This window comes from Pezoporus occidentalis, unplaced genomic scaffold (genome assembly GCF_034315485.1).
Source record: "Pezoporus occidentalis ecotype Australia unplaced genomic scaffold, CSIRO_AGI_Poc_V1 ctg85, whole genome shotgun sequence".
NCBI lineage: Eukaryota > Metazoa > Chordata > Aves > Psittaciformes > Psittacidae > Pezoporus > Pezoporus occidentalis.
Window position 1 is genome coordinate 1 of NW_026916212.1, and position 144,179 is coordinate 144,179.

Sequence of the window (144,179 nt, forward strand, 5' to 3'; positions counted from 1 at the left end):
CGGGATGGCTCGGCGCGGCGGCGGTGTTATTTAGGGTCAGTCGGCGGGGCAGCGGCGCCGTGAGGCGACGGCAGCGCCAACAGGTGAGGGCCGGGGGGGGCAGGCGGAAGCGGAAGACGATTCACGAGGCTTGCGGCCGCTGGCGGTGGGCCCTTTTCGTAACCCCCTTGCCAGCGTCCACGCTGCCTGTGTGCGCAGCTCTCTCTGAGGGGCGTCCGCCGGCGCTGGGCGCGCTGGCCCCTTCTTTCCCCTTACTGGCTGTAGCCGGGCTCAGCAGGCCGAACCGTGCACTGAGGGCGGGGAGGGCGGAGGGGTGGGCGCTTGGCCAGGACTGACTGGGGCGACGACGGCAGCCCTGCGCCGCTCGTTTCCGAGCCGATCCTTCGCCTTCCCCCCCGGTGGCGGGGGTGTCTGGGTACAGCCTTTCTCGTCCTCGCCTGTGCCAGGGCCGGGGTGCGCCGCAGAGGAGTCTCAGCTGCCCTCGGCGGGCACTGACGGCGCTGGGGCTTAAAATGCAACATGGCCTCGCCGAGCGCCTGGGGCCTCCTCGGTGTGGGGCCTGAGGAGCGGTTGAGGCCCCCTTCTTGCCAGTGTGTGTCGTACCAGTTGCTAGGGTTGCCCCATCTGCTGCCCTTCCCCTGTCTCGGTCCAGTTTTACTGACCCGCTGGCGTGGCACAAAGGGTAAGACTGAAGATTAGCTGGGGTTTTCTCTAGTGCAGAGGCTGTTAATGCTGACAGTTTTAATAAATAATTTTAATAAAGGTGCTGCGACCCTTACAGTGTCTTTGGGATTTTCTCGACTGTGATAAGCTTGGCCATATTATCGACAGGCGTTTTCGTGTTGAAAAGCGTTAGATTTTATTGCCATCACCACAGATGGCCTGTTCTTGTTGCTTGTAGACCAGAAGGTAGAAAATCGCTGGCCTTGAAAGAAAGGCACACTTCGGTTTACACGTGGGCCAATTACCGAAGCGATTACCTGAGGAATTAGGGAGGAGCGGGTACAGGGAGCAGCGTGGGTCGTCTGTTAGCTTCCGATGTGCTCCTGAGCTCCAGTCATCCTTGCAGCGGGTCTCTGACGCTCTTCCTAAAGAAAAACAGAGACATTATTTTCATCTTGCAGATGATGAAACTGAGGCACAAAGGAAAGCAGTCTGCCAAGTGTGCTGGCAGCACGGAGGAGAATAAATCCCTCTCAGTTTTCATCCTTGTTTTAGGTTGACTAGGTGATTGCCAGCTGGTGGCTGCTTATTACTTATGAGGCATTTCTGAAGGAGATGCCTGGTAATAGAATTATGTTGGGTTGTAGTTAAGTCGTTAGTGACCTGTGCTGTCACTGAGAAGGAGTTGGGAAACAACTGAAGAGTTCGGGTACTTTTGAGAGTTGTGGGTTCTTTTATCCTCTTTTTCCTATAGAACATAAAATTTATACTACTCTTCCTAAATACTGTTACTTGCAGATAAATAATATCTAAAAAGGATTTTGAAAGTATGTAACTTCTAAACTTAAATTTTTAATCTGTATGTTAGTGTATCACGTTAAGACAGTAGGAGAGGATGATGAAAATTGGAGATTTTTTTCCTAAAAGTAAAGCATTAAAAAGAAATATTTGGGTCTTGTTTACATGTCTAGAAATGTGATCTCTTAAGGAAAGCCTATGCATACAATTGAGGGGTGAGAAGAAGTACATGTGCACATGTGTAAGTGTGTACACAAAATGGAGATACAGTATCTCCAGTGCTGCTTTCCTGGAGGATTAGCACTTGCATAGTTGTATGAAAATAAATAAACTTCTTGGCCAGTTTCTGTAGAATGATTCTTATATTATCCAGAACTACCTAAATTGGAGAACCAGCTTTGGTACTTGTCAGTCTTGCAGGTTTGACTTTAAGCTGAGAAGACAGGATGGTAAGATACAGTTTTGTGTAAGTTCATTTGCTTTTTAGACTAAAGCTACTTGCTAGCTGCAAAGAGAAAAATCCAAATTATTTCAGAGAAAGCAATCTGCAATTTTGGAAGGCACCGGAAAGAGGAATGTAATTCTTACAAGCAGATATTCAGTGCTCTGATGAAGTATTTAAATAATTCTAATCTGTGCTGCTTTGTTTGGGTTTTGTTCTTTTTTTTATTCTGAGTGCTGTACTAAAACCCTGGATGTAGGGAGAAGTTTCCTTCTAGAGCAAAAGGAATTAGTAACATGGAGTAATCCCTTATCTGTTTCATGAAAGGGGCAGAGATACAATTTGTGTGTAGGCATTTTAAATGTGAAAAAGAATTTCAAAGTATTCTGTGCATATAGTGTTAACATAAGATTTTCAAGTGATTCTTTTAGAGGTGTTAGTGTTTTTTTTTGAGTCTCAGATGTTTTCGAGAAGGAAGTAGGTTTGGAGAAAGGAAGGAAGCTTGCAGATGAAATACTTCTAATTAGAAAGTAGTTACAGACTAAGTAATCAAAATTCCATTAAAACAGTTAGAGCTTTCAGTAGTATCTGGCTTGTTATTAAACCTCAAGCAATGCTGCTGCTAGGTGCAGTATCACTTGCTCTGTCTTTCTGAGCTATGTGGATTCTTACCACTTGAAGCTGTAAGCTCTTAAATTTTTTGGGGGGTATTTCTGGAAATCCATTTGTCAGCAACCTTTTGGCTTCTGTGACTGATGTGATAATGAGCCTTAATAGACTGAACACCTTCCTGTGGTGTTTATGGTGTGTTCTGTAGTTCCCAACTTGCAAGTTGGGTTTGCTGGCAATAACACGTTATTTTAGCTATTTCTCTTGAACTGAAATTGTCATTTGTAGGTCACTTGGACCGTAATTGCCACCTCTCTGAAACTGAAAGATAGTAACTCATCATATGACATATACCTGTATTAAGTTTGGGGGAGTTTTCATGATTTATGAAATCAGAATAATTTGTAAGGCTTCTCGCAGTTGCTCAGAATAAGTAGCGATACTTGTTTTATATGAGCGCCTGACATTTCTTCAAAAACTGTTACTCATAGTTTAGCTGTAAAACTCAATGAGCTACTTTGTTCATATAAAGCTTGATTTTAGGGTTGTTACTGGCTTTTTATAGGATGCTTCCTGAAGCAGCAGTTTAAGGTTCAGGCATAGAGGCGAACTGGTTTTCTTTCAAAATTTAGCAGGATGTGAAGCTTAGTAAAAGCCCCATATGATTTGGAGATTAAATGGGGAGATGTCATGGCATATGAGTTTGTCTGTTGAAGTAATAACAATGTTTTAACAATTTTTTTCCTAAGATAATTTATGTTCTGTGAGTTAAGCTCTGTCATCATCAGCAGTTCTAAATTGACTGTTGGTTTTACTGTGTAGTATTTTGATGGACTTTGGTCCTTTGCCACTTTGGCAAACTTAACTATGGAAGTAACCTGACAAACTTCTATCATCAGTTTCTGTCTCCCTTTCCTTTCCACTTAGTGGTCCTCAACAACTACATAGTATAGATAAAATGTTGATTTGACTTCTCTTAACAACAAAATAAAAACAAAAAAAAACCCATTCCTTCAGTGTTAGTTCAGCATCTGGTTAAACTTTCAGGTTAGGTTCCTGATACATTACACTAGCCTATAAAACTTGTGGCTGTGGTGCATAACTGCTGAAACTATTGAGTTTTCTGTGGTCCAGACATGCAGCTTAGTCTGATTGAAGTAGTTATGGTTTAGCATTTCTTTTGAGTGATGGTGATGGCACTATGTTTCAAAGTTTTAGTATAGATTTTATGCAGGGTTTCTGCCCTCTGCACCTGAGCATCTTTATATGCTCAGATTAGAAAACACTGGTTTCCACAGAACTCTCTTCCTCGCTCTAATCTGAAGTATGATTCCTTGTTTTGCTAGTTATAAGCCCCATCTTTTTTTTTTGTTTTTATGGCTTTCACCTGAGCACAATGGATGGAAGTGCTTAGTGTAGAACTAAATTTCAGTTAGGAATCAGCCTTGTAAAAGCCAGAAAGACTAATATTTTAAAAAGCAGCATGCAGTAGAAGTCAATAGCCCCTTCATGGGTTCAGAGTGTGTAGCTTCAAACCTCATTGATCAGGAAGGAGGAAGTAAAATATATCAGAACGGCCTAGAAGCAGATAAATGCTGAACTGTAGCGTGATCTGGACAACATAGTCACAACTGTTTGTTTCCTGTGCTGTATGTAGGTGGGCTTTCCTCTGAACTTGCCATTGCAGGTGATGGATCATTAGTCTTATTTCTCTTGCCTTTCAGGAGCTGAGTGTGGGAGAATAAGTGCTATAAACTGTGGATGGTTTCTTTGCTCCCTCAAAACAGATACTAACTTTCCAAACTGCAAAGTAGTGGAGATTTGGACTTCGTCCTCCTAAAATCTTGTATTCCAGGTCTGGAAGACAGTTGGATATAGAAATAACATTTTAAAAAGGGAAGTCATCTTATTTTGATTTGTTCTGAAAAACATTATACTTCAGAACAAAGTTTGTGATAATTCTATCTTCTTATTTCTGTTGAGTCTGTTATTAACTCAGTGTTGACTTTTATGTTCTTTCAGGTGCTTCATAGTATTTTGTATTAACCTGAGCCATACTTACTAGGATTACTAGGATTTTAAAACCAGCAGTTCCTGAGTAGTTTTGTGAAAATACAATTTAACCCAAAATAAATCACTACCAGAAAGAAAATGAATACTTTGTAATGATGTAATATTTACCTTAGCTGATGTGCCATTATTCTAACATGTCATCAGTTGCGATACCAAATGGGAGAGAAATGCTCTAGTGAGCATTCTTTTTAAAAACTCTCGGTTTTGCTTTTTTATATCTGCTTCAGTCTTACCTCTTTCACTGTGGAAGCAGATTCTGCTGTTCTGCAGCTTTTAGCAGTTAGAAGGGAGGGGAGTTGCTGCTTCTTTCCACCTAGCTTGTAGTTGCCTTAGGGCTCTCATGAGTTTCAGATCTTCTGCAGCTTAAATTGTTCAACTAAATATCTGTAACAGAACGTTGCTTAAATAAAATTAAAAAAAAAAATAAAAATCTGAAGCTTTATCTTTAATGGAGCACAACAAGCTTTAGGTTGACAAGCAAGCAGTATTTCTGATAAATGTTAGAGTAAGTCAAGACACTAAAATAGATTCCTGTGTGCTAGTTCTATTCAGTGTCTGAAAACCAGAATCAAAAAAGAATACTCTTCTGAGTTTGGGTGTATTCACTGTATGAATCTGTTAAAATTTGCAAAACCACTTGGGTCTTTAAAATGCAGAAAAGCATGAGCGAACAGAAACCTTATTTTTCAGAGGTTAGAAGACTTTACATCTATAATAATAAAAAAAATCAATTGGTTTAGTTCTCTTACTGTGTGCTTGTAATAAATATCTAAACATGTACTGCACTTGAAACTGCATAATGGTTTTCATATCCAGCCCAGTGAGAGTACTTGAGTGTAACACAGAAAATATGAATAGTCTTTTCATTCTAAACTTCATACCACTGCAATTCCAAACAACCTCTAGTGACACATATATTAATGCTTCTTAACATAATTGTCAAGTCTTCTAATCAGCAATATTTCTAGTATTTCTATGTAGAAAATCTTGGTAGGTTTTGAGTGATGAACTCACAAGTACAGATGCAAATATTCTGTTGAGTGATTCTGATTGCTATTATTTTAGGTGTAACTGAAACACATCTACATGGGTGAATCCTACGAAGACTGTGCTGTAAAGGTTTCATGTTGGCTTTAGTTTGTTTCTAATTCTTATGAATAAAGATTTTCTTTACATTATAATGTTAATCTTGGTTTGTTGGAAAAAGAAAATGTTTGTATGTGCTGATACCTAAGGAATGAGTTTCTAGCTTGTTACTGATACATCAGTGCTAAAATGTCTAATGTTACTGATCTTTATGAAATGCCTTGTTTAGTTTGTAATAATGACAGAAAGGCACTACATGCAATCAAATTAAAAGAGTATTTCCTATCATAAAATGCAATTTCTTGTCCTGCTGATAATAGTAAATGTAGCATTTAAATTTTCCTTTGTAAGAAACTGCAGAATTCCTAAAAACTTAGTGAGTTGCCTTCTGTAGGGCTAAAGTTCAGAATACCACTTTCCAAAGAAGTTTTGTCAGGTCAATGAAAATAAAACTACAGAAGCAGGGTTACTACAGGCAATATCATCTTAAATCGTAGTAAGCATAGAAATTTATCTTTAGTTTCTAGCTATAAGAATAGTATGAAGTCTGCTTCTAGAAATCAGGTTGTGGACTTTGTCTTGCTTGACCAAGCTGATCTTCCTGTTCCTGTAAAGATGCCCAAGTGTAACTGCCAATAATATGACTAGAGAATGGTCACTTGCTTTTAGTAATTGAGGGCTGCTTTATAAAACTGCAAATTGATAAATACAGAGGATACTTTTGTGGCTTCAAAACAATTGGAGTGGAAGCTACTCTGAACGCTTCTGTTTCTCTGACCTGTTCTGTAGAATTGTCAAAATGGAAAACAAGTGAGCTTTGCTACAATACAGAAATAAACAACATAAAAAAACTTTCCAATTTCTGAGGAATTGTGAACTCCCTTGTCAGATTTTGAAGGCTTATTTATGCTTTTTCTATAGTAGTCAACACTATATGGTTCTTGATATGGAAGCATTGTACTTTGTAATTCTTGCATGGATTTTAAGTCACTCTTGTGAATGAGATGCATGGTTTTGGGGTGAGTTGTTGTGAACCTTAAGCAAAGCATTTATATCAGTGCACTTGAAAGCTACATAAGTATGGTAACCATAATCAAATTCATACGGTTTCGTTTCAAAACCTGAGCCACAGTGTTACGCTTTCTGTTCTGCGTGAACCTCCTGCAGAAGTTCCAGTGAAGTTTGTTCCCATATACAGCACAAAAACCTGAAGCTGATATATTTCTTAAATTTGTAACTGCTTTAAAGAGGCTTTAAACTGCATCAGTTGTCTTAAGTAGTGTCCTGGGAACCCAGGACAAGTAGACACTGGATTTTGTTACAGCAGTAAGCAAAATGAAAATTGTATGCCCACTGTTTCTCTAGAGTGAGAATATACTATTTCAGAAAAGGAAATGTGTGTACTTAAGAAATTGTCGTAGACCAAATACAAATCTGAATTTGACAGTGATCTGAAGTGACAAGTAATAGTCTAAATTAACTATATATATTTTTCTCTGTTACAGGAATTCTGTGCAGCATGTTTTCTGGGTGGAACTGGGTAGCCCACAGCTTATATCTCTTCTTGAACATCTGTTCTCTTGAAGGTAAGACTTCCCTGACTCAAATGCAAGAGACTTATTTAATTTGATGCTTGAAGCATATCCTGCTTTTTGTATAGATACTTGTGAGATGAAGACAGAAAGCAAGATGTATTAGGATAGGGAGACTAGTCTTTGCTCTTAATAGTGTTAATGCATGTTAAAGCAATACTTCTGCTTCTATTCATTAGTGATCTGTGTACAAAGAATGAAGAGTGACTTTGGTTGCTGGGAGGTTGCTTTAGTTCCCCTGACATCACTGGGGCTGTTATAGCAAACTGAAATTTAATTTCACCTATGCCAAATGGTATCTAAATGAAAGCATGTATTGGTAAAACTGAATGCTGTTAAAGCAATAAGCTACCAGTGAACTGGTGTAGTAGGCTCTATGATCAGTTCGGAGCTGTGGGCCACTGCTGTTGTATTGAAAATGATCATCCTCAATATGTTTAGTATGGCTGTTGATTCAAGGCAGTATTTCAGTTGTCTGTTTCATCCTTAGAACTTGACACTTTTTATGTGCATCTGTAGCAGTAGTCACAATTCTGTTGTGTTGAAGTTTGTTAGTAAAAAGAATACTATAAAATGTGCAGAGTTCACTGTAGTTACCAAATAGGCTTATAGTATGCCCACTGAAGCTTTTGAAATTGACAACTCAAATACTTAACTGTTTGCATGCAATTCGTCAAAAACTAGTTCACCACAACAAAGGTGCACACTTACCCCAGTCATGTCAACTATATTACCCTTCTCCTTCAAAACATAGTAAGCATTCAGTCCTTTGCTCTCCTCTCTCTCTAAAGGCCCCTGTTAATAGAGCTTTTCTTGCATGGTGAAATGCTTTTGCAAAGCCTAGGGAGGACTATGCTGGTTTTGCCCTTTAGATCTGCTTGGTGGTCCCCTAATGCATTTCAGGTTTATAGCTGTCAAGTAATTAACTCATTTCCTGCTTAAACACATGTAGTATTTTTAATGTTACACAGGTGTTGTATCAGCAATATTATGGAATGTTCTGTATTTTTTAATAAAGATGCAATTCTTTTTAGTTTCAGGTGGACTTGTACAGTCATGTGGTCACATCATCCCAGAGTCTCCTGTATTGGCCCTTGGTTCCAATTTCACAGCATTATGCATTTTGAATGAGAGTTGTCTGGACTTTGGCAATATCTATGCTAGTCAGATTATCTGGAAAATTAAAAATAGAGTGGTACCTAAAGAACAGTATCGTGAAATAAATAGAACAGTGTCCAGTGTCACATTTAATGATACTTCTGCACTAGCTACTCCTCTGACATGCAACATTTTAGCAGATGGACAGATTGAGCAGAACATTTATGGAATTACAGTTACAGTAGGCTGTAAGTACTGTTTTTCTTGCCTTTTATTCTACTTTAACAAAAGTTTGAGAAACACGGAAGAGAATGCAAACAATAGTAAGTGTGCACATCTTGAGACACTTCATTCCCTCAGTTTCTGGATAATTGTATAAAACCATTGTCAAATTACCCGACATCAAATCTCGTAAATGTGCACAGAATAATGATTTCTATTCATTTCTATTCAAAATAGACAATAATCTCGAGTGTTTGTGTTGAAATAGGAAGAAAACAGAATAATATAAAACAGTAGGAAAAAAAAGTCAAAGAAGGAAAACGTACATTACAGAAAGATATGAATTTAACTGAAACAACTCCTAGGAAGTAAACTAACTTTTCCTTCTCGCTTCTGTGTCAGAGTTCAAGGAAATACAAGCAGGTGGTATGTCCTGCTTTCATAATACCACTTTGAAACTAATGTTTTCTTCATTAATGGTCTGAGAAATACTTAGTCTATCTGTATCACAAAACTAGCCTTAGCTGCCTTAAGGTTGGAACATACTCTTTGAATTACCTCAGTACAGAAGAAAATACTTCCAACTAATTATAAACTTTCCTTGTTCAAGACTGATAGCACTTGCATAGATCTGAGCATGTGTTCTTTGAGACAAGACTGGGATATTGAGAAAGTAATATGAATACCTTAATATACGGTGTAATTAGTTGGTGGACAGTTTATAAAGGAAGTGTTCAGGTGTCCTTGATAACAGAGTATGAATAGCTGATAACTTATTTTTGCCGCCTAGTGTTAGGAAGAGGTATTGCAGTTGTTGCATGGTCTGTACAAAAACCTGGGTTGAGTTCACAATTTAAGCTAGTGTGGTTCTAACTTGAGTTACAAAATGCTTTCACAGAGAAAAGCTTTATTTTTCAACTTCTGATGAGTAAATTTCTTACCATGAAAGATCCATCAGGCAAAATATGTGGAAAGGTGAGGACAGATTCCTAAGATGATAAACTGAATGACAGTACAGATAATATTCTACAGTTCTAATTCACCTATGAGTCTTGAGACTCATTTGTATTTAAAGCTATTATATTTTCGTACTATCAATTAAAGAAAAATTCTGTAAACAATGTAACAGGTTTGAGAATAATATAACTACTCAGGAACAAAACCATATATTCATAAGATAACTCTGAAAATAGCATTCTGCTGGAAAGAAAATCAAGTACCTTATACTCTTGTAAGTAAAGTGGTATTCTAAAAGCTAGAAACCAACATTGTATACCATGATTTGTATTTAAGAAGGAAAAAATAATAGTTCAGCTGCACTTGGAAGAATTTTCTTGCACACCAGTGAAGTGTATTGATGAAGATCCCTTGTCTCTCTTGAACATGTTCACAGCTAAAGCATCCTTCTGTAGCTCAGGTAGGGGAGAACAGACCTATCCAGAATTGCCTTAGAGCTCAGATTATTGGCAAAGTCAGCATTTGCTAATCCAGCTGTAGAGCTCACTAGCGTGTGAATCAAAATAGATTTAGGTGATACCAGGTTTTCTGCCTCAGTGAGAACTCTGTGCTATTCCATACTATCAAGTGTTTGTTCCTCATACAGCTTGTTGGTTTTGAGAGCAGCTGGTTAAGCTTCTTTGCTTCCGTTGCTGAATATTAGCTAGCACTTTTTGCCCCCTCCTTTAGAAAGAAAACTGACTATAAATACTTGCGATGTTCATAGAAATTGCTCTAATTGGGCACTTGGGTGATTCTTACTGGGTTGAAATGTGTATATAGGTTAATTATTTGTAACTTTTTGTCTTCAGTGCCCCCAGAGAAGCCCAAGAACTTAAGTTGCATTGTACATCAGCTGTCAAAAATCACATATCCTATGACTTGTACCTGGAATCCTGGGAGGCATACATTCCTGGACACTCACTTTAGATTGAAGTACAGATGGTAAGTAGCCCTCTGTAGAATTTCTAAAGAATTTTGGAAAATACTTGTATGCTAAACCAAACTTCCTTGAAATTCCTTGGTACTTTGGAAGAGTTCTTAACTTAAATCCAGTTTTCTGAAGCATAGCTGTCTATTCGGGGGCGGGGGGGGGGGGGAAGGGAAGAGCTCATATTTAAACTCATTCTAAGTCAGACTTGAAATTTTGTTTCTATCTCCTATTTTTCTGTTCTTCAAATAAATTATTAGTGTGGTTTGAGTACAATATGTAATCGTCAGGTGGCTGGCTCCAAATTTTGTATTCTACATTTTTCTGTAGTGACATTCTATTGTATTCTAAACAAGTAGACAGTATCCCTGCTTATTGCAGGAGGGATAGACAAGATGACCTTCTGAGATCCCTTCCAACCCAGCCTATTTTGTGATTCTAAGTAAATCTGTGATTCTAAGTAAACCTGAGTCTTAAATGACTGGATTTTGTAGAGGTATTATCTACTCTGTACTTCTAAGAACTCAGAATGGCGTTTGTCCATGATTAATCCTAACATGAAAGTTTCAGCCAAAGTATTTTTTCCTGTGAAAGCAAAATAAGTATCTTTCAAACTCTTCAGATGGTCTCTTGTAGTTGAAAATGGAGTGGACAGAATTGGTGTTTTGCTGTGGAAACTGGAATGAGTGCCCACAGCTTTCCATCTACCCCATTCCTCTAAAGTGTTTTGGTAACAAGCATAGTAGAAAGATTGGATAAATAGAAAACTTTAATGCTTTGTAAATTTGCTGATGCCCCTAGAACTGTCTGCTGTTAATGTAGCAGAGAACAATGAGCAGAAATGATGTGTAGCCGCAACACTGTACTCCTGAAGGTTATGCAGATAATACTGATTACATCTTTGAATGCATGAATATGCTTCTAGTTCCTAGCTGTATTGCTTTTGATTAAATGTATCAGTTCTTGATCTTTATTTCTTTAAGCTAAGTAAGGTTTCTATACAACTTTATAATAACAGTAGTGTCCTGTGCTTTTGAAGATATGTGGCTTGGAAGTCAAGAGGTTTTATTCTAGTTTCTGTCCTAATGCAGTCATGGCTTAACAAGCCATTCTAAATCTCTTAATCTTTTCATCCCACCTGTCTGCTTACAAAAATAATGGCAGAGGGGAAGCATACAAGCTAAAGTGATTGATCGCTCTGATCTACTTAAAAGATTCTCGAAAGGAAACCAAACTTACTGCTTTGTACCTTTTCCCCCCCCCCTTTTATCTAGGCTACAAGAGACCTTTCCTGACTGTATACCAAAAGATGTAAACAATTCTTGTACGATTCGTGATGTTCAGTTCTTTGTTAATACGAAGGTCTGGGTAGAAGCAGCAAATGCCCTCGGGAAGGCTGAATCTGATCCTCTTATTCTTGATCCCATTGAGATTGGTAACTATATGCCTATTAATAAAACTTTACTTGTACATAACTGCTGCTTCTGTGTATATTGCTGAATTGCTGTGTTAATGTTCCTTCACTATAAAAATTAACACTGCTGAAATATTGTTGACTAGAACTGCGCTGGACAAAGGAAGGAAGGTGGGAGATCTGACCACAATTCAGTTAGCAAGTTCTCGTTGAACAGTCTGCTTTAGAAGCTACTATGAAGTAGCAGCTATTTGAGTTCGTATAAGACTTTAATGGTAGTACAAGTTGGTACAGCATAGTATACCAACTGCTAGAAGCATTATAAAATACAGCTGTAGAGTTGACTTTTATCTCCTCTTCTAGTTAAACTTCTGCCTCCACACAATTTATCAGTCAACTCAGGAATACTGCCTACTGTTCTGAAGCTTTCTTGGGAGAATCAGATTTCAGACACTGCGATGAAGCTGAAATTCAATATTCGCTATAAGATCATGGGTGACACAAACTGGATGCAGGTAATACCACTAATGTTCCTTGTAACTCTTCTGGTGTAACCCAGCTGTTTGTCAAACTGCAGTTGTTCCCTCACAGCTGCAGTTCAGAGGATTCACTTTATTATCATTAGGTCTCCCAAGGCAATTTATCTGGTCTATTCGTGAAGGCTGTTACCTAGGCTATTTTGGTACAATCTGGAGTACAGTGACCTTGTCTGTTCTTTATGGACTTGTTTGCTATCCTCCCCATCATATTGCAGTATGTTTATTTTGCATTTTTATTCTGTACACTCAACATGAACTTTCATCTTCCTGTATACATGAAGACTTGTGATGCAAACATCATTTAAAGCTTGGGCAAACACTCTTAAGTGCTGGAATGCTTTTTGAATTTGCTGTACCTGCACTGCCACAGCAGCCCCAGGCAACGCTACAGGCTTGGGGAAGAGTGGCTAAAGAAAAAGGACCTGGGGGTGCTGCTTGACAGCTGAATGAACATGATCCAGCTTGTGCCCAGGCAGCCAAGAAGGCCAGCAGCAGCCTGGCCTGTGTCAGAAATAGTGTGGCCAGCAGGGCCAGGGCAGTGATCATACTGGGCACCGATGAGGCTGCACCTCGAATCCTGTGTTCAGTTCTGGGCCCCTCACTACAAGAGGGAGATTGAGTGGGTCCAGAGGAGGGCAACGGAGCTGATGAAGGGTCTGGAGAACAAGTCTGATGAGGAATGGCTGAGGGAATTTGGGGGTGTTTAGTCTGGAGAAGAGAAGGCTCAAGGGGGAACCTTACAGTTCTGTACAACTACCTGAAGGGAGGTTGTAGCAAGGTGGGTGTTGGTATCTTCTCCCAAGTAACAAGTGATAGGACAAGAGGAAATGGCCTCAAGTTGCTTCAGGGGAGGTTTAGACTGGATATTAGGATAAGTTTCTTATCTGAAAGTGTTGTCAGGCATTGGACCAGGCTGCACAGGGAGGTTGTCCTGTCCTTTTAAACATGTACACAAGACCACTGAAGTATTAACTTTTGAAATGACTGACCTTGCTTAGCTGTGGTAAAATTTGACTGCTTTGATGATTCTTTGCACTCAGCGTTAACCTCTTGAGTGTTCTCCGTGTGTTTAATCTGCAGTCATCCCTTTTGCAGGGTTGCTCACTATACAAACCCCTTAACACGTGATGTAGGCACTCAGTGTGCATGTGTACCTGCGTATTGCTGTTATCCACATCACACGTCTGTTTCTGTACATATGCAGTAAGAATATTTTCTGGTATTCTGTTGCTGATTAAGATAAAGGAAAGAGCTTATAAAAATAATTTATTAGCAAAAGTATAAACTACTCTAAAACTCTTGACAATGTCAGTTAAGAAACTTTCCCTGTCAGTGGAAGCGGTGATCCTGTAGGATCATGTAGGAAGCTTCTAGCACAGGTATTTTCAATTGATATTCCAGCAGATATCCCATCTTGCCTTTCAGGACTTTGCTCAGTTATTACAGATTAGTAAGAAGAGGAATTATATGGGAAGGAAAGAGGGGTAGACGTAAATTAATCAAAGAAAACAGAATGAGATAGCTGCTTACCTATTCTACTGTATGTATTGCTTTATACCTGATAAATACACACAACTCTGATCCCTTACCAAACTATGGTTGAGAATTTAAGCTTTTAGAAATAAGAAGGAAGAAAAAATGTTGTTTGTATTGGGCATGTATATGGTGGAGAGCCGTCTTGGATGACAGCTGTAGTAGCACAGAACTTAGCTTTACAACTTTTGATCAGTGCCTCTAAAACCTTTCTTTCATTTACAGGTTCCTCCTGAAGATACAGCTTCAACAAGAACTTCATTCAGTGTTCAAGGGCTCAGACCCTACACAGAGTATGTCTTTTCAATTCGTTGCATGAAGGAAGATGGAGTGGGCTACTGGAGTGACTGGAGTGAAGAGAAAACTGGGGTCACCACTGAAGATAGTAAGTAGTACATGAAAGTAGGTCACTGACTTTCAAAATGTGCAATTTGGCAATAGTCAGCTGAAATTGTGTATCCTTGCTTGAGCTGTTTGATTATACATGCAATAAGACTTTACCAAGTTACTTTCTGTAGTGACCACCTTGACCTGTGCATTCCAAGGAACATGCGAGTAGCTTTCCAGAAAGCTGGTCTAGAGGTGCTCCCTGAAAACAGCTAAAACAGGAAGTAGGGAAGAAAAGACTTCTTTTCACAGAAAGTTATGTTCTCAAAGTCTTTTAGAAGAGATGTATGCTTTATGCTTCATTTCCTTTGTTCTGAAGATTACCCTCTTCAGAAGCTATTCTGCCTCTGTGAAAGGCTTTGGGGTATTTTTGGAAGACAGACTGCCTTAGTTTGTCAAAAACTTGGTGTTTAAGAGGCTTATAAATAAGCTATAAGTGAACAAGCATCAAAGTATGAAACAAGATTTTTAGTCATATAGGGTACAAAGACTTCTTTGCAAACTTTGTAAAAACAGTGATACAAAATAATGTGCATATGGGAAGTTTAGCCCATTATGCACCAAAGCATGTAAATAAAACACCCTGGTACACTCTTAACTTTGCCAAGATATTCTGCATTTACCACCCTTTCTTGCTCATCACAGTCACAGCTGCCTCTGCACTGTCTTGTCCTCACTTGTTTGCAGCGTTCTACAGGTAGTAATAAAGAGTCTCGTCACTGATTTGTTTGTCACAGTGAGAGGCATAAGGAAGAGAATGTCGTGTACGAACAGCTGACTTTGAGCATGATTGAGTCTATGTAGAAAATGGTTTTATTTTTAATATTTAATCACAGAAATCACAATCACCTTACAATTTCCTTTCTTGATGGCTTACATAATCATTGGAGTTGTCATCTGGACTTGTAATAAATATCTTGTCTCTGCAGTAGGGGTGAGCACTGAATTGCTGCTATTATGACTTAATGAGGAAAACCTTACTAGCATCAGCTTTTTAGGAGCAATATCTGGATTATGTTTAGTCTTGCACAAAAGGACTTTGCCAGCAGATTATATGCAACTTGAAAGTATAAACAGATTACGGCTCAAGATACACAAAAGATAGCAGACCACTAGATTAAGTTTTAAATTCACAGCCCTGGAAAAAAAAAGAAAAACAAAAAAACTCAAGAGAGCCTTAGTTAAGTGTCAGTCTTCAGTGCTTTGTGGAAGAAATCCTCAGCATTGCAAAGTTGCTGGCAGCACCAAATCTATTCATGCTACAGCCAGCTCATCAACTTCCTTGGCTTTTTAACATCTTGTGGTGCTCCAGTCAGCTGTTACAAAATTATCTGTTGCCACTGATATTGTCTGTTAGTACTGAACTGTATGATCTACAGGTATGCTGCATCAGCCTGGACTCATTCACATTCCTTCAGGACAGTGGCGCTGGAGACTGTTACTGCACACTGTATCGTCTAAGATCTGTGTCCACTGCATTACACAGCATGTTTTTTAACTTCATTAATAATTTCCAGTTGCTTATCAACACATACATTGCTTGAAATGTACTGTAGCATTAAAGTAGCTATAACTCACTGTTAATGAATTTAATATACATCACAGATCATGGAGTTCATTGCGGTATTTACCCAATCGAGAATATCTCCTGCAAGTTTGTTCTTAACTACAGAGAGTGTGTGTTCTGCCACTGAGTTGTGCCAAAACCATTAGTTGAGTATGCTTAGCTTTTTCTGTTACTGATTTATTTTTTTTTTTCTAATTTTGGCCATTTTGTTTTGCAGCATTTTCATGACTTAGCAATTGTTGCATCAACTCTAAACTTATACAGAATAAACTTGCACAACAGTAACTGAGCAGTAGTTAGTGGAACAATGACATTAAAATCACACCCATGTATTTGTTACAGGATGAAAGATCCTATTCTCAGATAGTGGATTCCTACATTTTCCTGTAACAGAACAAAAATGCATGCAGTGTAGTAACAAACACAGCTTAGACCTATTCATTTGGCCATTACATTTGCTCTCCAAATAAAAGCCCCAGGCTTACCTTTCTGTGATACATTTTCCTTTTATAATTCACCTGAGTAGCGCACTTAGACTGAACTGGAACTGATTTAATGTCTTCAGTAGATGCTTGGGAGGTGCTAACCGGTATGTTATTGAATTTAAACTTCTGTTGGTGTCAGAACACCGAACATATGAGCATTTTGATCTTGCTAAAGGTAAAAAATGAACTGTTGAGGAAGACCTGTGACATTAGCTGTGATGCATTGCAAATATAAATAGTCTCTTTTCTAGTAGATGTTCTAATAGAACAGCGTTTTAACAAATTGTTGGCGGTAGCCTTCCTAACAATAGCAAGATAGTCACACTTCTACATTGCTTGCAGTTAGCATTTTTAGCTACTGTACAGTAACTTGATAGTAAAACAGTTTCCTGTCCTGAGTTTGCTTACACACAACTATATAAACATAAATGCCTAGATACAGTTACAGATTTATAGGATACTAGGATAACTTCAGTTGGAAAGAAGCTCATAAGGCCTGTTGTTGCTTGATCATCCTTCTGCCAAATGTGAGGCTTGGACAAGAGACTTTAGGTTGCAGTTTTGGCAAAAACCTGTACCAAAACTTTATCTAGTTTGTTGTTTTTTTTGGTTTGGTCTTTTTTTTTACTGTACAGTTTCTTGTTGCAAAGATTAAATGAAATGGGCACACACCTAACACCACTATTATTTCCCTCAGTCAAATTATAGAACTGACTTTTAGATGCTCTGCTTTGTTGAAGGCTATCAGATCCATATCCCAGATGATTCCACAGCTGCTTGCCTTCTGCTTTCAAAGGATTTGGGTTTTGTCTCCATAGCAAGCTACGTAGATACGGGTGTATTATCACTGTTGTATTTGGGAAGGTATATGTCTGCATTTCCATGTGGTTGTTTCCAGGTGTTAAGTACTGTAACTATTAAGTGAAGTTTCAACAGATTCCTTAACTGCAAAGGTATATAAATGTACAGTCAGGATGCTGAAGAGTAATCCATGCATTCCAGCAATTTTGAGATCTTTTGACAATTATTTTACTACCTGATCCTTACCAGAAAACATACACTTTGTATCTCCAAATTGTGTCTGTAACCAAGGGTCTTTATATCCAGCAAAGCAGGTTTGCTTTGTAGCTGTTACAATAATATGCACTCAGATTTCTGTGTTTTCTAGATTCAGTAAATCACCCTCAAAGGGATTTGATTTTAAAAGCTGATTTGGTTTCCTCCTGAATCGTCAGTAGCAGCAGCATTGGGAATCAAAGAATCAGAGAATAACAAGGGTTGGAAAGGACCTTAAGATCATCTAGTTCCAACTCCCCTGCCATGGGCAGGGACACCTCACACTAAATCATGTCACCCAAGGCTCTGTCCAGCCTGGTCTTGAACACCGCGAGGGATGGAGCATTCACAGCTTCCTTGGGCACCCAATTCCAGTGCCTCACCACCCTGACAGGAAAGAATTTCCTCCTTATATCCAATCTAAACTTCCCCTGTTGAAGTTTTACCGTTACCCCTTGTGCTATCACTACAGTCCCTAATGAAGAGTCCCTCCCCAGCATCCCTATAGACCCCCTTCAGAAGCTGGCAGGTTGCTATGAGGTCTTCACACACCCTTCTCTTCTCCAGGCTGAACAGCCCCAACTTTCTCAGCCTGTCTTCATATGGGAGGTGCTCCAGTCCCCTGATCATCCTCGTGGGCCTTCTCTGGACTTGTTCCAACAGTTCCATGTCCTTTTTAAGTTGAGGACACCAGAATTGCACACAATACTCCAAGTGAGGTCTCACAAGAGCAGAGTAGACGGGCAGATACCTGCTTTGACCTGCTGGTCATGCTCCTTTTGATGCAGCCCAGGATACAGTTGGCTTTCTGGGCTGCAAGTGCACACTGAAGCTGGCTCATGTTCATTTTCTCATCAACCAACACCCCCCCAAGTCCTTCTCCACAGGGCTGCTCTGAATCTCTTCCCTGCCCAACCTGTAGCTGTGCCTGGGGTTGCTCCGACCCAGGTGTAGGACCTTGCACTTGGCATGGTTAAACTTCATGAGGTTGGCATCAGCCCACCTCACAAGTGTGTCAAGGTCCCTCTGGATGGCATTCCTTCCCTCCAGCGTATCAACCGAACCACACAGCTTGGTGTCATCAGCAAACTTGCTGAGGGCGCACTCAATCTCACTGTCCATGTCAGCGACAAAGATGTTGAACAAGACTGGTTCCAACACCGATCCCTGAGGGACGCCACTTGTTACTGGTCTCCAGATGGACATTGAGCCATTGACCACAACTCTTTGTGTGTGGCCATCCAGCCAGTTCTTTATCCACCGAGTGGTCCATCCATCAAATTGATGTCTCTCCAATTTAGAGACAAGGATGTCATGCGGGACAGTGTCGAATGCTTTGTAAATCTCTTTGTGATATCTGGTTTCAGAGAAAATTAAAAGGTGTGGGGATTTTGTCTTATTTTTCTGGAAACTTGGTGGTTATCAGTTACAAAGTCTTCTAATTCTAGAGTTGTGAGGAGTGAAACTACTTTAGCTTGGTCCCATTTTCATTTCATTTCTACTGTGGTAGCCTGAAAGATTAGTTTTGTTTCTGGCCCATACTGATCATACTCTATATGGAGCCAACAAGTGGACATTCCAGTTCTGATCTTGTTACCCAGCAGGGACTCTATTCTTCCCTTCAGTTATTACAAATACTTCATATCTGTTTAACTTCTGTCAGCCTGATTTCCACACTCCTGGCCCCTTCTATATGCTTTAGCCTTTCCTGCTCACACTCTTCCTATTCTCCATTCTGTAATACCCTATTTATTCTTTAGTGCTCCTTTTTGTGTTGTAAAAAACTACTGCAGTGCTGTTACCATAATGAGTATAAGAAACCTGGGGAACACTCACAGGAGAAATTTGTCTCTTCGTTAACTTTTCTGCACTTTTCCTTTTTTAGGAGACTTGAGGTCTAGGGAGAGCGTTTGAGCTACAGACCATAGCAGAGTTTGCAGTTTACAGATGTGCAGGGCTGTGGTTCTGGACACAGGCTGCATGGTGCAGGTTTGCCCTCACTCAGCGCTGTCATCTTAAGCCCATTCTTGCAGTTGCTCAGCATGGTCACTCTCAGTTTGGTATGTTATACTTAAAGCACAGCTGGTGTTTTGCTGATCCCCTCAGGAAATCTTTCCATGCAGGTGTTCCACTTAATACACCAAGCATTATTTTCTTTGAGATATTAAGGATGCACTTTTTGAATATGCTTTTGTTGAAAAAGATAAGAGTCTAATGATAGTCAAAGGATGAATTCATTGTTTCTTTCATCAGAACCATCTAAAGGACCACCCATATGGAGGATCATTGATGTATCTCACTCACCACCTTCCTGGACTGTACATCTGATGTGGAAGGTAAAGCAACATGACAAACTGCAGGAATGGAGTGGTCTTGTAAAAACATGAGGTTTTAAGTGTCAAAATTTACTTCAGCAAGCTTGGGTAGAAAGCTGGAATAGTATGGGTTTTATCAGCATGAGAAGTGCCCTTGGTATTCTTACTATATTTAGTTGTGGAATAATTTAAAAGCACAGCTGTAAAGGCCATCAGTTAACTGATAAATATCTGTGATGCAGAGTATACAGAACCCACTTTCAGATTCCTGACTTGTTGTCCTTAAGCAGTCAGTGGAATTGGAAACTTTCTCTTGAACAAAGTAAGACTTCATGTTATGCCTTCTGCTGTATTCTAAAACTTTCGTAACACTGTCTGGACAGGGATAGTTCACCTGCAAAATCCATTAAGCCTAGGCAGATTCCAGAGGCCCAGCTTATTAAATAGAGCACTGCACATTTGCTGTGTCTAGTTGGCTGATTAATTCAGCTGAGAAAGCAAACGCAGTTATGGTTGGTCCCCATCTAAAGCTTTGTTTTGATACTTGAACTTCATTACATTTGATCAGCTGTCTGTTATTACTAGGTGGTTTGCGTGAAGTTCCACGTATATTGATATGGCATCATTTTCTGATGGAGTTCTTATGCCGCTTGCCACTTCTGACATTATTTTGCTTAAAATTGGAAAACTGGAGCTACTTCAGAGTTTCAGAAATTTTCTTTTAAGTTATCTGAAGACTAACACTGTTACACAGAAACTATTATTAACACAAAAGTATTTTTCTACATTAGAAGATGACTACTCAGACTGGTTTGCATTAGAATTTAACACAGCTTAAGATGTAAGATTTCTTTAATGTCGTGTGTGGTAAGGTCACATAAAATGCAGATTTTAGCAATACATGTTCTGCAGTCTTTACTAAATAACTTTTATTAAACTGCAGGGTATTTTACAGGTAAGTTTACAGGTAGTTTTACAGATAAGCCAAGAAAAATAGGATTTAAATCTGAAATAATTTCAGAAGTTAATGCTTTCCAGAAATGAATGCAGGTTATTTGTGCTTTCCTTAAACACACAGCTGTTCAATCCATGTAGCTTGTCTTGCTCTCAGATTTTTAAATTACACATTAAAGACAATAAAGGTTAAGTTGCATTTGTACAGTGTCATTATAATCAAAGATGTGTTTCTAAACAGGCATTGAAGCCATTTGAAGCCAATGGAGTAATCTTCCAGTATGAAGTGACTGTCAGAGCCAAGTCATCTCTCTCCAGTCCACCAGAGAAATACAGTGTTAATACCACTGACCTTACATTAAAGATACCAAATGGAACTTACGAAGTGACAGTGGTTGCCCATAACAGAGCCGGGGCATCCCCTCCATCGGTTTTACTTATCCCAGCCAGTAATTCAAAAGGTTAGTGCCTAGTAATGTCTCTTTCAAATGCATCTGCATGGCTTCTGATTTAAGAAGTCTTCAGTGTTGTAAAATGATACCTTTAATATGGACACATAATTAAAGTATTACTGAATGTATCTACTGTCATATGCCTTATAATTATGCTACCATTTATATACCAGGGAATGTGTGGATTTTTATACTTGCAGCTTCATTTGAAGCTGTGTGTGCTATTTTGCTGTTGGTTTTGATCTCTAGACCTACCACGTACTATATTCCCTGTAGTTTTTCGTAGCATAGCAGGCATTTTTGTTTGTTTTTTTTTTTTAAATCAACAGGTTGGGGAAGAAAGCATCCTATAGTTCCTGTATATACCATCTCACCGTTGTTCTGCTTTCTGATCTCCCCTCAGCCCTTCATTTTCTCTTTCCAGTCTCACTCTCCCACATTTTCAGTATCTTGTCATCTCCTTCCACTGTTTCCCTACTGCTCAAATTTCTTTTTACTCTGTTCCTTTCATCATCTAGTAGTAGTAACTACAGGCTGGTTTCTCCTTACTTCCAGCCTCCTTTTAGGTAATCTGAACACTACCAGGATAGGAAGCAAAGAAACAAGAATATAGGCAGATGATGCTTTTAGCCTAAACACCAAAGGAGGGCCACAGGTTCTAAAACTATTAGGTGAACAAATTAAGGGTGTGTTTCAAGCAGTAGTATTGCAGATAGAAGTATTTTGTAAGATACGTGTATTAGAAGGTAAGTATTAGAATGGGAATTCAGAAGTGTCTCAAAGTTTGATATCTCTCTGAAATAAACCCTGTGTTTTGAAAGAAACAGTATTTTTACTGTGCAGTAAGGTAGCCTGCTGTGTTTGAGAACAGAGAAGCTGAGTAATTTCCAGTTCCTAAATAGCCTTACTCTGTATTTCAGAAAATGGCTTTTACGTTTACTTAGGTTCTGTCAAATTGTCACCATTACAATAACCCAAAATCATCCACGTTTGACAAAATATCTATCATTATGAATATATAGTGGAAGAACTGTCAGTACATATAACCTCTCTGTTTTCTTTCATCACAGCTCCTGTGAAGAATGTTAGAACACTGCCTAAAGATGGCAAATTGTGGGTAGGGTGGACTGCTCCTGACAGTTATGTTCTTAAATATGTGATTGAATGGTGTCTGGTGTCTAACAGCTCAGACTGCATTATAGAATGGCAAAATGAACCAGGAAATGTTCAAGGAACATACTTAAAAGGTATTTAGCTTGTAAATCTACAAATGCGTTGTAAAACACTCTCTAAGCCTAGCAAGTATTCTTGAAGTGAGGAAAATTCTTATACTTACTAGAATTTTATTGTGAGACAGGAATCTGGGATTTTGCTGAGGGCTTCTGTTAGCTTATGATGAGTATAGAAGTATCTGTGTGTTTTTGTCAAATACAATTTTATCTGCTCTTTAATGTTGAAATTTGGTTTATCTGCATTTTTGTTTTAGTCTTCTCATTCTTGGAAATCATTAAAGAAGTGAAAAGGTTGAGTTCCTTCAAAATCAAATTATCTGCTCCCTCTTGCAGTTCAAACAATGAAACTTCATCAGCTTTACAGTTCTTTTCAGATTGTGATCAGTATCTCAACTCAGTAATTTAGTAGTTCAGTGCTGCAGACAGATAAAGGCTTTTTATTTAAAATAAATGGAAAAAAAAAAAACAACAAAAGAGCACAAACTTCTATGAAGTCTGTTTATTAAATTTAGCATTTCAGTGTGAACTATTATATTAATCCATCAGTTACTATTTTGGAGTTAATAATATAGGCAAAACCCAGAACCATATATCTGAAGAAAACAAGAAAGATGGTGAGGAATTTGACTGTCTGAAACTACACGTTTTTTAATATCTTTTTTTAGGTGATATAAAGCCTTTCAAGTGTTACTTGATAACTGTGTACCCTCTATATGCTGATGGTCAGGGAAGCGGGCAGTCTGTGAAAGCTTATCTTCGGCAGGATCGTAAGTACAAAACAGTCGTCTTGGAGCATGTAAACTGACTTTTTTGACTAAAAATAATGAGACCTTTAATAAGGGCTACATAATGAAAAGCAGTCCTACATTTGAGGGTCGTTTGTTATAATTGATCTTGTCCCTTTGATTCATGTCCACTGTGCTTATTTACAGTATTTAGGAGTTAAACAGATGGCTGTGGCTGACTCTTTCCCTTTTTCCAACCTTTATCAGATAATTTGGCATGAGTATATTATTGTATTGATATAGTAATATTTATATGCTATTGTATTTTCAAATTCAGGTATCAAGCCAAGACTAATTACCTTCAATTGAAGATTTCATGTGATGTGCTGATATTGTTTTTCACATCTTTTTCTTCCTGGAGGTTTCTCTTCCAAAACATCTTTGGAACAAAACATCTCTCTGTGTTGTCTGAAACTAATGCTTTGCAGTTGTGTTAGTCCAGCCATTCCATTGAAGTTTTTACACAGTATCAATTCAGTATAATAATTAATACACTGTTTCTGTGGATGCAGGGGTGCACAACAGAAACTAATCTTCATCTCCCATTGCAGGTCCTTCTAAAGGACCAACCGTTCAGACAAAAAAAGTAGGAAAAGCTGAAGCTGTTTTGACATGGAACCATCTCACAGTGGATGAACAAAATGGATTTATCAGGAGTTATATCATATTTTACAAAACTATAGATGGAAATGAAACAGGTAACAAAAAGCAGAGAAGTACTCTGTGGCATTGAAGTATTCCATCTGTCTCCTTCCTAATTCATGTTCCTAATTCATGTTCCTGAAAAAAAGAGGTACAGAATCAAGTGTGGCTGAGAGCTAGTTGTGATGACATAAAGCTGATCTCTGAGGCATCTGTACCAAACAGAAAAGTCCCTATTAAAGTATTCAAAACATTCAGTCTGTGTATAGAAGGGTAGTGAGTTTAGTTGCTGAAAGCTGATTTGCTCCCATCTTTCTGTCTAAATAAAGGATGAGATGTTGATGTAGCAAGGTAAAGCTGGACCGTTCAAGATGTAGAGAAGTTGACTGCATTCAAATAGGATAAAGCCTTAAAAAAGGGGGAGGTATTTTTAATCCTCCTCAAGCCCTAGGTCAGTACAATATTACTGATGTAAAACATCTTGTTTGAAGTGCATTTTTGTTCTCAGTAGTGTGTATGACCAGTAGGCATAAGACAGGGGGTTAGCACTATCAAAATCTTTTAATTTTTAGATTTGCTTAAATTGCAAGGGCCAGTTACTTACGCCTACTCTGCTGCTTGCTAACAGTGGTTTTCTGATTATCAACTGGCTATTTCTAGTTAGCTGTATGTTCTGCTTATTAGAAACTTTTTAAGCTTCAACATTACTACTGGTTTTGTTTTGTAGCTACATTGGGGGGTGGGAAGGGGGAACAAAAAAAAAAACAAATCTGCAAGAAATTAACACATAAAATAACATCAAGAAGGAGACTAAATTCAGACACTTGAACAGAAACAAATATATCTCAGCATTTCTTATACAAGCCTGTAGTCTTTCTGTGTTTGTTGTATTTTCCATACAGCCATTCATTCTGCTAAAGCTAGGACCATGTTACTGTGTTTGTGGAGATCTAATCCATTGTGCAGAAAACTAGTATAATTTTTTTTTCCTTTGTTTAGCCGTGACGGTGGATCCTTCCAAGACAGAGTATACCCTTTCTTCTCTAGCCAGTGACACACTGTATACTGTGCGGATGATGGCGTACACGGATGAAGGAGGCAGGAGTGGTCCTGATTTTACATTTACTACACAAAAATTTGGTAAGGAAAAGCAGCACAATTATAGGTAGGAAGTGATGTTGCAACACTATAGCAAGGTTCTGTGCAAGACATGATAGGAGGGGAAGGTGACTTTATTAAAGAAAACATTTCAGTCAAAGTCATACACACTAGCTGTATGATATCCAGGTAGCCTGGATAGGCTACCTAGATAGTACTCGATCACAAAGAGATAGTTTAGTCACTGTTATTCCAACTGTAGAGAGGACAGTATCGTGGATTTCTCTTTTATGTTGGTAAACACTGTTTTGGGAGTGGTTTATGTATACTTGGGGTTATACTATTATTTTGTCCCAGCTCTGTGTGAGCCATTAGGATTTACTCTGTACCCTTGTCTTCTGTTCTGGTGTGTGATGGCTCCTACCCTGGTCTTAGGAGTCCATAATTTTTGTTATAATCTCAAGGTAGGTTGGCTTTTGGTTATCCTGACATGGGTGTCCTGAGAAGCTGCAGAGACTTACTGGGATCTTGATTTGCTAATCTAGGTACCAGTCAGTACCTGCCATTCTTGCAACCCTTCATCAGGTTCCACATTCTCATTCATATCACTATTAAAGTTTGTTACAGTTCTCTACAGAGACTCATTTTGAAGAGTGACATTTATTGTATGTTCAGCTCTAGAGAGTGCTTCGTATTTGTAATAGTAACAGCAACAATGTTAACTTAGTTAGAATCATAGAATCATAGAATAGTTAGGGTTGGAAAGGACTTTAAGATCATCTAGTTCCAACCCCCCTGCCATGGGCAGGGACACCTTACGCTAAATCATATCCCCCAAGGCTTCGTCCAACCTGGTCTTGAACACAGCCAGGGATGGAGCATTCACAACCTCCCTGGGCAACCTATTCCAGTGCCTCACCACCCTAACAGGAAAGAATTTCCTCCTTATATCCAATCTAAACTTCCCCTGTTTAAGTTTTAACCCATTACCCCTTGTCCTATCACTACAGTCCCTAATGAAGAGTCCCTCCCCAGCATCCCTACAGGCCCCCTTCAGATACTGGAAGGCTGCTATGAGATCTCCATGCAGCCTTCTCTTCTCCAGGCTGAACAGCCCCAACTTTCTCAGCCTGTCTTCATACAGGAGGTGCTCCAGTCCCCTGATCATCCTCGTAGCCCTCCTCTGGACTTGTTCCAACAGTTCCGTGTCCTTTTTAAGTTGAGGACACCAGAACTGCACACAATACTCCAGGTGAGGTCTCACGAGAGCAGAGTAAAGGGGCAGGACCACCTCCTTGAACCTGCTGGTCATGCTCCTTTTGATGCAGCCCAGGATACAGTTGGCTTTCTGGGCTGCGAGTGCGCACTGCCACCTCATGTTCATTTCCTCATCAGCCAACACTCCCAAGTCCTTCTCCGCAGGGCTGCTCTGAATCTCTTCTTTGCCCAGCCTGTAGCTGTGCCTGGGATTGCTCCGACCCAGGTGTAGGACCTTGCACTTGGCATGGTTAAACTTCATGAGGTTGGCATCAGCCCACCTCACAAGCGTGTCAAGGTCCCTCTGGATGGCATTCCTTCCCTCCAGCGTATCAACCGAACCACACAGCTTGGTGTCATCGGCAAACTTGCTGAGGGCGCACTCAATCCCACTGTCCATGTCACCGACAAAGATGTTGAACAAGACCGGTCCCAACACCGATCCCTGAGGGACGCCACTTGTTACTGGTCTCCAGCTGGACATTGAGCCATTGACCACAACTCTCTGTGTGCAGCCATCCAGCCAGTTCTTTATCCACCGAGTGGTCCATCCATCAAATTGATGTCTCTCCAATTTAGAGACAAGGATGCCGTGTGGGACAGTGTCGAACGCTTTGCACAAGTCCAGGTAGATCACATCAACTGCTCTGCCCCTGTCCATCAGTTCCGTAGCCCCATGAGAGAAGGCCACCAAATTGGTCAGGCAGGATTTCCCCTTAGTGAAGCCATGCTGGCTGTCACCAAGCCCCTTGTTGTTTTTCATGTGCCTTAGCATGCCTTCCAGGAGAATCTGCTCCAAGATTTTGGCAGGCACAGAGGTGAGACTGACTGGTCTGTAATTCCCCAGGTCATCCGTTTTCCCCTTCTTGAAAATGGGGGTTATATTTCCCTTTTTCCAGTCGTCGGGAACTTCACCTGACTGCCATGATTTCTCAAATATGACGGCCAGTGGCTTAGCAGCTTCATTCACCATCTCCTTCAGGATCCGCGGACTGATCCCATCAGGTCCCATGGACTTGTGCACATTCAGATTTTTAAGATGGTATCAAACCAGTTCCTCTCCTGCAGTGGGTGCAAGGTCTTCATTCTCACAGTCCCTGCATCTGCCTTCCAAGACTTGGGTGGTTTGGGCAGAGCCTTTGCCAGTGAAGACCGAGGCAAAGAAGTCATTCAGAACCTCAGCCTTCTCCAAATCCTGTGTAGCCAGTTCTCCCGAGAGCTTCCTGAGGGGGCCTGTTTTCTCCCTAGTCTGTTTTTTATTTGCTACATACCTCTAGAATCCCTTCCTGTTATCCTCAATATCCCTAGCCAAGTTTCATTCTAACTGGGCTTTAGCTTTCCTAACCTGGTCCATGGCTTTCCGGACAACATCCCTGTACTCTTCCCAGGCCGCCTGTCCTTGCTTTCACTTTTTGTAAATGTCTTTTTTCATTTGAATTTTCCTCAGGAGCTCCTTATCCACCCAAGGAGGTCTCCTGGCCCTCCTGCTGCACTTCCTTCTAGCTGGGATGCAACACTCCTGAGCTTGTAGCAGGTGATCCTTGAATATCAACCAACAGTCTTGGGTCCCCCTGCCCTCTAGGGCTGTATCCCATGGAACCTTACTAAGCAGGTTCCTGAAGAGGCCAAAGTCTGCTCTCCTGAAGTCCAGGGCAGTGAGCTTGCTGCACGCTCTTCTCACTCTCCTGAGGATCTCAGATTCGACCATCTTGTGATCGCTGTATCCAAGGCTGCCCTGGAGAGTCACATTTCCAAGGAGCCCTTCCCTGTTGGTGAGCACGAGGTCAAGCATGGCACCTCTCCTTGTCGGCTCCTCTATTACTTGCAGAAGGAAGTTGACTTCCACACAATCAAGGAACCTCCTGGATTGCTTGTGCCGGGCCGTACCGTCCTTCCAACAGATGTCAGGGTGGTTGAAGTCACCCATGAGAACAAGGGCCTGCGAGCATGAGGCTTTTCCTGTCTGTCTATAGGTACTTCATCCGCAGGTTCTCCTTGATCAGGCGGTCTGTAACATCCCCACAGTAATGTCTCCCGTAGCTATATTCCCTTTAACCCTGACCCACAAACTCTCTGTGGACTGCTCACCTGTCCCCAGACAGTTCCATACTCTCCAGCCTAACATAAAGGGCAGCCCCCCCTCCCCGCCTGCCAGGCCTGTCTTTCCTAAAGAGCCTGTAACCTTCCCTTCCAACACTCCAGTCATAGGAGCCATTCCACCATGTTTCTGCGATGCCTCTTATATCATACCCCCGTAGACGTGCACACATCTCTAATTCCTCTTGTTTGTTCCCCATGCTACGGGCATTTGTATAGAGTCATCTGAGCCGAGCTCCAACTGAAGCCGGCTCATTGGCTGGAGCGGGTGGAATATCTCTACATTGCTCCGAGCATTTATTATAGGTTCTGGCAACTGACTGGGTGTGTTGGGATGGAATGATGCCCCCCTCCCCCATGACACCTAGTTTAAAGCCTCCTTGACCAGCCTGGCAAGCCTCCTACCAAAACTGCTCTTTCCCTTCTTTATCAGACCAGCTTCACCAGCCTCCACTAGACCTGGCCTACAAGCGTGGGTCCCGTGTTCAAGACACCCAAACCCCTGACTATGGCACCACCCTTTTAACCAGTTATTAACCTGGCCAATCCTCCTAGCTTTTTTTAGGCCCTCCCCTGTACCCTGGAGAATTGATGAAAAGACCACCTGAGCTCCAGAGCCCCTAACCACCTCCCCCAGGGCTCTGTAGTCCTTCTTTATGTTCCCCAGGCTACTACTATCTATATCCCTAGCACCTACATGTATCACCGGGAGTGGGTAATAGTCCGTGGGACTTACTAGAGCAGGCAGCCTCCATGCCACATCCCTGATCCATGCCCCTGGTAGGCAACACACCTCCCTTGAGACAGGCTCTGGCCGGCAGACAAGTGCTTCTGTCCCTTTCAGTGTAGAGTCCCCTACTACTACGACCCGCCACTTTTTCCTGGCAGCACCAGTAGAGATGTTTTTTACCAGTGCATCAGCCTGACTGTTTCTGGCGTGAGTGTGTTGTGGAAAGCACTTCTTTAGATACGGCAGGTTTTAATGTTCTTTTTCTGTATGGTGTTTTTTTTCCCTGAGCGTTCTGTAACTCAGTGTCTGTAACACTGGAAGGAATACATAACAATAGTGCAGCTTATGTGTTTGCAGTTAGAAGATATTTTCCTGTACAGAATAAACTGATGGATGACTAGTGATTTTGCTTACATTACTTACTGGCCCATGGTGATGTTATGGCAGCCATAAAGCCACTGAAACACCTGGACCACAAATGAGTTCACATAGATGTTCCTGTCATATCTGCCCAAACTGTAAATTTACTTGGTTCATCAGTATTATAACTTCTAGAGCAACCTGGGGTTTTTTGTTGATGCAAGGCATTAGATTGGTGGGACAGAGCTTTTTGTGTTTTCACTTACAGGCTCTTTTCATATGGTGGGAAGGTTCTTCTGAAGGTGAATCTTAAGACTGAGTGCTGCTGGTGTATTCAGTTTCAGATTCTCCCTGTCCCTTCAGAAATGTATGCTGCTGCTGAGTTCCTTAAATGTCAAAGTGAGCTATAACTGCTTCTCTTCATTTCCTTCAGGGAAAGGAGAGATTGAAGCCATAGTTGTACCTGTGTGTCTAGCTTTCCTGTTGATTGTGCTCCTTGGAGTTCTGTTTTGCTTCAACAAACGGGACTTGTAAGTCTAATGAAATCTTTTTCATACATTTCTGATATTTCTGGGAATAACAGATGGTAATAATTCAACACAAGTAAATATTCTGCAGCTAGATCAGAAAAAGAAGGTAAAACACACATATATTCACTAATGATAAACATTTTTTCCCTTGGGAAGTTTGCCTTTTCTGATACTAATTTCTTACTGCTAAGGATCAGCACACAACCTAAATGTTCCATGACTCAATCCTGCGTGGAAATTGCTGCTTTTCTTGCTAGAGTTGGTGAGGATTATGTTTGTTAAGTTGTGATCATGACATCTTCTGTGTTGTTTTCTTAGTCATCATGTCAGAGTGGAATGATAGTGCTTAGTTTGTGAAGCACAGATGATCTGTTTGCTGGCTATATTTGAGCTATTTAATTACAGTGTTAGCAAACCTTAAGCTTGACAGCCAAAAAAATCAGGCAGGCATCTTACTTAACTACCTTGCATAACCTCAGTCAAACTCTGTGCCTGTTTACTGTCAGCTGGGAAACATCCTCTTTCCTCCTGCTCCCTCTGCCTACCACAGAGCTCTTGCGTGTGGCTTTAACTGAGTGCTTATTGCTGAAGTCTTTTCTCTGGCAAGGAGTACACATATCCCATGTCCTCAGTCAACTATCTTTTCTTTCTAATCAAAGACAGCATTTTGTGCCCTTTTCTTTCTGTCCTCCCTGCTGTTCCTAAAATCTGTTCTTAGTGGATGTCAATTGCAAGGCCCATCTTGCAGTTTTCTTCAGAGTGTCTGTTGTTGCACCTCGTCTAAAGAGTGGGATAGGTGCATCGGTTTCAAAATTAGTTTGTTTGGAAGTGAATTATCTATAGAAACATCTATTTTTACTATATCTATTTTTCCACTACATTCTTAAACTTGAGAGTTGAGTTACAAACGACCAGGAAAGTTTTTCTTCAGATATTCTCACTTTATTTTTAGCTGTGAAGATGGCTTAGATTGACAGCTGTGATATCTGTATCTTAAAGAAGATACTGACATGCGTCACAGACTTTAAGCAAATAAGTGCTCTGTAGATTCTAGAGTGCTGTAAATTTTAAAATCCCTCACTAACTCATTACTGTCTGTTGGTTTGCCTTGTGTTGGATGGCTACATCAAATGTGTAGAGCAGTTACAAGTGTAGTGCTGTGTTCTGCTAAGTAGTACAGCTTTCTAAGGAGATGTAAAGTAGTCCAGGAAGCATTCCTATTTGGAAATAAATACTCCTGCAAAATTCCTATGTAAAGGAGTATTGTCCTGGATTATGCAGTACTTGCCACTAACATAGGAATTTGCGAACTGCATCTTGTAATTCTATTCTGGTTTTAATCCTTTACAGAATTAAAAAGCATATCTGGCCTATTGTCCCTGATCCATCCAAAAGTAACATTGCTCAGTGGTCTCCTCAAGTTCCAGCTAAGGTAATACTCATCTTTCTGCATCCCCTACCTTCCTAGTCCATAAGGTTTCAAATAAACTAACCAGTGGAAGTCTTCTGTCTTCTAGCACATGTGGATTTCAAGGAAAAAAAACCCTGAATATTAAGTTTTATGACGTTGTGGTATAATATGGTTATAAGACTTTTTTGCATTAAGAGAGTCAGAAATATGTGACCCTTAGCACAAGTTCACAGTGTATAGCAGGCTTTAACATTGTGAATTGTATTCAGTTTAGTAGTTGAAAGGGTCAAGTCCTGATTACTGTACTCATTCATGGAAAATCAGGATTAAGTAAATGGAACTCATGATTCCCATTCTTAAAACCCTCAAGTGTGACTTGTTTGCACAGTTAAATCATGAATGAGAGAGAAAGCTTTAAGTTACTCATGCATGACAAGGTGGCAGTAAAATTTATGCCCTGTGGGGGGTGAATGACGTAGCAAATTCTGTACAATAAACTGACTAACTTCTGTGAAGAATAGCCATCACGTTGAATGCATTATTAGAAACAAGGTAAGTATGAGTCTCAATATAGAATATTCCTGTGCTGCAGAACAAATGGTTCTATGTTTATGGCTCTTAAGAATAATTAAAATTAGAGCAAAGTTTGCACACCAACTGTGCTTTCAGAATAGTTTTGTAAGTAAGGCTTTGTATTGGAAACAAAGCTACATCCTTCATAACAGATAATTTGGAAATACTGCCAAACTTAGTAAGGAAAAACTTAAGAAACTTGAAAAAAATATGGACTAAAAATTCAGGTATTTAATGTTTTTTATTTTGAACACAACCTTCCTCTTAGGCAACATCCATCTCTCTCTTTCAGCATAACTTTAGTTCCAAAGATCAGATGTATCCAGAAGGTAGCTTCACAGATGTAAGCGTCGTAGAAATAGAAGCTGATGACAAGAAGTCTTTTTCAGAACAAGATCTAAAACCCTTTGACTTACTTAAAAAGGAAAAAAGTACTTCAGAAGGGCACAGCAGTGGTATTGGAGGGTCCTCATGCATGTCTTCTCCTAGGCAAAGTGTCTCTGACAGTGACGAAGGTGAAACTGCACAAAACACTTCAAGCACTGTACAGTATTCAACTGTAGTACTTAACGGTTACAGAGACCAAACACCTGTGCAAGTCTTTTCAAGGTCTGAGTCGACTCAGCCACTGCTAGATTCAGAAGAGAGATCGGAGGATCACACTGGAGGAGGTGACAGTGCAACACAGAGGCAGCAGTATTTCAAACAAAATGGTGTTCAGGATGAAACCAGCACAGACAGGCCATGCTTTGAAAGAATGAAGCAAATCACTTCTGCAAATGAGGGGGATATTGTTGGATTTGCACAACTGCAGATCTCAGGTCAGAGTTCACAGCTATTGGGCCTTGGGCTGGAAAAAAATACCCAGGAAGCTGCTGTATCAGATGCTTTACAGGCAAGTACTGAAGGACAAAATGTGGTACCTGAAATAGTGGAAGGAAATCTACCACCAGTTGATGAAATGCCAAAAAGTTACCTCCCACAGACTGTGAGACAAGGGGGCTATATGCCACAGTGAGAGAAGAGACTGGCTCTGTTTTAGGCCTTCATTAGTGCCTGTTCACACTTTCTCCTGTGTTTCTGATAAATTAAGCTAGGTATTTTTATCTCAATGAAGATGGAAATACTGAAATTAAGTGAAGAGTAATATGACAAAGTACAATAAGGACTGTTTTTGCGGAAGATTTGCAGTCCAGACCTACTGAAGACTTAACTTTTATGCACTACGTAAAATCTTCTGTCTGGATAGCTGAATAAGCCTTTGTGCTACCTTGGGGATTTTGCATCTTATCAGATTTACACATGATTGAAAATGGCAAGTTTCAATTAATCATATCAGCCAATAGACCTTCTAGAAGAAATACTTCAATTTGTGACCATGTACAAGCCTAAAAAGCCAGCTTTAGTTGCTTGGAGCATCTTTGTGCAAAAGTAAGACTGAAGCTTAGTATTCTAATGTCAAAGAATACTTGTCATACGCTTTCAGTACCTTGATTGACTTTCTGAATTTTTACTTGACCCAGTGTCTGTTTCCCATTTACCAGACATGCAAATCATGTCCATCCCCACTTAAAAATTAGAACAATTAAATAGAACTTGCTATGGTGTGCAAATAGGAAAACACCACAATTGCTTGATTCTGAATGCTACTATAGCAGTTGATATTCTGCCTACATTTAGATATGCATGCAGATGAACTCTATACTGATTTGGCCTAAAAATGTGCCTTGCAACTTGACGCACAGTAATTCAGTCTTGTATTCAGAAGTTTAAAAATCCAGATGAAAACACTAATTAACAGTTACTTGGAGGTTTTCTACCCAAATCACTGTCAGATTATACGATAGCCCTGTTGTCATATAAATTGCCTCTGTTTATTACGTGCACCTTTGTTGATTATAGCTTGCGAAGCAAGTAACAAGCTGTAAGTTTTTACCATTTTTCTAATTGCTCTCTAGCAGCAATCTTGAGCCACACCACTTACGTGGTTGTTAAAATTCTTTATTCTTATTCTCACTTTTACCCTTTTTCATACAGTTCACATTTTTTTGAAGATGCATTTCTTGGAGACTGTCTCTACTAGGGGTTAAGGAAAAATGAAATTATATTAAAATAAACCCCTTCTCCAATGATAACTAGGAATTTTATGGCACTCTTGCATTTTTTTTTTTAACCTTAACTTAGTCTAGTCAGCTTTCTAATCTGACACTAATAAAACCTTAATTGAAAACACTAAATGCTGTGTTGTGAGATTAAAACAAGGATTTTGGTTCTCCTTCACAAAAGAACTATGTATTTAAGACCACTTTTTGTTCCGTGACCTCTTGTGCTGCTGTTCTGCAAAGCAGTTGCTAAAGGCCCTGGAAAGGCAGGTGTCAGTTATCATTTCAACTTGCCTTGTCCTCATCTGCCAGCTTGCGTGGAAGGACAGGTGTACACATAAATGTTCACATATGACTTCTGCCTTTGTAATAAAAATTCAATGCTAAATTCCTGAGATTACCTCTTGAGGTCTGGACTATTTAAAACAGATAAAGGATGCAGAATTTTTTAATAGCATTTCAGTTATTCCACATTTCCTGTCTTGCAGTGGTATTTTTTTTTACCTGGGCACTTTTCTAAACTAAAAGGGTGTGTTGCAGCTTACTGTAACTACACCTTTCTTCACACCAGTCCCCTTCCTTTTCTCTCTACTCCACCACAGCACCTTCAAACTCTCTCCCAGAGAGCAAGGGCATAATGAGAACAGTGCTGTCACAAGACAGCAGAGACCATCTGTGAGGGTTTTTCAGAGACTGAAGGAGCATTCTTTTGTCAAAACACATTCCTCTTTGAAAATAGTAGCAGTTAGTTTACTGGGGGATGGGTTGTCTTCTCTATGCAAAGTTCATAGTGACTATAGAAACCACAAGTAAAAGGGGAAGTCTCTGTTGAACAGTGTGTGTGCCTGTTAGAACTGCCCTGCAGCCCTATGCATCTAATCCACCTCCTCGTCGCTGAGATATTGTGGGTCACAACCTGGCTGCTTAGTCTGAGCATTGCTTCAAAGATACTGGTGTCTTCAAAAACACACTGATGGCTTTTTTTTTTTTTTTTTAATTATGATACAGTGTTATTAACTTTTGATATTGTATGTTATATTTGAGGGGTAACTTCAGTTATTCCTGAAATTGCTGGTTTCCTTTCCATTGTATAAAGGGAAGGCATTTTGTTCTCAGTTGCTGTTACATGGGCCATTTCCAACATAAAACAACTAGTGTCAAGAGATTCTCATTTTTAAAGGTGTGTGCTAAAAAGAGTTCCAGCCTGTTACTTCGGGCATCCTTCTTTGTTATTTATGGGCCAGTCATATAATAACTCACAGAATTATATAGGAGTGTATCCCAGAAAGAATTCTGTCTGTCTGGCAGAAAGTTATATCTTTAAGGCTTCTGCATTTATCTAGGGGTAAAATGCTAAAGACTAAACAGGAGATGCTGGTGGGTGAATAGCTTGTTGAAGCCACAGTACAGGTTTACACGAATAACAGGTTTACCGCTTGTTTGTAAACTTATGTGCCAAATATTATATCATGCAGTATTCAGGGTTTAATTTGATTTTGTACTTTGGATTGTAACAATCTAATTGTATCGAACAGTTGCATACAGATTTTTAGAGAGTCTGTAATGTAATGATAGCAATCCACTTAAAGTCTCTGAACTTGGCTCTAACACAGTGACTAAAGAAAAAGATTTCTCCCCTCCCAGTAATTAGGGTGCACTTTACAAAATAAAGGCATTATTAAAATGAAATCACACTTCAGTATTGCCATTTCCATGTCCATCTTGATTTCCTGGACTGGAATTTTTCAGGTGGGGGTGAGAGAAGACCTTTTTACTTTGGTGGCAGGGAAAGCAGGCTAGTAGAAATAGTATTTTTCTTGTGTTAGCATGCCTGAAGCTTCTTTTAAGTGCAGGCTGGCTAACTGCTCCTCAGCTTGTAAGGCAGTGAATTTATTTATCTCAATAGTTCTGTGGTGGTGTTTCTTTTAGAACAGGAGGTTGTTTCTGGGGTGTGTTGGCTCACTTTCAGGACAGTTAACCTGGGAATATCCCCTTTCAGTGTACTAAAAGTCTTTGGACTGTTTCATATGCCTGACCATAGCGAAGTAAACTGCCTGCTAAGCCTTAAACTGGCAGCGCGAAGCACAGCAGAGCAAAAATTCTTCAGAACTTTGTTAAAGAAAAAAAAAAATCAAGTTTATTTCTTTAAAGCTTAATTCAAGATTGTTTGTAACAAGCATGTGCTGATTTATGCTGCAGCAGCCTAGCAAAATGTTTATCACCAGGACTGGAAAAAACCTTTGGCCCTGGAGGAGGAGGCAGTTTGTGTCTGAGGGCTGAGTCTGTTCCTGGGCCCTGGAGAAGCCTCTGGTGGGGTTTACAGCTTCAGCTTTGATTGTAAATGATGAGCAGCTCTGGATGGTTAAAACTTAAATGAGTGTGCCCAGTATGTGGGAATATCCATACTGATTTAACTGAAGTAATTGAACTTGTTTAATTAGTGCCAGGTCTTGAACATCCAAGACCCACATAAATACATGCTGCTATGGTATAGACTTCACAGTGGGATCTGAAACTCCAAAGACTGACAAAGTGTTAGTAGTCAGCACTGTATGAGGACATGCACATTTAAAATTGTAATTTATGCACATTAAGTGGGACTAAATATACTATCTTATTTTCCCAGAGACATTTGTTTCTTATTTGGATACATTCCTTTAACTATGTTAAGAAGTTCTTCTGACTGATGGATTGTAAATCTTCATTAATCCCTTGTAACCTCTGTTTGCTAGGATGGGTACATGTAGCCATTTTAAATTCCAAGAGTTGCTTTTAATGTTATTTGGAAGCAGTTTATAACAAAAATGTTGAGTCTTTTTTTTGCGCAGCCACTTGGGAATTACAGCCAATCACAGAGTCTTCAGCTTGGCTATTGACCCAGAAAATTGAAGTTAAGTGGAAGTGTAAGTGCAAAAGTCTGCAGAAGGGTAAAATTTAGTGTCTTGCATTGAATTCACAAATTTCCATTTCTTTTCCTTAGAATTGAAAGGATCTGCTAAGAAAGAAAAAAAAAAAAGAAAAAAAAAAAAAACCCTAAAATGCATTTGTGTGTTTAGTTTCACTTGTTGTTTCCTTTGTAATACTTGTGCAATCTGAGCCATTCCTGAAAATGAAAGCAGTGCTGACTTAATGCACAAGGGTGCATTTGTAAAATATAAAATTGACTGAGGGCCAAATGTCAACCACCGCCCACTTCCCCCCACTCTTAATTTTAGTGCAGAGAGAGGGTGGGCAGTCAGTGCCTCCCAGAATGTAGCCTTAGTCAGTACTTTTGTCTGTTTGCAAAGCCAACTTTGAAGGGGATATTTGCAGCAGAGTCGCAATACTCTGCAGAAGCACACTTCTGTAATAGATGAAAAACACCTATGGCACAACTGTCGACAGATGGCTGGAAAGCTCCATGTCCTCCTACTCAGACTGAAGCGTCTTCTGCACCCCGCACCAGCTGCTCTTCTCCGGCGGCTGCAGGCGAGGTAGATGAGCATTCTCTGCAGTGTTGAAACTAGCAACATCTATTGCTTTTCTTCACATCAAAGCACATTCACTATGGATCCAGTCAACTTACCATGTTTTTTTAACACGCCAGTCTTGTTTACAGTGTCACATTCAGACGGGCACTTTGATACAGCAAGAGGTTGTCTAGGACCCAGCTGCTTTTATTTGTGCTTAAGGAGACTGTCAGGGCTACTGGTAGTGAATATTGCTGTGCCGATATGTGCATCTAGGTGAGTGGAGGCATGGGACAGAGACAGACTGACAAGGAAAGTGCCTTGATGCTGGATTGGATGGCTAGTGAATGTAAACATTAAGTCAGATGTTACTTTGTACTTAAAGTAAGTATGGCTGATTAAGCTACTGGTAATTTGAATGCCAGCTTTAAAGGGCTTGCATACTCCTGCCTGAGGTTAAACTCATAAACTGCTGCGTAAGCTGTCTCTGCATGGAAATGTGTTTTTAATACCAGTACACTATGTTAATTCTTTTGCAAGCTGCATGTTTATTGTCATATAAAGTCTGCTTTCTACAATTTACGTTATGATCAGTTTTGAGTGTCTTTCTCTGTTACCCAGCTGTGCCTGAATGCTGCATTTGTCTAGGACATAATGTACAAAAAGAGACAAAAACAAAATTTCCTACATCCCTTGTGTGCTGGAGTCAGCGTTGTGTAAGGCTGACATAAGCAGTAACCACAGAAGGCAGAGTCTGGGCACTACCTGAATGTGTCCAAAAATCCCATTCTGAGGAACTCTGTGAGGAGCAGGGCATAATGGTGCCTGCTCCCTTGACTAATTTCAAGAAAGAAGTGACCTGGCTTCCTCTGGCATTGCCCTCAGCCGCACCCCGGTTTGGTTCTTCTGTGTCTAATGGGTGGGGGACCCTCACAGGCCCATCATGAACCCATATCTCAGTACTGAAAAGGCACAGTTGGAGCTTCAAAGCATGGTCACACCTGCAGAAGGTTTCAAGGATGGCACCTGAGGGAAGACAGCTTCTGCTTCCTGGCGGAAGTTCTGATCTGGCCCAGAAAGTGGAGGGAGGGAGATGCGTTAGACCAAGTGTCACCTCCAGCACCAAAAATTGTTCCTGTCCCGGCCACAGAACAGTCATCTGTAGGACCCAGTTACCACTCTGGTGTTAAATGCAAACGTAACACTGGACACCTTTTCCAGAATGCTAGTGCACTGTGCAGTCGTTCGCTTATCACTGTTTTACATACACCCCCTGAAGTTCCTATAGGAACATACCTTCCCTGGAGACATTCAAAACCCGCCTGGACACATTCCTGTGTAACATTATCTAGGTGTTCCTGCTCCGGCAGGGGGATTGGACTAGATGATCTTTCGAGGTCCCTTCCAATCTCTAGCATACTGTGATACTGTGATACTGTGATACGGGTTTTCTCTGTCCTCCCCACCTGAGCTCAGCACAGTTGTGCTTCACAATTGCAGGGCAAAGCACATGCAGAAAATGCATCGTTATCACTGCTCACTGCTGCCTCACTGCTGGCAGAGCGAGATTGTTTCCTGTAGTTGTTACAATAAACAAAGGAAATAAGGCTGGACAATGACTTACAGGAATGCCCTGCTTTCCACGGGAAACACGTAACTCTGCAGTGTACTCATCAGCACTCCAGGTTCCTGGGCACAGCCCTCCATCCCAGTTGCTGTGGGGCAGCAGAGCCACTGCAGGGGAGCTGGGTATGTGCCCAGGCATGTGCTAGCCGTGGGGCAGCCAGGGCAGGCGCCGGGCAGCAGCACAGTGCAACAGCTGTGCTGTGACACTGAGGTGGGTCAGGGGCCAGCGGCTGGTGACAGCTCTGCAGGAGCCATCCACCCATGAGCACTCAGCCGGTTTCTGCAGCTGCTGGCACAGCCTCTTATCCTCGGAAAACACTTCAGGGTTGTGCCTGGGACATGCGTTACCTCCAGGATGCCACTGAGCAGCAGACCTATGTGGCAAACCTAACAGGAACTGTTGAGGGAGCACCCTAGTGCTGGGGCTGTGGGCAGGAGCCTGGGCACCATGTGGGACCCATCACGCTGCAGCTCTACCACTCAGAGACACAGCATGTCCCCATGCCTGTACCTCCGGGTGTGTTAGGGGGAGGTCCTGGGCAGCACCACGGCACACTCAGACCACCACAGCCGTAGCAGGACATGGCGGCAGTATGAAGCCTTCTTCGGCAGCTGGTCAGGCTGACTGCTCCAGCCCCAGCTTCCACCCGCAACCAAGTTACTTGTGTATTTTAATGTTTCTTTCATGATGGTTTAGCAAGTCCCTTTGGCTTCTCCCCATCCTCCCTTTGCCAGTAAAAGCTCTGATCCCTGTTCTGTGCTTCCACCACCCCTGGTCCTGATGGGACACTGAGTCCAGACCTGTGAGCAGGCTCAGCACCCATGCTACCAGGCAGGTCAGCCTCCCAGTGCTCTCTGGCCCACTTTTCTGCTGGTCAGGGCCACAGAATAGCCCATCCACGCAAAACAGGCCAGATGACTGGCTCCTCTTCCCTGCGGGCTGACTAATAGGCTGTGATTTGCTAATCAGAAGCCTGTTCTCATGCATTGCTACCGCCTGAATCACGGCACTGCACCATCCAGACAAGTAACCACTACTGACCCTCAGCTGTTACCAATATACATTCCCATGCACTTAGGGAACAAACACAGGGCTCTTGAAGACCATTTCTGAAGCAGACACTTGGCAGCAAAACTCCTCCTGCTTGAACAGAAGCAGTTTCTCCCCCTGCTTAGAGGATATTCAGCACTGGAGAAAGAACATGCATGGGAACATGCACCAAAGAACCACAATGACCGTACTACCACATGCACTGCCTCTCTCTACCACCACTGCAGGACTTGGTCAAGGATGAGGTGAGGGTGCTATTTTCCTTGATGGGGTTAACATTCAAAGCAAGCGCTGACTGCCATTTATTATGAATTAAGTGGAGCTTACCCTGTTTTCAGCCAGAGACACATGAAGAGGCTCCATCCTTCCCTCCCCGTCTTCCTCCAGACAGTTGTCTATAGGAGCACTTGCCAATAGCCTCAGGACAGCGGCAGGTAGGGCACACCTCCTTCAGCAAGTCCCTATTGTGCTCCATTTGCTGCACGTGTTTTTACTCACAAGTTTGCTGAATATCTTCCATCTCTAAGTGAAACTAGTAATACTCTGTGTCTGTGTCAGAAAGCCTTTTCATTCTACTTATTAATATAAATCAATGGCATTTAGATAGATGGATACACATGTGTAAATGAAAGCAAAGTGAATCATTATCTAAGTATGAAAAATAGAGGAACTCATGTCAGCCTTTAAAATTTGCCTGAATGCAATGCAGGCAGAAGGTCAGGCTCCTTTAGAGTGCAACATGTAGAGTAATATAAATAAAAACATCAACATAGAAACACCAAAACCAAACAAACACTGCCAGAGCACAACCTCCTTTAAAAGCAGAGAAACTGAGACTATTCACAAAAGCTGGAGTGAATAGAGGTACCTCACACCATGTGCGTTTCTGTCCATAGGGAAACTCAGGTTAGCCAGCCCTATCACTGAATTAAAAAATCAGTCTTTACAAGAGTAAACCTGAGCAGTGGGAGCAGAACAACCACAGGCTGGAGACAATGTGTTCAAGAGCTTATCTGAGGACCTGGCAACAAAAACCATTCACAAAGCAAGCAGGCTCACATAGGGAGTTTCCCTGGATGCCCACGCTCCTACCCCGTATTAGATGCAGCGTTGCCAGCTTGCTTTCACTGGGAAGTGAGCTACCTCATTCCTACCTTAAACTGAGAGCAGGAACATTGGCCACATCTGCAGACTAGCAGACGTGCTGGTAAACCCAGGGCTTAGGTAATTTCACAGCAACTTGTTTGGTAGTTTTGCATTGAGACATTCACCCAATGGCACAAGGAAATTATATGTCCCTCAGGACACAGGGCTGGGGGAGTGGGAATGCACAGGGAGGGTGAAGAGAGATGGGAACATAGATAGGGTCATGTCTACTGAAGACCAAGCGTCTCCTCTCCCTTACACACCCAGTATATCAGGAGATACAGTGCACAGGTTACATCCAGGATCATCCTTTACTTCATAAGGGCAGTACTTACGGACAGAGACCCAGGCCTGTGTGCCGGAAGAAAGGTGAAAATTAACAGAAACTAAATTCCTGTGTGTCCATTTTCACCCAAAATGATTCAATGCCCCCCTACTCCCTTCCTCTCACACCTCAGACAGCATGAAACTTTGTTAGGCTCATAAACTGCAGATACCCTTCATCAGAAGTGTAAAAGCAATTAAACTCTTCTGGAAATAAAGGCAAAAGCAGAAGAGAGATGCAAAACTTGAGGCCTATTCACAAGCCAGCTATGAAACTGCAAAAATCACCGGAGGTGAAAGTAAATGCAGGAAGCATGTTTGAAGGAGCTGGAAGCTCATGGGAGAGAGAAGAAGCAAAGGCAGCACGCCATGAAGGCAGCTGGATATAAGCGTTTCTGCTAATTATGAAAAAGTTTTACATTAAAAGCAAAGATGCTTTCCCCTGCTCTTTGATTCTTCCCGTGGCCAGAAGCTTTTCAAACACATTTTGTAAATAAAAGCACCTGTAGCTCATAAAATATTTACTCCAGGAAAAATTCCTGCCCCTAAGAGAAGAAAAAAACAAACAGGAAAAGAAAACAAACCCTAAACCCCCTCCCAGCTTGGCATGCTGTGCTCATGTGGCAGAGTTAAGGGTAAGAAGAGATTTCTTGCATTCTCTTACATTAGGACACGATTTGCCACAGTACCATTTTAGAAAGCCTTCCAAGCTCCTTTCTTTTTTCTATTTTTTTCAGAATAAAGTGGTTGGTTTAGTTCTAAGTGGGCACCCCTGAGCATTTACCCTGTTGATAATCTTATGCTCATTGTTTCTGACATCCCTGGATACTATAGCATAACCTTTCCATGATTATGAAACATGGAAATTCTTCACCAAATTCCATTAGACATACAGTTGCTCATGTAATGGTGAAAATTCTGGGTAAGTTACCCTCAGGTAGGTCAGCACTGCACTCTGAGGACAGCAATGTCAGACCCAGGAAATATAAATCAGGCTGCTTTTCCAAGAAATAAGTACTCACATCAAAATTTCAGTTTTATTGAGTTAGAATGCCGAAATTTAGATAACATATAAGTTGGCTCAGCAGGCTTTCAGCAGTGATTATGTACTTGTAGATCATCAGTGTAGGGCTTAACAATGCCTAAAACCCAAGACAATCTAAGAGGTTGATAAAAATGCTTATGGTAGACATACAGACTTGAAAGTGTTGACCTCATTACTGAGTAGGACTAGTCAGTGTTAAAGCAGCACTTTTGAAATATCGAACAGTGCATTACAACATGGTTTCTTTGACTGCTTGAACTGGGAAACACAGTTTAGATGTACCATTCTGTTACTAAGCACCTACTGGGTTGCAGCAACTCTCCCAGCATGCATATCCTGCTGCACATGAGCAGCAGGGGAACCCTCTGCACTCTGTGTGCTCCAAAGCTCACCCGAATAACCAGGATAGCTCAGGGCCCTGGGAACAGTCATTATTTGGCTGTAGTTAGTGCAGCTCAGGGCAGCCAGTGTGCTGGAGCACTGATCTCTCAGATAGATACTTGACTGGTCCCCTTTCCATCTGGGGCAGTGTTTTCTACAGATGTGTTGGGTTTTGAGAGCTAAACAAAATACAGGATAGGAGTGGGCAGCGTGAAACAACCACTCCATCTACTTTTCAACTATGCTGTTACAAAAAGAGATAGGAGAACAAATTTACACCATACATACACACATCTGTTTCTGTTCGTGCTTTGATATTCTACTAAAAAAAAACCTTGTTTCACAGAAGAATATTTTAGTCAAACATCTCTTCCAGCTTTTGCATTGTTCATGTTCGTGTTCAGATAGAACAGCAGTTTGAACTAAACAGTGAGGTGGCAATGAAATGATGATTTACCCTTGGAAAAAAAGAGCAAACAAAATAATCATAGACAAGCCCAGGAAAAGAGCAGGCAAATTAATCCCAGTTCACTAGAATAATTACATTTTTGCCAAATAGTGAAAAAATAATTTCTGGTAAGTAGGAACACTGTGAAGAAAATTGAAAATAAAATGCATTAAAACGTATTTTGATCAGAGCCTCCCTCCTACAGTTATAAGACTGGAAGCACAACATGTACACAAAAAAGGCACAGTTCATCTTTTGTGATGAATATGCCTGATAAACATTATGACTAAGAGCAGTTCATTCTACAAAAAGAATACTTAATGTTCTTCCATCGGCCTCATTTGCAAATGTCACCCTTTGTATACAGGACAAAACAATTACTTTAGGTATGCTCTGTGTTCTAGCCAGAGGGAGCACATTTTCTGATAAATCGCCCTCCTACCAACACGTCGTAAGACCACTGTATATTCTATTTCTGTCTTGCCAGAAGGCAGAAGAGGTTGCCAGTAACAACTACCTCAAACTGCAGTAAAATCAATATGGCAAACATTAACACAGAACAGCAAAACAAAGCTTTCACTATCTTTGCAGTAGGTCTGAAACCAGAGCAAGCCATTCAGAACACTATTTCAAACTACTACATATTTCACTTGTTTACAAGCAAGCTGTTTATGATCTCAAATCATTTATGATAGACAAGGGTCTGTGTGTTACTTACAAGTGACCTTTGGTAGAGCATCTTACCTGAATATTTCAGAATAGCTGCTGGTAAAATATAAAGCTATTGAATAAATATTCACAAGTTACCTCTTATAATGCTAAGAAGCATGAATTTGTTATTAAAACCACTGTTTCATGTGATCACTTTCAGAATTGCATTGATTGCTATGTAACTTCTCAAAAGTTATGCTGATGAATCTTCAGTATTTAGTATTTTGACAAGAAGATTAACAAAGTTAAAACATTCCAACATAATACCTGAAGCCCATTATAACAGCACCCTCTCACTCAAATTCATCAAGGGAGAGTTCACAATTACTGAAATAGTGTTTCAGAGTGATTCATCGTTTTTCCTTGTAATATTTTTAATCTCTGACAGCATAAGGCCAAAGGATTTGGAACCATTCAGCTGAAAAAAACTACCTGCTGAAACGTCACTGGCATGACCACATCACATCACGTGCACCACAATTCATATGAAGCTGCAGGCAGCATGATCTCTGGTATTTGTTCTGCCCAGCATTTCAGTGTCATTTTGAAAGGTGTGAAACATAGCCTGACATTAATACTCTGAGATCTTTGTGCCTGCGGAGATCTGTTTGCATTATCCACAAGACTTGCCTATCACAGCTGCAATCATCAGGCATTTAAAGTTACGATCTTACAATTGATCATACAATCTGTACCATGACAGCACTGGAAGATACACCTACGCCATCAGTGTAGTTCTGGACTTGAGCCTGCCTGTGTTTCAAGCTTCTTGATCATAGAGACTACTTAAGTGCTGGTTTGCACTGAGCTGCAAATGGAAGGAGCTAGCTACCACCTCACATCAGATCTTGGATGAGAAAGCAATGCACACACTGCCACCAGGAGTGTCAGTGTAAAAGCACAGGAAAAATAATTAGTAAAAACACAAATCAGGATTTCTGGTCAAGGGCCAAGGCTCTTAGGATAGATTCTAAGCATATCATGAAACAGAAGATCCCAGCAGAGAAGCAGCTTGCAATCTTATCTGTGCTGATGAATAAGGCTGAGAAGCAATATAAATTGCATAAACAACTTCCGTCTCTGCAGGTTTTCCTGTACAACTTAGATTAATTATGATATCACACTGTGTCTGGGCCCAGGCACACATGTACACACATGCTCAGATGCACACAAACACTGCAATACGCAGTTTCTCAGAGGAATCAATGTGTTTACAGAGATGATACACATCTGCATAACTGCATCACTTCTGCTGAAGCTACACCAACTTGAAAGTCTACTTTCTGAGGATGCTCTGATTGTACAAGCTCTAAAAGAAGCAAACAATGAAGGTAACATTTGATCTATCCTTACCTGTGAATGTCCAATACACTGTAAAAACCATACAGTGGACAGGAACAGCACAATATGCTTCCCATTTTGTACATAAATTTGTTCTCACAACAAGGATGCTTAAGTTTTCTCATGCAGACCAGTCTGGTGAAGACAGGCAAATATGCATAACGTGTGGTAACGCTGAACACACCTTCATGTAGGGAGACAACAAAGGGGCTGGGGGGGGAACCGAAGTGCCCATGTAAGTCATATAAGACTAGCTGGAAAGAAGCTCAGAACAAGCAAGAAATGTAATCTGTTTCCCAGGGCAGACAGGAACTGAGAACTTAATGAGATCTGAAATTTCATCCACACAACAGAGTGGAGTATGTCTGGAATGCACCCTACAGACTCATAGAATCATTTATGTTTGAAAAGACCCTTAAGATCATTGAGTCCAACCACAAAACTGCCAAGTTTACAGCTAAACCATGTCCCCAAATGCCACATTTACGTGTCTTTTAAATCCCTCCAGGGATGGTGACTCAACAACATCCCTGGGCAGCCTCTTTCAATGCTTGACAAATATTTTGGTGAAGAATTTTTTCCTGTTGTACAACTGATTTCCTCTCATCCTATCATTTGTTACTTGGGAGAAGAGACTGACCCCCACCTCACTACAACCTCCTTGCAGTAGTTGTAGAGAGCAATAACGTCCCCCCTGAGCCTTCTCTTTGCCAGACTGAACACCCTCAGGTCCCTCAGCTGTTCCCCATCACACTTGTGCTCCAGACCCTTCACCAGCTCTGTTCCCCTTCTCTGGACCCCCTCCAGCACCTCAATGTCTCTCTTGCAGTGAGGGGCCCAGAACTGAACACAGGATTCGAGGTGCAGCCTCACCAGTGCCCAGTAAAGGGGGGTGATCACTGTCCTGGCCCTGCTGGCCACACTGTTGCTGGTACAGGCCAGGATGCTGTTGGCCTCTTGGCTGCCTGGGCACAAGCTGGATCATGTTCAGCTCCACCAATCTGCACCCCGAGGTCCTTTTCCAAAGAGCATCTTTCCAGCCAGTCTGCCCCAAGCCTGTAGCACTGCATGGGGTTGTGGCCCAAGTGCAGAACCCAGCACTGAGCTTGTTGAACCTCATGCAATTGGCCTTGCACCATCAATGCCGTGTGTCCAGATCCCTCTGCAGAACCTTCCTACCCTCCCCCAGCAGATCAGTGCTAGTACCCAGCTTTGTGTCATCTCCAAATTCACTGTGAGTTTACTCAATCCCCTCATCCAGGTCACTGATAAACAGAATTGGCTCCAGTACTGAACCCTGGGAAACACCACTTGCGACTGGCTGTCACCTGGATATAATTCCATTCACCAGAACTCTTCAGGCCTGCCCATCAATCCAGGCTTTTTTCCCAGTGAAAGGTACACCTTTTGAAGCCATGAGCAGCTTCTTTGTCCAGGAGAATGCTGTGGGAGATGGTGTCAAGGGCATTTGTGAAGCCTGGGTAGAAAACATCCACAGCCTTTCCCTTATCCTCTAAGCACATTAACTTGTGATAGGAGATCAGGTTGGTCAAGCAGGACCTGCCTTTCCTAACCCCGTGCTGACTGGGCCTGATCAGCTGTTTGTGCTGTACTGGTTGTGCCGTGTGATGGCACTCAGGATGATCTGCTCCATAACCTTCCCTGGCACCAGGGCCAGCTTGACAGGCCTGCAGGTCCCCAGATCCTCTTCCGGCCCCTCTTGTAACTGGGAGTCACATTTGTTAACCTCCAGCCAACTGGGACCTCCCTGGTTAGCCAGGACTGCTGATACATGGTGGGAAGTGGCTGGGTGAGCACTTCCCTCAGTCCCTCGTGTGGATCCCATCTGGCTCCCTGGACTCGTGTGTCTAAGTTGTGTGGCAGGTTGATGGCCATTTCCCTTGGATTATGGGGGCTTCATTGTGCTCCCTGTCCCTGTTTTCCAGCTCAGAGGGCTGGGTACCCAGAGAACAACTGGTCTTACTGTTAAAAGCTCAGGCAAAGGAGGCATTAAGTACCTCAGCCTTTTCTTCATCATTTCTCACTGCTTCTGCCTGCATCCAATAAAGGATGGGGATTTTTCTCAGCCCTCCTTCTGTTGATAATGTACCTGTACAAACATTTTTAATTGTCTTTTTTGGCAACAGCCAGGTTCAGTTCTAGTTGGTCTTTGGCCTTTCCAGTTTTCTCCCTTCATAACCTCATGACATCCTTGTAGTTCTCCTGAGCTGCCTGTTCCTTCTTCCAAAGGTTAACATCTTTTTTTCCCTGACTCCCAGCCAAAGCTCTCTGTTCTGCCAGGCTGGTCTTCCCCATCAGCTTATCTTTCAAGCTCCTGCACCTTGAAGATTTCCTTTTTAAAGAATGTCCAGCCTTCCTGTACTCCTTCACACATCTCGCAATGTTAAATCTCAAAGCAACATACAAACACAAAGCCTGTGCCATCAATGTGAGAAACTGGTAAAAAGGAATTGTAACAGGTGTATTGAAATGACTGCAAAGGTGACATGAGCCCATTTGCTAAGCCGAGTCACACACACACACTCTGCACAGATTAGGTCTCTGCTGCATGCAAACATTTACCTTTGCTACACAAGACACAGACTTGGACTAGCAATACAACTCTTCTGAGTAAGTTCTAGCCAATAACATCTATCTTGAGAAGTTATCAACTATCTCAGAAAGAAAGATCTATTTATGATATATCACCCTTTCAGGAACGGGAGAAGACAACATGTTACCTGCAGTATTAAGACAAACACTAAATAGCACCACCTAGGCCAGACCCTTGCCAGTCCATCTGCAGCTGCTGCTCGGCAGCAGCCACATCATCTTTGGAGGAGCATGCACTGGCCAAGAAAGCGCTAACTGGAGGAAGAAAGCTTCCTTCTCTTCACTGCACCAACAATGAATATATCTTTTTCTCCCTATTTGGGCAATTGTAAAGGGCATGAGGAACACAGAAATACCATAGGTTATGTGGTTTGGAAAATCTGACTGTGAGAGGTCACTCTGCTATATCAAAGAACTGTGGGATTCCTGTTCAAAGAATTCAAAATTCTGGGGAGTTAAAGGTAAGTTCAGGTAACAAAGACTGAACATTTAAATTAGCTGAAAATATGAAAAACGTGACCTATGAATTCTTTGCAAGGCATAAGCCTTAATGTCAGAAATGAGTAATTGGTGTCATACTCAGAGAATGAAATGACAACTGTGAAGATGCATCAATGTCATCCTGAAAATATTCACAAGCTGATCTCTGTTAGCCTTGCAAAGACCAACACACCTGAGAGATTAATTTTCTGCATTTTAATGAAGGATAGAAATGCAAGGTTTTCAGATCAGTGATGGTAAATGAAATGAAATCTAGGAAGACTACTCTCTGGGAATAATGACACCAAGTGTTCTATTAAAAACAGTATCAGAAATGTTAAAGTATTGTAACATCCAACCTGTCACTGCCAGCTGACATTGTAAAATACCCTATGCCCAAATACCCAATCTATTTGTGGACCCCTCTCAAAATACGATCACTTTTCTAAATGAATATGAAAATCTAAGATGTCTAAATGTTGTATCCAGTATAAACAGATAAAAACCTTTCCATGTATTCTCAGTTTTATTTCCTCATGGTTCACAGCATTAGTTTGAAAGACAAACTGTAAAAGGTCAGAAACAGTACAACTGAATTCAAAACAAACCAAGTCCAAGAAGGTGGCATTCCAAAGTACAGGCAAAAGGCAGCCCTCATTTCCAAGATAAACCAAGACCATTCATTACATTACTCTTTTTCAGAGAAAATAACAGGCAAGGAAATGAGAAGTGAGGAGAGAAATGCAGAACAGCAAAAGAGAAGGAAATAAAGTGGGATGGAGAAGCAGATTATTACTTGCTCTGCAGTAATACAGTAATAGAAGCTAAGAGGTGTTACAGGGAGATCCTACTCTCCCTGTAACCATCCAGTAAGAACCTCTCCTTTCAAATGATTCCCTTAAAGGTTGCATTATCTTTTACCTGATTCAATCATGCAACTCAAGAGTATGCAGCTTTCATACAGCTGCTATTCAATTCCTACACAGGCCTCAAAATATCTCCATTTTTAAATCTCGTGGTATTAAAACAAATGCTAATATTTAAAGGGGGAAACCTGTTGTGACTGAGTTAGTGATTTCTGAACCCTAGGAAATGGCAGTGTAGCTATGAGTGAGAAGTCTGGAAGTGAGTGAAACAGCAGGAGCATTGACCCAACCAACGCCATGTCCCACACGCTTTTCAGAGCATGACTTATCCAAGTAAGCAAGGGCTTTCAAGAACAAGCTTATATATTTATGAGTTGGCTTATAGCACCGTGGTTGGCGAAGTGATCCAACAGACTTGAGGCATAAGGAGTGGAAATCAGTGTTGCTGTACAAGGAACACTTGCAGTTATTGTTTTCTCATCCTTCCTTGGAAACTAAACAAACAATGATACATGTAAAATCAGCTTCCGAACTATAGATGAAAAGCCTAAACGCAAACTTCACCCTGTCTTTCCCAACACAATGCAAGTAATAGCCAGTTCATTCAGGATAAGGCTCAGCCTCCCCATTCATGCTGGACGTGTCTTTCCATTCTCCCACTCTTTTTCCTGTGCAGAAAGGAAAGGCCTTCTATTCCTATTCACATTTGTTTTTCCTTTTTCTATCCCCATGACTCCTGTATCTGTTTCACCCCTAAAGAAGTATTATTATGTGCAAATAAGACTGGTGACATCAAGCCTTTAAATGCTGTGAAAATGAAGTCTTAAAATGGCTATATGTCACACGTGTTATGCTGAACATCCCCTTTTGCCACATTTTACCTAGAGATGACTCTCCATCTCTATTTTTTTAAAAAACCTGTCATTTAACACAGTAAATATTTTTATAAGAATTTTACAGCAATATCCTCTTTCCTGCTGAAAAAATAAAAACAATTAGTGTGATGGGAGTTTTCTGCTTAATTGCTGCGGTATAGTGTGGAAACTACAAGAAGGATTATGATTTATCAAAATCATAAAATAAATGACAGACTTACAGCCTTCATGTCGAAATCTCTACTCCTAAACCAAAGGTTATCTGGTGATATTTTGTAGAGGTAGTGTTTCTTCAATACCTCCCAGAAAAATAATTTCCTAAGTATAAGCTCAGTGCTTATCCCAGCACAAGACGCTGTATTTAGCTGAATTTTTTCAATTCAAACTATCAAAACCTCAACTGTGAAACAGTTTTAATCTGGGGGAAATTAGAGGTGAAGGGGCAAAAAGATAACAAGACACCCTCCAGTAAACAGAGTTTTAAAAGGCAGGAAACAACAGGAGAGACAAAAGCAGCACAAAATGTAACACAAGAAAGGGAAGGAAGAAACAAAGCCAGCATAACACTACCTGTTCCAAAATGCACATACGTCAACAGCATATACAGAACAAATATCCTCTCATTAAAGAGGAGAAACTAGGAGCCAAACCACCAATTCAGGAGTTAGGATGCATAAAGGCAATTATCAAAAGCTACCATACAACAAAATATAAAACAATTGAGGGAAATAAGAACAGGAAAATAGTTCTACTCTGTGTAACTTAAGGAAGAATTTGGGTCTGTTCAAGAACTGGCTGTGTTCAAGTCAGTCCACGTCTCCCTAGAAGAGCTCAGCCATGAGAACTGGAAATCAGTGAGCTGCCTGCACTGCCAGATGCTCCCACAGTAAAGATGAGTTTGTTTCAGCAAATTCATATGGGAGAACTAAGAAGAAATAAGAAAAGGCACTTCCTTTGCCTCTCAACTGGCACAGTTATTTGGTAAAAAACAACCAACCAAACAAACAAAACCCTCTCCAAACCAAAAAGTGAACCTTCATGGGTATAAACACAGGGCAAAAAATTACTTAACAGCTGTCCAAGGGAAGTTGTTTTCACCCAAATTAACTGAGACCAGCCAGGTTAGAACACACATACACATGCGAGTAGCAGTGCCCAATTATGTTCTAAGAGGAATTTACAAAGGAAAGTTTCTTCATGCTAATGAGCTGTGTCCAGCCCAAACATGTCCACTGTTATGTAGGCCTGTCCAGCGACATTTTGGTGAAAAGAAGGTAAAACAGTTGACTGACTTTTGGGTTCATTCTTACTGTGTTCTGGCAAGCTGTCAGAACTAAGAAATTCTCTAGTTTTAACAGAATTTTTAAGGTATGGATTGAACAGTGCTTTTTCACTGAAATCTTTCAGCTTTAAAACTTCATGATCATTTTCTTCATTTTTAATTGAGGTCTGTTGAGGAGATCCACATACACCATCTTCCAGCTTTTCTATGCATTGGATTTCTTTCACTGGTATCAAGGCTGAATGTGTTTGACTTCTGATATCTTGATCAGTAATTACATAAGGCATGGATGGTGAAAAACATTTAGCAACTTCATTTTCTTTATTATACAGTATCTTTTTATCTCTGTTAACCATGCCTTTTATATTAGTATCAGTACATGCAGAAACATGGTTTTCACAATTCATTAGTAGTGATCCTTCCTGGCTGTCTTCAGGAAAACAATGTTCCAAAACGCTTATGTCTTCAAAGTCTATGGTTTTAGCCTCAGTTGTTACTCCCTTCAAAAATGAATTATTCTGTCAGTACGAAGAGATAAATTGGAAAATTATATGGGGATAGATCATGTATTAGTTTATTTTTTCAATACATAAAATATTGCCATTTGAACTCTGCTCAACTCAATTTTAAAAGTGCATTAATAGAAGACTTCATTTGCATTTCACCTGGGATGCAGTTATATGTGAATAAGTACTAAAAATGACAATGTTATCCTGTCCATTCGTTAAACATTTTCATATTATATTTTTTGTGCTCAGTAAAATAAGGAGTTTCAAATGAAGGCTCAGAAGTAGGCTTGGGCTGTCTTTTCCAATTTAACCATCAATTTTTGAGACAAAAGTTTAAATCCCATTCTCCATAGATTACACTTTCTATGTAACCCTGATCAACTTCATTCAAATAAACATTAAAACTTTATTTAGGAATAAATATCCAACAATAAATAAGACAGAAATATTTGTATTATAATATACCAAATCTTATCATATGACCCTGCATTTTTTGTGGAAAAGGGAGGAGGTACCCTGGGGTGGGAATCTGACTAGGTAGACTCAATAAACTGAGCAAATTTAATTGACTTTATTTAATAAATCATGTCCACTCATCACTTTATAACTTCAAAACACTATTTCCCATTATCATGTAAGAATTAAATGAATTTACTTTATAAAGATGCATCTGTTCTATCAGTTTGAAATTCAGTTAAGAGCTCTCCATAGCACTTAAACAGGAAAATGAAACTCAACAGGATTTTTTATTTAGTCATAAAAAGTCAAAGATTGACTTATCTCCACTTGAACCCTTTTTTAATAAATGAAATTGCAATAATTACCATAGATGCATCAAGAGGCCATTCAACTGCAATGCTCTCTGCAGGATTGGGTATATCAGGCCAGCAAGCCTTTTTAAACCTATCATTGAGAAAGGAATTTTAGTCAAATGACAAAAGAAATAGATTACTAAAAATAAAACTAACAAATCTCCAGAAATTCCCGACACTGCTAAAATATCAAACTTTTACAAAGGAAGTCTCCCCTGTATTAACACAATCTTTTCTTTTTCACTACAATAGTTTTCCCTCGCATTAATTTCTATTTCAAAAGGTATCAGCAAGTAAAACTTTTGGGTCACAGAGACATGACATAAAGATTACTACTGCACAAAGGTAATTTTATTTCATTATATAGTAGATCAAATACTACCATGCCAAAACAAGGCTGTATACAAAATCTGTTATGACTATATTTCAGTGTAGTTCTTTATGGAAAAGCCAATTCAAGTAAGCTTTGCTCTAGGATAGTGTCCCTAGCACTACACCATATTAGAGCTACTCTGAGTTCTTAGGTTAACAGCAGATAAATGATGCTGACACTGCAGCTTGTAACTGTCCAACGGACTAGTAAACAGGAAAGAAATTAATCACTCATTGACTCTAGATGTATGTGTAACTGAATGAGAACAAGGCCATAGCTTGACTTTTCATATTGATATGAATATACATATACACAAGAATATTAACACTCGAATACATCTCAAATTGTTCTCCAGAATCAAAACATAGTTTCTTACTACTGTAAAAATTCAGAATACACAACACAGTTGAATATGTAAAACAGCTGGAAGTTATGCTTACTACTTCAGCTATGCTTGTTACCTGATGTTTTGCATGGCCACAATCTTGGTTCCAGTATCTTAGAACACCCCAAAATAGTGTAGATTTTCAACTTTCTTATTAAGCTTCATCCAAAGAACCATTCACTTTTCATGCTAAAGAAAAGCACAACTTATAACCTTAACTAATCCTGTTATAGCATCCCATGCTCTTAGGAAGCAATTTTAAATTTGGCATGGAACACCTGCAATAGCATACTAAAGGGTTATGAATCAGGTATAGACAGGGATCCATACCAATGGATCAAACATCCAAATGTTTCATTTGAGGTGATGTAATTTCTAGTTTCTTCATGACTTCTTTACGGTTCAGGGTAAGTGTCACAAACTAACAAAAGTAACACCAATGTAGTTAAGTTAAGCAATAGAGGTTATGTGACGTGCTCTAGTGGTGTACTAGGAGATGTACTATGAGGACCTGGAAAACTGTATTTTGGCGTTACTAATTCTTCACTAATTAGTTTGAAGTATGTTCCCCTCACTTGGTTGACCATGGAACTGCAAATGGCATACAGCATTTTCCATAAATTGATACAGGTGGTATGTAAATCTGCTTCTCCTATTTTTTTTTTTTTTCTGATTTACTGCACTTTCTAAAAGTTTGTATTTACTTTTGGACTATAGAAGTTACAAGATAACTTGTATGCTTAGTTCTTTGTTACTCCAATTGTTTATTTTCTTAATTTGACATCGGTTTGGAACCAAAAAAAAATCATTTATATATATATATAAAAATTTGCCTTTTACAAGTTAAAATTAACTGATTGCATTCAGTTTTAGAAGGTAGAAAACGTACTCACGCATGTTTTTTCAAAATGTATGTTATCCAAAAGCCTAGCAGAACCAACATGCTTAATCCAACAGGCAGAGCAATGAAAATAACATCTTCCTGATCTTTAGAGGAGAGAGGGAAAAGAAAACCCAACACCACAGATGTTTATAATTTCTTCAAGTATTGCCTTAAGATAGCTAACGGCCAACATCCAAGACACCTAATTACACAGTTCTAAAATGCTATGAAAAACTAGCCAAAACTATTCAGAATACTGTATGGTACTCATTGCACAATTTTTAAAAGGTGAGTATTTTTAATCCAACCTGTCACTGAGGCAGAAAAGCTGCTCATAATGAGACTTGTCAGGATATCTCAGGAACAGATATATTGAATTTTAAAATTTCCTTCATTTAACAGAATCACACAATAATTCATATTGGAGGGGATATCTACAGGTCATCTCATCCAACTTTGAAATCAGAATCAGGTTGCTTAGGGTCATACCAAGCCAATCTTTGAAAGTCACCTAGAATTAAGAGTCTACACCCCTCCAGGTACCTGTTGGTTTAGAACCACCTAAAAATGCCATATAGTGCCACTTCTACCCATCACTACAAAATAAATAGTAAATTCAATGCAGGAAGTAGGTTTTGAATACACAAAATACTGCACAGATTTCTAAGCTGGCTTCCAAGAACCTACTAGAGGTAAATACTGACAGCAATAGAGACCAGACCTCAGCATAGTCTACCTTACTTTGCATTTTACTAGAAAACTAGCAGATGACTTTTCAGACAAAAAATAAATCAGCTTTGAATCCCATAAAAAGTTTAGGGATAATTCATGCACTTTTTTACATTTCAGTTTGGCCACCACCATGAAAATACATGTACTGGAAGCATTCTTCCAGAAGTAGAAGTGAGGAACCATCTGAACCCATGGGCATCATACCAACCTCCACAGTAAATATGTCTAGAAAATTTAAGAGATTATCCCCCCATGCACAATGGCCACATCCTGTGCATTCATTTACTACTTAAATTTACAAAGAAGAAGAAATGCAACGCAATGCCCCGCTATTCTAAATCTAGTATCTCAGATGGAAATGACTGTTTTTAATCAAACTGTTAGGTACGCCATCACTCAACTGACAGCATGACAGATCCCACAAACATCCATAGTATTCCACAGCTTTACTGAAAACAAGATTTTAGGGGTCTGATTTCTAATCCTGAGGTTTTATTCTGTGAGATGATCAGTGAAACTGAGTTAAATTCAGCTAGTGTTGGTAATTCTTCCTTGTTTCGTTAAACACTAATATAAAAAAAAAAAAATTAACAAATGCCTAAAACAAAAATATTCTATAATTCTTACTCCCAAACCTGTTTTTAAAATAGTCATAACTAACCAGGAATATTACTTACTGAATTTCAAAGTCTTGAAGGTTTTTGGCTCTCCACTGGTTCCACCAGCTTCATTGCTTGCCGTGATATAGACAGTATATTGGGTATTAGCCTGTAAGGACTTCAGTTTGTATTGCAGAACATCAGAGTTCACTGTTTCATCTTTTTAGGAGAAGATTTATGACAATAAACACACAAAATAGTATTATATCAGGGAACCGTACACTTATTTAGCTTCTTTTACAGTGATACAAAGTATTTTACACATAACTTGAAATACAAAGCAACCTTATCAGTCCTCTGAGAAAAATTACTAAACTATGTTTATCAATGACACTTAAAAGTTTCAAGAAAAAAAAGTAAATGATATATACTTTTAAAAATAAATACACATTTTTTTTTCTGATATTAAAGACAAGGCAAATTATGGTCTCCTGTAGTTTATCACTGAAAACAGTGCTTTTAGAACTTTATATCCTGGGACCTATGCTCAGAAATTAAGAACTTCTTAAAGTAGTTTCTGCAGCTCATTAAATTTAACCATACTTCTAGGACATGTATTTAGACATTGATCATCCAAAAGGATGCAATTTATCAGCTCTGGGTTATCACCCCAAGAATATCAGAGGAAAGCCAAAATCAACAGGATTTTTTTTTCCAAGTTTCAAACGCTTTTCTGAATAGAACTCAAAACTTGCAATACTTTCTCCATTACTGGAACTAGTATGATGTGCTTCACTTTCCAATTCTTTTAAGCAGGGCATATGTCATAACATTCTATGTGTACAAACAGTATTAAAAGCATGTTCATATTATGACATCTAAATCACTGAAGTTCTATTCTTATCAAAAAGATGTGACATCAGAGAAGAACCTCAAAAAACACCAGTACAGTAAGGTTTTGCCATTTAAATTTAAGAGGTTTGGGTTGTTGTTTAAAACTAAATTCCTAAAGAAACTAATCTGAACCCCTAAAGAGGGCAGAAGTCTGCATTACTAAGCAGAAGTAATACAGATATACATGGCTTCATAACATGACGCTGAACGTCTTAAGGATAACCTTGCACAAACCAGTCAACATTAAATTACTCAGAAACTAACTGGCAGGAAAAGTTGATTGCAGAAGACTGAATCTGACAAAAATAACGAGCTTCCTCTTTCTAATTCAAAATTTACCAAGAATACTCTTGCCCTGGCTCCAAACTGGATACCCAGAAGCAACTGAAGACATCAAAAGACTTGTAAGTTTGATATCTTTTTTCAAAAAATATTGTTATGTATCTGCTAACAGTGATGTCTAAAAAAAGGAGGAAAATGGACCATTTCTGAAGTACTGAATGATCCAACAGCATTCTTCATAAAATATACAGGAAGAACAAATTCAGGTCACCAAACACCTCTCATAAAAAATTCTGCTGAGATTTAGGCTAAGGAAATTCTGAATAGATAGGAATATACTGACACCTGGCATGGATGCTATACTTGAGTTCGGAGATTAAGAATATGCTCAAAAAGTTATGCAGCTTCCAGAGCAGAAAAGCAATACCAAGCACACAAAATCAAGCACATTTGAAAAAAATAATCTAAAAACTATGTCCAAAGAAACTATTTCTTGGCAGTACATTTTAGCTTCTTGACTATCATTTGCTGGCTTGCTTTTATTATAGAACTGACTGTAAAAAGCATTATTATTGGAAAATTTCCACCATACTTCCAGAAGCTTAGGGCCTGGGAGAGGCATCCTTCCAAGGACATTCATGGAACTTTTAAATTCACTGAACCCTCACGAGGTTCAAATTCATGAATGTGCACAGGATCTACAACTCTTCAGTATATTTTAGCTCCATTTTAGCTTCTCTACTACTGTCATTACTTTCTCCATTAGCTTCACAGGTGTGCCATGGTGGATGAGAGAGCTGAAGGTGAAGGGAGACTAGTACTTATGTAAAAGGTAAAAACAGCAAGTATCTGACAAATAATACTCTCCAATTTGGCAAACTCCTGAAAATCTGATTTTTATTTTTTTTTTTTACTGTTAATGGATAACAATTTGCAAAAAGCCTCTCACTTTCCACACTGGTCTGGAAATGGAAGAGGAATGATAATGTTGCCATACACTGACTACATTTATCGCATGGAGATCTATCAGATTTGCATCTGAGAAGCAGAAAGGACAATATGGTCAACAGTCATGGCCGTAGTACCATGGGTAGTACAACACTAACAGTAAAAATGATGGGGGGCCAAGCAGTGCTGTACAAAATAAATTCAGAGCAAAGAAACTGAGGAAGAACACAATATGTGTAGTATTAAAGCAGGGACTATTCACTAGAATATTCATTTCAATTAAACCTAAAAAAAAATAAATTAGCCTTTATGTAAGCCACATTTTAATACCAGTATTTTCAGACATATTTATAACATGCAATAAGTGTGCTAATAACTATGAAAATAATTATCTTCAGACAGCAGACTGTCATAACCCTGTTGAAAGAATTGGTGCTTAGTGTATACTTACTCAATTCTTTTCCATCTTCAGGTTTATAAAATATTGTATAGTTACTGATAAATCCATTTCTTTTATCCTTTGAAATCTCGTTCCATTTTATTGTAACTTCATTTTTGCCTGGAATGCCTGTGTCAGCCACAGGTCCTTCTGATGGCTCTACACAGAAGCATTATAGATTAAAAACACTCAGTAGTAAAATAGCCTAAGTACTACAGTGTTATCCATCTGTGTTATTTCACACATACCAGTAACATTAGCAGCAACCCATGTACAAGTAAATGTGTCAACGATCTGATATAGCCCTTAACTTTTTTCATCTTCTTTAATGTGTGATTTTTTTCTGATAATACTTCTTTTCATCTGTCCTAGCGTTTGCATAGTTCTCAGTGTTACTGCATCTGAATACCTTGAGACCATTAAAAGGCTCTATCCTCACAACATCACAGACTGATCAAGAGGTAAAACATCCTTATGCACTCAGAAGGAACTCAACTGCAAGGTCACTATGTACGCAAGATGTCTCTGGCTGAGCTGAGATTCAGCTGAGATGTCCAGCACCCCCAGTTTTTGTCCATGACATTAGACGAAGTCTACGTATACAATACAGCCTCACGCATTGCTTGTAACTTCAAAGCAAGAGTTCTCTGTCCTTCAGTTTTAAAACAAGTACCTTCCTTTCCATTCTCTGACAACCTTTAGTAATGTCACAGGTCCCTATACACAGGAAAGCACTTAAAACATAGTTCTAATCAAGCATGAAATACTCTATTACCTTCTCCTAGTAATTAACGCCTTTTAGGGGTGCCTTGTACTATGTGTGCATGCACACTTACACAGACCTATATATGCACATGCACAGAAATTGACATTTTCACCTGAAATCTTAAAATTACCTGTAAACTACATTCTTACCGCTGGCTGTATAAATCACTGAATTCACATTAAACTTTTACAAATAAAGAAGCCTTCCGCACACACAATCATTCAGAGTTTCTACCCAAACTGCAAACATCATGGCTTCTTACCAAGTTTTATGTGCAGAACTGTAAGTATTTTGGTTTTGTTGTTTTTTTTTTAAAGCAAGCTTTTCAAACCATCATTTTATTCCATGAGTAGAACTGCATCATATATTAGGACTGATAAATGCAGCCAAGCATTAAAATCAAGTCTAATTATATACCTAAATAATCTGTAATATTTAAGAGATAGCCAGTTTAAAATGTTTCCAAGTGCTTTGTATACAGTATGTGAACTTTACAACAAATGAGTGGATTGCAAGCAGCATGAGTATCACAAGATACATGTGTTTTACTGAACAATTCAGTAGCTGATCTATGAACAGAAATCAGGAAGCCTGATTCCTGGCTTTTTTTCAGCATCTGTATCTCTCCTTCAGTAAGGCCAGTTCCAAATTACTCAAAGCTAATACCCCCCGAGAAACAGACCAAAACACACATTTCACAACATTATTAGTTTAAAATACATACTTTTCTGTTGAATGTAAGTTTGTATGGAATATGGAGCTGCTACTTTATTTCCATAGAGAGGATACACTGAGATGTTATAGCACACAAATGGTTTAAAGTTTTCTGTAAACAAAAAGAAGGAAGGTTGAAATACAGTTCTCTGTGCAAGATTAACACAATGAACAGAGTAAATTATAGCACAGTTCTAAATACATTGTTACAGACCTCTATTTTCCTTCAACATTTTAGCAAGCACAATGCATATTTATTGCCTAAAGTGCCCATTACTGTCCTTAACAGAATTTTATTTAGTAGTATTCATAAGAGCACTTGGTTTCTGACTTATTTTTCAACTAGAAATTTGAATGAGTAATTATACTCCAGCATTATTCAGCTTCTCTATAGGAAGCAAAGTCATCTTGTAACAGTCTAAGGTTTTGGATGTTTTTTCTTTTCAAATAACCAGTATAAAATGATGCTTCCAGGAGTATTTTTAATTTCACATATATTTAAGTTAACTGCTTTGCAGAGTAAAGTTTTGTCTCATGCATCAAACAGCTAAAAAAGGCACAATGGAGCCCCAGCTCTTAACTCTACGTTGATGTTCCAGTTATGCCAACCGCAGATACGTCTCTAAGCAGCTTGACTCAGAAGTACAATTGTACAAGTGAAATGTCTGCTGTATAATTTTATATGTTTTATATATTTCAAGACATAGTTTGAGCTTCTGGAAATGAAGTTTTGAACTCTGAACAATCCAGCAGCCAAGTAATCGACAGAGTGCAGCCCTACTTACAAGAAACTCTCATCAACTCTGAGAGGACACATCTGCAGCATTACACCCCATGGGATGATAGTGTAAAGGATTTCCTAAACTGTTCATCCTCAAGCTCTGTAACTTGTTCAGTGAGAATACAGCTATCAACAGATGCCTGCATTGTATCAATTCGCTGATACTTTTTCAGTCCCTGATACCTATTACAGCCCAGCAGAAGCTATGATGGTCCGCATATCATCCTTAAGATAATTTTACAAAAGAATGCCAGAACTAGGCCTGATTAAGAGTAATCTGAATTTGCCTTGAAATTTCTAATGTGACTTGTGCTTAGGGTAAACAAAGATCTCCTAATAATGCTGAGGAGGAAAGCTGGGGGTTTTATATATTGAGAACAGCCATAAACAGTGTTTACTCCTCACAGTAAATTGCTGAATTGCACACTTTTCAGCATATGACTCAACTAGCCCATCTCAGTTCAATGTGTAATTAACTGCTGTTGAATTTGCTTCAAGCAGATTTTTGTTTGATTTGTTTTACTGTAGCATAAAACCAGTATTTAAATCACTGTTGTCTAAGTCTGTAAGACAAATTTCATGGGCAAGCTCATCATAGTTATAATTAATAAAAAGAGTGTTCCTTTACACTTTAGAAAAGGCAGGGTACTTATTTTCTGAAAACTTTGAAAACATCATCTTGCATACCACATGGAAATTTAAGAAAGTTAAAATTTGCATAAATAATATGCAAAGATTTTAATAAAGCATGTAATAATACTGTTTTTTTAAAACAGTTTGTTCTTTCCGGTCTACTTATAAATAAATACACATAAATACATATCTATCTGTGCATTATTACAGCTGCGACTGATAAATGAACATACTTTTGTTAGTTTTCCATTCTGTAGAATTTGATACATATTGCCACGATCTACTGAAAGGATCTGTCTCCAGTTCCTCATACCACTCCACTACATATTCAGTTACTTCTGGTTTGAAGGCTACCCATTTCACAACCAATTCTTCACTTGTCGTAAAGGTCCTCACTGTTTCAATCATCTGAGAAGCTAAAAGTTTAACAGAAAGTGTCATCAATTCTATTGTCATAAACACTGCAGCAAGAAAAGTACTCACAGCAAGCTGAGATTGCTCCTTTAGAAGAGTATGGGACTTAGTCAAGGTTTTGTTAAAAAAGACATTTTAAAGTTACTTTATACCTGTGTTAACATACAAGTACTCAAAACACTTTAAAATTAAGCATATATGAATTATTACAATGAAAAAGGGGAGGGGAAATTGAAAACATGATACTCAAGGAGATTTACACATACAGAATCAAAGACCAGTATTTCTTTAAGGATCTAAATTTCACAGACTGTAAAGTTTCACAAACCAATTTTACAGGTAATGATGATAAGCAAGTTTTGATTGAGATTACAAAGGCAATAGCAAAACAGGAAATCAAGTCAGCAACATCATGAATGACAGTGAAGCAAAACTGCAGAATAGAGGTAATGGAGTCTGAGCGAAAACCCAACCCGGCAAAAAAGACTTGGTGAAGTAGAAGGAAAATAAATGTATGCAAGGAAAACAAAGGCATGTCACAGCACGGAAAAATCAGGAAAACATTTATTGTGGAACACGTAAGTGTACACAGATGTAGCCAGCCAGCTCCGCAACAAGATGACTTCACATCTACATATCCAGTTTTCTGATTAGAAGTGAAATTTGACTAAGCAGTTCCAGGGAAACACTTGCATTTATTTCATGAACAACTGATACGTGAGCAGTGTAGGAGAGCCTCTCTTTGGGATCATGGGTAGGCAGAAAGATGTTGCAACACAAGGCTCAGAGATATTAGAATTAAACATAAAAGCCAAAGAACACAACTGTTGTGCTAGAGCAAACCAGTTTCCTGACCGTGGCAGTAGGTGGGATGAGGAATTTTGGGAATGCACAGGAAATGAGAACAAACACAGTGTTTCTCTCTCTGCTTCCACTGACATAGGACTTGTATTAAACGCATCTTTGAATGATGTTAAATGCACTGCAATAATGCCCTGTGGTAACCAATTTTGTGACCTAGTAGAGGGATGAGACAGAATTAAGTGGGACTCTATAAATTCATTTGGAGACCCAAGGCTAAAAAAACAAATCAAAACAAAACAAAAAACCCTCAGAAAGTAATAAAATAGAAATTCTAATAAGATATCAGAAAGTGCTGGTATCTTAACAACTTCATCTCAAAGCAAAAATCCCTAACAATAATCACCTACAACAAAAGCATGATATGCAATAGCAAAATAAGACAACCAGATAATATTGTTCTACTAAAAAGTATCGGACTACACAGCTTTGCAAATACTACATACATACATATTCATATGCATACACATATACATATACATGTGCATACATATGTATATATGAGACAAAAGTCCCTAGCACAACTTTGCTTCCACTACAACAGAACTTAAACAGATGTCAGGAAGAATTTTATTACTTTTGTTAATGAGAAAAAAGTATCAAAACACTGAGAAATCTTACGTCTTTCATCAGTGGATGGAATCCTCAAAACAGCTTCAGGAGAATTTCCAGCAGAGTTATAGACAGTAACAGATATTATATATGCCTCTTCATTTAAAAGTAAAATCATCTTCTTATCGGTAGAGATGTTGGTCATTTTAAGGGTAGCATTGGTTTCTGGAAAATACTGTATTTTGTAGCCTAGAATTCTCCCAGAAGGTGGAAAGCTGTTTAATGGCTATTACAAAAACATTCAGTAGTAAGTATTTCACAGTGTTATTTGTATAATCAAAAGTATATACTGTATTAAAGATCAAATTACAAAATGATTTAGAATATTTAAATATTTAGAAAAGAAAGATACTTTCTTAAGTCCCATTTTCAGGACAATGAGCTGTAACAACTTCATTGAAGGAAAGGTTCAGAAGTCAAATACTGAGATTAGAAACACAAAGAGCCTCTGGTCACTCTACTAAAGTTAACTTAAACACAGCTTTGGTAAGCTGTACTATTTAAGTGCAGTTGCAAGGAATTTCAACCAGATTTCCAGTGATCTGAACAAAATTAAACCCTTCCTTTCTGCACAGAGCACAAAACTCTATTTATCTACTGTTCAATAAAGGAAAAAAAAAAAAAAGTCTTTTCCATTCTGATTCAGTTCAGTGAGGCTTTTTCCCCCAACAACAGCAAAACCGCATGGCAGCTACATGTCCTACAACACTAAATACTTCAATACAGCATGAAGGGCTTGGGGGTGTTGGTCGATAAGAAACTTCTTCATCAGGGACTGCAGTGATAGGACAAGGGGTAACAGGTTAAAGCTTAAACAGGGGAAGTTTAGATTGGATATAAGGAAGACGTCCTTTACTCTAAGGGTGGTGAGGCACAGGAATGTGTTGCTCAAGGAGGTGGTAAATGCTCCATCCCTGGCAGCATTCAAGGCCAGGTTGGATGAGGCCTTGGGTGACACGGTTTAGTGTGAGGCGTCCCTGCCCATGGCAGGGGGATTGGAACTTGATGATCTTTAGGTCCTGTTCAATCCAAACCATTCTATGATTCTAACATTGGTTGCAGGATAGCAATACGATTACCAGTTCACAGAAAGAGTATATACCTTCCACATAAGATGTACAGATCTACTTCCAGCTGGGTGTGAAGACTCAATTACCCTCCACAAATCCACTTTTTCTGAAGGAGCTATTTAAAGACATAAAAATATCTTGACATTTGTTATTATATTTAAAAGATACTGTAACATAGCAGAAACAATAAAAAAGGTTTCAAAACTGCAATCTGAGAGTAACTTAGTAAAAACTTTTCCCTTGGGTAATGTGCCTTTTGTTGTGCCTTAATTCTCTAATTACTACAGCCTCCCTCTTTCAATACATTTCCTTCTGCTTCCTTTTATTTCTTAAGTTCTATAGGAAAATTTCTAGGTGTGTTTTATAACTGGCAATTTAATTTCTCTACTTATAACTCTTTTTCTCAGACATACCTGCTACACTGCATTTCTGTTACTATTCTACCTAGCAAATGTTCAGTCTCCATTTACACTTCATTCCCCTCATCTTCAACGACTATTCACTCATTTTCTTCCTCATGTTGTGTGTATCAATTTGTAAATCTCCTCCACAAATTGTTTTTGTCCTTCTGTATTTAAATAAAATGCATGTTCCCTTTAAAAACAGAATTCTATCTTCAATAGACATAATATGCTAAAAATACAGTTTTCCATTATTAAATCCTAATACCCTGAAGCATAAGCAAAGAAAAGCTTAGGAAATAGTTAGGTTACCTTTCTCTTCTGTGTTTGCTCTTTTCCCTCTACTCCATTCACTCCAGAATATTGACACAGCACTGATACACCGAATGGCAACTGAATATTCTGTGGAGTCCCACAGACCTGTGAGATTACATGATCCTATTTTCGCTGCAGAATTCAGTGGGACAGTGATAAATTCCTGAAGGTACATGAACAGAAGTTATTTGCTATACAATTGCATGCAGATATATGACATAGTTTTAAAAAACAAACCACAAAGGATACAGTTTTCATGTTCCCACCTCACTCCTCTGAAACTCAACATTACTTGTTTCACATTTCATTTTTCTGTGTACATCCATTCACCCTGTAAAACTCCAGGGTTTGAAAAACTTGAGCCATAACTACGTCTGTACTGACCGACCGATGGCACGAACTATGTGCAGCTCACACGTGATTCTAGAGCAGCTGCGCTGGCACAGAAGTGCTGGATGATTGCATTTCCCACTGCTGGGAAGCAACTGGGTACTGCTAAGGCCAGGATCACCATACCATCCCGACACAGCTCCAGGAACCAGCAGAAGCATCCCTGGGGAAGCAGTGATCACCTGCAGCTTGTGAGCCAGCTAGGTACTTGTTTCTTGATCTTCTTTTCTGGGCTACAGGGTTTCTAGGTCTTAACCATATAACAGTGTGGCTGTAGCCCACCCCAAAGATTACCAGCATATGATTAAAACAAAAAGACCAATGGAAACACAGAAAATTCTGGCACCAAGAGAAAAAAAAAAAACAGATGGAGTCTTTAAATGGTGAAGGAAGATAAGAATACCAGAAATATCCCAAGAATATTTTCTTGGAAAAGTATCACAGTATCACAGTATGCTAGAGATTGGAAGGGACCTCAAAAGATCATCTAGTCCAATCCCCCTGCCGGAGCAGGAACACCTAGATAATGTTACACAGGAATGTGTCCAGGCGGGTTTTGAATGTCTCCAGGGAAGGAGACTCCACAACCTCCCTGGGCAGCCTGTTCCAGTGTTCCGTCACCCTCACTGAGAAGAAGTTTCTTCTCAAGTTTAAGTGGAACCTCTTGTGTTCCAGTTTGTACCCATTACCCCTTGTCCTATCATTGTTTGCCACTGAGTAGAGCCTGGCTCCATCCTCGTGACACTCCCCCTTTATATATTTATAGACACTAATAAGGTCACCCCTCAGTCTCCTCTTCTCCAAACTATAGAGACCCAGCTCCCTCAGTCTTTCCTCATAAGGGAGATGCTCCACTCCCTTAATCATCTTTGTTGCCCTGCGCTGGACTCTCTCCAGCAGCTCCCTGTCCTTCTTGAACTTAGGGGCCCAGAACTGGACACAATATTCCAGATGGGGTCTCACCAGGGCAGAGTAGAGGGGAAGGAGGATCTCTCTCGACCTACTAACCACCGCCCTTCTAATACACCCCAGGATGCCATTGGCCTTCTTAGCCACAAGGGCACAGTGTTGGCTCATGGTCATCCTGTCGTCCACTAGGACCCCCAGGACCCTCTCCCCTACACTGCTCTCTAACAGGTCGTTTCCCAACCTATACTGGAACCTGGGGTTGTTCCTGCCCAGATCCAGGACTCTACACTTTCCCTTGTTATATTTCATCCAGTTATTCTCTGCCCAACTCTCCAGTCTGTCCAGGTCTCGCTGGATGGCAGCACAGTCTTCTGGCGTGTCAGCCACTCCTCCCAGCTTAGTGTCATCAGCAAACTTGCTGATAGTACACTCAATTCCCTCATCTAAATCATTGATGAATATATTAAATAATACCGGTCCCAGTACTGACCCTTGAGGCACTCCACTAGTTACAGGCCTCCAACTAGACTCCGCCCCATAGACTACAACTCTCTGGCTTCTCTCCTTCAGCCAGTTCGCAGTCCACCTCACTACCTGATCATCCAGACCACACTTCCTCAATTTAGCCGTGAGGATGCTGTGGGAGACTGTGTCAAATGCTTTGCTGAAGTCAAGGTAGACCACATCCACCGCTCTGCCATCATCCATCCACCACGTTATTTCCTCATAAAAGGCTAAGAGATTGGTCAAACATGATTTCCCCCTGGTGAAGCCATGTTGACTGCCCCTCATAACCCTCTTATCCTTGATATGCCTTAAGATGGCACCAAGGATAAGGTGTTCCATCACTTTCCCAGGGATGGAGGTGAGGCTGACAGGTCTATAGTTACCCGGGTCCTCCTTCTTGCCCTTTTTGAAGACTGGAGTGACATTTGCTTTCCTCCAGTCCTCGGGCACCTCTCCCGTTTCCCAAGACTTGGTAAAGATGATGGAGAGTGGTCTAGCAATGACTTCCGCCAGTTCCCTCAGCACCCGCGGGTGCATCCCATCTGGACCCATGGATTTATGGATGTCCAGATTGCTCAACTGATCTCTAACCCATTCCTCATTGACTAAGGCAAACCGCTCCGTCGACCTGACTTCATCTAAGGTCTCAGGGGTACAGGGCTCTTCAGGACTGCCTGCAGCAGAGTAGACAAAGAAGTCATTCAGTAACTCTGACATCTCTGTATCTTCTGTCACCAGGGCACCCATGCCGTTCATCAGTGGGCCTACATTGCCTCTGGTGTTAGTTTTGTCTGCCATGTATTTGAAAAAGCTCTTTTTGCTGTCCTTGACCCTTCTCGCCAGGTTTAATTCTAAGGATGCCTTAGTCCTCCTAGCTGTCTTCCTACATCCTCTAGCAGCAGCCTTATATTCCTCCCAAGTGGCCAGCCCCTCCTTCCATGACCTGTAAACTCTCCTCTTCCACTTGAGCATACCCAGCAGTTCCCTATTTAGCCACGCAGGTCTCTTGGCCCTCTTCCTTGACTTCCTACGTGTCGGGATGCTCTGATCTTGAGCACGGAAAAAGCAGTCCTTGAATGCCAACCAACTATCTTGGGCCCCTTTACCTTCAAGCAGCCTTGCCCATGGGATTTCCCCTAGCAATTGCTTGAAAAGGCCAAAGTTTGCCCTGCTAAAGTCCAGGGTTGCAATTCTACTTGCTATTCTACTAGTCCTACCACACAAGATCCTGAACTCCACCATCTTGTGGTCGCTGCAACCAAGGCAGCCCTCAACCCTTACTGCTTCAACCAGATCCTCCTTGTTAGTGTGGATGAGATCCAGGAGCGCTCCTCTCCTGGTCGGCTCATCCACCATTTGCAGGAGGAAGTTATCATCCATACACTGGAGGAACCTCCTGGACTGTGGCTGGGTTGCCGAGTGGTCCTTCCAGCAAACATCAGGGAAGTTAAAATCCCCCACGACAACCACGGCCTGTGACTGTGAGGCCGCTCTCAGCTGCCTGTAGAAGGCCTCGTCAACTTCCTCACCCTGATCTGGTGGTCTGTAACAGACACCCACAACAGTATCGCCCCTGCCAGCCTGCCCCTTAATTCTCACCCACAGACTCTCAACTCGCTCGTCATCTGTCCCCGGACAGAACTCGGTGCACTGTAGTTCTTCCCGCACATAAAGAGCAACCTCACCACCCTTCCTGGCTGGCCTGTCTTTCCTGAAAAGGACATAGCCCTCCATGACTATATTCCAGTCATGTGAGCTGTCCCACCACGTCTCTGTAATTGCCACCAGATCATAGTCTCCTGACTTAACACAGGTTTCCAACTCCTCCTGCTTATTTCCCATGCTGCGCACATTGGTGTACAGACATTTCAGGGAGCGAGCTGAGCACACCGATTTCACCCTAGGATTATAGGAGGCCTCCCAGTCTTCATTAATTCTGGAGCGCTGCCCCACTGGGGCAAGCCCAGCTACAACCCCATCCCCCTTTGAATCTAGTTTAAAGCTCTCCAAATGAGCCCTGCTAATTCCTGCCCCAGCATCCTTTTGCCTCTGTGAGACAAACCTTTCTCACTTGTCATTGTCCAGACTGGTGCCCTATAAAACCAGCTGTTATCAAAGAATCCAAAGCCCTGCCTGTAGCACCAGTCTCGAAGCCAATTGTTCATGAACTGAATCCCATTCCTTCCCACATCATCAGTGGAAGATGGAAGGAGTGAGGAGAAGATCACTTGAGCCCCAGACTCTTTCACCATCCGCCCCAAGGCCCTGTAGTCTTTCTCATCCCCCTCAGACTGCGGGAAGCAGCTTCCCCCCCCCGTCTGGAAGACCAGCAGCAGGTAGTAGTCTGTTGGGTGCACCAGGTTGGGGAGCACCCTGGTGATATCCCTGATCCGGGCTCCAGGCAGACTACACACTTCCCTATGATGAGGGTCAACTCTGCATATCGGGCCCTCTGTTCCTCTCAGAAGGGAATCCCCTACTACAATGACCCTTCTTTCTTTCTTAACAGAGGCAGTCCTGAGGTGCAAAGTCGACCCCCTTTTCCTATGTGGCCTTGTAGGCTGGCCTTGCCCCACATTCTCACTTACCTCTCCTTCAAGATCCAGGGCCTCGAACCTATTACGGAGGGACACCTGGGGAAGCAGGGCAGGAAGGGGGAGGGTTTCCCACAACGCCGAACTGGAACTCGCTTCCAACCCTCATCGTCTTTTTGGTCCCCTACCTCTGCGCAACAGCTACAGGGCAGGGGCTGTCTCGGGCCATCCCCCTCTGTGTGAGAGGGCAGGGGGTCCTTCCCCTTTTGGGGGTATCTCCCTGGAACCGTTCCAACTGGCACGCCAGGGAGTTACTCCACCAGTCGATCTCCCTTTCACACTCCCTGATGGTCCTCAGCGTCTCAACCTCCTCCTCAAGTTTTGCCACCAGGCTAAGCAGATGTTCTACCTGCTCACACCTCACACAGGTGGAATGCTGTCCTCCCTCCCTCCCCCGGCAGCAGCAGGCTCTGGCACTCCCTGCATCCAGAGACCTGAACAGCCACGGTTTGGGACGGGGTCTCTGTCTGAGTTGCGGTAGTCACCTTACTGCCAGCTCTCTTTCTGGAGGCAACCATATTGGTCCGCAGTCTGGGACACCAGCAACACGACCTGCTTGTTCCTCTCTGCACCCGGTGGGCAGCGACCCTCCCAGAGGCTCTTTCAACGCAAGGGGCAGGGGAGTGGTCACCGTCACCGTGGGGACGCCCCCGCAACGTCAGCCGCTCTCTCGCAAGGGCTGCTGGGGCTTCGGGGATCGGGAGATGTCGGGAGTCGCGATGTCTCTGCGCTCTCCCCTTTGATTTTCCTAATCTCCGTTGACCCTCGCGGTCGCTGAAGCGTGCCGGCTGTGGCTCTAGCTAGGCTAGCTCCGATCAGCTCACTGAAAAGTGATGACAAGGTAATTTCTTCATTTTAAAAGGAATCCACTCACATCTCAAAACTATGAATCATGCCTGTCTAAGATCCTGCAGAACTAAACTCACTGAATTTTTGTTGTTAGTAATCGCTGCTACTATTTTCTCTCTAGAATGTCTGTGGAAAAATCACAGGTAAGTTCTGAGGAAGAAAACGGATGTAGACTGTATTTGATGGAGAAAAAGTAGACAGGTGTTTTCTTATACAGGTGATGACAAAGATACAATACACAATGTTACTGTAACTTCACAAAAAATATGAATGTTTTCAACATTTGGGAAGGATCTCATATGCATGTAAGTATCAGAAGAACACCAGTGTCCTGACTCCAAAGGGATAAACATCTTGAAAAGGTCTTTTAAATAAGTATTAGTTCAGTTTCTAATATCCCAGGTGGACCTGAGCCTTCCTGCCCATCAGATCATCCTGAATATTATAACCTGGATCAAACAACTACTATGTCATCTCTACATTGAAGACACTTTAATGCCACGAGAACGTGAGAAGGATGCTAATTAAAAACATCTTCAGTATCAGGAACTCTTTTAGAACTCTGAAGACTAGTATTAGTTACCCTCATGATTCTTCTCTCCCAGAATTACACATCTAATGTATAAAATAGTAAGGTTAAGGCAGACATCTCAGCCCTAAAAACAAGCAACCTGGCCTGTTCTTAGTTTTGGAAGAGGAAACAGTAAGACTGCAAACTGAATCACTTGCGTAGTGAAGAGCATTGGAATAGGCCATCTCAAAGAAGCAAATGATTACTGTTTTTTTCCTACAGCAGTTACATTTAAGCGTAAGAAAGACAAACTCAGACAAATAACTTCCCTTATTTTCTATCTTGCAAAATAATACTTTAATTCATGTATTATGAATTAAAGTAATTAAAAATTAATGTATTATTGCTGCATGTCAATCTGATTCAACTGTTGTGGCTGGGAGTAAATGCTGTTTTCAACACCAGAATGTGACAGGAAAACAAAATATTTTGGCTGTGTGTGTAATCCTTTAGCATAAGGTAATCCCTCAGTCTTTCACAGAAATATATTCAGAAGTATCATATGTACCAAAACAGACACTGACCAAAAGGAAGAGAGAACAATTCATCCTAAACAACAAAACAATGACCTTGTTAAAATAACAAGGTTTTAATTGTTATTTCCAACTAGTTGTGTCCTCTCTTCTATTTAACCTTTTATAACATTAATTAGTCACAAAGAAGCTAACATTCAGAAGGAAAGTAATGTAGCTTACCAAAGAGTTTGAATATAAGTTTCTGTATTGAACTTGGCAAACTAAATCTTGTGAAGGGATAATCTTCTCAGGCATTTTCCAGGTTACTGTAAGCAACTGCTTTATACCAGTGATTTTTTTAACTGAAAGTATTTCAGGAGGTTCAAATTTCTCTAGAATGGAGAAACAAAAACATTAACAGGGAAAAACACTTCTAAAGAGTTCAGAATTGCTCCATCTATTTGTATTTGATCATTATCGCAGTAACATACATCCTATTAAGACATCAGATTAATAAAAATATAGTTAGATGGTTCATAGTATGAATACACCACACTATCATTTTAACCACCTCTGAGTAAGACCAAGAAATTGTGGAAAACTGCTGCTGTACCACCAACCAGATCAAAAATTTTACATGGAAATGCATAAAAAGAAACATAACAAGCGACTCGATTCAACTAAATTCTAAGCATTCAAATTGGGATGAAAAAAATTTGGGAAGGATGAAACATTTTATTAAACCCTAAATGTAACTTCAGAGACTTCATGCTTTTAGATAAGAATTAAAATTACATAGCACTTCAAAACTGAAACCAATTTAAAACCTAATGAAACCAGAATAATAGTTTCAAAACTAGTATACTGAATTTTTTTTCATTATTTTCTTCTTTGATTACACAATTTGTTTCAGAGCTCTCTCATCTGTATACTAAAGGCAAAAGAACTGCAGAGGGTGCAGACAGCTCGACATACACTGCTTTATTTAACTTTTTTTTTGGATTACCTATTTTTTCCATAGGTATAGGAACACAACCTGATGAGGCTTCACCCAAAACATTCTCAGCTTTCACCTGAAAACAAAAAGAACTACTATACGGAGTATCTGGATAATAAAATGAACATGACTCCATTTTGCTTTCACAGAAGCCCACTGTACTTGGAAGAGTCACACTTCCTTCTGTCATCCTAAAAAAAAGAAAAAAGAAAAATAAACAACACTGATCTCTACATTCACAGTAGCTTACGAAAAAGTAAGGTCCTAAACAGTATTTAAAATGTAATGGTAAATGAAAGAATCAAGTATTTATGTTTCTAAAATGAGGTCACAAACCAGCAAGAGACTACAAAATGTGTATTTGTAATCACAAATCCGCAGATGGGAGCAATCTAAAAATGACAACTAATTCTGGATTCTTTCACTGAAACATTACAACTTCGGAGGTCCCTAGGTTAAACCCTACTAGCGTCAAGCAGAATTGACATGGGCTTTAATCTTTTTACCCATCCAAAATGAGGATAGTTAGTTACACAGAAAGTTCCTCAGTAACACTTTCAACAAAAGTGTGTCCATTCGCCATTTATGCCTAGGCTCACTCGTCTTTTGATCTAATCAGTAATGTTACTTCAAGGAAATAAGTGAACATTGATTCTAAAGTAAACATTTGTCTACTGAATACTGGTTTAGACTGCAACTATTTCCAACCAATACCATTCCCAAATTAATTGAATTTACTGAGTAAATATCATGATTCTGAACCTAAATGAGTCTAGGTTTCCAGGGTTCTTTTGCACAGAAATCAGGATGTGAGGGGAAGGGAGCTGGAGGTCTCACCCCAGCAACCCAGTTCCCAACACATCTTATACTTACAATTTTCGGTAAAGAGTATAGTTTGTCCTAAGATTAGTTTCTCTTCCTGAAGTCCAGGTACAGGTAAGTTCAACATCAAAGTAATAAATGCAGGAAATATTTCCTGGTGTGTCTGGTGAAACTACAATGATAAAGATTTAAAATAATAATAAAAAAAAAAATCTAGTAAAAATAAGTGACTTTAGAGTGTAACTGATTTTGTTGGTGAAAAAGCAGATTATGGCACACTTCACAAATAGTCTTACATAGCATCTCATTTTATAATTTTTTTACTGCCTTCAGAACTTGTTACAAAATTAAAATCGAAACCATTCTTCCCCTGTGAGACAAGGAGATTCTCTTCATCTACTTCTTAGAAGTACTTAACTAAGTGGGCCTGAAGGTATTTTCACAGTAACTCATTAACTATCTTATATCTAACCACTACGTACATTGTCCTGAACCTGTAGTTTAAGGCCAGTCCAGTAAGTACAAGGAAAACAAACACAACCTGAGGAAAAGCCATTCTCTGAGAGGTAAAACTCCTCTTGGTTTCTTCCCAGAATCACTTACCACATACCCTATGAAAACCCCTAGTCTGAGAAGCCTGCACAATCTCAGAGTGCAGAAGACAATTTGCTGGCCAACATATCTGTATGACCTTGAATAGAGTACTAATTCTGGACTCTCTTTATTTTATAAACAAGATAGAACAAAGAAAATAATCCTCTCTGATCTCTATAGTCTGAAGTCATCCATAAAAAATTAACACCTTCAAAGACTTCTTTGTTAAAGGCAGATTCCTTCACTCAATAGAAGAAACTGGAATTGAAAGGAAGAGAACACCACCCAGTGAAATAAATGGGTTGAAAAAGCCCTCTCTCCAAAACAGTACTTTTCTATCCCACCTAATACAAGACTGAAAAGACCTTTCTTTTATTGTCGAACTTATGGCACACCTAACTTTGCAGACACATAATACCTTCTGCTGGGTTTTATGCCACAGATCTATTTATCTGCATTTATTGCTTCTTTACTAGAATGGGACCCCCAGATATAAATTAATATAATCTGGACTTAATCTGTTCAATAAACTAGAGAATTCGTATACGTATTTATCCTGTAGCTTTCTCCATCAGAGATGATAATTACAATTGTTTCAGAACAGATGATTAAAGAGGAAATACTTTCCAGAGAAATCTAACATTGGCTAAACCAGACAAAAGACATAGCCAAAGGGGAACACTTGGTACCATCTGAAATCACAGAAAACCTTCACTCACTTCAGCTGGCCAGAAGTCAGGGTCAGAGAGGTTATGGACCACAGTGAGTAAGGAATGCCTGAAATTTCATGCTTTATTTCAGAAAAAAAGGAGATACTTGAACACATGTCTTACAACACCACAAGCTTAAAAAAAAAGAAGTAGTTACTTTAAAATTTTTACAGCAAGTTATTTTAAAAAATGTTAAAATTAATTTTTTGGCCTTTCTACTTACAGCCAGATTTAACTTCCGTGTGAACCAAAAGCTGTTCCTCGCCCAAGTACTTAATGAAACATTTCACATGAGCTTTGCTGTAAGTGAAATTATGGATGGTTACACTAGACACAGTCTCGTTCACAATGTTATAGTTTTCCTCAGTGATCAGTTCATGATTCAGTTTCCAGATGATATGGCTTGCATTTCTGTGAGGTGTGTAGTGCTTTCCGAGAACACAAAATAGTTTCAGGGTGGATCCTCTTTCAATTTCAGGAGCTGAAGGGAAAATGTCAGCATCTCCGACAGAGTTTTCATCTAAAAGCAAAATCGAAGAAATCACATAACCTAATTTCTTTTAAAATACCAGTGGGAAAAAAAGATAACTTACTTTGTTGTCTACAGATCACTTAATTAGATTTTTTTCTATATGGGGTTCAAATAAAATGCTCAGTCACTTGAATCAGATATCGCTGTTTGGAAAGTTAGTGCATATTAATTACTATATTACCATAGGCACTATTTAAGAATGACGTTTCTATCCCATCTAGATCAGATTGTTCACAACTAGCCACACAAACATGCACTCCAGCAGAAGGAGAGTAATATGAGAGCCAAAGAGAGTGTGGAACTACCTGATCTTTCAACTTCAGCAGTTACCTGTGTCAGCTTAAACTGGCTATGGAACTATCACATAAAAAAACCTGAACAATAGTCACACATTGTTAGGTGACTTTTTAGATCAGGAATGAGATCATCAGCAGTAATTGCATGAATCTCTGTATAGGTAATACTTTTTTTTAATACTTTAAATACAAAAGAGAACAAACACAGGCTATCATGGCCACAGTTAACATTCCACAAGCATAAAGACTACCATAAATAAATCTTTCTCTACATACTGTACACTACTAAGCCAATCACCTACCAACTTCTATTTTTAAAATACTTTTTTTTTTTTTTTCAGAATTCTTTGAAATTTCATGTGGAGAAGGTCAACTTTTGGAAAATTTTCTTACGGCAAGGCAGGTCAAGTAACATACCTGCTACAGAGCTGCAGAGCAGGACGAACATCAAAATCACACAGCTGAACATTTCCTTTTCAGTAACTATGGGCAGGAAATGCTGTCATAAAACAAAAATAATATACTTGAATTAAGGGTGCCCCCTAATACTTTGTTAGCATTTGTATAAGAGTTAGCAATGCTATTCAGCATTTCTCACATACATTCAAGTCAAGTATTGCTTTGTCTATTACTTTCTTGCATGGTGGGAGAAGTCTGATGCAATTCTCCTCAGATCAGCATACACATTTGGTATACAAAGAGAGGCAACTACACCTGAAATCCTTCTGAGGGCAATCCAATCCACCAAAGTAATGTGCCTTCCAAGGACCATGTAAAGAATTGGTAAGAAATACATCTACATCTACTTGAAATCCAGCCTGCCTACCCATCTCCTGAGCAGTCGCTTAGCAGAGTGAACTCTTCAAAAAAGGAAGGCTGTTGCAGGAGAAGGATTGATTCTTATCTCTTGTGCATCACCACCCAATAAAATAATTGTTCAGGAAGTGGGCAACAGGTCCAGTCATCAGCCACCCAAGAGAGGGTGAATGCACATTTTTATCCCAGCTAAGTGTCCCAAGCACTGGACTTCAGGAACACTCTGCAAAGACAAGGGAAGGCACCTCTCTTTGGCTTATTCTTTGAAGCTGAACCGCTGTGCAGCCAAAAAACCCACAAAACTCTGGGGAAGAAGGAAAAACACAAAATAGAATTATTTCTTCTGAAGGAAGAGCTTAATCTAGAGTCCTAGGGTGAAAATGACAGCAGCCAAACATTTCCCCTTGCCCTAAGCACTGCTGTCATCATTCAATCAATCACAGAGTGATTGACAATTGGAAAGGACCTCTGGAGGTCATCTGGTCCAGCCACTCTCTCCATGCACAGCCACCCACAGCCAGTTGCCCAGGAACATGTCCAGATGGCTTTTGAAGATCTCCAAGGGTGGGAAGTCCACAAACCCTCTGGTCCACCTGCTCCCGTGCTCAGTCACCCTCACAGTGAAAATGCGTTTCCTGATGATTAGACAGAACCTTCTGTGTTTCAGTACGTGCCCCCTGCCTATTGCTCTGCCACTGGGCATCACTAGAAAGAGCCTGGCTGTCACCTCTTTGCACCCTCCCTTCAGCCATTAATGAGATCCCCCTGATCCTTCTCATTCTTGCTGAATGGTCCCAGCTCCCTCAGCCTTCTTGCAATATGACAGATGCTCCAGTCCCTTAATCATCATTGTGGCTGTTCATTGGACTCTCTCTAGTATGTCCCTCTCTTGCACCAGGGAGCCCACATCTGGACACAGTACTCCAACTGTGGCCTCACCACTGCTGAGCAGATGGGAACCTCCGTTTACCTGCTGGTTACACTCCTACTGCTGCCGCCCAGGATACCACTAGCTTTCTTTGCCACAAGGGCACATCACTGGCTCATATTCTACCCGCTGTCCACCAGGACTCCCAGGGCAAAGCTGCCCTCCTACAGACTGGTGTTTGAGGTTGTTCCTCCCCAGGTGCTGGGTTTGGTAGTTCTCTTTGATAAGGTTCCTGGCAGCCCATTTCTCCAGCTTGCTGAGGTCCCTCTGGATGGCAGCACAACACTGGGCATACCAGCCACCCCTCCCAGTTCCGTGTCACCTGCAATCTTGCTGAGGGCATGCTCTATCATCCAGATCATTAGTGATGATGATAAACAGGACTGGATCTAGTGCTGACCCCTGGGATACACCACTGGTCACTGGACTCCAACCAGACTGTGTCACTGATAACTGCCCTTCCCGGCCCATTTGTTCAGCCAGTTTTCAACCCACCTCACTCTCTGCTCATCCAGCCCAGCTTGTCTCTAACAATTCCTGTCTGCAAAGTGGCCCAACTCCAACATGAAGGGCAGAATGTATTGCAACCCAGATTACCCCTTTGGCAAATAATTACAAGATCTGCCTGTGGAAAATACAGGTTCCAGATCCCCTTTAGCAGATGAGGGCCTAGGGTCCAATATTCCTACTTACTGGACAAGTAGCTCTATCATGCTCATAGCAAAAGCAGACATTACTATTGCTGCAGTCTGTTAGGGTCCCTGTTTCACATCAGGATTTCAGATTCACTTGAGGAGCTGCTGGGGTTTCAATTCTCCATGCAAACCTGTATCTCAGCGGGACTCTAGGGAGGAAGCAAGTGCTATCTCCCTAGAACAGGCACACAAGCAGCTTTCAGACCAAACAAGGTAGGACAGGTTCAGACAATGCTAGGAGGTGGGTATGCACCAGGTCACTGTTTGGGACACAGATCTATAGGTGGGATGTAGGCAGAAGGGGTTTACTCTATGGTGAACTTCACTTTATGGTCCCTTGCACAAAAACTTCCTGGTTTTGCTACCAGATAAAGATTTATGGTAACCTAAAAGAGAAAGCCTTGACAAAAAAAATTGTTTTGTGCTCAGTTTCTGCCAGAACTCATCTTAAATATTGCTTTCAGACTCTCTCAGGAACCGTTTGATAAACTTTAAGGTTATGACAGTGCAAAACAGAAGAAAAAAAATCAAAAGGACACACGGGATAAAAAGATAAACGAAAGAGGAGTTTGCCCAGTGACACACTCCTCAAATTCATCTGTGACAAGATGTGTACCACAGCAAGAAAGAAAGCAATTACAAAAGAGAACATATTGCAGCTTTACCTAGGGTAAATTCTTGTTCTCAATGCCATAAAGACAAATTACACTTTTGATGGCAATAAATACAAAGAACCTTAAGAAATTGTTCCAGTATTCTGCACAAGGTGCAGAACTAAAAACAGATGCAGATTTTAAAATCCTAAACTATTTTAAAATTTCAGAATAAATATAGTCCATAGCAATGCTGATGACATACTAGAAGTTCCGCTCTGTTAAAGCTAGGAGTATATTTTGTAAGCACTAAAGAATGCAATTATTATATTTAAGAAAGATATCAAAGTGAAAAAATCAGTCCCAAAGCAATGGCTGTAAGAAAAGTACTTTCCATTCAAAACCAAAGAGAAGTCGTAATTATGAACCTAAAAAAGGCTTTGCCAGCTTCACAGGAACACACACCAACGGTTGCTATACAGCTGTGGTAAACACTGAGGTAGCCAGTACTTTATTAGCTGGGAAACTAGTAGTTAAGAAAACCAACACACCTCAAAGATAATTACCAGCAGCAACAAAAGCAAGCAAAATAACCAAGAGCACTACAAATGCTACACTGGCATAAGCACTTCTTTTAAAACTTAAAAAAGTAAATAATCATATTAGTCAACTAAAATGTTTTTACAATAGCTCTATAAATATGGCTTTAATCTCGGAGCATATATTCATTCATGAGAATACCGAATCTTCTGTGTTGCATGTAAAGGTCAGTGTGTATGTAACTGTTTAAAGGAAAGAGCTTAATGTATTTAATATAAATAACAAAGCACTATTCTTTCTTTTCCATAGGCTTAACTGCTATCAACACGTAATAAAAGCTCACTGAGTATTCAGTATTGTAAAGACCTTGTGAAACAAAACCAGTAGTTCAAAACAGAGATTTTCCACTTGTCTGAATCTACCATGGGAATACAAGGCTTACATGTTATGGTCGTGACTAAAGCATTTCCCCTAGTGACTGACTCCTTCCTTAGATTCACTGAACAGACCTACACACTAACAAAAAACAGTAAAAAGCTGACATAGATTAGATAACAGAATGTCAAGAAACAACTGCTTCCAGTTGTTGCCAGTTTTCCTGTTCATACAGGCAGCAGCATAATTTCAAATATATGCCACTATAAAAGAATTGAGCAAAAAGAGAGAAAAGCAATCACCACAGAGGAGCTGTCAATACTGAACATGATTACACTGCTGTAAGTGCTAACAGCTTTTCCTACTTCATGGACTACGAAAAAAAAAAAGAAAAAAAAAAACAAAATCAGCTAATGGGTCATTGATTTTTTACAGCCCAGGAAAAAATCAATCTACAAAACATTTCTAATAAAATTGACAGACCATTTCAGTAGACAATCCACTGGAAAAAAAAAAGCAATTATGATTTGCGACAGACATGACTTTATCTGGGAGCAGCTTCTCTCCTTCTGGAAATTAAATTATTGTATAGATCTTTTCTGAGGGTTGTCAGAAAAGCAAAGAGACAGCATAAGCAGAACCATGACTCTGGTTAGAGCATAGAAAGGTGCAAAAAATCTGGGAGGGAGATGAAGAACAATCTGCTAAACATTATTAAAAAATTAAAAAATTTTAAAAAAAGTAAAAAAAACAAAAAGGAAAAGCCTGTTAAGTTTATCACTTCCCACTCTTTGTCTTTGCTTACAACTTGGCAAATCTCTAGCAGTTTCTGCTGATGCTCTGCATGTGCTGGTTCACTATTTTTGAGAGGACATGGAACAGAAGCTGCATTTCAGCCGAAATAGTTCAGCTGTTTCTAAGAATAATGAAAGTACTTTTTTTATCATAGTCTTTTGACTAGATCCAACAATCCCACACACTATTTTAGCCAGGAATTGGAACTCAGAAGCACTGGGAAATCATAAAAAACACTGTTTTAATTATGCATGTGCCAAAACCAGCACATGCCGTCGCATTTTCCACCACATCAGAGCATAGCACCAGAAGATCAAGCATGGCATATCTGGCATGCAAGTTACAAGCCCTTGAAAAATTCTACTTCCACATGCTCACCAGAAACCTTAAACAGCCAAAGATTCCATGCACATTCAGTGAGCAGTCCTCATCCCATAACCATACCTACCTTTTCTCCTTCCTTTTGCTCCTCTAATGTGCATCACACAGCAAGTCACTTCCACTTGCCAAAAGTGGAGAAATACAGGAGAGGATGGGGGGAGAGAGACCTCCATCACGTTTTCTTCCCAGCTGTGAGCTGTTAGTTTAGTTCAGTCCTGATGCTATGTTGCACCTCCTTCCACTTTCTCCAATACCAATTAGCAGCCATTTATCTGACATGCTAGCTGCTATTTACCATGTATCATGACAGTAACACAGCAGGTTACAACCCTGCCCATGTCTGACATGGTTGTCATTATACTGGTAGGAGACTAAATCACTTTTGGGCTCTTTACTTGGGCAATTGCACATGTAAAAGTGTTGAAAGAACATCCCTGAGTGAAAGTCACATCATAAATTCAGAAGTGCTTCACTTATATAAAAACTAAATTCTAATGTCTAAGCAAATACCATGAACAGAACTGTGGTCTTCAGCTGTTAAAAACAAACAAAAAAAACATTATTCACCAAAGCCAGACTTCTTGCAGGAAGGGGCAATCTCAATGAAGATCTCATTAGATAGATAAAAAGTTGTGTAACATTGTTGGTGAAACAAGGCTTGCTCAATACCAAAACCTCTGATTTTCCATTTTCAATTTGAAATTCAGGTTGCTTGAAAGAGCTATGGTCTAAAAATTTAAATAAGTTAGTGGAAAAAATTACCCAAAGTAACTTTTCTCCATGCTGTATTTAAGATTATTTCTTAATTCTCCCCCATTTAGGGACAGGAACTCTTTTTCCAGTCAGATCCAATTACAAGATTGGTTTTAACTACACGAACACATACTTCTGCATGCTGTGTGGCTGTTACACCAATAATAAAGAACACAGTCCATCTATAAATGGAAAGGCAGAATGCCTTTAGCCTTTATAAAACATAAGCACGGTGAATTTCTAACATCTTTGCTGGAACCTGACAGGGCATCCTTTCCTACTAAGTCTGACACTCTTCTACCAACTGTGAGAGAAGAAAGGCACTGAATAGCCATTGCTGTCTTTTATTTAGGCTTAAGCAGCAATGGCTACTGCTCTGCCATGCCAGCTACCACACAGAGAGACAGGCCTTACCCTATATGAGATCAGCCAATGCTGAACGGCTGGAGCCCTAGCCTGCACTGTGCCCCACTGGGACACCTGACCACGAAGTTATAGACAGATGCAACTGGAAAAGCCATAACAATCAGTTTTCAGAACTCCAAGATTCAAATTAAACAGTGCTTACACAGATCTTAGAGGGAAAAGGCATATAGTGAGACATGTAGGGATAGGACCAGGGGGCATGGCTTTAAACTGAAAAAGGGTAGATTTAGATTAGATATCAGGAAGTTCTTCCCTGTGAGGGTGCTGAGCCGCTGGCTCAGGTTTCTCAAAGAAGCTGTGGCTGTTCCATCCCTGGCAGTGTTCAAGAATAAGTTGGATGGGGCTTGGAGCAACCTGGTCTAGTTGGACGTGTCCCTGCCCATGGAAGGCAGTTGGAACCAGATGATCTTTAAAGTCCCTTGCAACCCAAACCATTCTGTGATTCAATGAAAGAGAACATACCAGGCTAATGATTCAAATATGAACTTCAGTCTCATTCCCAGATAACAGGGTGTAGAAACATCAGCTTCCAGGATTGGTCAGGTTTCATCAAGAGTGAGTCCCAATGAGCAACAGAAGAGAAAAAAAGAGATTTCTCTACATAGGTCAGAAAAGAGAATGATGTGTAAACTTATTGGAGGAAGCAACAGGTGTGAGGAAGAGCTCAAGGCTTTTCCCAGCTCTCAAATCCCTATAAATCACACAGTGACAAATTTATCCATGGGAAAAATGACAGCCACTGTAGTGAAAGATCTGAGCACACCGGTTTCATAATCCTTAGTCATGAAGTCCTAACCAAGTCTAACTAACCAAGTCCTTAACCGAGCTAAAAATACTCAGCTGAACATTATACCAGGATGAATAAAATTGAGATTTTAACATATAAATAGGACTTGATCCAAACATTTTCTTTTTAAAAATAAACCCTATTTAAATGTGAAATTATGACAGCCCAACTTAAAACATAATGCTATCATAAATCTACTAAAATTACTTAAATCAAATACATACTTATTAAGAAAACAGAAACCACTAAGCTTATGGACACATCTGAAGGAGCAGCACGGAGCAGAGCCTCTCAAAATGCTGTGCCAACTTTTGACCACAGAACCTTGTTCTAAAAATGCAATAGTGGGAAAAAAATGAAAGAAATAAAGGCTGTATTCATCAAGTTCAATGACTTGTTAATACAAAAGCTGCAAATCAACTCAAAACTGAAAAGGCAGGAAAGTTGTTTTCCTCTTTCAGTCTCTAAATACAAAAAAAAAAAATAGCCACAAAAGGATAAGATACTTTTGTTCTAAAATCCTGAAGGACAGTGATCAGGAAAGGTCAGTTCAGTTAATAACCTCTCGTAACAGTTATTTTGTTTAGCATACCCTGGAGTTACAGAAGCAAAACATTTCTTGATAAACCTTTTATTTTGTTATAGAACAATATTCATAGTTAATACTTAGTAGCATATGAATATTAAATGCACTTTAATAGAAAATGCTGTACATAGGAATTTAAGTACAATTTTTGCCTAAATGCAACCTGATACCAATACAGGAAAATAATCTTTATCTAGTAGATAGAATTCACTATTCTCTAAATGAGCATAACAAATAAGCCTCTAAATATATTTTAAGGATTAAAATGCTCACCTAGATGCAAAAGCTGCAAAATAAGTATTTGTTTGCTAATTAATGTATTAGACCTCACAATTAAAAAAAAAAAAATAGGGGAAAGGCTTGAAGTTACAAACACAAACCAAGATTTAATTTTTATACATTGGTCAGTCTTCTCATTTTAACTACATGACTATATCTGATTTGATAATGCTCACTGAAAGAAAGGCTAGGCTATCAATACCACTAGATACAAATGCTGGTGATACTACCAGAAAGAACTGCAGTTCTCATAGCGGCACTGTCATTCCTTGATCTGCTTTCACTGAGAAAGAACAGCCAAGCTGGGGCTTCGAGCCTTCCTCTCAGGATCAGCATTTGAGAGAATACAAAGTCTATTTTGGCTACAAGAGTCTACTCTGGGAGATGATTTTGGGTCAGACTGTCGTGGTCTACCAGACTCGGTATTTTTAACCTGAAGTTTGTGCAGAATACACACCTGTCAGAAATCCAAAAGAAGATTTTTTGTGCTACTTTAGAGCAATATTTCACCTTGTCCAGCCTTGCCTCTTAAACTAAGACCAGCTCCAGATGTTCCAGGGCAAAACATATATCCACTTAAACAACATTACCAAACCGTGTTTCACAAGAAAGCAAACAAAAGCTTGCCTGGCTGAAACTGTTCAGGGAATCAGTTATAGCCCCAAAACACAGAATGTAATTGTAATCCCTGTTTTAACACTGGAGTGCTGCACGTGTTACAAGAACTCAGGAATGCAGGTAATCCTGCGCTCCCAACAGGCACAAGAAGGAAAGAGCATAACCTCCCTCTCATACTTTATCACTCAGAAAAGATGACTGTGATCCTGCAGCTTATCTGTACCCATAACAGGCCATTCTGAAAAGAGATTTAACCATATATTCCAGAAAACATTATAAATTCAGACTCCTTACAGACTCAGCCAACAGGGCTTTTTGCATTTATAATGCTACTACCTCATTTGCTCTTGTTTTTATGAGTTAATCTGCAACATAAACAACTCCTACACAGCATTTCAGTTTACACCTCCACCATTAGAAGCTTACTTACACTCCCACTATCAAATACCTTTCTCCATATTAATCTCATCCTTTATAAACATAAAGGTTATATATTAAGTCCTTTTATAGAAGTTGGATTTACATTTATTTTTTTATATTCTCTTTTGAAGGGTCTCCTGTATTTCACACCCCTCTTGAAGTGCAGACACAATATCTGAGTAGTCGGAGCTAGACCTACAAAGTGAGCTACACACTCCATTGCATTAATGCAGTGAATGTGCAACATGACAGGGAAGCCCCTGCAGACCTAACCTTCACCTATTCCTCACCACCTTTCACTGCTGGATGCTAAACACCTCGTTACAGGAATGTAAGATCACTACCAGACACTTACCTCCTATCCTATTACTCTAAACAGAACATTAGCCCCTTTTATTCAGCAGCAGAGGACACAATCATCTAAAATGGTCTTTATGTTTCTACTTTTCAAGAGTTTGTTGTCTTGATGAGCATCCTCTGTATTCTCTGATTCCAAATATATCTATCTTGGTATTGACCTGCAGAAGAGAAATGCCGTATCACGCTGCTAATTCAGATCATCTCCTGTTTTTCTTTTGCTTATGGCCTATACTGTAAACTTTATGAGCAATAATTTTACATCTTAGTCAAAACTGCTAGCTGGCACAGCCTTGTGAAAACAGGCTCCATGGAACCTACTAAAACCAGCTGTGTTTTGAGATCTCCCAGCAGAGTATTTTTTAGTTGAAAATGTTCCCTACAAGTACCAAATAATGCAAAAAATTACCAGACTTACCTGATTATTATAGAAAAATCGAGATTTTTAACACTCAGTACTGCAACCTCTATTATAGAAACCTAAAGTGCTTTTTTGTCCCTGTTTTATCCCTTCTGAGACCTGTCTTGTTACCGATTAGCCTCTATCTAATAGAAAAATCTGAACTGACCATTCTGCTCTTCTGCCCAATACATGGAGCTTTGTTAAAGGATAAAAACATTCTCTTGCCCAGTGTCTTAATCCACAGAGAGAGGCTAGAATCTGGATTTCAACTATTCTAGACAATCACCTTCAAAAGACCAGTAACACAGTCCACTACAGATAAGAAGTTCCTTGCAGCTTCCTCAATTTAAGCATGAGCACAGGTAGGTGATACTCGTGACAGATGTGTACAGAAGGATAACACAAAATCGTACTTTTCCAGGAGGCACAAAAGCAGGATTGGAGCAGTGTATTTAAATCTGATACGTCACTTTGAGAAAATGTGAGTGAAATCAAACAACTTAAGCAGCCAGCAGTTAGGAAAGAGCTTTTCCTGCCTTCAATGACTGCATGTATTGCAAAACTTTTAAGAACTAAGCCTTAGCGCGGCACACACAAAGAAAATCACCGCCAGCATTTGTATCACATTTTTCCCCGAAAAGAGACAATTGCAAACAGATAAAATAGGAAGTTTCAATTCTGTCTCATGGACTTGAAAGAAAGAAACTGAAAGGAGTCGCTTGGTCCGCAGTCACAGAAGCATGCACTGCCTCAAGCGTGGGACGAACATCTGAAGGGATGTGAAGGCAAGGATCATCACCGCTGGAAGCATCCACTCCACTAATCCTCCGTGCAAGAACATCACTTTATCACGCTCAGTATTGTCAAAAACGCGCAGAGGGACCTCTGCTAATAAACAAACACACAAACACACGAACGAACTTCCACTTACGGCAGCAGCAGAGCGATGCCTCAGGACCTCCGCCTCCCCGCCACCGACACAACCAGAAGGAAGTCCCCGGCCAAGTAACCCTTTTTACTGCAGCGCGGAGGACACAAACCCCCGCCCCGGCGCCAAGGCCCGCGGTGTCAGCCTCGCTCCCCCCGCCCCTCTCGCCCTGCCCTGCTCCCGAAGGCGGCCGCCGGGCGGGGCTGGGGGGGAGCACGGCGCCTCCCGCCCCGCGCAGCCACCGCTGAGGGACCCGCGGGGACCGAGGGGGGGACGCGTCACCCGCGCCGCTCTCCGCCGCGCTCGGGCCCGTCCCGCCGCGGCCGCCTCACCTGCCAGCCGGGGCGGCGGGCGGGGCGGTGACAGCCGCCGTGGCCGGACGACGCCAGGGTGCCTGCCAGAGCGTCGCGGAGTGGGCTGGGATGGAAAAGACCTTAAAGGTCCCCCAGTCCCAACCCCCTGCCATTGGCAGGGACACCTTGCACTAGAGCAGGCTGTTCAAAGCCTCATCCAGCCTGGCCTTGAGCACTGCCAGGGATGGGGCAGCCACAGCTTCTCTGGGCAACCTGTGCCAGCGCCTCAGCACCCTCGCAGGGAAGAGCTTCCGCCTAGCACCTAACCTGAATGTCCCTCTTTCCATTTAAAGCCATTCTGGGGGGGACATTGGCACAAACCTCACAGTACTTTCACATGGCACTGAGTGCCGGCTACCTAACTACAGAGCAACACTGCAGATTGCTCTATTGGCAGATGAGCCAATACAACATGCCATTAAATTGCATGAACATGCACCATGAAGCAAGTGTATTGGGCAGCAGCTGTCACCAAGGAGCACTCACACGTGTGCACTTCATGTATTATTTAGGGCATCAGCACTGAGGGAAACAAATGGACTTATGATCCCTTTCAAAGCTAACAAATGTATTCGATGATTGACTTAAGAGAACAATGAGCTATCAACATAAAAAGGAACAAAAGGAATGAGAATTAAAAGGAATGTTGCAATTAAGAGAGATATTGAGGTGCTGGTACATGGAAATCCAAGGTTTCCAGTAACACGCCTTTTACTGAGCACTGACCATTCTTTCTAAGCAGACACTCCTCAAGAACAGATCCTGCATTTTAATATCTTAATCAATATAGATGTCACCCAGATGCCTTGGCCCCAGTTCAGGAAGAGATCCATAAGACACAATGAATGTGTTCATCCTACAGTACTGTCACAGGCAAGACAAGCTGCAGATCTGGATACACAGATTTATTTTAGAACCAGTGATAGCTGAGGTGTCACCCTAACCAGCGATCCACCCCCCGTTAGGCACACCAGCCCAGCACATCAAGGAGATGGCCTCTGAGAATGGCATTGCTGGCTCCCTGCTCCACAGCTGTTCACCACCACCAGACCAGGCACCCAGGCTCCCCCAGTGTCTGGCTCCATGTAACTCTCGTTCCCAGGATCCCCCCACCCTTCCACCATCTTTTCTCCGTGCAGAATGTTCATCTTCTTTCCACTCCCCAAGCTCCTGCTTTCCCATGTGATAATCTACATACAAAAGCACAAAGGATGATCACCCTGCTCACCAGCTCCTGCCCATTTGTTAGTGGGAGGATTTTGCTTAGTTCAGGTGTGACAAGCAGTCACACAGCAAGCAGCAGGCTTGTACTCAGGAGTTCAAAAGTTCAGTTCCAGACCCTCACCCTGCACATGCAATACAATTACTTGTGGCAATTACTTGCCAGCATTCACAATTTAAGTTTCTTTCTGCCTTCCACAGCTACCCAAAGCAATGTTTCCCTGCGGATCCCAGTCTGTAAATCAGCAGACTGGCTGAGAGCAAAATCCCTCAGGCCCAATACCCATGTCTCTCTCAGGCCATGCTGTTGGTGGGCTGATGCCCATATTACTGACTCATTCTTACTACCCTGGCTTGTCCAGCTCATGGTTTTGCACACCTCTTTGCCTCACAGCAGCCATTGGAACACATAAGCTCAGGACCCACTCCAGCTCCCAGAGCACCCGTTAGTTAATTATCAGATTCAGCCAAGTAGCCTGTTGATCCCTTTTTTATTTTTGAATGATGCTGCCATGTCCCCATCATCCATGACCTCAGTAGAAGCCTATGAACTGCTTCGATGTTTCTAACTCCCTCTACTATTTAAAGTGTTGTAACACATCACAGAATCATAGAATGTTATGGTTGGAAAGGACAGTAAAATCATCTACTGCCAGCCATCCCTCCAGGGACACCTGACACTAGACAAGGCTGCCCAAGACCCTGTCCACCCTGTCCTTGAACATTGCCAGGGATGGAGCATTCAGCAGCATGTGTACCAGTATTTTGAAAACTTTATTTTACTACCAAGTAATACTTGGTCCTTTATTCTGGACTTCGTCCAACAGTTGCCTGTGCTGCTTTGATTGACTTGCTGAAAGATTGCTGTTCAAAGCAATGACAAGTTGCACTAGACCTAACAAAATAATCAAGTGCTTACCTTTCACAAAAAACTTGATTCTTCCTTCTGACTGCCTCAAGACTACTTACATGCTTACGTTAAAGTTCACTTAGTCTTGGATGTTTCGATGTGGACTGGGCTGATGTACTTCAGAGATTCCAAGATGCAGAGGTCTCTTAATGACAGCGGCAGTAACTGTTCCAGCTACCACCACTTGTAATGATTTAACAGTAAAGAGAAAAACATCTTACAAAAAACGGTGATGCGATTTACCCAAAGTTATTTGCCATAGAAGACAGAAAGCCTTTAGAGTATAAGAGAAATCATGCCAAAACTGTGGTTTCGTATCAACACTTACAGGCATTTTTATTCAGTTTGCACAGGAGTGCTCTAAAAGGACAAACTGTTCTGTCCTTGAGGTGGGAGGAAAGTGAAGACACTATTCCAGAAACAGGGAAAGAGAGTGCCTTCATGAGGAAGACTCACTGCTTTCATTTCCCGCTCCTCTCTACCAGTGTTCCTGTGGCTGGTGGTTCAGGGATGAATGCTCCAGGGACTGGCTGATCCCAGATGCTACCTCTTCCTGAGGGGAGGCATTTGGGCAGTCCCCATTAGCAGAATCAGATACAACACTGCACAAGTACTGCTAAAAATCTGACCCACATGAATTTGTTACCTTACAGCAACTGAGTTTCAAAAAGCATGTATCATCTGTATTATGTATGAGCACACCCTATAAAGTTGCTAATCACTGTGTAATTACAGTGAGTCTGTATAAATAAATACTTTAGCACAGAACAGAAAATTGTGCAATTAAGTGGGAAAATGAGGTGCTTTTTCACTAGCCAGTTCTGCAAATTGACCTTGCAGCATTTAACCATGCAGTCTTGATGAAAGCAGGTTTGATGGAAAACAAGTACACAATTCTACTTCAATGTGGCAAAGCTGGGCTTAACCATGAAATCACTGAAGACCAGTGGTATCATAAGAAGAGTGGGGACAGATGCACCTCCCAACAAGTACTAGAACATGAGATAGTAACATTTTCTAAGAATCATCCACACATGCAGGAAACCCTCAAGTGCTTGGAACTGTAATTTCGAGAGGCACTTAAAAACTCTGCCACATTTTGAGCAGCATGTGCATCTTCTTTCTATCCATCCAATTGGGATGTAAAACCTGTAAAATCAAACGTACCTCAGTGCCAATGTTGCACAAGAAAACAACCAAAACATTTCAGGGACAACTTGGCCAGATTCTCACGCAAGGAAGAACAATCTAAAAAAAAAGGTACTTTTATTTACATCTTGCTTGTTCAGCCATTTCTGGTAATTTTAAATAGTTTAAATGTTATGCATCAAAAGCAGTTCTAGGCTAAACATCCCTGCCAGCCCAATCATCAGTGACCAGAATGTAGAAATGGGTGAATCATAGAATCATAGAATCGTTAGGGTTGGAAAGGACCTTAAGATCATCAAGTTCCAACCCCCCTGCCGTGGGCAGGGACACCTCACATTAAACCATATCACCCAAGGCTTCGTCCAACCTGGTCTTGAACACTGCCAGGGATGGAGCATTCACAACCTCCCTGGGCAACCCATTCCAGTGCCTCACCACCCTAACAGGAAAGAATTTCCTCCTTATATCCAATCTAAACTTCCCCTGTTTAAGTTTTAACCCATTACCCCTTGTCCTATCACTACAGTCCCTAATGAAGAGTCCATCCCCAGCATCCCTACAGGCCCCCTTCAGATACTGGAAGGCTGCTATGAGGTCTCCACAAAGCCTTCTCTTCTCCAGGCTGAACAGCCCCAACTTTCTCAGCCTGTCTTCATATGGGAGGTGCTCCAGTCCCCTGATCATCCTCGTGGCCCTTCTCTCGACTTGTTCCAACAGTTCCATGTCCTTTTTATGTTGAGGACACCAGAACTGCACAAAATACTCCAGGTGAGGTCTCACAAGAGCAGAGTAGAGGGGCAGGATCACCTCCTTTGACCTGCTGGTCACGCTCCTTTTGATGCAGCCCAGGATACGGTTGGCTTTCTGGGCTGCGAGCGCACACTGAAGCCGGCTCATGTTCATTTTCTCATCAACCAACACCCCCAAGTCCTTCTCCGCAGGGCTGCTCTGAATCTCTTCTCTGCCCAACCTGTAGCTGTGCCTGGGATTGCTCCGACCCAGGTGTAGGACCTTGCACTTGGCATGGTTAAACTTCATGAGGTTGGCATCAGCCCACCTCACAAGCGTGTCAAGGTCCCTCTGGATGGCATTCCTTCCCTCCAGCGTATCAACCGAACCACACAGCTTGGTGTCATCGGCAAACTTGCTGAGGGCGCACTCAATCCCACTGTCCATGTCAGCGACAAAGATGTTGAATAAGACCGGTCCCAGCACCGATCCCTGAGGGACACCACTCGTTACTGGTCTCCAGCTGGACATTGAGCCATTGACCACAACTCTCTGTGTGCGGCCATCCAGCCAGTTCTTTATCCACCAAGTGGTCCATCCATCAAATTGATGTCTCTCCAATTTAGAGACAAGGATGTTGTGTGGGACAGTGTCCAACGCTTTACTCATGAGGGAGGTCTATATCAATAGGCAAAAAAGTAATGACCAGGAGAAGCAAACAGGCCATGTCCACATTAACCATTTCACCAGCATCCTGAAAAGCCACTGCTCATTGTTATTGGCAAGGAAGAAGTCAAGATGCATGTGGCAGTGACTTATGTTGAGAAGGCAGCATTGCCTGAGCTACTCTAACAAATTGCCTCACAAAGTTTTAGCCAAAGCAAGATCAAACCTAAACTCTTAACTCTGCCCTCTCCATCTACTCTGACTCTATGGCTCTCCAAGCTGCACAGGTTTCCCCAGTCTTATAGCAATACTTCTTTTTTTTCTTATCCTGCTACAAAGGCTTTAGTCAGACCTTGATGAGCCATTCTCTTGAAAACCAGGCACTTGACCCACCCTTGATGCTATTGACCAATTCAAATGCCAAAGCCATAACTTTATTTTCCTGTGAACTTGTAAGCATAATGTAATTGTGGAAGGAAGCAGAAGAGCATTACATCTTTGGTTTCTAAACCAAATACTCCTATACTGAGTTGACTGTTTTGCCAACTTTAATGCTAATGTTAATATAGCCTGCAAAAGATCATCTCATTATTTGAGACTTTGTTTTTACAGGAATTCAAAGATAGCCATGCCACATCTTTTTTTTGTGGACAGGTTTTGTAGCTTAAAAAAAAAAATAAATAGTTAACATAAAAGTGATCTGTATCTTTTTTTTTAAATTTATTTATTTTATTTTAATTATTTGTGCAGTTCTTAGATGTTATCTGCATTTCTAACTACTGAAAGGACAGAAGCACATCTTTGGAAAAAGGCTTTACTGATATACACAACAGCAAATAAAACTAATAATTTGTATTTACATTTGGAAATTTGAACTGCTTCAGAACCTACAGCTTCCTTGCACAGTAGCATTAAAATAGCTAAGATTTCAGATCTAGCAGGTTAGTGTACTAGGAAATGAGTGGTATGGTTTTAAATTTACACAGCAAACTGAACCACATTCTGACTGCTTTACAAGATCATTAAATACATGAAGTTGTGTAGCTAAAGCACACAATGGATACTATCATTGTAAGAATACTGGGTTTGTCCCTGTCAGCAGCAGGATAAAACTTTGTTCTGCATATGAAGATGTGTTGTTACCAGTTCATACTAGGTACAGTTCCATAGCAATGCAAGCCAATGAAAACTGGTACTGCCCCAGTCCCACTTTACCTCATTGACATTCCTGACTTGTCTCTTCATGCCAGTACTTGCACTCACAAGACCCTGTACATAACCTAAATTGGTCCCACATCGCTTGCTGGGTTCATTCGTTCCTAGGCCAATGACCTGACCCACCTCATTCCCCTACATGTAAAGAGGAAAGGCTTGGTACTGTCTTTCCTTGACTTAAGTCACTGCAGAACAACAGACAAATAAAAAACCAGGAGTGTTCTTCTGTTCCCTATCAATCTAGCCTGTGTGTGGTGAAGATCCAGTGAAAAGAGGATTTTATCTGTCATCAATTTCTGAGTATACACAACTCTTTTTCAGTAAATACCTTGTCACCAGACATTTACTACCATCTACCTCCATGCAGGGCTACATTTAAGGGGGAAAAACTGTCTTTAAATTTAATTTTAGGATAAACATTAAAATTCTACAACAGCAGTACCCGCAAAACCATGCTCTTAAACTTTGTATTTATGACTATAGTCTTAGTGTTGATGCAATACATCAGCCAAGATTATGACTACCTTTAAATTGCTTTAATTTGACATAGTTTTAGAGGCAGACCTACAAAGTGTCCAAACTTGACAAAAAGGGTGAGTTTTGTGCCAACTGCTATGCTGTGCAGTGAGCAACTTCCCACATTTACTATATGCAGAAAAGTTTTAACAGCTAAGTGCAGTTATTTGTGAATCTTCTTCGTCTCTGCACTAGAGGATTTATTCCTCAAGAAAAATATCAGGTGTTTTCCTAAGAAGGCCACAAAGCCGTTATCCATTTCAGAATAGAGAACTATGCAATACTTCCTTCCTATCACATCTGCCTTCACAGTGTTGCAACACCACATCAGCTGTAGTTGCAGTGTGTTAAAACACTGGTAAAGAAGGAATGCTTCATCCTCAGAGTGCTGCCTTTGGAGGTTTACTAAAGAAGTTTTCTAAATGTTTTTACCCTAAGGTAATTCAAGCTCCCCAAACCTTTTACTACAATTACAAAGGCAGAGAAACATAATTAAGCCCATCTGAACAGGCATTACTGAAGATCCCATGTGGGTTCAATAGCAGAACTACCAGATGCCATTTCCTCTCATTTTCTCTCCCAAGGCCACAGTGAGCACAGGTGTGCAGTGAGGACCACAACAGCATGAGTTACTCATGTCAGAGAGCCGCTGCGCAGGGAGAGCCGCAGTAGTTCATAATAACAACCACCTCCATTGAGAGCTAGTTTCTCAGTGCAGACACAGACAGGTCCAGCCAGCCCAGTGGACATACCTCAGGGCCCAGCTGAGCCCCAGCCAAGGTGGTGGTGCCTCAGAGAAAATGTGTTTAAGAAAGGGCAAAACCACAAGCAGATGAAGAGGGAATAAAAAAGGGCAAGAAGCAGCAGAGTGAACACCAGGGCTGGAGGAGGAGGAGTTCCACGATGGAGTAGGTGTTTTCTGCAGCCCACAGAGAACCCACACCACAGCAGATAGCTCTGCAGCCTGTGGAGAACCTGGGCTGCAGCAAACCAACACTGGGAGAAGGAAGGGAGGAGAGTAAAGCTTTTATACACTGACCACAATACCACCACCACTACCACCACCCCCAAATCCTCCCCACCACCCCTCATGCCACTCTAAGGGGTGAGTCTAACCTGCAACAAGGCAGGGAGGAGAAGTCCCTGAAGTAAATTGAGCATGGAAAAGGGAGACAAGAGGTGTTTTCCCTCTGCTTCCCTGGTTTATGGTGGGATGATGAGTTAATTTTGTTCCTAGTGGCTGGTACAGTGCTGTTTTGGATTTAGGATGACAGCAACGCCAACACACTGATGTTTTAGTTGTTACTAAGCACTGTTTACACTAAGTCAAGGACTTTGCAGTTTTCCACACCACCTAGCTGTGGAGCTGGCTGGAGGGCACATGAAAATGGGAGGGATTAAGTTTAGGACAGCTGACCCCCCACTGACAAAGGGATATCCCATACCATACATTTTGCTCAGCATTTAAAGCTGACAAAAAGCTGGCTGGAGGTCCACTGTTTGGGAACTAGCTGAGATAGAGTTATAGAAGCATAACCAGCCTGAATCTGAGACTGTGCAAGTACTTGCTCAGTCACCATATTTCTGAAACAGGACAAACATCTTAGGAAGTATCTCTGATACAAACTACTTACTTCTAAGCCTCTGAAATTCTCATACACGATTGATAGAATTATTTGAGCTCTTCCCTCTGTATCTGGATACCCGTAATTTTATTTCCCAAGGAGTTAGGCCAAGTCTTTACTTGGGTATTTTTGTTGCTGTAGTCTGGTTTCGCATGACTTTCTAGGTGTCTTATGAAGGACATATTAACATTTAGCTAGGCCTAACGTAGAATCATAGAATTCCTAGTTAACTATACTTTCCAATAAATCATTGCTTTCCACTCGTAAGTTGTATATATTATACTTGCAGTCTTTGCGCACAAGAAAAATCCCCAAGGAAAAGTGGTTCAGTCAGGGTGGGTTACACATTAACCAGTCCAGACAGTAGATGTGAATAGAGTATGTTCAGTTCTAGAAGTGATCTTTATGGTTTGAGCAGACCAACTGCTTCAGAAAAGGTTAGTGTCCGCTCAGCTATTTGTGCCTTCCAGTTCAGAATGATTTCTTTCTTGAATATGCTGCTTGAGATCTGAAAATACAGAATCTCCTAAGGAAAAACATGTCTTTCCTTTAGTACCATTTTATTTGTATGACTGGCATGTTTAGACTGAGAAACCCATGGAATAAAGCTGCAGGGGTAGTTTCGGTTTCAACCAATACATAATAATGGTGTTATGAGGGAGAAAACCAGCATTTTTGTACACAAGCTAGTACACTAAAAACAGTTAACTACAGCCACTGTCCACTGGTTTCCCAGACAAGACCAGCAGGCAACAGGCACATATGTAGTGAGTTCCAAAGAATGGACACTAGGCTGTGACAGACAAGTCAGGTTTCTACAACTATGTGGAAGCGTACAAAGGCAGATATTTTAAGTAGTGTTTGGCTCCCAAATAATTTGTCCACTCAACTCTGAACAAAGAACTGACTCCCTAGTGTTGAACACAAAGTAGTTCCTCTAAGTATCCTTTCTTGCCATAATATTTTCACTTCCACTTAAAAGACAAGCTCATTGCACTCAGAGGTGCTAAAAGACTGTACTGTGCAGTTGAAGAAAATAAGCAGCATAAAATTAAAAGCTTGGCTCCAACATTTTCCTTATGTTGGATAGTATTTTTTTCTTATACTAGAAAAAATACAAAGATCAGATAAAATGGAAGAGAACACACTCAAATGTAAGACTCCCACATCCTTGGTCCTCACTCCACAGGCATCTGATTTCTTCTACTGTTGTTTATTGGCTACTGCAGTTAAGAAATGGAAAACAATCATACCATAAAAATCTCAAAAAAGAGGGTTTATGAGAAATGTCATTACCAAAGACTGAAACTAAACACAGTAATAGTTACAGAACGTAAAATCTGCAATGACAGAACTCTGTGTTTAGCCTCGACACTTCCTTACGTACAAGTTTATGTACAGACATCCAGAACTCACTAAGACCCATCCATATATGGTGTTATTGAAGATAAAGTTGTGACAGATGTCACAATATCCCCCTCTTGTGTCACTAGGGAATTCCCTCGAACAGCTAAACAGCATGCTTGAATTACTGAACTGGTTAACACAGAAGAAAACCCTCTTACCCAGTATTAAACCTTAACCGAGTATTAACAGTTTACAGTTTAAATTAAAGAGGAATGCAGATTTTTAATAAAGCCAGCTGACACACCAACAATGTCCAGCAAGCTCGCTTTCTACTCCCTGCCCTGACTGAGATCAGTAAGGACAGTCAGGTCCATTGTCTGGGATTTTTTAAGCTAATTTGCAGAAGAACACTAATTCAAACAAGTAACTACTGACAATTAAAAAGACATATTCAGAACAGACTATTTATAAAGACTTCCTATCGTGTGCTTTCTTATATGCTGAAACATTGTGACAGACTTAAGCCAATCTGGCAGTAAGTTTTGAGGACTTGCTATCGTATCTTTCTGTTGGTCTCAGCTCTTCTTTACAATCCTTGTAACACTCTTCAAGTGGAGATGCAGCCTTTAATCAGCAAATTTAAATGTCAGAGTGCCTGCTTTTCTCAGTTACGACCTAATGATTCCTTAGAACTAGCCCATGAGAAGCTGCAGATCAAAGGCTATAGAAAGAAACCCTTTACGTGCTCTTTGCTACTCTGCGCACTGCTCTTCAGAGTCAAATCACAGTTGGCACATATCACTGCTACTGACCTTCCTTCCTTCTCACCTTTGTAACTGCAGTCCTAGGCTCTGATGAGAAACTCATCAGATTAAAAAAACACCTGAGGCGTTGCCGTGTGTTACTACTGCAGTATGAGAGAAATAAGACACAACAGCGAAGTACTGTTGAAGGAAAGATGGTACTTTCTAACACCACCTTGTGTAAAAGAAATTGCAGGTACACTGTTCTCAGGTTTCAAACCAATTAAGTCTGCCACCTCGAGGACAACGGGACTCTTCAGTGAAGAACATATTAACTGTACTTCCAGTAAGACTTTCAACGTGTTCTTCATATGACATTACACGAGTGCAGGAATAAGTTATACAGAGGCAGCTGACTATGCAGTTCATTCCCCACCCCAGCTTCCCCTGTCAGTGTTTTCCTCTGGCTGGGAATAAGGTTTAAATATTTCCTTGCAGATTAAGCATGTATTTAGCCACAAGAGGATTAAAATAGAACTGAAAACTCCATAAAGAACTGTAGTTTTCTGCAAATACTAAGTTTTACATTTTCCTTAATCCCAATTCTCCATCACTCACTTTTCAATGGGCATTCTATACTTTCGATCAGAAAAAAACATCTGTCATCAAACTTAGTTCTTCCCTATTTCTCTCATAAAAAATAGTAAGTCTGACTTACTTTTCTCTTAAAATTATTTCATTACCATCCCAGGCACAGGTTTTGTTGCATTTGTTGTTTTTATGATGTAACATGAATAAAATTAACACTATGAAGCAATTTGTTTGTGGCAACTCTTACCACCTTCAGAAACTATTAAATAAAAGAAATGTCTAGTTCTGCTCCTTAGGAAAGAAGCAGTTCCAAACATGCAGAAAACGAGCATGTTGAAATTGTAGAAATTGTAGAATGCACGGGTAAGAAGTAAACATTTCCATATTAAAAAAAAAATGCAAGGAAGTCTGCCTTGCCCAGAGTAATACAGTGTGTGTTAAACAATACTGAGTTTTAAGTTTATATACAGTTGTAAAAGAGAATTTTGAGCACCAATTTTTACAAACTTTATGACACCACATGTTCTAGACAGACTTTACCATGGGTTTCAGATTTAGGCATGAACTATTTAATGCACTACAAATTATTACACTGATGAAGTCAGCTGGTTATTGGTTGGTTTGGGATGTTTTTGTCTTAAATTGTTTTGGTTTATATTTTTGACAAGTAAGATACCCTAAGGCACATTAGTATCCAGCTGAACCAGAAAACAACGTAGTTTAGTACATAATGCCACTATTTTTCAAAATGTTTCAAAACTTTGGGACTGCATACATGCATATTCAAGCAGAAGTTCCATGCAACCTATTTTTACCTAAAGACATGAGAAAATCAATCAAGCAAGTCTCTGCATGGAAAGACAAGATGTAGAAAGTATCTATAAAGAACACAATAATGAAACAGTAAATCAGCAGTCAAACAAGTGTGTTGTAAAGATACTAATGCATGTACACATGTTCACTCTTCAGTTTTAACTAAAAGTTCATCCAGAAAACCAGACTGATTATTAATCCTATTCCCACTCATCCCAAATTACACAAAGATGAATACTCTTTCCCCAGAATTTTTGAGGAAAGTCTATGTGTTGTGATAAACATCATGTATACAATCAGTCTTTAATTCTTGCAGTAGTTTGAGATGCTATATTTGATAAACTTGTAAGAGATACTAAAAAGCCATTCTAATCATTACTTTCCAAGCTACAAATAAAATACAAGCCTGAGACTCCTGCAGCCTTAACTTCCACCCACCACATCTTCTGGCCTTTAGTCAGGTGCAAGTTGTACATTTATCTCCTCTGAAGAAGAGTACCATATTTAGTTTTTATACAGCCCCAATAAATGAAAATGTTGAGCAATTTGAGCACTTACAGTGATCAGATGGCCTGGCACAGCAGTCCCAGAGAAGTATAAGGCTCTAGTAGATACCGGTGCACAGTGTACCCTGATGCCATCAAGCTGTCAAGGGGTGGAACCCATTTATATTTCTGGAGTGACAGGGGGATCCCAAGAGTTGACTGTCCTGGAGGCTGAAATCACCCTGACTGGGAGGAAGTGGCAAAAGCACCTTATTGTGACTGGTCCAGAGGCTCCATGCATCCTTGGCATAGACTACCTCAAGAGAGGGTACTTCAAAGACCCAAGAGGGTACCAATGGGCTTTTGGTATTGTTGCTTTGGAGACTGAGGAAATTGAGCAGCTGTCCACCTTGCCTGGTCTCTCAGAGGATCCTTCTGTTGTGGGGTTGCTGAAGGTCGAAGAACAAGTGCCAATCGCAACCACAACAGTGCACCAGCAGCAATATTGCACCGAGTCTCCCTGATTCCCATCCATCAGCTGATCCATAGACTGGAGAGTCAGGGAGTGATCAGCAGGACCCACTCGCCCTTTAGTAGCCCCATATGGCCAGTGCGAAAGTCTAACAGAGAGTGGAGACTAACAGTAGACTGTCACACCACCATTGAGTGCTGCCGTACCGGACATGCTAGAACTTCAGTATGAACTAGAGTCAAAGGCAGCCAAGTGGTATGCCACAACTGATATTCCCAATGCATTTTTCTCCATTCCTTTGGCAGCAGAGTGCAGGCCACAGTTCGCTTTTACTTGGAGGGGTGTCCAGTTCACCTGGAACCGACTCCCCCAGGGGTGGAAACACAGCCCTACCATTTGCCGTGGACTGATTCAGACTGCACTGGAACAGGGGCAAGCTCCAGAACACCTGCAATACATTGATGACACTATTGTGTGGGGCAATACAGCGGAAGAAGTCTTTGAGAAAGGGAGGAAAATAATCCAAATCCTGCTGAAAGCCGGTTTTGCCATAAAATGGAGTAAGGTCAAGGGACCTGCACAGGAGATTCAATTTTGGGGAATAAAATGGCAAGATGGATATAGACAGATTCCCCACAGATGTGATCAACAAGATAACAGCAATGTCTCCACCACCTAATAAGAAAGAAACGCAAGCTTTCTTGGGTGCTGTGGGGTTCTGGAGAGTGGACATCCCAAATTACAGTTCGATTGTAAGCCCTATCATGTGACCTGGAAGAATGATTTAAATGGGGCCCTGAGCAACAATAAGCCTTTGAGCAAATTAAACGCGAGATAGTTCATGCAGTGGCCCTTGAACCAGTCCGGACCAGGCCAGATGTAAAAAATGTACTGTACACTGCAGCTGGGGAGAACGGTCCTACCTGGAGCCTCTGGCAGAAAGCTCCAGGGGAGACTCGAGGTCGACCCCTCGGCTTTTGGAGTCGGGGATATAAAGGATCTGAGGCCAGCTATACCCCAACTGAGAAAGAGATACTGGCAGCCTATGAAGGGGTTCGAGCTGCTTCGGAAGTGATTGGCACTGAAGCACAGCTCCTCCTGGCACCCCGGTTGCCTGTGCTGGGCTGGATGTTCAAAGGCAGGGTCTCCTCTACACATCATGCAACTGATGCTACATGGAGTAAATGGGCTGCACTAATTACACAACGAGCTCAAACAGGAAATCCCAGTCATCCAGGAATTCTAGGAGTCATCATGGACTTCATAGGCTGCCAGTATATCTCAGTATATATTCATATAAAAAGTAAGAATGACAGCCTGCTTTTCCACAACACGTTACACAGTACTGCCCAAGTCAGTTCCAATTCTCTCAAACATGGGCATTAAACCTTCTAAGCAGAACTTATGCATAGTATTTCCCTGTATTAAATGGGAAGACTGTACAAGAAATAGTGCTCAGCATGGTGTGCTAAATACCACAGAGCTTGAAAGAGAAGCTTTTAAGCTTGCTCAGCTGTGCAAGACATTACAAACTACAACAGTTACTTTGCCATTTTTCTCTGTGAAAGTGACATAATGATGCAGCTTTATAGCATACCAAAATGGTAATAATAAATTTAAAAGAAATCAAAAGAAAAAAAAAAAGGCAACTTTAAGGAAATCTCCTTGACCTGCTGCTAATGGCTGCTTACCAAGTACAGCCACTACAAGTCTGGGAAGCCCTTCTGGACATGAGCCACCAAACCTGTTCTAGGGTAAACTTTTCTGTAAGAGATAACAGAAGAGGACTTACATCTGTCCAAGGGAAAAACATAGCAGAAGCCACACAGGGCTTCACCCTTCTCAAGACAGGTCTGTAAAAACATGTTTCAGCTAAGTTGCAGATGTAGCCACTGACCTTTAGTTCCCTATGGAGATGTGTATTCCATGCATGTCAAATAATACCAATTTATGAAACCAAAATAACATATGGTTTTACATTAGATATTAAAAAAAGGCAACTACCAACATGCACTGAAGTTTTTATTAAGTAACTGCTTCAAAGATGTGTAAGAGATCCTTATGTGATCTCATCACTAAATTTGTTCTAAAATTGATGTTACAAAAAGGCAAAAACAAAGCTTAGATGGGCCCCTTCCTAAAGCTCTTCCCAAACTAACCCTTTGCAAGACTATCTTCCCATGCAAAAGTTTGTAACATACTAGTAAGCTAAAGGGATCTACTGTTTTCTGCTTGCAAAATCCCCATCTTTTTACAGCATACAAGCTATCAAACATCCAACACATACTGGAAGTTTTAACACTTAATATCTGAAGTGTTTCCTAAAAAATTACTTTTGACTTCTTATATTAAGTGATAATCATCAGTGGGTTCATCGTAACAGAGCATATATACATTGCTGAAAGCTTTAGCATGTAATATGAACTACTCTTTTAAACATTAAAGAAGAATGTACTTTAGAAGCTCAATAGTAAGGAACATGAAGTGCAACAGTTCACTTAAAGCACAACAGAATACAGTCTAGTTTGATACTGAACTAGTTCTAATCCCATGACTCCTGTGCACTTCCAGAATACAGCATCTTCATTCTTTCTGGGTCCACGTTGCTTCTGCCTCTGTAATTCTAGGACAGAACAGGTACCGGTTTAGAATCATTAACACTTCCAACAATTTAGAGGTGACAGTCACTACAAAACAATTTTAGCTTTCTGCATGCATGTATCTCAATAGAATTTGAATATCATATTTTTAATAAATACAGCTCTTTCATCACAAAACTTCTATACATAGGTGGTTAGGCCTTGGTGGTTTTAAAGCACTTTAATAAACCTCAGATTTTATCAAGTGTGAGAATAATCCTTCCCAAAGTTCAAATCCCAATTTCTCCTACCCAACACAAATCAGGTGACACAGCTTTGGGGAAAAACTTTCTTCTCCATTTCTTAGTTAAGAATGAACATCTGCATTACTTTCCCATTAAAAAGACAAAAGCCTTTTCCTTTGGAAAAACGATGAAACTCAGTCGCATGTAAGACTGTCCCAAAATAAACAGGCTAAGAGCCTCCAACAGATTCCTCTTTCAAATTCATCCTTTGATTATCAAATGGCCCTTGCATGCAGTTCCTTTGAAAGGGGAAGTGAATATTGTAGAAACAGAAGTGTTACCTTTCTTCCCCAAGGGAAAGGGCATCAGGATCCTTACTGAACACTGGATGATAAAATGCCTCTTTCAGTAATAGTAAAATGGCAAAAAACAGCTTGAACAGTTCATTCCAAAGGAAACAAGAGAGCCGATTACAAATACGCATATTCTGTCAGAATCTCATGTCAGAATGACATGAAGTCTCATAAAAAAGAAATACCACCTGATGATCTCCAACTCAAAAGAGTTGGTGCACTGCGTCTATATGATTGAGACAGCAGTTGCCCTGGAAGTATTCTATGCAGACAAAGAGTCAAAGGACATGACTTGGACCTAGAAATGACAGATGTCATTAAATTCTGGGAGGCACTCCACAAAGGTTGGAGATGTGTATCTGGAAGCAATCTAGAGATCCACCACCCCCTTGATTGAGATCCACTTTTGAAAACAATTTATCTGAATTTTAAAAGTGTCCTTGAACAGGAATATAAAACAAAGATTCACTGAGGCTGCAAGCATGAGCAGGAAGCAAAAGTGTGTAACTGAAGTCTCATGAAGACCCAAAGAGGAAGGGTCCAAATCTGATTAGGGAACTTGTCAGGCAGGTAAATACACCTAAAACACCCAATACTTTCAATAATAATGGTAGGAAAGAAGATAGTCAATGAAAGGAAGGTCTGAGCTTGAACACAAGCTTTGGAGATTGCATAAAGAGCAACAGTAATTATTGTTCTTGTGGGTTCTTTCAAGGTATTAACATTTGGAATTCAACTCAGTTGTTTGTCCTGGGTTCAGCAGTAGCAGTCATTTTTCTCCTTAGTAGCTGGTGCAGTGCTGTGTTTTTGACTTTCAGCCTGGGAACAACACTGATAACACCGATGGTTTTAGCTGTTGCTCAAGAATGTTTAGTCTGACCAAGGACTTTCTGAGCCTCATGCTCTGCCTGGGAGGAGGGGAAGCCAGGAGGGAGCAGAGACAGGACACCTGACCCAAACTAGGCAAAGAGGTATTCCATACCACAGCACGTCATGCCAACTATATAAACTGGGGACAGTTACCCGGAAAAGCTAGATCACTGCTCGGGTTGGGCTGGATATCAGTCGCTGCGTGGTGAGTGGTTGTATTCTCTTCCCTTGTCATTTCCCTTATCATTATTATTCTTGGTGGTCTTTTTCACAGACACCTTCCTGTTGTGGGGAAAGAGCTTGAGTGCCCTTGTGAGGTTGAGAGCTATGCTAGTGGTGGCATATGCCTCCGACCATCATTCCAACAAAGAATGTACGATGAAATAAGGTACACAGTGACAATCGAAACGGTTTCAGTGGCATTACCCTGGATATATACTGCTGAACACACTATTACACTGACACAAAGTTCTAAAAGCTAAGACTTCCAGTTCATTTGCAGACTTACCTTCTGGATATTAGGTGGTGCAAAGAATCTTTCTCCTTGAAAACCAAAGGCAATTTCTTCCAACCAAACAGGAACTTCCTGCTGGGCCTACATAATCAGAAATGAATTTAGATACTGCTTTACCAATTCATAATTAAGAGTTGCATAACTGTACAAAAAAATAATAGCTGCTAAGTACGTTAAACTGGAATCCTGAAGAACAGAAAACGATTTGAAACTTACATCTGAAAGCACTTTAACGAGAGATTGTGCAAGATGGCCATCTGAAGTGTTATCAAAGAAGCAAACTGCTTTGCCTGTATTTCCACAACGACCAGTTCGTCCAATTCGGTGTACATACTCTTCAATGGTGGAAGGAAGATCAAAATTAATAACATGTTGAACATTTTCAATATCGAGACCTCTTGCTGCCACTGAAGTTGCCACAAGAACTGGACACTTTCCAGAACGAAAATCCTGAAGAGCTACTTCTCTCTCTCTCTGTTCTCTATCTCTGCAAAGAAAGCAAATGCTTAGAACATGTATCTCAAAAAATCTGCAGTATTAAGATACAGGCTGAAAGATCATGATTCATGGACAGAAGTATGTAATGAACTCACTGCCTTGTTAAGATCAACTTGTTTAACTGATTGTTTCTTTATGCCATACTCAGAAATGCTTTTCCTACTCTTTGCAGAAAGATGCCAGAATAGCACAGATGAATTCTACCTAGACTCCTGCCTAGGCCATTTGCAGATACAGTAAAGTGGTCAGCAAACAGCACAAAACTTGCCTTTCCTTCGTCACAGAATGGTTTGGGTTGGAAAGGACCTTAACATCATCTAGTTCCAATCCCACTGCCATGGGCAGGGACGCCTCACACTAAACCAGGTTGCTCAAGGCTCTGTCCAACCTGGCCTTGAACACTTCCAGGGATGGGGCAGCCACAACTTCCCTGGTCAACCTGGTGAGTGCCTCACCACCTCCACAGTAAAGAACTTCCTCCTTATATCTAAACTGAACTTTCCCTGTTTAAGTTTAAAACCATTACCCCTTGTCCTATCACTGCAGCCTCCTATGAAGAGTCCCTCTCTGACATCCTTTTAGGCCCTCTTCAGAAAACTGGATTTGTTATGGGGTTTGCATTTTTACAGAATCTTTACAGACTATACAGTACTTAAGATAAACTCTGATCTACTGTAAATTACGTTCTTCACTGTACAATTTAGAAAGCTAAAAAATAGTGCCCTTTTGAATCTAACATGGGACATTTACTGAAGTCTAGTATGCTTGCTATTCCAGAGAAGAGCAACTATCCCAACTTCAACCCAAAAAACTCGAATGAGTAAGAAATCAGTAACATTCGTTACAGTCTAGCAGCTTCCACAGAACCGATTATTCTCTTGGTAAGTATGCCTTAACTCGCACTGTAGTAACTATATATAAATGTGTTAAGAACCTCCTTCCACACAAGAAAAGCTGTGGGACAGCAGTTCAGACGAGCTGAGAATAGAAGGCCGCATCTTCTCAAACTGACCTCTTCACACACCTGTGAAACCAACTGGCAGAGGGCTCATACAAACATCACCTACCTGGGTACTAACATCATTTTAACCCATTTACAACCTTGATATTCTGATGTTTGTCAAAACACTGGACAAAACATTTTAGTGGCAAGAATTCAAGTCCTCTTTTCTCTTATTACAAGATGAAAAATATTACAAAATAACATTTTTATGTGCTGTACAGTTCACTGAACCTTAAGATTCAGTTTGTTGTCCTATATTTTGACATATAAACACCTCAGAACTACATTCCAGCTCATTACATGAAAGACAAACCATTTTCTTTAGATGAATTTAGACCTGGAATTAGCAACTATTTCACCCCATTTCTCAGTATTTGTTCAGGTATGCAACACTAATGAGGTAGACTCATGCAGGTTAGAAGCATCTTCTCATTCTCCACATCAAGAAGCAGAAATGACAGCATAAGAAATTTGCACAGTATATAACCCAACTTACTTGTCACTTTGAGGAAGCCTGTAAGACAAAGTGGAAGGCCCACAACTGCCACTTGAATTTACAAATATCATCTCACCCTAAGGTCTAGTTTTGGTCACAACAAATGGTAACAAAAACTACATAGAAACAAAAGCTGATTCTACTGAGTTAATTATATTTGTATTTAATGTTTAAGCAGTAAGCATAAGATTCTCCAGTTCATACACAGCGCTGTAAGTCTGATCAACACATCAAATGCTATGAGAACTGGCCTTCAGAAACACTATATTCTCACCTGGACAGGGCTGCTAAGGATAAGAAGACTATCTGAAACAAGCTAAATCCCATAGATAGAGCCAAACACAAACCTCAATGAAAGCTTCTGGTAAAGATATGCTAGCAAGTGACTTTCACTTTAAAAACACTTACCCATGGATGCTAGTGGCAGCTATTTTTTCTTGACAAAGAAAGGCTGCAATGTAGTCTGCTTTTTTTTTTTTGTCCACAAACACCATGGTTCGTTCATGACCTATGTTAAAAAGAAGTTCAGATTCACTGCAGTTTGAAACCAGATGCATTTTCACTATTCACAGTTAGTCACTTATACAAACACTTACTACCAGAACACATTTTGAATAAAGTCTTTAAGGCATTACTGCAATTTCTTGACCGTGCTGAACTACTTAAATGTAATCCATCGATTTTGAGATCAACACAGACACCTAGGTGAAGAAAAGTGCACTGCATTTTCTTCCTCTATAAAGGAGGACACACATGTTGTTCTCCATGATGAGCATGCACTCCCTTTTTAGAGCATGTGGCTAAAAGCAACATGCCATTCTAAGCACTAAACATGAAGGTAGACAGACCAACTTTTAATTCCAAACTTCCTTCCAGTTCTCAGCATGGGAACTTAAGATACATTCAGAGCAAAAACAGAACAACCCCAGCCATTAACAAAATATAGGCCAGAAAGTTCGCGTAAGATGTGAAATACACCTATAATCTTGAGATAATACCTCCAGATGCTGAAGTACTGTAATTCCCCATATCAAGAAACTAATCATCTGGGAAGCTTGTCTGCTAGTACTCAATAGATATGAGACCTTGACAAATACTCATAAAACAAATATATCTAAAAACTCAGACACCCCCATGGTCGGCTGCACACTTCCATCAGTAAGACCTGTAAAGCATATAACATGCATAACAGCAGAGAATCATGACCTGGTCAATAGAAAGAGCACAAGTTTAAGAACAAACAATTAGCAATAAGGAAAGTTACCTATGTTTTGCAGAATTTCTATCAGTTTATCCCTCTTGGAATACTGAGGAACCTGAAGAATACTTTGCTGAACATCACTGCAAGCTCCACCCACATGTCCAACAACAACAAATAAATAATGAGATTTCAAAAATTCAGCAGCTAGCCTTGAAAAGAAACAAAATTGAACAACATGAAATCTGTTACGTATCACAAGATCTTCTTTCAACACAAAAAACCCCAACTATTAATAAAGTCTTGACTGAGGACCCAATGCCACAACAGGTGACTTAAGACTGAGTTTAAAGTGAATTCAACCCTACTTCAAAGAAAGGCAATTAATCTCCCCAACAGCTGTCAGTATTAACAGTTTGAATGGAGGAAAGCAGCCCATTCCATTCTTCCATTCAGGACAGTCAGCTGCTGAAGAAGCTTTCTCCAAGCCTCAAAAAAGATCTTTTAGACTTTTTGAAGGTCAGAAGAAAAATGCCAAGATCTGACTCACTGAAATGCCAAAATACTTCACTGCAATGGTCTGATCAGTTTACATGCTCTCAAACTGTAATATGCTTACTGGCATTTTTTGGTGATACTGCCACAGCAGTATCCCTTCCAGAAAATACACAATATTATGTCAATTGCTAAAACTGGAGTTTACACTCCTCTGATACGAGTATTCAGATGCCTATCTCTTAAGCAGTGGAAATACTGAATAATTTTCATCCACCTGTAGACATTTAGGGACTGAGCTGTTTTGTACTGTCACGCCCAGGCCCAGAAACCCACTAACATCTGTCAGAAGCCATTCTTTCAAAAAGCCTGGGAAGTGGAGCTTTCAGGGTAGTGAGCACTACATCATACATCATAAACCATCTGTGAAAATTTTAAAACCATTATAAGCAAATAGCATTTATGCTTGTAAATAAGAACTGTATATCAGAAAGGCTGGCAAGATAGGCAGTAATTAGGGTGCCTAGTTACATTATGCCCTGGTGTCAAAAAGCACTAGCAGTGCTGCTCATGAAACAGTAATATCACTGGTTTTGAGTTTACACATATATAGTGTGGGAAAGGCAAGAAAGAAACAGGAGCAGCACAAGGACTTCTGCAAAAGTAGAATTTAAAAGCCTTCAGACAAACTTTGTAAGTTTCTGTGGAGTTGCCACCTAAATTAAGCAGCTAATCTATGCAAGTTATCAGTTCTATTACCTAAAAAAAAAAAACAAACGCAAATCCTTCAGCAGGGAATGTTAACATGATAGCTTTCAGTGCTTTCTAGCAAGACTGTAAGCTTTTAAATACAAGGAGTGCTCTTAACTCTTCAGATTTCATTCTACACAACTTCAGATACAGTTCCATTTTTACTTCACTCACCTCTGAACTTCTTCAGGAAAAGTGGCACTAAACATTAGTGTTTGACGTTTCTCCTTTGGTGGCATGCTTGGGTGAGAAACCAGCTTCTTCATATCTACCCCAAAACCCATATCAAGCATGCGGTCCGCTTCATCTAGCACCAAGTATTTCACATTATGCAAAGCAATCTGCAAGCATTTCAGTGGAAAAAAACCTATTGGTTCACTGACAGTATATAATTATACAATATCCTTATTGCCAAAATCCACATTTTAATTACTTCTTTCTAGTAGATTTCTGGTAGAAGTTAATTATAGAATCATAGAATAGTTAAGGTTGGAAAGGACCTTAAGATCACCAAGTTCCAACCCCCCTGCCATGGGCAGGGACACCACACACTAAACCATGACCCAAGACTCCATCCCTGGCCTTGAACACTGCCAGGGATGGAGCATTCACAACTTCTCTGGGCAACCTGTGCCAGTGCCTCACCACCCTCAAAGAAAGAACTTCTTCCTGGTATCTGACCTGAACTTCCCTTGTTTCAGTTTGAGCCCATTACCCATTATCCTAACTCTACAGTCCCTAATGAAGAGGCCCTCCCCAGCATCCTTATAGGCCCCCTTCAGATACTGGAAGGCTGCTATGAGGTCTCCACGCAGCCTTCTCTTCTCCAGGCCCAACTTTCTCAGCCTCTCATTATACGGGAGGTGCTCCTGTCCTCTGATCATCCTCGTGGCCCTCCTCTGGACTTGTTCCAACAGTTCCATGTCCCTTTTATGTTGAGGACACCAGAAGAACTGCACACAATACTCCAGGTGAGGTCTCACGAGAGCTGCTCCTTTTGATGAAGCCCAGCATGTTTGGCTTTCTGGGCTGCAAGCGCACACTGAAGCCAGCTCATGTTCATTTTCTCATCAACCAACACTCCCAAGTCCTTCTCTGCAGGGCTGCTCTGAATCTCTTCTCCACCCAACCTGTAGCTGTGCCTGGGATTGTCCTGACTCGGCTTGGTTGAACTTCCTGAAGTTGGCACTGCCCACCTCTCAAGCCTGTCAAGGTTCCTCTGGATGGCATCCCTTCCCTCCAGTTTATCAACTGAACCATACAGTTTGGTGTCACCAACAAACCTGCACAACTCAATCCTACTGTCCATGTCACCGCCAAAGATACTGAACAGGATTGGTCCCAAAACTGACCCTTGAGGGACACTGTGGAGACAGTGTTCTCATGGGAGAATGGATAATTGGTACATAAACTCTGAAAATCCTGAAAGATACAGCAAGGCTGTGAGAGGCCCAAGGAAGCTTAAGCAAGCAAGATAAGAAGAAGGTGGAATTCACTGAGGTAATGAGAACTGTGGACTGTTGGCAAGCTTTCGAGGTCAAGTTCCCACACCTCTGCTTAACCAATTATATGCTAGCTGCAAAGTGTCTTCAAGACATGTATCTAATCATAATATGCCAAATCACTGTAAGTGCATGTAAGAAATAGTATTTAAGGGGTTAAGGCTTTGTAATAAACAGCTTTTGTCTGATCATATTGATCTCTGAGTCCATATATTTTCTGCGGCAAATGGCACCCGAACAGGGACCCCCCTTATTTTTCATATTGAAACTGAAGGAATTAAAGCGCGTGGCACCAAAGAAAGTGGAAAACGTGGAGCCGCAGGGACGTCGGCTGGGTTCAATCCGGCAGGACCAGGATTGGGAGGTCGTCGCCTCGGAACGGAGCCTAGTGAACCCGGAAGACACTGCGCAGTGGAAATAAGGTACCAGCCGACGGGGTCTGGAAGAGGGTTAGGATAGGGAATCAACTAAGTAAAGAAAAAATGGTCATCCTTAAACTCTTCCAGCATATCCTCTCAGTGAGAGGGATAGAATATGACAATAATCTGTTAAAAAGATTGTTGCTCTGGAGTAAAGAAAAAGAGTTGATCAAGGGGGTTAATGAAGCTTTTGATCTCGGGACTTGGAAAAAAATTGGAGCACACCTGTGGGATCAAGTTACTTGCGGGTTTAAGGAGGCGAAGTCTCTTGCTGCCCCCTGGTTATAACTAAAAGGGACTCTAGCCGCAATGAAGGCTGAGAAACAGGCGGCAAAATCTGCTTTTACAGCTCTCTCTGACTCGCCTTCACAACAGCAGGGCTCCGCACCCACATTAGGTTCAGCACCCAGTGCTACAGCCATGGTAGTGTCGTCTGCTTCAGGCATAAAACATCCTGGCTAAAAACCGGCGCGCAGTACAGTACGAAAGTTTGAGGACCCTGCGCCTTTCCCCTATCCTGTGTCAACAACACCTTTACCGGGGGGAGCTCCAGCTGATACTCAGGAGTCAGTAGAGGCTACTGAGCAACCGAAACAAACTGATGTTAACCCTTTTCATGCTGCTACTGCCCCTAAACTTAGTTCTCAAGAATTTCTGCTGGGGTGGGAGTCTCCTGAGGAGGAGAGTGTAACTCCGAATAAATACCCACCCCCACCACATACACCACTGCTTGCATCGCTCCCACTGGAGCTGCAAAATGAGTGGAACTGGGGGCAATGGACAAAATCCTTAGATAAGCAATTGCAGGACTTGGGAGACCGTCTGGACAACTTGGGGGAGGAGAGGGAGCAAACCCCAGAAAAACCAGAAAAAACAGGTAAAATCAGTCCATGTGATGTGCCGTTACCACTGACTGTATGTCTAATAAAGCCAATCCGAGTGCCATGAGATGGCGAAGCTGCATTCAGGATGCAATCATAGGCAGTACTATTTTACCGATAGATGTTCCCGCTGCATTCCCTGTTATAAATTCTCAGGGACAGTCTGTCTGGACTCCTATGGACTGGAAAGCTATGAAAGAAATTAAGGGAGCAATTACTCCGTATGGGTTGTCTTCCTCATATACACAGCAAATGTTATCTGCTTTCTTTTCTAGTAATGTTCTAACTCCAAATGATTGTCTCAGAGTGGCTGCAATTTTATTAACTCCTTCACAGCTCCTACATTTTAAAAGTGGGTTTGAGGAGCTTGCTGCAAGGGCTGCAGATGAGAATTTAGAGTGTAATCCTCATCACCCTTTGCATGGTGTTTCATCTGAAATGTTATTGGGAAAGGGACAATTTCACCCTGATGGAGTACAAGCTTGTATGAAAATTGAAGTTTTACAGCAAGCATACCAATTGGCTTTAGCTGCTCTGAAAGCTGTGCCAGAAGCGGGAAAACCTTATCCTTCATATACATCAGTAAAGCAGGGACCTACTGAGTCCTATATGCAATTTATTGACAGATTGACAGAGGCTATCAAAAAGAATACTGATCTGGCATCTAATGCTAAAGAATCCATGCTTATGTCTCTGGAAAACGCTAACCCAGCTTGTAAGCGTATTTTGCAGGTTTTGCCAAAATCTGCTGGTCATCAAGAAATGATGGATGCATGTTCTAAAGTGGGCACAGCAGAGGAACAGGCTGGATACATGGCTACTGCCTTCACCGCTGCTGTTAAACCCCTTCTACAACAAGGTCAGGGTGATTGTGGGGGTACTAAAGGTACGAGATGTTATAATTGTGGACAGATGGGACATTTTAAAAAGCAGTGTACTTTAAAGAAAATCAGTTCAGCAACCCGCCCCCCTCAGTGTGGTGTTACTGATTTTGCAGACAAATGTTACCCTCTTTTGGGAAATTGAAATATGTCCATGTTACTGTTGACACTATTCTCCTACAGGACAAGCTATTATTGAACGAACACATCAAACTTTGAAACAACTGTTGGAAAAACAAAAGGGGAAAAGAGCAATGATGCTGCAAATATGCAGTTTAACCTGTCTACTTCTCAAGAACTGATAACCTGGAGGAGGAGGTGTATTTGTGTCCTCCTGCCTACAGGTCCATGGAGATTGCCTGCAAAGTTTGTCAAGCCTTGCCATGAGCTGGCCAGACGAATGGAAAAACCTGATGCCTCAGCTACAGGAGCTGACCGTGAATACAAGCAGAATGAGACAGAGGAAGAGAGAAAACGAATTAACTGCAAAACATCACTTGGGGACAACTGAAAAGTAACATCCTGAATATGTCTGCTTGTAAAGTAGCTATTATTAGAGGCTGTGATTTTGTGTATAAAACCACCTGTATTTACTAGCTAGTTGCTAATAAGAAACTACACCTTGTATTGGATAGATTTGTCACTTGTAAAAGAGATGTCAGAGTATGGAAATTTGCAGTAGCTGCTAGAAAATGCTAAGGCAAAAGCTAGAAAGATTTTAACACAATGGTAGTGATATAAAGCAGGTGATGGAACAAATTAAGAGGGTGGGAGAATTCCACTGGCAAGAAATTTCTTTGGCTAGTCCCTCGCTGCCATCAGCATCTTCAACATGCTGCTGCACCCTGTAATAGTTACTCTGCTAATGTAAATTTGTGTGTGCCTTGCTGTAGTAGCGACTTGTTACTGGATGAAGCAGGTGAAACTCTGCATTGACAACAAGGTGCAAGGACTGAGGCTGATGAAAGGCCTGCTACCACAGTCAAGGGCAAGACTGGGTTGGTCTCTGTGTTTGCCACCAAGAAGAACCTTTAGCTCCGCTGTTGGCTGCAACCCAGCAGGCGTGGAGCGGTGGAGACACATGCCATGCCAGACCTTGATGTGAAGGATGGCTTCCCCTGTTACCAGAGAGCCATACAGCAGAAAAAAGGAGCAGGCCCAACAGCCTGTAGTCGGCATATACTGGAGATATGATCTAGCCCAAATCCCCTGCTCAAGTAGAGTCATCCAAACCATACATAAAACAAAAAGGGGGAGATGTGGAGACAGTGTTCTCATGGGAGAATGCATAATTGGTACATAAACTCTGAAAATCCTGAAAGATACAGCAAGGCCGTGAGAGGCCCAAGGAAGCTTAAGCAAGCAAGATAAGAAGAAGATGGAATTCACTGAGTTAATGAGAACTGTGGACTGTTGGCAAGCTTTCGAGGTCAAGTTCCCACACCTCTGCTTAACCAATTATATGCTAGGTGCAAAGTGTCTTCAAGACATGTATCCAATCATAATATGCCAAATCACTGTAAGTGCATGTAAGAAATAGTATTTAAGAGGTTAAGGCTTTGTAATAAATGGCTTTTGTCTGATCATATTGATCTCTGACTGAGTCCATATATTTTCTGCGGCAGGACACCACCTGTTACTGGTCTCCAACTGGACACTGACCCATTGATCGCAACTCTTTCCGTGTGGCCATTCAGCCAATTCTTTACCCACCACTTTATCCTTAAATAAAAGCGTATGTGCATTATATTTGCACCTCAACTTTCATTTATTTCTTAATCTGAACTAACTCTCACAGTATGCAGACACTGAAGTACTTCAGAACTTGTTTCAACAAAGTAAACCAAGACAGAACCTATGTATTATATATTAATTAGCCCATCTATTTTGAAGTTATGTCCGAGCTTCAGAACGGTTGTCTCATATAACCTCCTTGTTCCGAAAAAACTTATGTCAGGAAGTATTAAGGACATTACAACTTCCTGTTGCTGACCGAGACTGTCATTCTGACTACTAGAAGCCTGTCAACACAGAAGCCAACCTCCAGCTTATTATCAAGTGTTTTGCCAAACTTCATTTATCCACTATAAAAACACTGAGCCACCATTCTAATATACAGCCATTTTGATTTGAACTTAAAATGGATGGAAAAACTATTAAAAAAAAAAAATAATCAGACACAGCATTACACCTGAATTTTACGTATGAATAAAATCAATACTAAATCATTCAAAGCATTAATATTTGCATATTCCCAAGCAGATAAAAGCTATTCTAGCAAAACAAACAGGACATCAATTGAAAACCTAGTACGGAATTTTCCACAAGAACTAAAAGGTGTTTCAAGTTCATTTACAAGAACACTGCAGCCAGCTTGTTTTAGACTGAGATTTTCCAATGGGCCCTGAAAGGTACTGAAGATATCCGGACTCACGCAACTCCCTTGAAAACCTCATGGTGTTTAGATACTCCATGAAAAGATCACTTTTATTTTCGTAAATGCCTGTACAAAGCTGGCACTCAAACTGGTTTATATGGCTCTATCTTTGAAAAATGAAAAACAGTAAGTAAAAAGCAAAGCATGTTTAGGGAATTCAGATTAAGATCTCACCTTCTCTCTTGCAATTATGTCTAGAAGCCTTCCTGGAGTGGCACACAGTATATTACAGCCTTGCATTACCTGACGGATTGAATGGCCTGTTTGTGTACCTCCATAGATCACAACAGGCCTTATACAAGTTCTGTAAAACAGAAAAAAAAAAAAAATTGGACTAATGCAAACTGTATTGTTTCATGAAAATACATAAAAAAACCCACCAGATCTACCATAAACCATGTTACTTTGTGCAGTTAAATTCCTTCACCTGTCAGCACAGTCTATAACCAAAAGCAGGACCCAAGACTAAAAACTCAAGTCACCATAAGCTCAAAGATCCCATTCAAACTATTATAATAGAGGCTGCACAAGTGGCTTGTCTGGAAAGAATGCTTCATCTGCTTTCATCCCTCTCCCTTCAACTCAGTTACTGGTGGTAAGTGACACAATAGTGTCAGACATTGTCTTCTTTCATACAGCACACTTAGAAAAAGCAGAACCACAAAATACATGCCTTTAGAATTTCAGAAGTAATCCTTCCATGCCTGACTGTAAAAAATAAAAAACACACAGATGGCTCTTTGTAAAGCAACTAATAATACTGACAATCCAGTGTGCCACTTACACATCAGACTGCAAACCCACTAAAACACTAAACTACTTAGCACTCTTTCTACTAGTCTGTTTGGTTCGATCTACAGAGCAGAGTTATATCAGGTATTTTCTCCAACAGAAACAGTCTATGAGCAAGAAGCTTACACAGAGGAGCAAGTTTGTAAGCTTACCTTTATAACCTCCTGCTAAGGTTTTTACATGCATGCAGTAAGTATTTTCACAATCAAATTCAAACTGCCTATTCTTGAAGGTACTAATTCAGCTTCGTATAAACTGGGTTATTTTTTTACCAGGAAACTTTTCAGAAAGCTTTAGTCGAGAATAGAAGCAGGCTGGACTGAGCAATATGCAAACATACACAGCTTGCTTGAGCTGTGAAAGTGCTGTCTGAAACCAGAAGAACTGGAGCATAATGATCAATACCAGGTAACAGTGCAAAAGCTTACCCATACACAAATTTCCTTGCTTCTAGAAAGATCTGATTTATCAGCTCTCTAGTTGGAGCGACAATAATACATTCCGGCTCTTGCTGCTCTTTAAAGCTGGTGGCAGTAATGCCATCTCTCATCATGTGGGCCACAATTGGTAAAAGAAAAGCTGCCTAAAAAAAAAAAATAATAAAAAATATTGCAGCATTTATGATGTTTAGTCTTAAAACTTTCATCAGTCACAGTAAAAGCTGTATACCAATCTTAAAGTCTAAATGATGAAGGACACTATCACCTTCAACGAAATCAGACTGCAGAAGAATTGATGTGAATGCACTTCCGAACAATTAAGCTTCTTTTTCCTTGGTTATGATGTATGAAAATACCTCTCTGGACAGTAAGAGTCTAATATCTAGTAACTCAGGAACACAGTCATGCATTAGCTAACTTCTGTGCTCTTCAGGCAGTTCCACACATCATGCTGACATACACTGACAATTAGGTACCCCAGGATCAAACCCCTCCTTAGCATTACCTTACATGCTTTATATCATCAGTAGATATTTAAGGTAAACCACATATCACCATTTTCCTAGCTACTACAACAGCAGATCATTTTGCAACACATCTGCACCAGCACACTTCCTTCCATTAATACTACCAAGACCTGTAGAGCAATTCCAAAAACATCCAGAATACTTACAGCATAACCTTTGAACATTTCACCCTCTCAAAACAGAGGTTTTCCAAAATAAAAAAAAAATACTTTTTCAAAGTAACTAATAACCCACATAACATCAAAGCTAGAATTCCATACTATACTGAATGGCAAAAATACACCTATATTTAACATTCAAATATTCTCACAGATAGTGGTTAGGTTTGGTCAGTGGTTAGGTCTGGATACATTAGACAGCCTAACGAGACAACTGTCAACTTACTATCAACTCTCAACACTGTTCCATGATTAATACTGAATCACCTAAAACTAAGTCTGGTGCAGATAAGACTTGATCAAACCAAGGATGATGAACCAACACAACATACTGTTACAATCTGGTTTAAGTTTAAAATCAGAAACAAAAGCAAAACACACAGCACATACATACCAACACACACAACTAAAACCAACCAACCAAACAACAGATAAAGCCCACACAAGACAGAAAGAAACCTCAACTTTCCAACTGCTGAGGTTTTTTCCTCATCAGCTGTTTCTATGAGTGCCTGTATTTCTGCATCTGTTATCTGTAACCCTGAAGACTGGCCTGCTGTAACAAGACAAGTTCACTGAAATCGAAAAGAAATTCAGCGAAAAAATGCTTCAACTCATCCACCATTCAGCTGTACTTAATGCTAGACTTGCCACTGCAAGTCAAATCCTTAGATGGCAAGATGTGAATCACATGGCACATGGAACACTGAGGCATCGTCAAGATCCCACACTTTCGGTAGTACCAAGACTACATAAAATGCTTACAGTTTTTCCTGATCCTGTCTGGGCACATGCCATTAAATCCCGTCCTGCCAGTATAACAGGAATGCTGTACTTCTGCACTGGAGTAAGCTTAGAGTACCCAGCTTTAGCAATGTTCACATTTAACGTCTGACAGAGGTTAGCTTCTTCAAAAGCCTGTAAGAGAAAAAATATTAGCAATACACAATGACAAAAGTTAAAAGTTTAAAAACTCCACTGCTTACCATAGGGTTCAGATTTCCAAATACTAGAAAGTACTAACTTCTGAGAGGGCCTCACCAGTTACCTAGATTGCAAACGTTCCGACAAGTAAAAGTTTGAGAGGGGTTTTCAACCTGCTCATGTCATGCAAGTGAACTTGTTTCAAGGCCAGTGAAGGCATTCAGCTAGTCGTATTAGCTTTGACAGCTGCTCAGAAGCCATACATCTGGATTCAAGCAGGTAAACTCACATGATGGCATGCTAGGAAAAACAAACTAAAACTATTCAGTTCTACTTCATGCAGGATGTACAATCTTTATGCTAAAGCTAGATAAGGATGGTGCTCTAGCTCCCATTACCAGGATCAAAAAGCGTCATCACATGACAAAATCAGTGTAACTTCAGTGAGAAAACTTTTCAGAAGATGGAGGGGGGAAAAAAAAAAAAATCCAAACCCAACACTGCATCTTCTCTTTCAACATAGGTGCTACTACCCCCTCACCCTTCTTCCTTATTGTTCTCCTTAAAAAAAGCTTTTATCACCCCCCCCCTTTCTTTAAAAAAATCAAAACACTAGCCAACTGGTATGGAGTAGAAGCAAAGTTAATACAAAAGTTAAAACAATAGACAACAGCCCCAAAAACAGGGCTAGAAATTATTTCAAACCACCTGCTGAAAACTATTCCAACAGGTGGTCATTTACAGTGTTAAAGACCCCCCAGTAACAGACTTCAACAAGATAACCTTACCAGCCCTAACAGAAACTGCTGCCAAAGACCTCTTTCAAGATCTAAACTGGTCTTTTGCTGCAATTTAAGGACAATACTTCCTGTCCATTCAGTATTACTTTCTCTGGGCCATTTCTGTAGTCTGTCAATGTCCTTTTAAATTAAAATTTCTGTCTTGCAAACAGGCAGCATCTCCTTCCAATACAATGCTGTCTGCAATGTTCAAAATCTTTTTTAATATTTCCATTAGTAGTGAATATTACACTCAATATACACCCTTGCAGAATTACATTCAACATAAACCCTGAGATTAATGAGTTCACTAACCAGTAAGGGTGCTGGTGGGTCAAGTCCTGACACTTCAACGACATTTTCATCATATTTGTCAAAATTAATTCCTGTCTGGTAACGTGCAAAGATGGCTTGTTCATCATCAGGTGGAGGAGGGGGCACATAAGTCACCTTTGGACCTTAAGAACAAAACCACTCAGGTTCACGAATAATATACAGAAAACCTGAACAAAAACTATTTTAAGTATGGAGATACTGAAGTTCAGTTCAGTGAGACATCATTTAGACTTCTCTCCACTTTTCAGAAGGCACAGAAATTTCAGATATTCTATTAGAACTTAGATTTATACTACTAGACCTAACACTCACAAAGCTCAGCTCAAATTCAGTAACAATGCATTTATTAATACACAAGAATAAAATTAATCTGTTCATGGCAGCACATTTATAGCTCTGGATTCCTTATGGTATTTTTCAAGCTAATCAACTCGGAGATCTCAAAGGTGTAAAGCTGTCCTGGGTTCAGCAGTAGCAGTCATTTTTCTCCTTCTTAGTAGCTGGTGCAGCACTGTGTTTTTGACTTTCAGCCTGGGAACAACGCTGATAACACTGATGTTTTTAGCTGTTGCTCAGGACTGTTCACTCCAACCAAGGACTTTCTGAGTCTCAGGCTCTGCCCGGGAGGAGAGGAAGTTGAGAGGAAGCAGAGACAGGACACCTGACCCAAACTATCCAAACAGGTATTCCATACCACAGCACGTCATGCTCAGTACATAAACTGGGGGCAGTTACCCGGAAGGGCTAGATCACTGCTCGGGTTGGGCTGGGTACAGGTCGGTGGGTGGTGAGCGGTTGTATTCTCTTCCCTTGTCATTTCCCTCATTATTCTTGGTGGCCTTTTTCACAGACACCCTCCTGTCGTGGGGAAAGACCTTGCATGCCCTTGTGAGGTTGAGAGTTATGCTGGTGGTGGCATATGCCTCTGGTAGGGTCTCCCATGCCAGACAGGTCTCAACTGAAGGGTCAGACAAAGTGTGCCCATGGGCAGGGTGAGCTCACCAGCCTTCGGGCAACCATCCTAGGAGAAGGACAACTCTAACTTCAAACCCGGGCTGATTGATGGAGCTCGTTTAGCCTTGTAAAGCTATCCATCTAAGAGAAGGACACTAACCAAACCTACGACCTGAGGACTTCGCTGTCACCGTCCAAGCTCGCTACGCCCTGGCAGATAAACCTCAGGTGTAAAGGGTGGGACCAGTTCTGTGCACGCTGTGCCTCACCTAAAAAATCCACTGTGCAGGCCCAAAGGGTTTACCCACACTTGCAAAGCCCTGTAGCGACAGGCAAGGGACAAAACGGCAGGTGATAAGGTGCACTGGAAGTTGCAGACCCAACCCTGCACGCAGGCGGTTCAGGACATTGGTCGCTAGAGACTGACCCAGGAGATGACAGTCTTGTTCGGCAATATCCTGAATGACCAAGCAGCCTTTTTTTCAAGGAGGGCACTGCTTGCTCCATATGGAGAGAGGCCTAGAAAAGATGGCCTAACCAAAGCTCATCTCCCCCTCCACCTGGCTGGCTAGCAGCGGCCAAGAGGCGTCTTCTGTTGTGGTTGATCCAACACAGAAAAGACAAAGGCATACACCTGCCTCCAAAGGTGTGTCCAGATTGACACTCGCATGTTGGAACATCAGAACCATGCTTGATACAGTGAACAGTGGGCATCCTGAGCACCATCCTGCACTAATTGCCCACGAACTGTCATAACTCAACATTGACACTGCTGCTCTCAGTGAAGTTCGCCTTCATGAGGCAGGTAGCCTTATAGAACATGGTGCCAGCTATACACTCTACTGGTCAGGTGAATCCAAAACTGAAAGTCATCTTTCTGGAGTTGGCTTCATGACTAAAAATGCCATCATCTCTAAACTTGAAAATCTGCCGATAGGTCATTCCAATCATATTATCTCCTTACATCTTCCACTACACAATAAGCAACACATCCTTTTCAGCATATATGCTCCAACTCTGCAAGCTGACCATGCAGAGAAAGACAAATTCTACACCGATCTGCATCGCCTCACTCAAAAGTTTCCTATAGATGATAAGATCGTAACACTTGGTGACTTCAACGACTGAGCAGGTAAGAACTTTGAAGCCTGGAAAGGATTACCAGGCAAGCACGGTGCTGGTATCTGCAATGACAACAGACGCCTCTTGCTAGAGTTTTCTGCAGAGCAACAGCTTACCATCACCAGTACTATTTTCCAGCAGAAAGACAGCCTGAAGACAACCTGGATACGTCCTCGATCTAAACACTGGCACCTTATTATGTCTAAATGTTAGTAATAGGTGAAATTGCATGTTGAAACAATAGTACAAACAGAAGAGATGATTGTATTTGAAAATCTGTTAATCAGTAGAGGGTTTCTTCGTATTAAGAACAAGCTGAAATTCTGCTATTATGTATCTTAGTTACTTTATAACTAAAAGTTACAATGGTAGCTACAATGATAAGCAATTAATATAGTCATATATGGGGAAGGGTATATGGGTGGATCCAGGGGAGTATTGTGAAACTCTACCGAAGCAGAACTCACGAAGGTACCAGGAGTAGTCAAGTGAAAATAAGAGAACGCTGGCGTCCACATAATGATTGGGACATGTCCAAGGAACAGAAAAGTGAACAGAATGACCTGAGGAAGACTTCTTACTTCATCCGAGGAAGACTCCTTACTTCATCAGGACGACCACCAGAGGGGGGCTGCGCAAGCGCACAAGAGGCTGATGTCGTAATAGACTGATGTGGCAATCCTTGATGCATATGTATTAGTCAATGATGTAATCTGCGTTGAATATGTATTAGTGACGACATTTTTAGTGTATAAATTGCGAGTGCAATGTAACGGGGTTGAAGCCAGATTTGGGCGCGTGCCCCTGGTTTCCCAGCACTGCAATAAAGTACCTCATATAACCATTCCGGTGGTTATGTGTCAGTTCTTACACTAACATTAGTGCACCAGAGAAATGTTCACAACCCAAGTGATGCCTAGTGCAGAATGTCAAACAGACCACCGCCTTGTGTGTTGCAAACTTAACCTTCACTTTAAGCCCAAACCTAAAGAGAGGCGGCATTCCCAGGAGGAGGCTCAATAATCTTCAAATAGCCACAGTGAGGGTAATCTTTCAAGCTAACCGTCAAACTAGGCTTGAAGACCATCTTATAGATTCTTCTCCTGAAGCGCTTTGGCAACATATTAAAAATAGCATCCTGCAGTCCTCCAAAGAATCCTTTGGGTTCTCCTTAAAGAAAAACAAAGACTGGTTTGATGATAGCAATCAGGAGGTCCAGGAATTGCTGACAAAGAAGAGATCTGCCCACCAAGCACACCTCGTTCAGCCATTTTGCCATGTCAGAAAAGCAGCCTTTCATTTTGCATGTAGCAAACTCCAACAGAAACTTCGAGACATCCAGAACTAGTGGTGGCTCAACGTAGAAGAAAAGACTCAGCTATGCGCAGATCTGGGCGACCACAGAGGATTTTATGAGGCTCTGAAAGCAGTGTATGGAGCCACATTTCAGGTTCAAAGCCCCTTACTTAGTGCAGATGGCCAAACACTTCTTACAGATAAGATCTTCAACTTGAATCGTTGGTCTGAACATTTTCAAACATTCTTTAGTGCTGTGTAGTCCCAAGGCAGAGGAATCCAGCACATTTTACAACATCCGATGAAAAATGAATTGGATATAGCCCCTACCACAGGTGAGACTCTTAAGGCTATACAGCAGGTGAAAACTGGCAAGGCAGCTGGGGTAGACGGAATCCCACCTGAAAACTGGAAGCATGGAGGCCAAGCATTTCATGCTAAATTTCATGAGCTAGTTGCGCGCTGTTGGGAACAAGGTAAATTACCATCAGATTTTCACAATGCAATCATCATCACTCTGTATAAAATAAAAGATGAAAAGTCAGACTGCTCAAGCTACCGAGGTATAACTGCTCTCCATTGCTGGAAAAATTCTTGCAAGAATACTCTTGAACAGATTAATACCCACTACTGCAGAAGAACTTCTACCTGAAAGTCAATGTGGTTTCAGAGCTAACAGAAGTACCACAGACAGAACCACAGTTCTCAGACAACTGCAAGAGAAGTTTAAGAACAGAATAAGGGGCTCTATGTAACTCTGGCTGACCTCACCGAAGCTTCTGACACTGTGAACAGAAAAGGCCTGTGGCTGATCTTGGAACGATCAGGTTGTTTCCCTCAAAGTTCCTCAAAATGATTATTCTGTTACAAGAAGATCAGCAAGGCCAAGTCAGATATGCACTCTCTGAGCCCTTCCCAATAACCAATGGTGTGAAACAAGGTTGTGTTCTCGCACCAGCTTTATCCACAATCTTCTTCAGCATGATGCTCCAAAGGGCTACGGTAGACATCAACAAACAAAACAGCATTTATATTCGATATTGTACCAATGGGAGCCTGTTCAATTCTAAGGCAACTGAAGGCCCACACTAAGACCCTGTATCACCTTGTCCATGAACTGCTTTTTGCTGACGATGCTGCCCTTGCTGCCCACACAGAAGCAGCTCTGCAGCGCTTAACATCTTGCTTTGCGGAGGCGGCTGAGCTTCTTGGGTTGGAAGTTAGCTTGAAGACAGTAGTTCTCTACCAACCTGCACCACAAGAAGATTACCATCATCCCTACATTACCATTGGTGAGTCAGAGCTTAAGTCAGTTCAGCACTTCAGCTATCTGGGAAGCATTACTTCCTCGGATGCCACAATCAACAAAGAGATAGATAACAGAATAGCAAAGGCATATAGAGCCTTTGGAAAATTCCATACAAGAATCTGGTGCAATGAACACCTGAAATACAAAGATTAGTGTTTATAAAGCCATTGTACTGTCTGCTCTTTTATATGGGTCTGAAACATGGGTTATCTATCATAATCACCTGCGACTCCTCGAACACTTCCATCAGTGCTGCCTCCATACAATTCTAAACATTCACTGGACTGACTATATGTCAAATGTTACTGTCCTTGAACAGGCAGCGACCACCAGTATCGAGGCCGTATTGCTGAAACCACAGCTGCGCTGGGCAGGGCACGTCTCTAGGATGAAAGATTACTGCCTCCCTAAGATTGTGTTTTACAGTGAACTCACCACTGGCTGCCGCAAGAAAAGTGCCCCAAAGACACTTTTTATATGGACTCTCTGAAACAGTACTTCAACCTCGGCCGTCTTGACTACAATCAGTGACCCACCTTGGCCTCCAACCAGGAGACTTGGAGACACATCATATGTAACACTGCTGTCTCCTTTTGAGAACACATGCAGAATCAGTCTTGAGGAGAAAAGGTAGAAAGAATCGTGCCTCACCTATACCACCGAAGAAGACCTTTCGCTGTGCTTTTTGCAACCAGATTTGCCTACCCCACATTGGCCTTTTTAGTCATCAGCATGCTTGCAGTAAGTGTGGGTAAAGCCCTTCCCAAATCTTCGTTCGTGAAGTCAAGCCATCATTATTATTGGTGGTAGCAGTAGGGGGTTTGTGTTATACCTTAGTTACTGGACTGTTTGTATCTCAACCTGTGGGAGTTACATTCTTCTGAATCTCCTCCCCATCCCTCTGGGAGCTGGGGGAGGAAGGGCGGGAAGTAAGTTTGCTGCTGCGTGGTTCTGAGTTGCCGGCTGGGCTTAAACCACAACGAAAGTTAATTATTTGATGCTCACAATCACAGGGATCAAAAATGAGGAGGGCTCAAGAACCAAAATTATTCATATGAATTCAGAAGTTCACTATTAGTCTTTTTTTAATCTCAAGGGTAAGAGAAAGGCAAAATAAGGCTAAAGTCATCTGCAAAAAACACCGCAGGCAAGTAATCATTTAATAGGCTGTCCCAGCTGAGAATTTCAATACATGCCGAAGTCATTTATCACACACTGGAACCTGATCTCCTGCATTCACAGATCATGAAATTCTGTTTACTAGCTTCTACTCAGTAAAACACATGGAGCCCGTTTTCCAGAAACAGCATCTGAAACTGAGAATCTACTGTTCCTTTGTGGTTTGCTTTAATGACTATCATCACTCAGATTCCTACACCACTGCCAATTAAATTCTCTAACACTTGTGTCTCAGGTATATAAGCTTTACCATTATGAGGAAAGAACAGCCAGCATAAAGGAATTCTACAGCACTCCATTCCAAAATGTTAGTCATTCTTTAAGTGACAACCACCACTATGGTCTCCAGTAATTTAAAGATGAATGAATTTTAAACATACAAAGTTTATGTTAAGTGAAAAGTTTTGAGATGTTTTGCATTTACCTGTATCACTACCTTCTTTTTTTACCTAATCACTTTCAGCAACTTCCTGTAACAGAATGCTCCTCAAGATGAAAAGAAATTAAAACTGGCATGTCACTTGCCAAGAAGCTACTCACCTCTTCCAGATCCTATTTCTTCACTGTGTTCTTTGGAAGCTGCTGTTAAAGAAACCATTCCATACATTATTCCTTATAGGAATAAAACTCATTTGAGAGAAAATCTAAGAATCTAAGCAACTCTATAAAATCACAGTTTCATCAGGAGAGTAACAGAGAATCTGAGTAAAGATGCAACATACAGTGCATGTAATCACTTTAAAATACTTGTTTTTCCATCTGAAGATAAGACACTTACACGGTTATCTCTAATTACAAAAAGCATAACTGTTTTAAGAAAGCTCAACACAGCCCTACCTTTGCTACCTCTACAAATTCTGTCAGAGTGACAAGAACGCTATCCAGAAGTGGAGGCAGCACAACAACCTAGCAGTGCCTGCTCTGTTGCTTTGCTAGATCCAGACACACCTCTTACTATAAAACAACACAGTTCCCTCTTTATGAAGAATTATCTTTCCACATTAATATCTCCACAGACTAGTTCAACTGTTGCCAACCAATATCCATGACAGTCTTCACATACCAGTATTTCATACAATGATTATACGAAAGGAATTACTATACCGCATTAAGGATGCGGTTATGTCCGCTACGAATATTAACATGTTGCCTGTATAAACACTTAATGCTTCTGAACTAAATGCTTATTTGAACTAAAAATCTAAAAATCTTAATTTGAACTAAGTCCAACAGAGGCAAACCAATTGCTCTCTGGATGTTAAAGAACGCTTCTGAAAATGCACACTTATTATTCTATCTTTACTACAATGAAAAATTCTTTACCAGTATCATATAAACGGTTCCCACATTGAGAATATCAGCCATCCACTATCCATAAAACTGGTTTAATGGTATTTCTAATTTTAATCCTGGGACTTGTGCAAGTGATAGACTATGCTCTAAGTAGCACAACAGATGAGTTACAAGTTACAGTAACACCAGTGGCAAAGGAAGACAATGAGAGGAAGTTCCTTTGTGGGCAGCAAAAACCCAAAACGTTAAAATAATGTCATCAGAAAGAGCTGGTCTCTCAGATCTAAACCCTTATTCTCAGTAAAGTAACCCACACAAACCTAAAACACTTCCCTTTATATGAGGGGTTGAAAAAGTCTAGAGTGAGTATTTTGAAACTGAGAGCGCTCTTAAAGACTTGCTTTGTATTTTGGGGTTAGCAGCTCTGCTTCACTGTGCATTAACTGACCCAGTAGCAGTAGGACCAAGGTAAAAAAAAATTACAGGAGACAACAGCTTTGAAAATACGATTTCTAAAATTTATCCAAGTTACAAATCTGTCTCGTGTGCACAGGCATGCAAGGTACCTAACATCTGCAAGATGTTCTTAATTCAGACAGGGAGAACAATCACAGAGACAGTGTTTAGCAAAGCTAAGAAGGTACTGCATTGCCACAAAATCTACAGTGAGGAAATCTGACAGATTTACCACCCTACTAAAAAGTCTCACCTGCACCTCCAAATGCTCCTCTTCCCGTACAGCCAAAGAAAGTGCCAGACTGGGGTCTTTCTCTTTGCTCACCTTTAATATCTATAAGTAATAAACAGTGTAGTTGATATAGTGTCTAGAACTAGCACAATACAACACTATGCCAAAAGCTAGTACCATTTACTTAAAAATCTCTACACTGCAAAAACTTAAACATTCTTTGTAAATCTAATCCACGCCGTATTATTTGCAGTAATATTATTTTTTGAAGATGCCATCCATGTTCTACAACACTGCTGAAGAACAGAAGCTTCAACATAACTTCCACCTTTGTACTTGTTTCAAGAAGCAAGCAAACCTTGGTTATATGCTGTTGCCACACAAATCACTCAGCATAGAAAAAAAATAAAAACCTTACTCTCACTTCGTCCAAGGCCACCAGGACATCTTCCAAAACCTCTATTTTGTGCACTGGAATTTTCTACAGCATTCCTTTCTTGAAAACCTGCAGTACATCACAGTACACAGCAAATTCATTTGCCCATTTATTTTTGCATGTGCAGATCAAATGCCTTTTATCTGGCAATTATTCCTCACAGCCCCGATTTTATGAATTCAGATTAAAAGTACAACAGAACTAAGCGATTTGTCTAAACATATGGAAAAGTGAAGTATTTTTTGCCTGTATCAGTTTCCACCTCCCTTGTTTCATAACCTGTTCCACTTACAGCCATTGAACGATCTAGACACGTTAAGTGGTAGCAGCTTCCACTGTCCGATGTGCTTCCCATAATACTTGGTGGAAGCATGTACAGCAATACTGCCGCACTGTCAATTACTAAGCACTTCAATGTGCAGTGCATACCAGAGTGGCACTTGATATTATAAGCAGTAAGAGCACAGGTATTAAATATTGCTTTATGGAACCTGAAGAAAGCTTTGAGATCTTCCTCTGGAGAGCACTTGTACACTCCCTCACATAGCGTGTATATGGATACTAATGTTCAGCTGCCTTTTGCATTACATTATGACTCAACAGAATTATCAGAACAATACACCTCTCCAAGAAAAATGGAAGCAAAGCAAGAGGTGAACAAAACAATGCTGAGTCCTGCCTTCTAGCAAATGTGGTGGTATTATGCAGTCAAAACTAAGAGATGATACTGAATGCCTACGTTATGCAGAAAAATAATGAGTGGTAACCCAGGCATATGATTTTCCAACTCATAAAATACTTACCTGACTCTGATATAACAGAACTGAGTAACTCCACAGGAAAAATTTAATGCATCAAATACGACTAGCCATTAGAATTACAGACACTCCGGAAAGTTACCTCTGTTGGCAAAATTCCTTCTGCTACCAAATGTACCCACTGGCTGACACCATCTGTTCAGAGATTCACCACTACCTGTAATTAGAAAAAAGAGTCAATGTCCAAAGCTATATCCAAAGCTATATTTGACTTCAAGATAGGCTTGCTGGAGTATGCTTGGCTTTTTAAGCCCAACAGTAAAATTACAGAACCGTTCAGGCCGAAAGGCACCTTGGACCTGTAGCCTAGCTCCTACACAACAAAAAAAAACAATCACATGACAAAGGTGCTGTTTTATAAGGCAAAGAAAATGTATCAAAATTACAAAGCTTAGGACAGGTGCAACTACTGTTTTCTATGAAGAACAGCAACTCTCAGCAACAGTACTGTTACCAACCCAGTAAAATTTGAATTTCCACACCTGGACACCAGTTGCAAGATCCTCCATTCTAAATGCTTTATCCAAAAGGAAGGCTTAATCACTCCCAGAACAACAAATTTTAACCATCTAACCTACCTCTATCTCTAGAATACCCTCCAAAATGATCCTGCATATGCTGATTTCTATTAGGTCTTCCAAAAGCACCTGGAAAACAAGAAAGTAAGGCTTTTGATACTGTCTCCCATAACATCTTCACATAAAAACCAATGAAGCAAACAGCCTAGATAACCGGACATTTAGGAGGACTGATTCAGTAGGCTGAACCAACTGTGTTCCAAGAGTTGTGATTAGCAGCACAAACTCCATCTGGAAGCCAGTCACTAGCAGAGAGCCCCACTGGGGTCAACACAGTTTACTGTCTTCATTCATGACCTGGATGATGGGACTGATTCGGCCCTCACCAAGCTTGCAGATGCACAAAACCAGTACATAGCACAGGGCTGTTTCACTCAGAGGAAACTCACAAAGACATAGGCAAGCAATCTGAAGCAAGAATCCTGAAGTCCAAAGAAAAATGAAAAATCTTGCACCTGCAGAGGAATAACTCCAGGCACCAGTACACACTGGAGACAACCAGCTGGAAAACATCTTTGATGAGAAAAAAAAAGGAGGGCCGTGGTGGAAATTAAGCTGAACATAAGGCAGCAATGTGCCCTAGCAGTGAAGGCCAACAGCTAAGAAGAATGTTACCAGCAGGTGGAGGCAGGTGGTCCTTCCCCACAGGTGACACCTTATCTAGAGTGCTGCATTCAGTTCTAGGCTGTTCAGTACAAAACAGACACTGACATACTGGGGAGTCCAGCAAACAACCACAAAGACAAAGAAAAGATTGATACAGCTGTTGAACACAGAGTGTCTGAGAGCTGGAACTGCTGTGCCTGGAAACAAGAAGACTCAAAGGATCTTACATCTTAACAAAAGCGAGTGAAGATGGAAAGAGTCAGATTCTTTTCCCTGATAGCCAACGAGAGGACAACACGCAATAGGCACTAACTGAAATACAGGACATTCCATTTTAACGTAAGGAAAACCTTTTTGCTATGGGTATGGTTAAACACTAGACAAATTGCTCAGAGCACCTGCACAGTCTCCACCCTGGAGAAATTCAAAACTCAGCTAGGCAAGGTCCTGAGCAAACTGCTAGAGCTGACCCTCCTCTACAGAAGGATCTGGACCAGGCAGTCTCCAGAGATGGCCTTCCAACCTGAGTGACTCTCTAAAACAGAAATTCCATAATCTGCAGTATCAAAGTCAAGATCAGGGTACACAAGTAACCATAATAAAGTTATGAAATCTGAAATCAAAACACTAAGTCTACAAAATACCATGATGTACAAGTATATGACACATCATGGAAACTCACTCTTTTCCTTCCAAGTAAAAACTGCTTTACAGAATGATATAGATACCCCTAAAAAAAAACCTAGGCATCAGTACATTCTGCAACAAGATAAACACCTTAAAGATCACCTGTGTACAAGAGCTTGTCATAAAGGAAAAAAGAAAACTGATTACATTTGGTACATTACCAGTACACTCAATTAAGAAACTTGGCTTGTACAACAATGGAAATGTTAAACTGCTGCATTTATAGTCTGAACAATGTTCGGAGTTCCTGCTCACTTGGAAGATGTGAGTAGTTTGGGGCAAACACTGTATAAAAGATTCTGATATTCACGTTAAATGGCACAAGCAGAAAAAAAACCACCCCAATTACTTAAACTGCTATTTTTATTGCTTATTACAATAGACTGGCTTCCACTGACCAAGTCTATTTGCCTTTAAGTAGGTGAAGACTCTCCCCTTATTCCATCACTCCTCTTCCACTGAAATTTTCATAACTTAATCATACTGCGCTAATTAAATATTCAAAGTTTTTGGAAAGCACATGCGTGTCAACAAAATACTTGATCAGTAAACCTGCTTCAGTAAGTTTCTCCACCATGCTGCCCTCTGTCTAATGAAACATGCTGGATAACAACACAGATTTACAGACAGCGAACAGAATAGAATCAATAATAACTCTTCAGTCAAGTCTGCTATGCTTAGCACTTACACAAAATTGACTGTAGACCACACTGTTACTTGCAAACCAACCCATTAAGATTGGTAAAATAGCAACTTTCAGAATTATTATTTACCTACTGTGTGACTTTTCATGAAGCTTGATTCTATATAGGTTTCATGCTCACTGGTCTTACAGGAACTGTAGAAGTACTAGATGCTAGTGTTTAATTCATCACTGTTATTATTTACCACTGTAAATTTACTAGCTTTCAAGCAGTATTTGATAGATTAAAAAGAATAGAATAAATCCTTGTTCCCAGTTCACTGGCATCAGAAACTAGCACTGCATGAGCATATCACTGAGTAAGAGCTATTAAATCCTGATATTGTGTGTATATATATATGTCTTCCTTATAAAAATATAATTCCCAAGTATGCAATATTACTTTTAGCTTACCCTTATTGCAATTATTTACACAAGAGTACTACTACTATTGTTTCAAGGAAAAAAACTAAACTAAGAGTTTTAACTTGCATACACTAGCTCTACTCGTGCCATTTACTGTCAAACAGGCAAGCTATGTCCCAAGCCTAGAAGCCCACTGCATACAAGAAAGCAGCTAGAAGTCCACTGCATACAAGAAAGCAACTCATGAGAGCTTAATTTAAGGATCAGCTGAAGCATGACCTAACAAATTAGAAGTTTTGCAAGAAAAGAAAGAAGTAAGGCCCATGCAGCTTTTTCTGGAGGAAAAAAAAAAAAAAAATAAAAGGACACCTTTTTCCATCATGTTGTAGGGAAAGAACCCCTAATGCTGATGTACCCTTTTAAACAAGGTCAAGACAAGAGGCATAATCTTATGAAGTGAAAGCCTCACCTCTGGACTTCCCAAGCAGCTTTAGTTTTTTAACTCTTTATTTAAACAGCAAATAAGGTTTACTCATAACCAGCGTAAGTAAAGCATCTCAGTATTACTACTTGTGCTTGAATGGCAGAGTTCCCCTCATCTAAGAGCCATCAGAAAGATTGGGTTAAATCAAAACAAACACTCTGAAATTGCTCACACTGATCTAAAATGGCAAAATATGCACAGCTCAGGAAAAGAATAAATGGTTGACGATGACAGTGAAAGCAAGATCTTCAGCAGAAAAGTCCTCCCTGCCATGAGTTCAGTACAAGAGGCACAAATCAGAAAACAAGTTACTTTTGCAGTGTGTAACGGAAATATACCAGGGATGACAGCTAGTCAGAAAGAAAGAGCTGGAACAAACAAACCATGAAGCATCAAGACTCACTTCTACCTAACTTGCAATTCAAGTTCTCTTCACAAGCACTGCCTTTTCTATTTGTTCTGTGCCACCTACTACTGTAGCTAGCAACCTGGAGACCTAAAAAACACGTCTGCTGTTTCCTTCAGCAGGAACTCTGGCTTGGCATACTTAAAACTTCTGTCTCCTAATCTAAACTTCTTCTAACTTCTGTACGTAAAACTTCAAGTTTAATGTTCTGTCTTGTATTTTCAGGATTTCCTTTCTACAACTTCATCTGACCTTTTCCTATTTTCAACACATCTGTGAAAAAGGGTATCACCAGAACTGCTAAACATTGCAAATAACACTTATTTTCAATACAGTTCATGTTTAGAAACACTTGTGAGGTAACACCTACTGATTCTCACTAGAAATCATATGCTGTATTCAACACATACCTGCAATAAATAAGAACGGTTGAGGGTCAAGAGGGAAGTCTGCTCACTATGTTACCTGCTTACTCCATGGAAATATCACAACAATAGTACTGTGCGCTTTTTTAATCTCCTAAACTGTTCAAGAGATCAACTCCCCCAAAATGTCTGTAAAAGTGCCTTTTACATACCCAATGAGCCTACACTTGGACTGAAGTCAGAGGAGGTGCTATTTGGTCTTTCAGTGAAGCTAGCCTACAGAGAGAAAAAAACCACAACATCATGTTAAACCCAGGCCAAACACAACAAATACAGTTGTTAAGTCTTGCATTTAAAACAAGTTGCCTACTGCACCAAGATGCAGTCTTCTCAGACTCTTGTGTTCACTTATTACTCTCTGGTATACTAAAGGGCATACTGTTTGCATCTGAATGTCACCAAAACCATATTATACACAGCTAACGCGGAGTTAATTAAGTTTAACTTACCTTCTGTCTCTGTCTTTGTAGGCAGCAGCTTTGTCACCTTGTCAACAGACATCTATTGTTCAAAACAATACTATAATATCTTTTAAGTATTTTTCAGTATTTTTTCAATGTATTTTATTTGAATTATTAAACAGTTATCTCAACCTTTTACCTTCTGTTTTCCAGTTCTCCTCCCCATATCACCAGGGTGCAAGGTAGCAGAGGAAAACAAGTGGCTCTGTGGTAGGTACTTAGTTATCAGCTAGGTAACAAACCCATATCTAAGAACTAAACTATAACTAAAAAACATGGTTCTGCTAGTCTTTAGTAACACAGTTCTACCACTGCCATTTCATTATTCAACAGACAGTAACAAGAACCATCAAACCAACCTGATTTGCGTGAGAAATTGCAGCCTACTAACACTCAAAAACCAATGATCTGTTCTCAGTTTACCTACAACTTCAGAAACAAAAGATCTGACATACATAAGGGAATCTATTAGAAGGGGAAAATGGCAGGCACGTGGAACCACCACTTTCAGTAGTTACAGAGCCCTTTGAATACCCCTTACCACTGATCTGCAACTAGTTCTTCTTACTTTCTCTCCACCCTTTGCTAGTCTACTAGCCTACCCACACTGGTACTCAACTCCTTGCCCAAAGATCGTAAGTAATGACTTACTAGTATGTGCCACTTTCATGAAATATACTTTTCCAAAAATGACACATCCTCTCACGACCCAATGGAAACGGACAGCCAGCATTAAGCAGGTGGAAGAGTAACACTTAACTGGTCACAATGACCACGGTCCCAGAACCTCCAGGGAGGCAGGGCAACTAAACATTCAGAAACTAAAATTGCAGTTATTTGTTAAGAAAACGCAGTCTTTTCAACACAAAAGTTAAGAACAAGTTCCTCCACTTAACAGTGCTTCACGAGTTACAGGGGACCTCAACCCACCAACTGTCCAGGCAGCAGGCTTGGGGATGGAAGGAAAAAAGGAAGGGGAGGAAAAGCAAACATGCTACAGCACAACAGTTGCTACCCCATACCTGCTCCAGGGGTGGGAGGACTGGTGATGCCTCATCCCCCATCTCTGCATTCCAGTCTTCTAGGTTCATGCTGTGGCCTGACAAATCTGCTTGCAGGAGGCAAAATAAATTAGCAGCAACCTCTGCCTGCCCCCCACTGTGGGTCCCACAGCGCCCACACAGCAGACACCATTAAGCCTGCCTGTCCCAGCACTCACTCACTGTCCTCTGTCACATTAGAGACTATTCTCCAGGAGGAGAGAAAGGAAGAACCCCACACGTACCTCCGCACCGCCCCCGCTCTGCACAGAAGGAAAATGGCGCCGCTCCTCCTAGGCCCCTAGTAAGGCCACGGCCACGTGCACTTGCTGGTAAGTCACGTGCCCAGCCCGCCAGTCAATAGGCTCGCGCCTCAGCGGCAGAGCGCGTGCTTCCGTACTCTGCAGTCGGGGCGAAGCGTGGCGCGCAGCCGTTGGGCCGGCGGAGGAGGGGCGGTGCCGCGCGCCACACCGCGGCCCACACCGAGCAGAGGTGAGCGGCTGGGGGACCGCGCTGTGGCCGTGGGGTAGTCCCGAGGCCTGTGAGAGCGAACGGCAGCTCTGGAAAATGGGGTTTCACAGTGTCTGAGTACCCCTCACAGTCCTGCTCGGCTCTCTGGGCATCTGAATATCCCTTAATTCCTTCATGATAACCTGGAGTGTGCTTTTACCTCACAAACATCAGTTGGAGCACTGTGTGCTTTTCTGGTGTCCTCAACATAAGAAGGACATGGAACTATTGGAACAAGTCCAGAGGAGGACCACAAGGATGATCAGGGGACTGGAGCACCTCCTGTATAAAGATAGGCTGATAAAGTTGGGGCTGTTCAGCCTGAAGAAGAGAAGGCTGTGTGGAGACCTCATAGCAGCCTTCCAGTATCTGAAGGGGGCCTATAGGGATGCTGGGGATGGACTCTTCTTTAGAGACTGTAGTGATAGGACAAGGGGTAATGGGTTTAAACAGGGAAGTTCAGGTTAGATACAAGGAAGAAATTCTTTACTGTGAGGGTGGTGAGGCACTGCAATGGGTTTCCTGGAGAAGTAGTAAATGCTCCTTCCCTGGCAGTGCTCAAGGCTGGGCTGGACAGAGCCTTGGGTGACATGGTTTAGTGTGAGGTGTCCCTGCCCATGGCGGAGGGGTTGGAATTAGATGATCTTAAGGTCCTTTCCTAGCAAATCTATGATTCTATGAAATCCACTGTTTGGCAGAAATGCAACCAAGACATTAATTGTTCTCCTGCAAATGAGTTTTCAGCAGTAGCATAACAGCTAACAGGGCATACCTCTTTGCTAGAAAGGGAAAAAAACAAGACAACAAAACTCCACCCCCCCACCCCCCAAAAAAAACCCACAAAAAACCCGAACCCCCAGCTTTTTAATTATGTTAAACACGCTATATATTTATTTTAAACAAAAATAACAACATCCCTTTCCCACAGTTTTTTGTTATGCCAGACTTGTTAGAGGAAAGAGGGATAAATTCCTGGCTCAGGAGTTTTATTTATATTGAAGTGCAGGCAAATGGAGACAGGGCTTGTATCAGTTCAATGCATCTTTTAAGTATTGTAAAAAAAAAGTACCCTGGCCCTTCCACTTGTGTTTCTGAGCTACTTGAGTTTCTGAGCGCCTTCTGTGCACCCTTCTTCATCCTGTGAAATAATACAGCAGTGCTTATTATGAAAATCATAAAGGAAGTGTAAACCATTCTGTAAATGTGATGCTCGTTGACCTGCCCTGCCATGTTCAACAGATTTTGTCAGAAAATCTGTTTGTCAGAAAATCTATTTGAAAAACTGTGCCTCTTTTAAGAGCTTTCATATCTTCTATACCAGATCTGTAATTCTGCAGTGAACTTCTCAGTGTCTAGTAGAGGCTTAGGGCAACAATAAGGCAAATTGCTGCAGCAGATGAGACCACTTTAGAGTATTCTTTGAACGAAGGCTCTGGTTATTTTTACCTTTTTCATGCTCAGCTGAGCCTTACCCTTTAGAGCTGCTTGTTTTTCAGAAACATCAGAACAGGACATGGGTTGTGCTCCGAATGCAAAGCAGCCAAGAGACTTAAAACCAGCTTCTCTGTCTTACAGTGAGCTTAAACCTGCACCGCTGGATGATACATATTAGGCTGTATGTAGTGAAGGTAGCAAAGCTTGGTGCATTTTACAATTATCTGCAAGTAAAAGTATCCATTAAGGCTAAATCAAAAGAAGATTCACCATAGTGTTTGGTGGAAAGTTTTTAAAGAGCTGGATTTAATACCGTTTTTGTCATACAAATTTACCAAGAGGTCCTCAATGAATTTAGGCTCCCATTTTTCTAAACACTGCCCAGCTGTCGTGGTTTAAACCCAGTCAGGTAACTCGTTCACTCACTTCCCCCCCTTTCTTGCCCTCCCCCTGCTCTCGGAGGGACGGAGAGGAGAATCGAAAAGAATGCAACTCCCACGGGTTGAGATAAGAACAATTTAGTAACTAAGGTATAACACAAATCACTACTGCTACCACCAGTGATAATAATGATAAAGGAAATAACAAGGGAAGAGAATACATCATCTCACCACCAGCCGACCGATAACTCGCCCCCCAAGCCCAACCAAGCTCCGACCGATACCTCCTCCAAACCTGCAGTCTCTCAGCCCTTCCGGCTAACTCCCAGTTACCTCCTGGGCATGACGTGCTGTGGTATGGAATACCTCTTTGGTCAGTTTGGGTCAGGTGTCCTGTCTCTGCTTCCTCCCGGCTTCCCATCCTCCCTGGCAGAGCATGAGGCTCACAAAGTCCTTGGCCAAACCAAAACATCGCTTGTTATCAACTCTGTTCCCGAGCTGAAAGTCAAAACACTGCACTACACCAGCTACCAAGAAGGAGAAAAAATGACTGCTACTGCTGAACCCAGGACACCAGCCATGCAGAAAAGACACTTTTTGCCCAGAACGTACTGTGTCCTCAGAACAGAAAGCCACAACACAAACACTGCAGGACAGTGACTTTTGTGAAGACAGGTGTTTGCAGCGGTTTTCGTGAGGGAGCAGGAGAAATCTCTCCTCTTCTGTTTGGCTTGGTTAAGATTCTTAAAGTAAAACATTTTTCCTAAGCATACCTTGAGGACTATAGTTGCTGACCAAGAATGACATGAAATGCAGGTCATCTATCTCCTGCAGTAGTAACCCCCTGTATCTAGCACAGGACACACAGGACAGGCCTGCAGGAGTAAGACTAGAAGCTTGTAAACCAAAAATAACCAGTTCTTCATGCATCTCTATTTTTTTTAGGTTTTAGTTTAATTCACTTTCATAGCACCAGCATGCAGTGTTAACACTGTCATTTCAAATTGCATGTGGTAGCAGATGGATGGACTTCCTGACTCATTGACCAAAATCTTGATGTGTTTGAAAGCAGCAATGTGCACCTGGCCCCAGAGAGTGGCTGAGAGGCAAAAGGCAATAGTAAGTTTGCAGGGCTACATAGGAGCAGGAGTTTTGGTCTGCCTGAGCTTGTGTGCAGCTGAACAGGATGATGGGTGGTGTGTCTGCTGTCTCGCTGCCATCCAGCCTGAAATTCAACTACACAGCAGTTTTCTTGCAGGATCAGCCCCATCGGTGGCCATGTGATCTGTTTTGGGCTGCACTTGGAACAGAAAGTACAGGTTGTGAAAACTGCATGCAATTCAGCAGTTTTTTCCCAAGCATGTGCTATAAATACCCCTAGAATATGACTTTCCAGAGTTTAAACTATGAAAAGGACATGTTCTCAACATGTCATAGGACCAAAAGACTTAAGTAGTGAACTTCTAAGCTGCATTGGCTGGCTGGTGTCCCAGTTGTCTCGCCTTTTGACCTCTCCTGTGCTCAGCAGTGGGTGCAAACCTCCCTGCGCGGGTCAGGAGACTCGTCATTCCCCAAGGAGGTACTCGGCCAGTCACACGAAGGCCACAGTGGTTTGCCTTGGCAGGGATCATGCCTACACTCATCAACATGCTGACCAAGGAGACATGGAAGCAAACAGATGAGAGGCACCTAATCCACCATCACCAGCAAATGTGAATCTTCATGGCTGAATAAAGCAGTAAACGCTTGTCCATACCGTAGCAGCCCCACTGAGAACTGGCCAGGCACGGAGCACGAGTGCCTCACATCAAGGAAGCCCAGCGCCTGGACACCGGTGCGCTCAGCTGCCCACACAGAAGCTGTTTTTACAGCGGAGCAGAGACCGACAAACGCCGCACCCGGGCTTCGCGTTGCCGCCGGTACTAAACTCACGGGGCCTCATCGCCCCTCGCGACACCGCGCCGGGAACGCGGCCCGGCCCCGCCCCGCTCGCCCCGCGCGGCTCCCTGGGACACGTAGTCCTGCGCTCTGCAGCGCGCGGCTTCCACAGCCGGGCCGCCCTTGGCGCTTCCTGCTGCCGCCGCGAGAACGGGGGGTGCAGGAGACTGAGCGGAGCGAGGCGGCGTCGCCGCCGCAGGTAGAGCGGTCGCGTCTGGTGGTGTGGCACCGGTCGGGAGCGCTCTCGGGCCCGGCCGCGGGGCGGGGAGGGAACGGCGGCTTGGCGGGGCCCTGGGGTCTCGGGCACGGAGGGCTCCCGGGAGACGGTGGGTACCGCTGCCTCGCCCGCTGTGGCCGGACAGCAACTTGCGCTGGCCTGCTCGGCTCCCTGCGCTGCGGCGGGTGAGCCGAGGCTGCTCCCCTCCGAGACACCCTGCCTACTGCCGAGGCTCTGGGTCTGCAGGGAGGAGGGGGACAGGGAGGAGCGGCGTGGGCCGCAGAGCCTGGTAACACCCTGCTTGGTGCGCTTGTAACGTGGGAGGCCCAATGGAACACCGGAGCGCAGTCTGATATGCAGAAACGGCGTGACAGCTTCTCGGGTAACTCATAAATCGGGAAGTAACTCTACATCTGATTTAACGGGCCTGTGGACCCAACGACCTGAAACCAAAATGGTGTTTAAACTGTAAATTCATACCTAAGGTGATAACTTTGTGTTCCTGCAAGTATTTCTTTACAGTCTCCACCAAAAAAAAAAAAAAAATCTGTATACAAATAATAGTTGATTTATCTCTTGAAGACAAATCAGTGCTCCATTTCTTAATTTTACTCAGATTCTGGCAGCAACCACATACCCAGTGGTGCAGTCTGAGGTATGCAAAAGCTCAGCAATGGTTCAGCTTGTATATTTAAGAGGCTTTTTCAAAAAAAAAAAGTTACTAACACATTGCTTGTGCAGTTTTAATCGTCTTCAGCCACACAGTTGTAGGGATGTATGAACAAGCTAACTAGTGGCATGCTGTCCCAGGCTCCTGCTTTTCGGGCAAGCATTCTTCAGTCCCTTCTGATAACAGGATGCACTGCCCCAGAGAGGAACCGAGGAACTGCTGTCCAGCTTTAAAGTTCTTGTCCTTCAGTGTAGGCCCTCCTTATTTCTCATAGTTTATACACGCACATCCTGCAGTTTGAGATTTATGCCTTGAGCTTTATTCATCCATTCACCTCAAAATTTAAAAGAATACCAGGTCACATGAAGTAGCACTTTTAAAAATAGTTTCCTGTTTTTGAACTAAATGGGTTTTTGCATTTAAACTACAAGCATGAGGTAGGTGTTTAGGAATAGTGACTTTAAATAAGAAATGAAACAATATGTGCCCACAGTTTAAATTATCACGTTTTATCTGTGTAATCTAACTGATTCAGAGCAGTCCTTTTAAGAAACACTGGAAATACCAAAACAAAGAAATTGGCTGCTGCAAATAAGCATAAGAACAGCATTCGGTGGCAAAATCACTATAAAAATAATTTAAGACTGCTCAGGGTGAAAAGTAACAAGTTATAGATGACTAAGTTCAGTATTTATTTATTCTAAGGTGCATGACTTATAGATTAAAAGCTCTGACTTCTTCTATGATGGCTGATCCACAGAGTCTCCTACAGCGAAATCATTACAGAACCACTGCTGTCTGTGCAGCAGCTTCAGCTCTAGTGACACGGAGCATAAATATCTTTCAGAGATCCAGTGCTGTTTTTCCAGCGCCATGTCCAGTTGCACAGGTAGCCATTAATGTTTTGATAGTGCTCCTGCCTTCCCCACCCTGCCCTCAGGGAAGGTTCTGTGATAAATACCAGACCTACAAACCAGTAAAGCACAGACTGTGCTTGTGAGATGACTATCATGATTGACATACTGAGCACAGTTTTGTTCCTGCTGTGGGGTAAACCTGTTTGCTAACCCTCTTCCGTGGCCTGCACTGTAGTTCTGGTCTGTCAAGGTGGGTGTCTCATCTTAAAGCATTGGCACACGCATCTGTGTCTGAGCCATAAGCCACCATTGTTTGATTCACAGTGCAAGCAAACTGTAATATAGTTTTGTCATCCAGTACAAAGAAGACCAAATCACAGCACAACCGCCAGGCTAGAATGAGTTTTCTAAATCTGCTGGGTCTTCAACCACCAATCTTCACTCCTTGGAGCTTTCAGACTTTGTAACAGGAGACAAAGGGAGAACCTGAGGGCAGTGAAAGCAGAAGCTCACAGGGGCAAGCCGGAGAAGATTAATGAAGGTCTAACCCTGTTTCATATTTACAACATAAAAACCATGTGGAGTGTAGCCTGGAGTGGAACTGGAAGGGGTAACTTGTGTACCGCTAGGTAGTGCTTCATAGTTTACAACCAGTAACAGAAAACCTCCATTATTGAATTCTCATCTATTTGTTCTCTTTTGCTGCCCTTCTGATACAGTGCTGCAGATGTTTGTAGAAGAATTATAAAAAGGATGGGAGGGCATATTGAGCTTCAACACAGCAATAGGCGTAATTATATCCTACAAAGAAAAGGGAGAGGAGGATTTAAAGTCTATGCAGACTTTGGACTGTTGAAAGATACCTTGACATTGATGACGTTTAACTATGTAGCTGATTAGATATTAATGATGGTTAGGACTGTGTTGATAGCATATGATTGGAAAACATGCCTCCTGTTTTAAGCCCTTATCCAGAAGAGAATTCCAAACTTACTTTAGCATGCTAGCAGCTTTGACAGATTTTTTATATCTGGAAGAGTATTTAAAGGTTTCCCTATAGATGTAGCCATTCCTTGTTAGGTGAAAGGAAGGAGGACAACCAAGCGTGCTTTAAGGCAGTGTACAGCAGTTCCTGAAAGATGCTAGAGTCAATGTTACTCCATATTTGTGGGGGTTTTGGTACTACATAGGTATGTCAAGAATGTATTTCCTTTATCACAGCTGTTGTGGAAGTTGCATGTTTTTTTTCTTAATAACTGTGTCGGGTAGAGCCAGGAAAATGTAGGGATATGTTTTCAACAGCACTTACCACTGACTTTCATGGGGGTAGCAAAGCCAGAGTATTGCCTTCGTGGAGTCAAATGTTTGGAGGACTAAGTTGCAGCAGTTACATGATAGATTACGTGTTTCACAAGCAAAACCAAATGATTTCCTCACCAAAGCTGAATTGAAAAGGAAAAGAAATATGGGTGCAGAGAAAACACTCTCACAGCATTGTCCCTTCAGTAGCAATGCAGCATGCTGTAGGGGAAAACATGAAATTTCTTCCTTTGTTCCTGCTTCATCAATAAGATTTAAGTTGTAGGAGAATGCAGTTAGCACTCTCTCTGATCTTCATCTCTGCTGTTACTAGAAAAAGCTGAGAGACCAAGGTGCTTGTACTGTAGGGTGACAGAAAGAAAGTCTCTGCAGATGTAAAAAGAGAACTTGCAGAAGAGTAGAATGGTGACAAGCAAATACCAGAGGATCTGGAGAGACAAGGATTTTTAGAGAAGATACAGCCTGCAACTGTTGGGGAGAAAATCCCTATTTCTCATTCATTACCAAATACATTACAAAGCTAACCCAGTTAACTGTGCAAGGATAATTATACACACAAACTTGTATTCAAAAGGACAGAGGTAACAAATTTGGAGTATTCGAAGATTGGAGCATTAAACTTAGCTAAGTTTAATGAAAATTAAAATTTCCTAGGTAATCTTAGTCATCTTGGTACATACAAATTATTCTATCAATTAGAAATGGTTATAAGAACATTATTTTTCTCAAGCCGGACATATCTTAGAATGGGAAATGTTTTGTCAGAGCAGCAAAGTGATTAGTGTTCAGTTCACTTTTGTGTGAGACTGATCTGCCTTATCTGCTGCTCAACAAACGCTAACTAGTCCTCTTGGAAATTTTTGCAGTGCTTAGTACAAATCACAGCTAAGCTTTAGGTAAAAGGCAGTTTCACAGTGTATCTGTGATGAAAGACTGAGAGGTTAAACGGCAGGAACAGCAATGCTTTTATAATTCATCAGTGCCAAAGACAAAGTACCATGAATTCATGTCACTGACTCCAGGTACACTACAGCTAGCAGTTACCTCCTTCCCACTTGCAGGAAAATCCAGTTTCACAGCAAATGAGGCAAGTATCCTTAAAACAGCTTTGTCCATTTCCAAGCAGCCATATGTTAATTCCCAGAGATCCATAGCAATTCTCTGAAGGCTACAATAGCCTCCTGCTAACTCTAATCATGGTATATCATACAGTATGCAAACAGAATGAGATTTGTCAAGCAACTTTGGTTTTTGACATGAATTCTTCATGTTTGAGATTTCAGTCCTCATTATAGGCTTTTAAGACCCTATAGAGAGTACTGCATGTAGTATCACAGGTTTTTTTTTTTAAGAAACATCTAGAATGAGATGAAAATAGATAGATACCCTGCATAAAAAATTAGGTAATTAGGTCACTAGGAAAGTAAGCAGTTCAGAAGAGGTTATTGGTATGAGTTAGACAATGAATTCAGATAGCACTACTGGCTCCATCCCATGTATTAAAAATTAATGTGTTGAGAGTGTGGTCCAGCCAGAATGGGTGGAAATTAGATAAAAGAAAGGTTAATCAGGTTCGTTCTTCGTTCTGCTCTTCTGCTTACAGTTGTCTTTCAAGCTGTACTGGCTCCAGCTGTAACATGTGTGATAGCTGCATCTGTTTGTAAAATAATCGGTTTGCTGGCCATATGCTTCACTTGTCTGTTCTCAACAGCAAGCACTTAAAAAATAAATTGTTGTTGCTAATGGATCTTTTAAGTAGACCCTGAAGAGTCTGTAAGCAACAACTCTGTAAGCTTCAAATTGTGCTGTCAAGCCAAACTTAATGTACGCCATGTTTTAAGAATGCTTAATTTTTTTTCCTTTATGGAATATTATAAAATATCTGGGTTCTTTGTAGACATGGCACAGAGAAAATCAAACTGATGATCGATGTTGTCTGCATTTGCCAGATTGATTTGAAAAGCACAAATACATTATTTACAACAGGTTTTAGGGAAGGGATGTATTAAAAGCAGTATCTTAAATTAGCATTAGATGTCTGCTTAGTTTGTGCCATAAACCAGGGGCTGTGAAAGTACAGGATCTTGGTACCACAGTCTTTTGGAAAATTCTGACTAAAACCACTTCCAAGTATTTGGGGTTTGAATTAATTTCCTATTTCAGTGCAGCCATTATGAGTTTAAATTTTCATCTGCATTTTTATGGCTAAGTCCAATTAAACTCCGAGAGAGTTGCAAAAATGCAGGACAGAGTGATGGGAGCAGAGAGCCATTACCAGTGCTCAGCACACCAGAAGAAGGAGAGGGGAGCAGAAGCTAGTGCCTGTCCCCTAAAATGCAGTTCCTCAGTAGGGTGAGATGAGGAATGATCTGTGTGCTTCTGCGTTCCTCCCTGTGCACTCTTTCAGTATTTTTCCATGCTCCCATAGCTACTGTTTGACCCCACAGAGTGGACATGGTTGAAAAATGATAGCTTTGCTTCCTTATTCATCCTTCCCTTCAGATTCTTTGGGTTTTGCTGGTTTGTTTGGATTCTTTTGTTGGTTTTGGTTTGGTTAGGTTTTTGTTGTTTTGTGGTTTTGTTGGTTGGTTGGTTGGGTGGGTTGTTTTTTGTTTTTTTTTTGTTTGGTTTGTTTTTTTTTCCCAGAGGCATTAGCAGGATGAGCTAATGCAAGAGGATTGGCAACACACAGCTAGGAACGGATAGAGTCATATCAGTGCTTAATTTACTTGATGTAATTTCGGGCACTGGGCTTGCACAGTGTATTTCCATGAGGATACAGAAGCATCACACACACCTCACTCTTTCTATCTATCTTCTTACACTGTCACCCCAGATTTCAAATGTCCAGTGCTGTATTTCCTTACCCTGTGCCAGCTCTGGTTCTCATCTGTATTTGCATCAGCCTCTTTAACATTCTAAATCATCAGGATACAGTCCCACTGAAAGAGCAGATACTTCTACCATTTTTGTTTGAAGAAGGAGTCCTGGTTGAGAAACTTAAGGAGGTAGCGGGGATGAGAGCTGTTAAAGCCATTACATTTGTTCAGCTTCACACAAGACCATAGCCAGTCCCATGTGGGGACTGTAGTTCAGTCTAAGTAGAATTCCATTAGCTTAAAAGCAATCTGCTCCCCATTGTTTGGCCAGGAGTGCTCTGAATGCATAGAATACGTTATTATTAATGCATTATAAAACCATTCATTGTCTTTAATTCAAAGAGCCTGCACACGGTAAACTGCAATAATCTGATCTTTATTATGGGAAATACACTGGAAAACTACCTATGTGTCTGCTGCAAAGTTTGAAGTAATTTAGTGAAACAGTAGTCCCTAATAACTGATAAATTGTTCTCAGTTGTACTGTTACAAGCTGGAAATACAGCTCCTTTAAAAATCACACTGGTCTTACAGAGGAGCTGTAAGAAAACAAGTCCCATGCTTTGGAAACAGGTAAATAAGACCTATGTATGAATATACTTAATTTGCACATGGTGGACTTTACTCTTAGCTGTGTTAGCCCAAAGGTTTTTGAACCTCACTTTTTACAGACCTGTTTCAGTCCCAGTATAAGCAACAGCATCTGTCATATTCCTTTAATTTATATTGTCTGTTGTGCTAAAAGAGATTTGGAGCATGATTGTACATTGACAACTTAAAGGGGTAGTGTGTTATCAAAATTACTGTGTAATTGCCCTGTGATGTTTGCATTATGGAATGAGAATTCTCAAGTGGCAAGTTGAAGACGCTTTTCACCCCACGAGCTTCCGAAGCTGTGGGACTTAGCCAGTGTTAAATGCCTAGCAGGGACAATTTTACTTACCTGTAGTTGTCTCATTTCTTTTTCTTTAGGTCAAAGTAGCTAACGGAATCTAGAAGAAGGATCACAAATATGGAAGAGGATACCAAGCCTCTCCTGGTTCCTGTGGGAGGTGATGAAAGCAGTTACGGGATCATGAATATACAGTTTAATCCAGAAGACTTTAAGTGCAAAAGGTATGAGGAAGCATGAAGCTACAGAATGATTATATATCAATGAGTTGTTTAACAGAATTCTACAGAGACGGAAAGCTAACATTTGGAAACCAAGGTCTGAGTGTGGGCAGTTCCTACTTT

At 41.0% G+C, this 144,179-nt stretch overlaps 4 protein-coding genes across 7 annotated transcripts in view; 2 read left to right on the top strand and 2 right to left on the bottom strand.

Moving 5' to 3' along the window:
• The first annotated feature begins 29 nt into the window (after positions 1 to 29).
• IL6ST (interleukin 6 cytokine family signal transducer) lies at positions 30 to 35,723 on the top strand. Of its 3 annotated transcripts, none has more exons than XM_062604325.1 (16): positions 30 to 83; positions 7,177 to 7,257; positions 8,298 to 8,609; positions 10,392 to 10,524; positions 11,785 to 11,945; positions 12,288 to 12,439; positions 14,222 to 14,381; positions 19,745 to 19,827; positions 21,002 to 21,221; positions 22,283 to 22,459; positions 23,110 to 23,211; positions 23,781 to 23,927; positions 24,871 to 25,011; positions 29,847 to 29,943; positions 31,294 to 31,375; positions 32,220 to 35,723. In XM_062604325.1, the coding sequence occupies exons 2-16, from the start codon at positions 7,191 to 7,193 to the stop codon at positions 32,943 to 32,945; spliced, it is 2,760 nt and encodes a 919-aa protein (XP_062460309.1). In that variant the 5' UTR covers positions 30 to 83; positions 7,177 to 7,190; the 3' UTR covers positions 32,946 to 35,723. The 3 variants fall into 3 exon arrangements, with proteins under 3 accessions (XP_062460309.1, XP_062460310.1, XP_062460308.1); XM_062604324.1 differs by lacking the exon at positions 30 to 83 and adding an exon at positions 552 to 682; XM_062604326.1 differs by lacking the exons at positions 30 to 83; positions 24,871 to 25,011; positions 29,847 to 29,943; positions 31,294 to 31,375; positions 32,220 to 35,723 and adding an exon at positions 548 to 682 and having other exon boundaries at positions 23,507 to 23,909.
• Positions 35,724 to 48,845: 13,122 nt separating this feature from the next.
• Positions 48,846 to 86,043, bottom strand: IL31RA (interleukin 31 receptor A). 2 transcript variants are annotated; one of them, XM_062604273.1, is made up of 18 exons: positions 86,000 to 86,043; positions 84,664 to 84,826; positions 82,630 to 82,735; positions 75,734 to 75,815; positions 74,712 to 75,008; positions 73,236 to 73,356; positions 72,372 to 72,553; positions 71,606 to 71,757; positions 65,088 to 65,253; positions 64,407 to 64,489; positions 63,314 to 63,530; positions 61,651 to 61,833; positions 60,014 to 60,115; positions 58,536 to 58,682; positions 56,039 to 56,179; positions 54,640 to 54,733; positions 53,001 to 53,079; positions 48,846 to 52,185 (listed from the first exon to the last, which is right to left on the bottom strand). In XM_062604273.1, exons 4-18 carry the CDS (start codon positions 75,783 to 75,785, stop codon positions 51,586 to 51,588), a joined length of 2,616 nt encoding a protein of 871 aa, XP_062460257.1. In that variant the 5' UTR covers positions 75,786 to 75,815; positions 82,630 to 82,735; positions 84,664 to 84,826; positions 86,000 to 86,043; the 3' UTR covers positions 48,846 to 51,585. The 2 variants fall into 2 exon arrangements, with proteins under 2 accessions (XP_062460257.1, XP_062460256.1); XM_062604272.1 differs by lacking the exon at positions 82,630 to 82,735.
• Positions 86,044 to 100,937: 14,894 nt separating this feature from the next.
• Positions 100,938 to 132,912, bottom strand: DDX4 (DEAD-box helicase 4). Its single transcript, XM_062604315.1, has 17 exons — positions 132,721 to 132,912; positions 131,390 to 131,453; positions 127,578 to 127,650; positions 127,086 to 127,156; positions 126,168 to 126,254; positions 125,771 to 125,851; positions 124,309 to 124,350; positions 117,888 to 118,030; positions 116,635 to 116,787; positions 115,173 to 115,327; positions 114,127 to 114,256; positions 108,007 to 108,173; positions 106,654 to 106,799; positions 105,798 to 105,897; positions 103,609 to 103,879; positions 103,387 to 103,473; positions 100,938 to 101,454 (listed from the first exon to the last, which is right to left on the bottom strand). The coding sequence occupies exons 1-17, from the start codon at positions 132,787 to 132,789 to the stop codon at positions 101,374 to 101,376; spliced, it is 1,920 nt and encodes a 639-aa protein (XP_062460299.1). The 5' UTR covers positions 132,790 to 132,912; the 3' UTR covers positions 100,938 to 101,373.
• Positions 132,913 to 143,915: 11,003 nt separating this feature from the next.
• SLC38A9 (solute carrier family 38 member 9) overlaps positions 143,916 to 144,179 on the top strand; it is a 39,606-nt gene continuing 39,342 nt past the window's right edge. The window contains exon 1 of the mRNA XM_062604328.1: positions 143,916 to 144,059. Within this exon, the coding sequence (XP_062460312.1) occupies positions 143,956 to 144,059 (104 nt within the window). The 5' untranslated portion in view covers positions 143,916 to 143,955. The remainder of the gene's footprint in view (positions 144,060 to 144,179) is intronic.

Coding starts and splice junctions, on each gene's coding strand:
- IL6ST (XM_062604325.1), top strand. CDS start 7,191: ATGTTTTCTGGGTGGAACTGGGTAGCCCACAGCTTATATCTCTTCTTG. Junction 10,525..11,784: donor TTTAGATTGAAGTACAGATG/GTAAGTAGCCCT, acceptor CCTTTTATCTAG/GCTACAAGAGACCTTTCCTG. Junction 31,376..32,219: donor CTCCTCAAGTTCCAGCTAAG/GTAATACTCATC, acceptor TCTCTCTTTCAG/CATAACTTTAGTTCCAAAGA.
- IL31RA (XM_062604272.1), bottom strand. CDS start 75,785: ATGTTCAGCTGTGTGATTTTGATGTTCGTCCTGCTCTGCAGCTCTGTA. Junction 58,683..60,013: donor AACTTACATTCAACAGAAAA/GTATGTATTTTA, acceptor GCTTCTGTGTAG/AGCCATCAGAAGGACCTGTG. Junction 54,734..56,038: donor CTTCAAGACTTTGAAATTCA/GTAAGTAATATT, acceptor TCTCCTCTAAAG/ATCAGGAAGATGTTATTTTC.
- DDX4 (XM_062604315.1), bottom strand. CDS start 132,789: ATGAACCTAGAAGACTGGAATGCAGAGATGGGGGATGAGGCATCACCA. Junction 131,454..132,720: donor TCCTCCCACCCCTGGAGCAG/GTATGGGGTAGC, acceptor TTCTCTCTGTAG/GCTAGCTTCACTGAAAGACC. Junction 124,351..125,770: donor AGGAGCATTTGGAGGTGCAG/GTGAGACTTTTT, acceptor TTTCTTTAACAG/CAGCTTCCAAAGAACACAGT.